This window comes from Grus americana, chromosome Z, assembly GCF_028858705.1.
Source record: "Grus americana isolate bGruAme1 chromosome Z, bGruAme1.mat, whole genome shotgun sequence".
NCBI lineage: Eukaryota > Metazoa > Chordata > Aves > Gruiformes > Gruidae > Grus > Grus americana.
The window spans coordinates 50,959,236-51,067,507 of NC_072891.1; the positions used below are offsets into that span (position 1 = coordinate 50,959,236).

At 40.6% G+C, this 108,272-nt stretch overlaps 1 protein-coding gene across 8 annotated transcripts; it reads right to left on the reverse strand.

Moving 5' to 3' along the window:
• Positions 1–1,104: 1,104 nt before the first annotated feature.
• On the reverse strand, positions 1,105–88,644 carry CDC42SE2 (CDC42 small effector 2). Of its 8 annotated transcripts, XM_054811019.1 has the most exons (9): positions 88,300–88,644; positions 87,280–87,337; positions 73,293–73,365; positions 52,181–52,318; positions 51,476–51,607; positions 35,339–35,661; positions 8,168–8,269; positions 3,504–3,621; positions 1,105–3,049 (listed from the first exon to the last, which is right to left on the reverse strand). In XM_054811019.1, exons 6-8 carry the CDS (start codon positions 35,390–35,392, stop codon positions 3,523–3,525), a joined length of 255 nt encoding a protein of 84 aa, XP_054666994.1. In that variant the 5' UTR covers positions 35,393–35,661; positions 51,476–51,607; positions 52,181–52,318; positions 73,293–73,365; positions 87,280–87,337; positions 88,300–88,644; the 3' UTR covers positions 1,105–3,049; positions 3,504–3,522. The 8 variants fall into 8 exon arrangements, with proteins under 8 accessions (XP_054666994.1, XP_054666987.1, XP_054666988.1 ...); XM_054811012.1 differs by lacking the exons at positions 51,476–51,607; positions 52,181–52,318; XM_054811013.1 differs by lacking the exons at positions 51,476–51,607; positions 52,181–52,318; positions 88,300–88,644 and adding an exon at positions 87,804–87,989.
• Positions 88,645–108,272: the final 19,628 nt, after the last annotated feature.

Below are 108,272 nucleotides of genomic sequence, written 5' to 3' on the forward strand. Positions count from 1 at the left end.
CAAAAAAAAAAAAGAGACAAGGAATACTGAAATCAGAATAATTGTGTTGTGATTAAACATGAGTTGTACTTGGTAAGAATGCGTCATTATGTGGACAGGGTAAGATTTTTAAACAACTTAATTTTCTGGATCTGAAGGGTGGGGTTTTTTTGGTGTATCAAATCATGGCAGAGTACAGTGCTACTTCGACCAAGACTATGTTCAGAGACTTGGTTGCTAATGCAGCACCTTCTCACTCAAATATTAAAAAATGCACAAAAGGGATGAATTGACTCATACATAAGTGCTTTAGGCAGCTACAGACTAACGACTAAGTGTAAACAGGCTGGCTCCTTCTTTAAGAGGTCAAACCCCTTTATTTTTATAGATGGTTATATTAAAACATCTGCTCTTCAAGACACACCTTTGTAGACAGTACTCAGGTGCTATAACCTCAACAATTAAAGAACTCTCTAGTTGATTGATATCTCATGGCTTTATCTTGATCTTTCTTTCCCTTTAGAACTATCTTTTTTTTCCCTCAACTGGCAATTTCAGGAACTTGCCATGAGCTAAAGAATTCATTATCAGTCTTTAAAACAATTTAGTATGAAGTTTAAAGTACTAAATTAGCGCTTAAGGAATTAACTTTGAGAATGTCAAATATAAAAATTGAGCCAAATACAGAGTAGAAATTACTGTGCCTTGCAGTTATATTTAATGCAGATGTGCATATTACGATGATTAGTTGTACAATTAAGTCTTCTACTGATCACCACAGTAATCTGCATCACAATCAAGACAGTAACACACATACCAGTTGCAGTCATAAAGAAAGAAATTCTGTATATGAAGGATTCCAGTATATTTTTTAAGAAACCTTCCCTTGAAAATCCTTGCAGAAGCCCTTGGTATACATGTTAAATCAATGCAACAAAACTGCCAATAAAATTATGGTTTGACCCACTTGGTAACAAAAGGGTCAAGTGGCATGAAAAAAACTCAAGCCTGCAAATTACCAAATTATTGACTCTTAGAGAATTTTCACCACAAATTTGTCCATAGGCTGCAAGTGTTTTTCTAATGCAAATGTAACTTATGAAAAAGAAAAAGGGTAGGCCACCAACTGAAAGAAAACATTTATTGAATCAAAGTCAATACTTTCCTTTTAATATCTACAAGCCAACACTGAACTGACTTTATTCAAGAATGAACACAATGTACAAAAAAAGTACGTCTGTTATAAAAATATGTAAATTTTTTTCCTGGCTATTGAGCTGAAAACGTTTTGACAAGTGCAAGATAGGTTTGGCAAGCAAATTTAAGCCGCTATTACCAATGACAAAGTTCAAATAATTTTGTAATCAGAGTATATTTAAGACTCATTGATAAAGTGGCATTGGAAATGTTGACCCCTAAAAAAAAATGTATCACTGCACTGCCATGTGTTTATGCACCCAGACAATTGAACATCTTGATCTTCTGTCACAAATCAGTACTTTTATCAGTGAAGACTATCCAACCTAATTTGAACTATTCAACCAGAGAATTGACACCTACCACTGGAATACAACTTAGGGAAGGCAAACTACCTCCATGGCCCTGTATTTTGTGTGTTGTTTGCAAACTGAGAGAGAAGAGTAGGTAGGTTCACACATGTTAAAATCAACCTGACAGCTACTGCAATGTGAAATCAGGGAAAGGATGGAAAAAGAATAAAGAATCATTTATGACAGCAGTCTGTATTTCTGAACACATGCGTGTTTACGTATAAAAAATGGATCTGACTAGGCTCAGTTATGCCTTATTTGTTTAGATGTTGGGTTTTTCTTCCACATAAAAATTTAACTCAACCAGGACTCAAATCATTGACTTCTCTCAAACCACCACCAAGGAGGAAAAAAAGGGACCATTTACAGGGATAATCTGAAAACAGTGCAATATTAAAATACAATTTCACAACATGTGAAAGAAACATGCTTTGGAACCTGAGCAAAAGGCGTTTTACTGACTTAGTAAAAAGTCACCCTGTATGTTGTTTTCATTGGCATCTGTTCTGCCAGATAAGTATGTTGCTCTTAGCAACTTCCATGGCCCCTAAATATTTAGTACACAGAAACTGCCAACTACTTAGAGAAGTCTACTAAACTTTTCAGCTAATACTGCAGGCAGTCTGACATGCTGCTACTGGAAATGATCATACAGCCTAAAACTGAAAAAAAAAATTGTAGAAAGAAAAAGAAGCAGCCGAACACGATGCTTTTCTTTTTTAAATAGACTAAAGCGCTTCCACAACACTTAGATACGGTACTACACTGGTTTACAGTCTTAAGGTCAGCTCTTTCAAAATAAATATACTGAACATTTACAACAAATGCCTCATGAATGCAAGCTCTCTCTTTATTATTCAAGACCAGTTGGATAAAAACTAAAATAAAGACATAACTCTGAAGCAGCTAAGTTACAAGTCCTTTTTCAGAAACAGGCATGACTTGGTGCCACAGCAAAATTTTTCACCAGTCTGCAGTAAGCAATTATTTTTTTTCTTCTAGCACCAAGCAGGCCACCATACAAAAGCAACCTCACAAAGCATGCGGTCATCTACTCTGCTCATTCTGTATGAAATAATCGTTTGTGCTTGCAGGTCCCAAATGGGTATGAACAATAGATGATTGAAGACATGAATGGCAACTCACTCACTTCTAAATTACTTGAGCAGAGAAAAGATTTAAAGACTAAAGAGCAACAAAATGTTGCACATTAGTATTTGTGAGGGATGAAGAAAGCTAAGGTTGGTGCTTTAATTTGCCTTAACACAAACAAAAAGCTAAAACCAATCCTAAACAGCTCTATGTCCATGATACTGGTAGAGGCCAATGTGTGCATGCCACTAAAGGCACAGTTGGACCAATCTGATAAATGGCATCATCAGAGCAGAACAGCAACTTTGCAGTGGAGCAATCACAAAGGGTGAACAACGAGCCATCGCTTCTCTCGTCATGAGCACAGAAAGCAGTCACCAAGGCAAAAGAGGGGACACAGGAAAGAAGATACAGGAACTCACATAAACCTGGAAGACAGAAAACACACATTAAACTGAGTTTTGAACATTCTGAGGGATCACTTTCCTACTGTAACATTGCTATTCACTGATTTAACATCATACATATTATGCTTAAATGGACAGAAGTGTTGCAAAAATGGTACCCTAATCATATCATAAAATTCCTCTGAAATTTGTTACATAACTAACTTCACTTGCAAAGATTTGCATACAATATTATCTTAGGTATCTTTACGTGTAAAACAGGCTTATGGACAGACTGATGCAGTCAGGACAATGTCTTGTTCATTGTGTAAAAAAATTAACATGCTTACACGATACTGAATTTTTTACTTAGAAATGCATTTTTAAAATTGGGCATCATAAAGACACAGCTATATATAGGGAGCTAATGATGAAGTAGTATGATTGTTCTTCCTACTACTCTAACAGTGCCTAAAAAGCAGAGTGCAATACTTACAGGAAAGGTATCCCCAAGGTTATCCTGCCTTTGTATCTACAAGCTGCATCTGAACGTTTGCAGACATGCCACCTCCATAGCCTCCCTTGGACTGCATTTGGTTCTGAATTGAGCTGACCTGGAGACAGGAGGGAAAGGGGGGCAGAGAAAACCAGAAAGACAGTGAGCTATGACATCTTCTTGCTTTCAATTTTATTTCTAGTTTAGATTTGGTTTTCAAGTACTCCTTTACCATGAAAGCTACATTACTTTGCGTGAGGACATGTGCAGCATAGACTTGCTGGAATTTTCACTTCTGCAGGCAGCTCAGCAGGAGAGATGGAAGAACTGGTGCTGAGGCAGAAGTTTTTCCTCTCTCCCAAAGAAAACTGGCTGATTCAGGCTTTCACTGCCTCATTTGATTACTCAAAAAACCCCAATGAATCAAATCTCTTACTGGTATCCAACTCCACTCCATCAGACAAGCTACAATTTATCTTGTTATATGGAAAATGTTCTTTGACAAGTAAGATAAACCAGAGAAGTTGACACCATTATGTTAAAAATATTATATAATAAGACAACTTACAAAATATCTGAATAGTATCTGCACTGTATGGCTAACTTCAGATAATTAAAAAAGGACTTTCTACACCAGCTTTTGGTTTGCAGAAGGTTTTTGATTTATCTATTTACATAACAGCATACACTGCTTTCCTTAATTGCTCCTATTCCTTTAAATGGCAGGGCATTTGTTGTTCATAATCTATCAGCTTCCCTGGAAATAGCTTATTTGAAGGTATTTTTAGCCTGATGCAAATAAATACATAAAGAATACACACACACACAAAAACATCCACATCCCTCTATGGCTTTCATTGCCTTTGTCAACAAAAAGGAAGGGAATCCATACTTCTTTCCTGCTTGTGTTGCCTGAGTCAAAATAATCACCTCCAAGTGCCTGCAGGAAGATGACTCCAACCTCAAAGGTTTGGCCTTTTTCTCTCTGCACCCCAGAGCATACATAACAAGTATACAATGAGCATGAAATAACATATTCATTCAAGGCTACAGCTTCTGAAATTGAACTTGCAGCAAAGCCTATGCCTGCAGGGCACCACTTCCAATTATTACATGTATGGTCCTTCACAGAGCCCTCAAAATATCACTAGAAAGCTGGATTGAAACAGCACTGGAGAACTATTTCCAAGTAGCTTGTATGATATTTTCCCTGTCTACAAAGACAAGAGAAATATATACTCTTTTCCACAGCAAAGCAAAACACACACAGACACACACAATGAATCAGCAGAATTCTTTCTTACACCCTGTTTCTCAAAACAATGTGAAAAAGAGCCTGTTTTAGGATCTTTGTCTTCAACAGTATGGCATATTGCAGTGCTGTGCAAAAGATCTGATTTTTATGTATTTAAGCAGCCCAATGTAAAAACATATTCTACTGTGGCGCTTTGCTCAAGTAAGTGATGCAGCTGCAGCAAAGCAACGTTATGTTCACATTTTTCTTCGGGGAAAAGTGTTCAGAGCCAATACTCTAGAGGGTCTGACGTCAGAGACTACAAACTCAGTAACGAAGTGTGAAGAAATGCAACCACACGCATGGGATGGTGTTTAAGAACCTCAACATTTCACCAAGCTGGTCATCTTCTTCACCAAGCATCTTATGTTGCTCATTGGAACAAAAGGACTTTGAATTTAATCCTTTTTTCCTCAGAAAAAAATTAATCTACATGTAAACGTATTCACAAAAATGACCTGAGGATGGCATTAATTTCATCTGAATGAACCCTGCCTCTAGTGAAAAAGAGCTAGAAAAAGCATCTCCAGGCCATGTCACCTTCCAGCTTGACAACTTGCCTACATGACTTTAAAATTTTGGAGAACAGCAAATCAACACAAATTGCAAGGCTAAAGCATATTTTTCATGAGTACTTCTTCTAAAGGTTAGAGTAATTTCTCTGGTACTTGAGTCACACATATAGATTTTTGTGTTAGTGGGTAAGGAAGTATCAGTCTAAAATGCAGAGGCTGTTACACCTGAAGTAAAGAGAATGCAGCAAATTAAACTTGACAGCATTAACAGTTCAGTGGCTATTTTGTGTATGAAAACACATGTATAGGACACGTACAATGTTAAAAACACTGAGCAAAAAGCAAGTCTAACAATCATAGGCTTATAGGGTGATACTCTTCCGGAAGCATCCTCCTTTTGAGGCAGTCTGAGCTACAAGATCAAGCACTATGAAATGCAATTTTTTTTTCTTTCTCAAATATGCCATTGCCTTCCTTTGATGATAAGTAACAGCAAAGTTGTTCCCTCTCATGTCCAATTTAGATAGGATAAGGATTTAAAGATTTTTGGAAGGGGAAAAGGATTGCACCAATTAAAGATCACACAATCTGTTGTGCTACTTATCTACCTCATTAATTTCCTTCTTTCCTTTTCTTTCCATCTGTTTTAGAATTGGGAAATAGCACAGATGGTCCTTGAGAAAGAAAACAAGGGAAAACTAAGAAAAGGATGGAATACATGAAATCACAGACTAAACTGAGGAATATGAAGCAGAAGAAGAAATTGGGAGATTTCACCATGGAATATGAAGGTAAAATACAAAAGTGATGGGAATGAGAAAGAAACTGCACAGAGGGCTCCTACTGTTTAAGCGTACCTTTGACAAAGGAGCAAGGTGCTCTACAGTGAAGACAAAAAAGCAAAATATTTCAGTAGTCAGAAAACTACTGGACTCAGAACCATAAGGATATGTAATGAAGAACAATGCTGATGAAAAAAGGCACAGAGCAGATACTGGATAAGAACCAAATTTATATGGGAAAAGCTAATGAAATTGCAGGAGGTGCTCCTAAGGTATACAGAAGAGAGAAGGCACAAGGAGGTTCACAAAGAAGTATAATGTCTATACTATAAAGGAAATTAAGCGCAGCAGAAAAACATGTGGAGGTTAACACCATAATCTTGGAATTTACACTGCGAAGAATGAACAAGGAGATTGGATGCAGTATTACCACAGTAAGTCACCACAGAAAAGGCAGGAAAAGAAGCAGTGTGAAAAAGTAGAGATTTGTGCTTCTGAAAAAAAGATAGGAAAAAAAGGATTATTTTTTGCATACAGATCCTTTCTATCTGAGATAAAAAAAATCAGTCTGGCCACTGATGCAGCACATTATACAAATCAGAAAAAAGTGAGAGAAGGAGATAGCCAATTACAAGCATTCAAAATGAAAAAGTCTATGTAGAGAGACAATAATGATTACCCACTATCTGGAGATGAATTGGATATTACACAAGGCAAAGATGAAGGCAAGCAGGGGGAAGGTCTGAGGTGAAAGAGCAAAGCTTCTGGCAGTCACCACAAATCTCACATGAGAAAACTCAGCTGTGAGAATGAGGAAGGTTCTCACAGGTGGGACAACAAAAATTTTAAAAGCAAAAAGCCACGCTTTAAAAAAAAGAAAACTGCTCACTTCATTATCTCAATTTATAAAGGCTTTAAATACTAATGTAATATATTGCATTAAATAAGTAATCAGTTTTAACTGAATTTTATCAAGTTGAACCTGTGTTTGTCCATTTTAACTTGCTTAAAGATATTTTAGTTCAAATCACTTCCAATCCATTATGTTGTTTCTGGGAAATGTAGTATATTGTCATGTTTTCTAGCTTTGCCCTTTCCCAATACATACTGAGTTACAAAAGCTTTCCTCTGATCTCAATAAGCTGTAAACTAGTTGAAACTACAAATGACCTCACTTGCCTACATTAAAACTGTCGCTTTCCTTTACGGCTCTGCTCTCTATTCTGATACCTCTGACAGAACTCTTACTTCTCCTTTGTCAAGAAGTATTTTTCATCATTTTAATCTCAAAACATTTTTTTCCTATTTAAAGAAGATTATTAAGGTCAGGAAGTATTTTTCATCATTATCTACACACAACCCTTTTCTAGGTTGCTTATTACTGACCTTAAAAACAGATTGACATTTCACATAAATACGAAACTGTACAAAAGAAATCTATCATCATAAGCTGATTTTCAGTATCTATCTTAGCCTCTGTTTTTCACTATCAGAGAGAGAAAAATATTTATTGCTCCTATCACCTACAGGAAGCCACAAAACCTTGCTTGTGACATCATTGCTTGCTCTGGAAATAATTCACACTGCAAATAGGGCTACAGAGTATAGAAAAACCTCAACCACGACACTCAAAAATAAACCAAGGCAAGTTAGAATTTTACATGAACTATATTTAAAATAGTTTAGAGCATTTAAGGTAAGAAATCTAGTCAATTATAAGACAGTTTTAAAAGTTTTCTCTAAAATACTCTAGTATATTTTCAAATATACTTCTACTTTAGCTCATACATACCATCAGAACAAATTTTTAAAAAGTGTTCCACACATAGCCTGTACAATTTATACAGCATCTACTATGTATTGTTAATGAATACAGGAATTAAAAAAATTACATTCCATAATCTTGAATGCAAGTGTTTAGGACTTGGAATTAAGACACTAGCAGGTTGCTCTTCAGTTTTATATAGATTCTTTCTTAATAGTTGAAAGACTTGTTGCTTCAGCCACAATACACATATACAGTCTTCCTGTATGCCATCTAAGATGAAATATTCTTCATCTGCTCATGCTTACCGAATTCATTCCACTGAACAGGTCTCCTGATCCTACATGAGCAGTATGAACAAAGTTTGTTGGCTCCCCAATCATGCTTCTGTCAATCCGCCGTCGTCTTTTCTGAAAGGAAGGTAAAGAAACCATTTAACTGAGAGTCACTGAAAAAGCAACATCGATGTATGTCAAAAAAGCTAACTGTCCATAGGATATTTCAGACACTGTAAGATATTTGCATAGAGTCAAAAAACAAAGTCCAAATTCCCAGGTTAACCAAGACATTGGTAATATTGTCCTTTGTTTCTACTTGGAGGATCTACAGGAGATCATTACAGCAGCACCAATACCACTCTTAACATTTAGGCCAACATAACATTTGTAAATAACCTTACTGCATTCCATGGTTTATTAAGCAATATTTGCAATGTTTCGTACAGTAACTTCTGCCTACATTTGTATTTAAATCATAACGTGACTGATCAAGGTTTAGTCATTCAAAGGAAGAATTAAGGATCAAAGAGCATTACTACAGTCTATGAATCCACTAATTCACAGAATTTCTGATTTGCATGCCATGGGAATTTATGTCACTATTTGTCATACACTTCACGGTGATGTTCAGAACAATGCCTTGAGTTTGACCAGGGTTAGTCACAGACATAACTTTACTGAACCCCGTATACTCAGATAACTTCCAGTCTGCGTGGTTGTAGAGTGAGCTGAAGGGGTGCAGTGTGATAGTAAGGCAGGATGCCAGATCAGGGACTCCGATTGTTGTGCTGCGAGACAGAAGGCAAGAATTGCTTAACCTCTGCCTCCCCTTTCTCAGAGTCACAGCTTCATTTTTTATTAATGTAATAACAACCAAATGAAAAACTGGAGGCAGTAAGGACTTCCTCTAATTAAAGCTGCTTTGGTTGCCTGCCTCCAGCTAAGCATTGCATCTAAAGGAATAAAACAAGAAAATCCTATCCTCATTTCTTTGGCCAGAGCCAGGGAGCTTACAGAGAGCAAACCATACAGTGTGCAGTCACTGTATGCCCATATCCTATATTTGAAAAAAACCCAACAAACCCAATAGCCATGATGCACAGTATGAATATCTCAATTTAAGGTGTGTGATATAAAATACAATATAATAGCTAATAAACTACTTGAGCTCAGTGAAAAGTTTCCCATCATCTTAAAGTCCACTCAGTCTCATTTTTAAAGAGATCTCCATTTCTAACCCACAATGAGATCATAAGACCACCCGGACTCGAAACACAAAGGTACATGCCTCATGACTGGGCTAGCTGCTATTGAAACACAGCTACAGATTAAATCTTTATGAATCAGAGCCCACAACTACGAGAATACATCATGGGGCTTAGCCAGCAAGCACAAAACACATTTAATCCTTTCCTGTACCTTCTCCCTATTGCCAAAGCCAGATTTCAGAAAATTTCAATACCTTAATGCATTGTATTAATAGCTGAGGTGAGAAGAAACACATAACAAACTCCCACAGAAACAGAAAAACAAAAATGACCCAATCTATGCCAAAACTATTAATGAATTTTCTACTCCCAACAAATTTGACAAGACCAACCAAATAAAATAATCATAGCTATAAAAACATCTTCATGTAGTTTGAAGACTTTCACAGAGAAAATGTTTATGGAAGTTAACTGAAATGTCTCAATTACAGAAAGCATTCGTAGAGTTCAGAAAGCCATAGACAGCCACAACATAATCTATTACCATGTGCCATGTGCATTAATATTTCACTCTGGAAGTCAAGCTCACTTATACATACAGCAAACTATTTCTTAAGTTATGCATATCAGCGAGTAAAGCATACATGACTAACTTGGGGGAGGAGACCCCATACCAGGTTTATACTTCCACTGGATGATAACTGCTGATCTGACATGTTCGGGATGATGAGCGTCTCCCACCAGGTGTGATGATTATTTTAAATGCATGTTGCTGCATTTACACAAGATAGTATTGTAATATGCTGTGACTCTGGCACAGAAAGAAGCTCTAGAAAGCTGTATGAAACACAGCGCTCCAATTAAAACACAATTGTTTTGGGTCTGCAGTAGCTGCCCCTCTCCTCCTTTTAAAAAGTAACAGCCAGAGTCAGATTCATTTCTATGTCTCAACAATACATCCTTGATTTCTTGGTTTTAGTAGAATTTTGAAATGCATATAAAATGTAGACAATCTCAAAGCTTTTAGAATTTTTTGTTTATTTGTTTTGCAAACAACCAAACTCTTTCTTTGGGCAACACAACTTATTTTCCTCCTTTACTTGTTGCTAAGATCACTGGCATGCCAGCAGCAGAATCATGTGCTGGATCATATGAACAACTGCAAATGATTCTCCACTAATCATCAGCTAGTCAACCAGTAACCACTGGTTAAGGGGGAAAGGGGTGGCAAGGAGCACAATAGAGGAGATATGAGAGGAAAAGACATGTAAAGGGATCCTGGAAGTGGAACATGAAATGTCATCATGTAACAGCTTTACTCTGTTTCCTTGACAAAAATCTGCAGAATTTGGATTGCAAAGTACACACCAGGTAATCTTTACACCACAAAAAGAATAAATAATCTTTAAACAGATGTAGAAGAGATGCAGGTTTGTGTGTAAAATGTTTGAGAGGAATGGAAGCAGTCTGAGGACCTATTTCAGAAGCTTTGCTTTGAACATATACTAGATGCAATGAAACTGGATCACATATCAGTTACGATAGTAATGAAGTAAAGAATTGATGTCTCTTCTATTCTTAATCTACAAGAGACGCTTTGCACCCACGCAGGGTAGCACCTCTTTTGAAGTACAAGACCAGAATTCAGAAAGCCACCAACCATTGCATCACATGGACATTGGCTTGCAGGGGCAAATTTTGTCCAGAGGCTGGGCTGTGCTTCTCTAGCTCAGGCCACTTCATAGTGATGGCAATGGTTCTGAATTAGACAAATTTTCTGCCTTTATATATACCTACAAAAAGAAAAGCTTTGGAATTTTTTCTCCTTTACACATTTATGCATCCCTCTCTGCCCATCATGACAGGCCCTCTCAAAAAAAGAAGAAGAAAATACAGGCAGAGTAACATCAAGGTCTCAAATATATCAGAAAATATTTGAGTGATGTCACTTAGATCCCAGCAGGCTGGTAATTATTTTTCTGGAAGCTGCTAAAAGAAGAAGTCGCAAGTGAAGTCAAGCAATATCATACAAATGTATCCCACAGTCAAGTACCAACCTACATATGCTGGGGATCACAGAATCATAGAATCGTTTAGGTTGGAAAAGACCGTAAAGTACCATCATCATGTCCAACCATTAACCTAACCCTGCCAAGTCCACCACTAAACCATGTCCCTAAGCACCACATCTACACGTCTTTTAAACACCTCCAGGGGTGGTGACTCAACCACTTCCCTGGGCAGCCTGTTCCAATGCTTGACCACTCTCAGTGAAGAAATGTTTCCTAATATCCAATCTAAACCTCCCCTGGTGCAACTTGAGACCATTTCCTCTCGTCCTATCACTTGTTACTTGGGAGAAGAGACCAACACCCACCTGGCTACAACCTCCTTTCAGGTAGCTGTAGAGAGTGAGAAGGTCTCCCCTCAGCCTCCTTTTCTCCAGACTGAACAACCCCAGTTCCCTCAGCCGCTCCTCATAAGACTTGTGCTCTAGACCCTTCACCAGCTTTGTTGCCCTTCTCTGGACATGCTCCAGCACCTCAATGTCTTTCTTGTAGTGAGGGGCCCAAAACTGAACGCAGTATTTGAGGTGCGGCCTCACCAGAGCTGAGTACAGGGGGATGATCACTCTCCTAGTCCTGCTGGCCACACAATTCCTGATACAAGCCAGGATGCTGTTGGCCTTCTTGGCCACCTGGGCACACTGCTGGCTCATATTCAGCCAGTTGCTGACCAGCACACCCAGGTCCTTTTCCGCCGGGCAGCTTTCCAGCCACTCTTCCCCAAGCCTGTAGCGCTGCATGGGGTTGTTGTGACCCAAGTGCAGGACCTGGCACTGAGCCTTGTTGAACCTCATACAGTTGGCCTGGGCCCATTGATCCAGCCTGTCCAGATCCCTCTGTAGAGCCTTCCTGCCCTCAAGCAGATCAACACTCCTGCCCAACCTTGTGTTGTCTGCAAACTTACTGAGGGTGCGCTTCATCCCCTCATCCAGATCATCGATAAAGATATTAAAGAGAACTGGCCCCAGTACTGCATCCTGGGGAACACCACTTGTGACTGGCCACCAACTGGATTTAACACCATTCACCACAACCCGGCTAGCCAGCCAGTTTTTTACCCAGCAAAGAGTATGCCTGTCCAAGCTATAGGCAGCCAGTTTCTCCAGGACATTGCTGTGGGAAACGGTGTCAAAGGCTTTACTAAAGTCCAGGTAGACAACATCCACAGCCTTTCCCTCTTCACTAAGCGGGTCCAACCAGATCCAAATCAATATGAAGTGATACATACATGAAATGGCAAGTGATGCACCTTGCTTTTTTTTTTTTTGACACAGTTCTTTTTGTCTTTCATTCTAAGTATCCGTAGACAAGGAACTTTGGTTCAAATTTGTCATCATTTTTCCTTATTCTGCAACACCATCTGTATTATTTTTCATGACATGTTATTTTGGCTTCTGTTATTTCAACACAAAATTTGTAAGCTTTCCACAAAGATTCACATGCAGAAAATCTAAGAAGTAACATTTATTGAGGCATAATCCCTACGCTTTATCATCTGTATTTCCGAATATAATGAGAAATATCTTTTGTATTTTAACATCAAAACAGCCTTGGTACATAATCAGGGGAAAACAAAACAAAACACCATGCTTTGGCACCTCATCTGATGCGGAGTAAAAGAATGAACTTCCCGAGATTAATTTTCCAGTCTCTTCCTAATTTCAGACTTTTTTTTTTTTAAATTAATTCTTTAAAAGGAGTGCAGATTGTGTAAATCATAATTCATAATATTCCATATTGGAGAGGGCTATGGTGGCAGCATACGAGGCTGCACTCACCTGCCAGGATTGTGTTCATAGAGTCAGCAATGCTTACTGCTGGCTTGCAGGCTCAGTGACCTAGCTGAGACCAAAAAATACTTTTTCCCTTGTCTTAAATGTAACTGTAATAAAGGTTTATCTCTCGTGGCAAAAAGATAACTAAACATTTAATTCCTCTCTGCAGCCTGGTTCAACACTTAATAAATTTACTTGCTAACTCCCTGCTGGGAAACTTTCCCTGGTGAATAGAGAAGGGAACAATCCGATCCATCTGGACACTATGAAGAGTTGCTTTGCAGAATGAGTTTCTGAGGTCAGAGAATGACCATTTACATTGATAACCCTCAAAAAATTTTGCTCTTTTCAAGGCAGAAAGATGAATATGAATTCATAAATACTAGAAAGTTACACAGCTTTTAAACTTGTCTCCACAACATGAGGGTCACATTTTCAGACTGCTCAGTCACTACTGAGTCATTAAAATGGCATCAAATACAGTAAGAAGCAATTCACTCTACGATAGCTCTTTGCAAGCTTGACTTGTAAATAACAGCAGGGTAATTTGAACGTAATGAAAAATAACTTTTAACCACATCATTTAATCCTTTGCCACGCTAAGAGATCTAGAGTTAATACATCTTTGCATACTAAAACAATCCAAATCCCAAACTCTCCTAAAATAAAATAAATCGCAGTAGTGCCACCACAACTGCTGTTCTCATAGTAGACAGGACAAATACAAACAAGGAATACACTCCTGGTTCTCCTCTATACCTGCCTAGTCCATTTGTGTTCATGATTAGGAGCTAGCCTGCTCATACATCCAACACTGTATGGATGCACTATCGCAACAGTTAAGCATGTGATTTGCCATTATTTATCTATTTATTTTTTACACAGGAACTATCAGATTTATACAGAGGCTCACAGCTATTGTGTTTGACTTTCCTTCACAAATAACCCTCAAATATCAACCCTTTTTTAGAGAACTTCTGTTACCATTAATTCTGTTAATTTCAGGCTAACTCAATGCAAAAAGCAAGCTCTTTTAATCTGCTAATTCACTGTCTGGGATCTTTGCCACCCATCAAGATAGGTGCTTTATAACTTTTCCCTGAGGACAAAGTGATCTATTAAACTTTTCAATGATATAACTCTCTGTTGAAATAGAGCCGTTTGCTAGCTTTGTATTCAAGAACTCATCTGAAACTTCAAAAGGAGCACAGTCCAAAGATATAACCAAGATAGAAATCTAGAGAAAGGATTTAATCAAAGATAAGATAATCAACCATTTCAAGATGGGGAGAAACTGACAGAGAGAAAACACTCTTCATTTTATTTTCCTTCTTTGATCTCTCCTACTTATCATATCTGCCCTGAAAAGAGGACCAGCAGCAAAGGAGTCCCTATGCTGTGCCACCCTCTACACGCTCACACACGGGAAGAGCGAGTTACTTGCTCAGAACAGGAAGTATCAGATCACCCTGTAGAGGTAGCTTTCTGTCCTCCCACATACATGCTGTTCTGCTCCCAAAATAGTCCAATGTGCACAGGATGGCTGGCTGTCTCCCAACACAAGCTGTGGTCTGACTGACATAAAATGACTGACCAAAATTACCTAAAAAGGTCTTAAAGAGTGTATTTCAGCAAACCCCACATAAAGGGGCTGCAGGGATAACGGTGTCTCTGGTATTTGGTTTTGTGCATTGTGTGTTTAAGATCCATTTCTCCACGCTTGCCTCCCTAATTAGAGAGATTCTTGTTAAAATCAACAAAAAGCACGTACACATATAAAGCTGGAATGCTAACACACTCCCATCTCTAGCAACTGGATCATTATGTAGCAAACTAGTACTGTGAAACCAATGGCTGGATGTGTAGGACCATCGTATAGACAGTATGAAATTTTTGAGGAAGAAAAGGCTGCATATCTCCTAAACATTTCCCTGAATATTGCAGTACTCTCCATTTTTTTCAGCTTTTTAAACCCATGAGCTTACACTGCCATTTCCAACATTAACACAATCTGCAAATGCTATACGAAAGTTGTGAAATTAAAGAGACACTATCCACAGTAATGTTAAAATTCCAGTCAGGAACTAGCATATGTTTAGAAGTTTTAACATTTAATTTAATTTTTGAACCATAAAGTGACACTGACTATATTGAACTGCAGGAGACCACATACTCTCTTAAGAAGCAAGGATGAAGAAGTAGGACTTGAAGCTTCAAATGCCTTAGTTCAGGAGGTCTACCATACAGAGGAAACACAGAGAAGCACAAATAAGGTAATACGCAAGATAAATTAAAATGCTAGCCACTCCCTCCAAACCACCACTTAGTGACTCACTCAAGTGGCAAAAAAAGAATAAGCAAATATGATCGGTTTCTGAACTCCCGACCAAAGGAACTAGCGGTTCCGTTCGTATTTAGAAAAAGACAAAAGCAAAGGGAAAATTAAAGAATCTAAAATGGCATAGAAGCTGACTTCATCAAATCTTCCAGCCCGATTTTAAGTACAACTTCACATCAAATTTATCTATTTTGTAAATGAATACCTCAAACTGGATTGCATATTGTTATCTCAAACAGCTCCTTTGCTTTTAGCAAATTCAGCACCTTCTTGAATCTTTTGAAGTGCATGCTTTTTGGTCTGTTTACACAGTATGCCATTATATTATGACGGTGTTAGTCATCACATGACAAAACTGGCAATTGTAGCCTGTTTTCTAAATAAACAGGAAAATTTGCCAGATGAGGTCAAATGACTCTGAAAGACAATAGGTCTTTTAAGAAATGTGTTTAGCTCACACATTAAAGGGAACTTGTTCCATTCCAGATGCTCAAACGACTTAAAGTCACATAATAAATCAGAATCCATTCCTTGGTATAGCTAGTAAGTACTGTCCTTTTCAAAATACACATTAGCACAATTTTAAGATGACATTTACAATTTGTAACTTGGCTGTCACATTATATCACGAACTAACTTATCTTTCCAATAAGTTTATTTTCATTACTTTTGGTGATTAATGCCTCTTTAACATAATTAAAAAAAACCCAGAACAGTAATCTAAGATAATAATACTGGTTTTCTACTATAGCAACCATACTTCTTTGTCTTTAGACAGACTATGCAGTCTGATTGTAGAGTAACAGGTAATTCATCAACAATAAGGACAGCAGCGCGTGATGAAAGGAACAAGTTTGTGATACTGGCTTGTGATATCTCAGCAAAAGTCAGAGCTTAGCAATTAACATACACTCTTTTCTTACAGTTGCCAAGCTATGTAACTTCCAGCACATTAGCTGTAGCTTGGAACAAGTGCTTATTACCAGTCTGCACAGCTGGAAACAAAATTTATGCACACCTTTTGGAGTGCATCCAGAGCTGTGACACAGGTAAGGGACAAAAAAATCTGCTGCACATCATATAGAACAAGAGACTGAAAGAGTGGGTTTGTTTACCCTTAAGAAGACAAGAGACAGCTATTTGTGGTCTTAATGGTCTTCCACTACCTAACAGGATGACACAGAAGACAGACAGACTTGGAGGTGCACAGTGGTGGTACAAGAAGCCACAACTGAAGTTGCAACATAGAAAATACTGATTAAAAAAAAAATTATGTTGGTGGTCAAACACTGGACCAAGAGCCCAATGAATCTGAATGTTGATCCTTGGAGATGCCCAGGACATAGCTGGACATGGCCCTGCAAAAGCCAGTCTAGTTGTTTCTGCTTTGAGTAAATGCATTGCACTAGATAGCATCCAGAGGTCTTTTGTCACCTAAATTATTTTCCAAGTCTATCTCCAGCTGGTGATGAACAGGAAGAATACAGAGCAGGCTGGAACTGACTTTGCTGTAACACAGATGCAGTATATTATCATAATGTTAAAAGATACAGATTAAACAAATGATGTAAAGTTACACCACAATACAAACTACCTGGAAATTTCTAATAGCTTCTTAAAAAAAGCAAACCCCAAAGTCCTGATAACAACGCACTGCGAACTGCATCATATTGAGCTCTCTTTCCTTTCACTTGCTGACCTTTTCCAACAAGAACACAGGAAATACTTGAAAGGTTGTCTGGCATGACAAGAGCTGTAGTTCTCCAGAGGACATGTCAGGATTGCAACATGCCACCCCTCCTGCTCAGCCAAATGAACGTCGGACACACCTCAACACAAACAGAAGCTTTGGGTGTCAAGTACACTGCGTATGGAGATTATTTTGTTAAGAAATTATATTTCATGCTTGCAAATCCTGTAGTAAGACCTCCTAGAGCAAGCTGGCTAATATAAACAGGTTTGCTATGTCCTCCGTATGCAGGCGTCTGCACGTATTTGCATATATATGGAAGCATATGTGCTGCATAAGATACATTACATACAAGTCTTCTGTACTCCTATGTATAGTGTAATCTTCTAAATCAGAATGAGATGCACATACCAAACTCCATTGCAGAAAAGTACAAGAACAAAAAAATAAACTGAAATATTACCTCCAAACAGGTAATAGCCACTGCCAGATACAGGATCCTCAGTCATGCTCACTATACAAAACCAATCACTTGGTTAAGTCTAGCACTTTCTCTGGACCAGCTAGTTCAAACATCTAATGCTCTGAAGATAAAAGCTCTAAACACACTGACACGTGTGCTCGCAAGCAGCAGTTTGGTACTGCATGCTGTGATTCACCTTTGACTGTGACAACAAATCAGGGCACATGTAGTATTTTCAGAAAATCTCCACATGCAACTCTTTACTGGGAGAATATGGATCTCAGGAGTTATGGCACTGATATTTTTTAGTGGTAGGATTCATCAGTGGAAGCTCTAGTACTTGTACCACAGGCAAAAACAAAGCCACAAAATTTAATAATAATATCCTCAAGAGTCAAACACACACAGACACAGTGACTCCATCAGCTTTTAAATACCTCTGTGAATGTCATCTTAGAAGCTTGACATTAGTTTGCCCAAATAGCAGCAGCTTCTTGTTTGTGTATACACACGTGCAATGAAATACCTAAATATTCAGCTGGTTTTCTGGTAATGTACTGTACTGCTTACTTCTCAGTGCAGTTTTATGAAAATGAACTTGCTCTGAATCAAGATACTTTATTTTTCCTGTACAAATCCTTTTTTATGGGAAGCAATCCCATTACAGTTTTGTGTGTGTCAGGTCCATGAGACACACTCCTGACTGCTGACCTTCCTGGCAATCTTCCCATTGGCATTTCCTTGCTAAGTGATTTTTTCACCAGTGTGTATTCATCATTATCTCTGGGTTCTCCTTGCTGCTCCTGACCAGTTACATTACCAGCATATGAAGCACCGTCACACAACCATGGGTACCCCATTCTGCAGTGGGGAGAAGCATTTGTAAACATGACATCATGAATTGGCTTCAGTGGCCATCCTACTTTTTGCTCCTGTGAGGACTTCTGGAAAGTTCCCAAATTTGACTGTCAGCGTTGGAAATCTGTTCATCCAGTTCATTTTAGGTAAGTAACTGGACCAAGTGCATCCCAGAATACATTATGATGTGGTCTGTCTTTGCTTGCTCTTGAAACATCAAAGTAAAAAGGAGTTACAGCCCACACAAGGGAAGCAGGAACAGCCTCCCATATTCTTCCTATACTATGAAAAATTATCACACATTTGAAACGTGTTCCTACTAGTCGATGTGGAAATGATGGCATTATGCACAAAATAAGAGCACAAGGATCCCAGACCATTTAGCAACAGACAGTCCAGTAGATATTTTAAGGATGCTTAGATACCGAGCCCACACATAGCATGGCTAGAAGCATCATCTCTGGAAGAGTACTCTACCAGCAACTCTTAAGAAATGTTCAAATCAACAGCTGCGTGCAGACTTAAAATAGCTTTCTGCTGAGATTTTGACATATTCAGGATAGTATCTGACACAGAGCAGCAACACAAAAGCCTGTGCCCAAAGTGTGGCAAATACCCCCAAAGGATGGAAGGGAAGTTTGTCAGGAGCTAATTAACAAGTCCCAACAGAAGCATGGGGGTAAAGGAAGAGCAGCATGGTGTGTCATTGCAAATCTGGGGGGTCAAAAGACAGACAATGAAGAAAAAAGGCCATTGTGAGGGAAAACTTGTAGTCAAGCACTGTGTTCCTACCTATTTCGGTTCAACAAGGAACATAAAAAGGAAGTCCCTTCAAGGAATGTTCTGCTTTCCCTGGCAAAACAAAGGAATCCTTGCAGCCTTGTCCAACTTCCTATCAAAAGGAAAACACCACTTCCAAGCATGTACAGGCACTTTTTTGCATAGTCTAGCTGAGGCATGCCACAATTCCACAGGTCTTGAGTATAAACAATAACTATTTAAATTTAATCAAGTCAGAAAGTGCTCCATATTCCTAATTTATTTGTCAAATTCTACCCTCCTGAATACAGCTCGTTGAAAAGAAGTATTCAGGAGCAGTAGCAATAGCTCCTAACTCTTCCACTAGCTGCACTAAGACACACAAATTTTGTTGTTTTACTTTTGTAAAAGTCTCAGGTGCATTCATTATTCAGAATTTACTGTCAGACTTATGAGTAGGATCAACGACACATCACATGATCATTTTTATAGGTAGTTTTGGCTGCTCATAATGTTCACAAAAATCTTTCTACTTACTAATCCATTTCTGTGGCAAGCCTATCCCTCCTCGTCTTGCAGGTCTTCTGCAATAAGTTATCAATGATAAATTTATTACTGTGCAAGCAGAATTTCTATTATTGTATTATTGTGTCTCCTACTTGCATACTTTTTGACAGCATTCCTTCAAGTCTAGTACTGGCAATTCTGAAGTTGCATCCACTGTAAAAATCCAGGAAATATAGTGGCTTTCTTAGTGTGTCAGATCTACTGGTCATGCCAGAATAAGACCACATTTAGGAGCTTCTTAAGACAGGAAGAATAGGGAAGCATGGTTCTTTAACAGTGAGCAAAACAGAGCAAGCCTTGTCATTGCAACACTAAGCACCATGGAGATCTCTCAGACTCTTCCAGGTTCTTGCATTATTGGCAACTCCAGGGCAACTGCTTTCCAGTTCCGCTAGTCAGCTTCTATCAAAAACAAGATACAGCCAACATCAGCTGTTGGCTACAGATTTACAGTCACTGTCAGTTAAAAAAAGAAAGTCAGAATGAAGAACAGAAGCAGCAATAAACATAAAGAACAAGACCAGGTTTTCTAAAGAGGTGCAGGCTGGGAATTTCTAAACTGGGTGCATAACAATAAGTGTAGATTATTTATAGTAAATATTTCTCCTTTTACTCCTCAGCAAATGGAATAATATGATACCTAAAAAGACAGGTACACAACTCCATCTTCCCAACAACTAGAGCTATAAACACAGAACTGAATAGTAATTGTTGGTAGAAAAATATCTCTTGTTCCTAAGTCAAAGAAAAAACCCAACAACTAAGCTGAAACACTAGGACCACCACTCTGTGTTTCATAGCCTGAGTGTTAGGTACCCTTTACCAACACACAGGTCTGCAGTGGAGTCTGGCAGCTATGCCAATAAAACAAGTTGGTTTTGAACAGCTGGCTCACCAGCATGACAACTTCCAAGTTCCAATCATATCAGATTATTTTAAGAGTTCCCCATGCCACAGTGTCATCAGGCTACACCACCCAGAAACATGCTACCATGATCAAGGCACGGAATTTGCAGGAAGTTCATTTTCTTCCCCGATTCCCTGCATGGTTTGTATGCCTCAACTTTGCTTCGCCATTTCACTGAGTTTCCCTGAAGTTCTGTGAAGATCCATGGACACAAGTATTAGAGTAGTTGCCTACAACTGCTGTACTGAACTGACATTGCCACTTAGGTGCTTCTCAATAGCTTCAAAGTTTTAAACTCAGGGGAGCTGCATACTACATCAAAATAATTTAGGACAAGAAGAGATGCATCAACATGAAAGGTATCACTTTTAATAGACAGAATCTGAGTTGCCTAACCATGGAATTAGTAAAACACCAGTTGTCACTTTGTAGTTACCCTACAGCCAGCTTCTCAGAGCCTCTTTAACCTTTCATTTCAGCTGTGTAGAAATAGCGCTTCAGAAATATTTCTGAAAATCAGAAGCCACTGGTGTTTGCGCCACTATCCTTGCACACATGCAGGCACGGACGGCCAGAGAAATGTCATCCTTTCAGGTGACAGGCATTTACAGTCCACCGTATACTCACTTCTCAGGAGCCCTCCCCGCCTCTGCTCCTTGCTCTTCTCTATTACCGTAACTAAAACCTCTGTCCTGGTCCCCTAAAGGTATCGGTCATCTTTGTCATTTGACAGCCATCCAGGCAGGAATTTTACCCAAACACTGCTGGCTTTTCTTACTGGAAAGAACAAATGATTTACAAGTTACTGGAAAGAACAACTGATTGACAAGTTACCTTGATAAAGGATTCCACAGGCTGCATAGCTGGAAGACAATAGAGTAGTAGTAAGAAAACCTGGCACTTTAAGCTTCTAGCTATTCCCTCCTCTTTCTTCGTCCTAAATCATCTGTAGCAACCATGCTAAAGTCCCTCCTGAAAAAAGGGAATTGCTATAGCTCTTCAGAAGCTTAAAAAGCTTGTTTTCATAAAAACAAGCATACTTGGTTTATACTTCAGCTGCTTTTATGCAAAGCCAAACAGTACAGCTTCAGAAGTGACCCTAGTTCTCTCTATAACATCATTCTAGACAATTTTAAACATAATTTCTTAAGCTTTAAAGTGTCAATTTTAACATACTATACTGAAAATGTAAATATATTTGAAGTACAATTTATGAATCTAATATTCTTTTAAACTCAATGGCAAACAAATTTCTCCACTAAGAACAGCACAAAGGGGTTTTGTTTTCCAGCTTACACAACTAAGAGAGTCAGAAAGCAGAAAGATGCATGCATTATCAAAACACTCAACATTCCCTCTTTGAGACCACTAAGGAAAAAAATGAGAAACCTAAACCATACTGCCCCTCCCTGCATGCTTCCTTTTCAGATCACTCTTCTGTGTTCTGAGACTGTGTAGTTACGGTTCATTTTTGTTTAAGAAACTAAAACAAGTAAACTTGCATAAAACACAATCTAAAGTTTAGGTGTGGCTGTTTATCTGGGGAACCGTAACAGCATGAACCATACCATGGTTAGTGCATCCTGCAGCATTTCTCTTCTTACGCATTGCAAACGTGTCTGCTATGTTTGGTCATAACAAATAAATTGTCAGTGATATTCACCCCTGCAATGCCTGCAGAGCCAGCACTGCTAAGAGCCCAAGTTGAATTCTATTCCTTCTTGGGCACGACTAAATTATTTACTAAATTCCAGGGAGCTGAACCAAAGAGATTACTTGCAGAAAACTTACTGCACCAGTGTGGGAAAAAGAGTCAGCTTGACTCTGAACCCCGAATGAGTTTGTAGACCTGGCAACTGGAAGTTTTACTTATTATATACAGACCAGACTGATGTAAACCCTTCTGTTCCCTCTGACTAAACAGAAATTACTATTTACACTGGTGTCAAGTTGAGAGAGATTAAGCAAGAGGCAAAGACATCAGAATGTCATTTTGGTGACATGAAGCATGCTACCAGCAACATAGAATCATAGAATGGTTTGGGTTGGAAGGGACCTCAAAGATCATCTAGTTCCAACCCCCCTGCCATGGGCAGGGACACCCTCCACTAGAGCAGGTTGCCCAAAGCCCCATCCAACCTGGCCTTGAACACTTCCAGGGAGGGGGCATCCACAACCTCTCTGGGCAACCTGTTCCAGTGCCTCACCACTCTCACAGTAAAGAACTTCCTTCTAACATCTAATCTAAATCTACCCTCCTTCAGCTTAAACCCATTACCCCTTGTCCTGACACTACACTCCCTGATAAACAGTCCCTCACCATCTTTCCTGTAGGCCCCTTCAGGTAGTGGAAGGCCACAATTAGATCTCCCTTGAGCCTTCTTTTCTTCAGGCTGAACAATCCCAACTCTCTCAGCCTGTCCTCATAGGAGAGGTGCTCCAGCCCTCTGATCAGCTTCGTGGCTTCCTCTGGACTCGCTCCAACAGCTCAATGTCTCTCCTGTACTGGGGCCCCCAGAGCTGGATGCAGTACTCCAGGTGGGGTCTCACAAGAGCAGAGTAGAGGGGCAGGATCACCTCCCTCGACCTGCTGGTCACACTTCTTTTGATGCAGCCCAGGACATGGTTGGCTTTCTGGGCTGCAAGCGCACACTGCCGGCTCATCGATCAATACCCCCAAGTCCTTCTCCTCAGGGCTGATCTCAGTCCATTCCCCGCCCAACCTATAGTCGTGCTTGGGATTGCGCCGACCCACGTGCAGGACCTTGCACTTGGCCTTGCTGAACTTCATGAGGTTTGCACGGGCCCACCTCTCCAGCCTGTCAACGTCCCTCTGGATGGCATCCCTTCCCTCCAGCATGTTGACCACGCCACACAGCTTGGTGTCGATCCCACTGTCCATGTCACCGACAAAGATGTTGAACAGTGCGGGTCCCAGTGCCGACCCCTGAGGAACGCCACTCGTCACTGTTCTCCACTTGGACATTGAGCTGTCGAGCACAACTCTTTGAGTGTGACCATCCAGCCAATTCCTTATCGACCAAGTGGTCCATCCATAAAATCCATTCTTCTCCAATTTAGAGACAAGGATGTTATGCGGGACAGTGTCAAATGCCTTGCACAAGTCCAGGTAGATGATGTTAGTTGCTCTTCCCTTATCCACGGGTGCTGCAACCCCATCATAGAAGGCCACCAAGTTTGTCAGGCATGATATGCCATTAGTGAAACCGTGTTGGCTGTCACCAATCACCTTGTTTTCCATGTGCCTGAACATAGTCTCCAGGAGGGTCTGCTCCATAATCTTGCCAGTCACAGAGGTGAGACTGACCGGCCTGTAGTTCCCTGGGTCTTCCTTTTTACCCTTCTTAAAAATGCGGGTTATGTTTCCCCTCTTCTAGTCAGCGGGAACTTCGCCAGACTGCCAGGACTTCTCAAATATGATGGCAAGTGGCCTGGCCACTTCATCCTCCAGTTCCCTCAGGACCTGTGGATGCAACTCATCAGGTCCCATGGACTTGTGCACCTTCAGGTTCCTTAGATATTCTCGAATCTGATCTTCTCCTACAGTGGGAGGTTCTGCATTCTCCCAGTCCCTGCCTTTGCCTTCTGTGACCTGGGCAGTGTGGCTCAAGCACTTGCCAGTGAAGACTGAGGCAAAGAAGTCGCTGAGAACCTCAGCCTTCTCCATATCCTGGGTAACCAGGTCATTTGTTTCATTCTGGAGGGGACCCACATTTTCCCTTGTCCTCCTTTTATCACTAACATACCTATAGAAGCTTTTCCTGTTGTCCTTGACATCCCTGGCCAGACTAATCTCTGTCAGGGCTTTGGCTTTCCTAACCTGATCCCTGGCTGCTCGGACAGTTTCTCTGTATTTCTCCCAGGCTACCTGCCCTTGCTTCCACCCTCTGTAGGCTTCCTTTTTTTGTTTGACTTTGCCCAGGAGCTCCTTTGTTCATCCATGGGGCCCTCTTGGTGTTTTTGCTTGACTTCCTCTTTGTTGGGATGCATCGCTCCTGAGCTTGGAAGAGGTGACCCTTGAATATTAGCCAGCTGTCTTGGGCCCCTCTTCCTTCCAGGGCTTGGTCCCATGGTATTCTACCAAGCAGATCCCTGAAGAGGCCAAAGTCTGCTCTCCTGAAGTCCAGGGCAGACTAGACAAGGAGACTAATTTTACTGTCTCCAAAGGCTGATCAAGATGCCCTCACATTTGTAAAATATTATGGCAGATGTTACGAAGTAGTTATTTCACATGAGTATTGTGCACTTCAGAAACTCCTCTTGTATTATAATCTCTTTAGATATGGAAAAGCTGTTTACAGTGAACATCAAGTAAGTAGTTAAGTCTAAAAAATAACGTACCTGTAATTAATTAACATAATCCATTTTAAAATCTGGCTAGAATAAATTTTTGACTTTAACATTTAAGTTGTGCTGCCTTCAAAAAAATTCATGCTTATGTTGAGGGATATTAGTTGTTTAACATAAATAAGTAGGGTTTAATTAGAATAAATAACTTAGGATTATAATAGAGTGTGATTTGTGCTGTTTGCTTAGCTTTACTTAGCATGAGTGGCTAGATTTGCTCAAGCCTTTAGGCCACCATAGAGGAATTTTTCCCAGTAATTTTCCTAGTAGTTTTCCTAACAGCTGGTACAGTACTGTGTACAGTCTTTTAGTATGGGAAAATATCTTGATATCACACTAATGTCTCGGTACTGTTTCTTCCAAGTGTGGGACTCTTCAGCTCTGCATGTTCCACCAGCAAGGACAGGTGCACAAGGAGTGTGAACCAGAAGACAAGGAGGCTCCAGCCTTTAGGGAAAACTGCAGAAACTGCAAGTCAGCAAGATAAGAGCCTGCCTGCTTTTCAGCAGAATCCAGTTAGATGTTAGAAGCCCCCAGAGCAAAAATCACCATTGGACTAAAGGACGCGTGGGCAGCGCGTGAAGGGTGCGTGAGGGGCGGCTGTACGGGACCTAAGGGTGTAATTGCCCTGGGATTTCTTTGTTCTGGGTCCCTCTCTTTGGAGGCACCCAGCCTGGGCTGGTCCTGCTGCTGTACCCGTCAATTAAATTAATTATTTTATAAAATCCGATGCCTGAGACTCTGAAACCCAGGGTTGGGCCTGAAGAAGGAGGAAGCACGCCCAAGAATAAGTGTGTGTGTGTGTGTGACACCATGAATGGTGTGTAAATGCTCGGGCAGCAGCTACTCCTTTAACACTTATACGCATGTCCCATAAAAACCTACTACTAAACCTTCTAAACATCCAAGAGTTTTCTATTTTTTATTATTTGGTAGTGCCTTTCCTCAGAGGATCTCAGCACAGTTAGCAGGATCCCAGGCAAGCACTCAGAAAAATACTCTGGCAGTTGGTTTTTGCTGTAATTCAGCAGATTATTCCCTACACACACAGAAAAAAAACCCCCACAAAACACCAAAATCCAACCCACCATCCAAAACCTACTTCACAAATCAGAGAAACCAGGAACTACAGTTTGTATGCCTTTGCTATGTAGACACTAAATGTTGCAGCCTGCAGAAAAACCCATAACCTTCAGTTTTTTAACCACTAAATCAGCTAATGCATCAGTCAGTTTCTTGCCAGATTTCAATCTAGGTGTGTAAGCATTAAAATGTGTAAATTTCTTCTTGATTATCTTCTCTGTGTAGGAACATTAGTCTCCTTTCATAATGGAAATGCTGGCATTTTATTCCTGAATTAAAAAGAGCAGCTGAATCTCACTGACCTGAGATATGTGCATATGTTTCATTTCTTTAGGGGTAGGGTCATAAGCAATAATTAAGTAGCCCCAGTTCTCTCTCACATACAAGTACTGTTTCTTTATTCTCTGAAGTACACACATTACTGTTATTTTCTTTCCTCCCTAAATCTTCCTTTCTTCGCATCACAAATTGAAGAGGCATTTCATTTTCAAAGCTTAATTCTGATGATAAAACAAGCAAATATTAATTTGATATTTTTTCATGGAGAATAAAAGGCCCTGTAGGCTCTTTTGCCTGCTATTCTGTAGATCAGCACACCTACTCTTGAGTTGGCATTTCTTCTTCTCTTTACAAGCTCAGCAATGCTCAGCTGCTACCACAAACACAAGCAATCCAGTATGTTACGTAGACACACACACTTTTTGTGTGTGTATTTGCATATGCTAGCAGATTTGTTTGGAGTATGTGCCTAGCAAGATTTATTGCCCCATTTTAACAGTAATCTACTATTTAACCATCATCCTAGAGCCTAGGAATTAAAAAGTAACTGGAGTATGGCAAGCTGTATTTACAGTAATATTTGTTCCAAATGGAGTTAAATAACACATTGTCCTATATTAATTTTACTCAAGTCTTTCAAGAAATCCACCAGAATTGTATTTGGCTTGGAAGCCCCCTCCATTTAGAGGAACTTGATGAGTTATAAGAGTAATTACCTTCTATAAATAATACACTCCCTTGACACACAACTTTAATTCCCAGTTGAATACAGTCAAGTCTACTTTCTTTAGATAATTTAATTCCCAATAGCATCAGTTTTTCAGTTCACAAAATAAAGCACCCCAGAAGGCAAGTTTTATGCAAATATACATAATGAAGTAAAGATTAATAACTACAGTTGATGCAACTAACTTTTTGAAAACCTTGATGTGACATCACCTCTAAAATTCTATCATTCTGGAGAAATCCCCAGTTAACATCTTTTCATCAACCCTGTTGAAGACTCTTCCTCCATTTTATTCGAATCTGGTTCATTTCTCTCTAACCACCACAGCATCCCATATGCCCCAAACAATTTTTCTGTTCTTTCATCACTTAAGGTCAGAGGCTCTGAAGCTACCAGTGGACTACCACACAGCTCCCCAAGTAACCCACCTGGCATCTTCCCGCTGTAAAACAAGGATAGCAGTGCTGACCTCTCAAATGAGTCAAATGCAAGAAAACCGACCTCAAAATCAGTGGCATAACTTGGAGGTTTCAGTGGAGGCAAGACTTTAACTTTGTGCATAAAGCAAGACTTGTACTTAAAGCAGTCTCAGGCCAGAACAAGAGAGTGCCGGAAATTTCCAGAGCATTCACCTGTGCCCAGCTGCCACCACGGTCACTGCCCATCAGAAATGTTCTTGTTTTTTAAGTAGAAGAATTTAAAAGGTCGCAATTTCTTTTAACAAAGTGAAACTATGAAGCTCTGCACTGCACCACGTCCCTCCCAGACAGATGGACGTAAAGCAGAGGGAAGGCAGCCTCCGATAAAAAACAGCATTTCCTGCTGTGCACCAGAGGTGGGGAGCTCCAGCTGGCCAATACCACAACACTAGAGCAGCAGAGCATGAAGTGTGTCGCTATGCCAGCAAAGAAGTGCTGGTCTGGGCAAACTTAAGAAGACAAATGACAATTTGGTCCCAATTTATTTCTCAATCTCCAGAGGCAAGGCAGCCACAAACCAACTTGAAACCTTGTTCTGCAGGTTAGAAACACCTACGCTGTAATGCAGGCCTGCCAAAGATAAGGCAAAACTAAAATATTCCTGTTTGAGGGCATCCCAGTACCAAAACATACAAACTACTAACTAGGTATGATAACCCAGAACACAAGGGTAGTTACGTTCACACTGAAAGACAGTCACAAGTAACAGAAACAAACAATTATGAAGATGCCGTGCCTGCTGAAGACAGCATATTTTCACTATTTCACTATTTTCTGAGACTGAATGAGCTAAATCTACAATTGCAAGAAGACAGATAATGTAGCTTAAAACTATTTAAAAAACTCCCATGTGAGCCTCTCCCTTTTGGTGTCAGGTCACTCTCAGAGCATGACATGTCAATAAATGACTCAGTGTGACAGATTTATTTGAGAGAGAAAACACAAAGAGAGATGGTATCTTTCCTCAGCTACAGTAAACTACAGCTCTCTTGAGGGTACACCCAAGTAGCTAAAAGACCCTCTAAAAGTATTTGAAAAACAAAACTAAACCCGATGGGCTCAGAGAGGCATTACTTCCTTGAATCTGCATCAGAGTGCGGTTCACAGCTTCAGGTTTTCTGCCCAACCTCCACTCCTTTATTCTCCTCACTGCATGGCAGAGTAGTACTTCTAACCCAGCGTGTACTTCTGACCCAGAAGTACAGAAGTCAGCATTTTAGAGCCATCACCTAAGCCACTCTGAAGATAAAAGTGAGAAAATCATTGCAAGTGAATATGTATTAAAGTCTATGGCTTAATGGGTACCTTATAATTTCAGGATCTCTGAGAATACATGAAAAATAGCTATAGTATAATTCAATGGGAACACTGATATCACGCGTGTCTCACGCATAAAGAGTCATGACAAGAACTGCAGAACCAAAGGTTTGAGGAACAGTCTGAAAAAGGAAAACTTTCATCACTGTGAAGTGTTAATGTTGGGAACTAAAAATCTAAGTGCAGGCAGAGATCTTTAAAATAGCCATTTAAAAATGCATATTTTGTGAGTTTCATATTGGTCTTTAGAATTATCTCCAACAGAATATCTCAGATTCCTTACAGAAAAGTTAGAATAGAAATACAGAAAGATAGCAGCAGAGGAAGCTTCTATTCTCAATGCTCCCTTTCATATCAAAACCAGTTAAAGGTAAAATGCTGAACACTTAGCTTCAGGCCAATGACTGACTTCTGTATTCACCAACACAAAGCGCACTTCCATACAGAGTCAGTAAAAGTGCACATCTTTCAAGACTATGTCCAAGTCACCTCTGCCTCTAGCTGTTGGCAAGTAGAAATGCCCCTAAACCTACGTGCTTGCCCATCTCCCCTGCTTTGACATGAAAAGCAGAACAGGGGAAAATAGCTGAACTGCCAGCATTAAAATTAAGGGACATCAAAAATATGAGGGCTTTGCAGCTTCAACTTTCATTTAAAAAAAAAAATTCAAAAATTTCATTGGATTTGTTAATTTCAGAAATGCTTCAGCACAGTCTCCAAGGGTGGCTGCAAAACTATGAATTTGTGCTAGGCTGTATCAACTATTTCTTGTGGCAGCTCCTTTTGTCAGTGACTTGTACTGGGTTTTGCTCTTGAAGATGTCTTCTCACTGAAAAAATTAGAGATTTAAAAGAAACAAGTGATTCAAGGGCTCTAACATTGGTGTCCAGATCAACAGAGAGTACAATCTACTTCCTACCCATGTTTAAGCAGAAAGGCTGAGCTCGGTAGAGCCTGTAGATATTAAAAGCATATCGTGTCCTTCTTCGAATATCTTGATAATGGCAACACACATTCTTATCAACAGAGAGCTGGCATAATTTTTGTTTCCACCCCCCCAAAGAGCTATTTTCCATCCCATCAACTAGTATTATATTAACTAAATAGCATCAATACAGCTAACTAAGAGGTCCTAAAAATTTCACAGCCAGAATAAAGGATCGTAAAATATTCAGTTAATTTTCATTCAAGTATTTATACATAAATACAAAATACTGCCTTTTTTGTTTTCTTTGTAAACATTTTAATACTTGAACATCACAGCAGGTGTTTTAAGATGTGTGGGGGCTAATTTAAAGGTAAAAGAAAAATCTGAAGCAGCTCTATCAATCAGGCTGAAAGCAGCACAAACAGATCAGGTTTGAGAAATAAAAGCCAAGCATTTTGATGCTTATTTAACTCTGCCCCCTTTGATAAGGTGTTCCCTCAGGCTACTTCTACAACAGCAATGAATAGGAAAAAGAAGGAATTTGAAACATCTGAACTGGCAGCTCAATATGTAACTCAGCACCACAACTTTGAGGGCTTTCTAGAGTTGCCACCTTCTACATTACAGTCTTTCATAGGCTTACTGAATGTGGCAGGCTGATCAAATTTAATGAATAAGAGAGCCTGAGTTTTAGTCATTTCGAGCCAGAAGCTGTGCTTGCACAGCACTGCCCGCACTGAGGGGGGAGCCTGGCCCAGTACTTCTTCAGTAGCAAACGCCTGAGTTACCATGCATGGCTACTGAGGGTGATTTACTCTGCATTTGGTATGCATATGGAATGCTTCATTATCTTTACTGTGTTCATGTTTTTAAGAGTTGCAGTGGTAGGTGTATGCTTAGCTATATCTCTAGAAAAAAAAGCTAGAGCTGACAATATCCATCAGTGGTTAATTTCCTTAAGTACCTGCAGTCAAGATCATTTGTATTTTCTGTAGCATTCAGTTCAGTTGATAAATACAACAGTATGTGCAGGTTTTTTTCTGCCTGTATTTTAAGATGGTCCTCCACAGTCTAAATACAGATCTGTCAATCCTCTTCCATACATCAAAAAAAGACACAAAGGGAACTTCACTAGATCTCTAAGCCACTTTAAACATTTATGGCATAGCACGCAGCAAAACCATTATAGCCCTTGGAAATAATCTAAACAAGACACAAGCAACAAAACAGAAACTAGTTAACTAGAGAAGGAGGCTCGGAGCAAGAAGGAGAGCAGAGTTTATTCTTTTATAGCAGAGCAGTAATTTTACTGCAAGGTCAAAGGAAACTGAAGAGCTCAGCTGTACTAGGCGGTGGCCCAAACCAGGTGGGAGTGCACCAGATCATGACCAAAGGCTTCTCAGACCAAAAATTAACTTTGCAAGTTAAAAATGGACAGAACATGAAAAAAAAAAAAAAGTGGAGGAAAATAACAGATTCCTGGTGTAGGCGACAAGCTCAGCCGAAGAAAGAAACCATGGACATGTTCTCTGAAAACCTGCAAGATAAAAGGCTTTCTAAACTTCTGTTACCAGGCAATGCGTCTGGTAGCTGGGATTTGGCAGAGTTTACTGAAACGTAGCTGTGGATGGGATGATAGCACATAGGAAGACTCATCTTGTCACTGGGAAGTGCCAGATCAGCTTACAGAACCTATAAAGGGTATAATCAGTGGGAGGTGTAAGAAACCTGGTGCAATCACAGAAAGCGCTACTCGAAATAAAAGAAGGTTTCGGTCAGATCATGAGCAATTGAATTCAGGCTATTTAAACAACCAAGAAAACCTGATCATAGTTATTAAGAGATTAATATCACTCCCTGGTATTATGAAAACAGATATGAAAGCAACTAGTTGTCTGAAGTCTTCTTTGTGGTAAAATATATTATCAAACCGAATCTGACAGGAGAAAACTAGAAGTTGACATAAGAACACCTCCCCTTGGCTTTTGTTTGCATTCTACTGTGGTAAAGACCTCAAGCTATCAACAAGCAAGACCTGAGCCACCATCAGGGACATGCTTCCTTCAACTGTATCACTATTTAGTTTTGTTTCTTTGCATACTCCATTTCTTCATTTATCACCCTATTTCAGAGGAGCATAGACACCCATGTTCAGACACGCCCCCTCCATGATCTTGTTATGAGTACTGCAGCGTGGAAACACCAAGTGAATTATTTAGCAACCAAAGTAACATTAGGAGAAAGAATACAACACTGCTTCCCAAGATGCCTATGTTTTATTTAACAGCAACACTGCATCTGTTTAGCACTGACTAAAGACAAAATGCTGTGTCGTGATACATATTAATAAAAGATGATGGTAATACTTGAATACTGTCCTTTAATTAAGGAACCTCTTAAAAGTGCACTAATATATAACTTTAACATTGTTACTGTTCTGGGGTATGCTATTAGGGAAGTGATGGCAGTGAAATTAGGTAAGTAATGTGTTCTTATTGCCATAAAGTTTGCAAATCTTATCTAAAAAGACAAGGTTCAAAACCGTGAAAATGCACTGGAAAGCACCAGCATGGAAGTCTGGAAGGCATACAGAATATTGGCAATAACTTAGAAGATGCCTTTGTGTACAGTCCAAATAATAATGTTCTATAAAACTGACAGGAAGTAGTCAGTGCATGTACACATTTTTCATTTTAAGTGCACTAAAGCTGCAAAGAGATGCTGTATTGAAGATTCCTAGTATACTATGCTAGAATTTTGCCAGAAGAAAGCAAGAGACTGCCATCCTGGATTTCAAGCGATGAGGAAAACTACTTAGCTCAATAGAAGTTATAAATATCACAAAAACATGCAACTACTGCAAGTTCCAGGTTTTTTCCCCCAGTGAAGAGGCTTAAAATTTATGTCATTATCCATGACATTAAAGGTGTCCGAGATATCAGCACCTGACAAAGCTAATCAGAAAAAAGTCATGTTTCAGAGAATGTAAGTTTAAAAACAAAAGGAACATTTTAAGCATTGATCAGATCAAGTAGCAAATTAAGTAACTTCCTGCTTTCAAAGTCTTTATTCTGAGTGGCTGGTGGTTGTTAGCATTGCTACAAGACCACATTAGTCCTTCCACAGAAGGAGCATGCTGAACATGAAGGTGATGGCTGGGACACTGTTAGCCATGAAGAAGTTGAGCTGCAGGAGGTAAAATGAAAGAAGGCACATTAAAGAGATGAAACCGGTCAGATGAGGCATTTCTCCTGAGAAACTGGACTAAACTGACAGATTGAATGCATGGTAGGGACAGACAAGTAGCGTTTACACAAGTTTGCATGTTTTACCTTTCTTTTGATACAACAGGACAATAAGTACCAGTATTTTGGGGCTAAAAACTAGCATGTTTTTCAGCACGTAAGTCTCCCAGACATGCAATCAGACAACACCTGCAGAGACAGGGAAAAAATGCTTCCTTACCTCTTTTCTGGTTTATCAGTTTGCTCACACTGACAGTACATGCATTGCTACATGTCAGAGAGAAAAAACATTCCTGTACTTATTCAGATGTATATGTGTCTGATTAAATATTCCACTTACTGCAACAGTGTATAGCAGAACAACAGCTGTGCAATGCAACACAGCAAAATGAGCTGAGTAACTGCAGGGGAAGGACAACCAAGCACCTATTGTCAAGCATGCCAAGGAGGGCCCGCAACTTTTTTCTGAGATGCATCCTGAAGCATTTTGGCACTTGATAACGAGCAAGGCTCCTATAACATTTGAAAGGCAGATTGCAGGAACTAGGTCAGTGCTCAGCAATGTGCTATTCGTATCTTAAACATAAGGATTGTTTTAGTTTTCTAAGAAAATGTATGCCACTAGATCAGCAGAAACATACAAAAATGGGTTGTTTCCCTTTTCTCCACTTTTGAAGTACATTCTCCACCTGTTCCATGAGCCGTGACCCACAGATTACTGCATGCTGTATTAACATACTGTGTATTTTTCTTGGGCAGTAACTTAACTGTATCATAAAGCTTGAATCAAGATTTTACAAGGACTGAGCCTCAGGATTCTTGTAAACAAACAGAATATGCCATTTTCTATCTCAAAGATTTTAAAGTTATACCTTAATTGAAATATATGTTCTGAAAACTAGGCAAATAACTTTCACTACATATGGACGTAGCTAACATTTTAAAGGACTGTGTAGTATTCAAGCAACAGGAGAGGATTGCACCTTCTCATGTTGGTACCTCAGAGTTCATCTCCCACAACTCTACTGGACTAAGAGTGAGATAAAGTCACACTCATTTGTTAGAAATGTTAATGGTCACACTTTAATATTTGTGTTGCCACCCAAGGATCAGTCTGTCATTCAGGCTTTGTGCAATGACAACACCTAACATTATTTTTTTTTTCAATCCTTTGACTTCCCTAAAGACAAATATTATCATCTGAGCATATTAATGTGAGTTTGCTCTATTCATTCTGGGATTCGCTTGGTCACTATAATTCCAGCATATCCTTTACTAGTAACTGGGCTCTTGTCCACATATTTGCAAGATTGCTGTCCCTTCTATACATTCATTCAGCTTGATCTGGATGCCACACCATCCAATGATTTTTCTCACAGTGCTAATCAGATTCCTGGTTAATTCCACCTTCATGCAGACAGACTTTCTCCCAACAGCACTGGACTCAGGAACACACTCCAGAAGTACTTAGAGTATATGAAGCCCAAGACTATTTCTGTTCGTCTTCCTTACGTTGCACTTTGAAATGTTCTTCTACCCAACTGTTTGCTACGTACTTTTTCACTCAACATTCAATCCAAATTGTACTAAAAAAAAAAAAAGTATTTATGGTATGAATGCATCCCTTCACTCTCCTAAGGTTTCATCTAAAAATTAAAAAAAAAACAATTAAGGCTGAAATCCTTAATTAAATTAAGGTGAAGGAGGACTGGATTTCACTCTGGACTTTAACAGAATTACTTCCTTCCTTCATCATTGTCCAGCCACACCTGATGGCAGGCCTTAAGCCATATTGAAGTCAGGATATTTATAGATCTCCACATAAAATTTAGTTGTTTTTAGAATGATAGTTTAGGTTCTCCTCACCCTTCTCATCCTTTTGCCTCCTCTTCAATTCAAACAAATAAAGGGTCTTTCCAAAGTCTTGGTATAGATTTGATCTTAAGGACAGGAAGATACCTGTGTGACAACAGTCTAGAACAAACATTTTTTTTGTCCCCACTAAGCCAGGATGTCAGTTAGTTCCTTAATTCTCACTGAGCTTGGCCAAACAGCACTAATTTAAATGGCCATGAGAAAATCAGCAAATGTGAACCATGTAGTTAATCATACAAGAACAAAGCAGTGTCAATATTCATACTTACAGGCTGAGGCTGTTCTGCAATACAGCAGTTGAAACACAACCAAAACTCACTCATTGTTTACAGTCTGAAGTGGGAACACAGATGAAAAGCAGGACTCAGCCTCTGTAAATCTGTCTCCAGATAGCAAGTTCTTTAAATAGGTTTATTTATAATGGTTCCAATATGAAAATCTTTTCTCTGTTGAGCTCTTCTCCAAAGACAAGTCAGTCTCAGGACAAACAACTCGAAGGCCAAAAGTTATTTTAGAATCTTCTTTCAGAAGGTTGGTCTCAGCACCACAGAAATGTTATGTATGTTTCTTTGGTCCTTAGCGTTATGTGAACCTGAAAACAGAAGTACATTACATCAAAAAGAAAGAATATACAGAATCTCGTGCTCCCAGTCAGCCACCCACACCAGTGATTTCTTGGTAATATCTTGATCAAGCAAACAAGTCATGTGCATATTTCTACAATGACTACCAAAAATGGCAGATACCAGAAATCCATATGAGGCTTGCATTCCGGCTTTGGTTAGATGAAGTGACACGAAGAACTGGTGTCCCATCTTTTGGTAGCCATCTCTGTCTGCTCTGTTTCTAACTTTCAAATGTAATTTTAGAAAGTGACAATTGCCCATAAACCCCTTTAAACTTCTTAGGGATGTGCCTATTGACACTTCATATTTCTCAATGGAAAAGTTACCCAGTCCATTTGCAGTGTGAGGCTTAAATAGTATTTAAGCCCAACCCTGCCACACAGCTGTCAAGCAAAGGCATGTTTTTCTAAATGTTGAGGAAACAATAAATTTCTATGTATTGAAAATTTGCAAAATTCCTGGACTTGGTCAACTCAAGGTATTTTCCTTCCACTCTCTCTACCCTCCTGCTTCACATACAGTTGGCTTCAAAATAGGAGATCACTTGTCGAGTTTGAAACTGTTTCCTTAAACCTCTAAAATTCCTCATGTGGAACAACTGAGGATTCCAACCATTCCTTTGCTAAAATAATGTTTATTGGTTAATCTCTAACCTGGTTTCTTTCAGTAAGAGTAAATTCCTGTAAGATTTCACCCTCGTCCTTTATCTTGCCCTCTATCATAAACTTTACTTGCAGAGAAAGTAAGCCAATGAGCATTCAGGAATTTTTACATACATACTCCTTAATAATTCTGTATATGACTGCATCTTCATTCATAGAAAGGTGTGCAAAACTACATATCATTATTTGTATGCAACTCCTCACAGTACGAAGTGGTTTGGAGACTCCATGGGATACGTAAACTGCATATACCTATGTACATGCACACACATTCTGTGGCAAAGCAGTCCCACTTAGCTACTGCCTTCATCATCTCTACATGCCAAGCAGATGGGCAATGAGGTCCCTCATTTACTACATACATGCCAAGTTAATGTATTGTGCAGCCACTACTAGCCAGGTACTTTCCAGGACTGTTGGGTACAACACACACGTACAGAAATACAGTAGCATCTTTCCCGTTCTAAGTCCAAAGCCGCTATGAAGCTTTCCCACTTTCTTACCTTTTAAGAGACTAACAGAGGCTCTTCAAGAAATAAATGCATGCTGCAGTAACGCCATCTAAATAGTAAAACCTCAGCAAATGTACTTGTCTCTCCTAGCTTTGAAAAAGCTACTGGTAGTGTTTAAATTATGTTTATAGGCCTGTTTGTGGCATTTCTTGCCTAAAGATCAGAATAGGACAGGTGGGGAAAAAAAGGATTTCCTAGATTTTCCTATCACTAACACCGTATAAAGCAAAGCAATTTTATTAAACAGAACACCCTGAGGGTAAGAAAAAACCTAAACAAAAACCAACCAAACAAAATCCTCTACACAACCTTTCTTTTGTCAGACACTTAAATAATCTTAGTACAGTGCTAATATGACATATTTTCACTACTTAAAGGAAGATTTTTTTTTCCTACCTCAAAGATCATAATCTAAATCCCATGTCAAGAAGCTGCAATAAAACATGGGAATTACCAACCAACAGTGTTAAATCCAAGAATGAAAATAATATTAAAAGTCTCTAAGAAAGTTCTCACTTGATAATTAGGTAGCTTCACACCATTTTCTCAATTCTTCTGGTTACTGAAATTTTGATCAACTTAAGTTAGCAAGAGCAGGACTAATGTAGAAAAGCTTGATAAGAAAATACTGTTCTCTGCAGTCTCAGAATTTGCATGCTACACAATTCTATTCTAAACTTGATTCACAATGTAACAAAATTGGAACTAAAAGATGTTTAAATCCTGTTAAGCATGTAACAATTGACAATTTGAGTCCAGTAACTGTACAGCTTATCTCTCCTTAAAACTTGGGGGGTATATGCCTGAGAAGATGATAGGCTCCATGTTGTTCTGAAACACAGCAACACTCCTCCAATGCCGGCTGCTCAGATCGTGAGAAATCGAGCAAGCAAGTACTCAAAGTTAGAGCATTTTGAAGTCCAATATGTTGTAACCTGCCAGAGCTATAAACCAATACATTGCAGTGGGCTTCTCTTGCTGCGCAAGTGACCCAATATTCTGATTTGCAGCTCCTGAAATTCTGACACTCGTATTATTGCTTCCTCACAGTCTCTTTTTGACAAAGTCCAGATTTAACTTATCAAATTCTTGTTCTGATAGAAGGTTAACTTCCATCCTGCTGTTACAGGTGTGTACAGAAGACGTACAGGGAAAGGGTAAGAAATTTCCTCTGTAAGTTGGTCTCCCCACTTGCTCACCAATAGCCGGCATGCTCCACCTGCTCACTGCAGCGTTAAGTGCCTCAGCGTTGAGCTGAAGCCCTGGGAACAAGCACAAAGAAGAGCTTGTGCCTTGTGTCCTGTGAGCCTGGAAGGTTCTTCCCGGTTACAGAACCCTCAAGGGTGCATAAGACTTTCTCCACCCAGCCACTCTTGGCATGAAGGACTTGTGCCCTCCAGGACAGAGTTCTCTTTGAAACTGCCATCCCTACCCCGTAAATCAAAGCTGCTGAATGACAAAGCCAAGCTAGAGATCATGAATAACAGTCTCTGATAATACGTTCATTCTTAAAAATGTATTTTATTTTCGATAGCCTGTATAGTGCCACAATTGCTTTTCATTTCATGGTCCTGCAATTAGTATGAAGCAGTTTTTCAAGATGCTGATTTTGAATTAAAACCAAAATGGTGGTGGGAGGGCATATCTGTAAGCCTGGAGAAAACAGACAGTAATTGCACCTCTTAAAAGGCAAACAAAAGCTTAGCACTATAGCAGTTTTTGTTAGAGCACTGGAATTTTATACACCCCCACTCTGCTAAACAAATGTTTTTTGCAGTGACTAAGTTAATATAAAAGATCAGGTATAAATCTGCCGCACCAAAAATTGAAAGAAAAAGCAATTATCTGAAGGCAAAAAGGCTTATCGGCACTGTGATGTCAACAGCAACGCACTAGGACTTCTCTTAAACTGCTAGTTGCTTGTTTGTAGAAGAAGCTGGAACAGGAAACCTCTGCTGTTCTTTTCCAAATTAATGGTTATAAAGAAAGAAAAAAAGCACCATACTGCCCTACAGCTACCAATCAGGTAATTATGTAGTATCAGCCCACAAGCAATCTCGTGAGAAAGAGTTCCTGCAAAGCCCAAACTGCACCCCAAAACTAGCTGCAATGAATGAGATCCCAAAACACGTGCAATACTTCACAGCTAGTTCCTCGCTTTGTCAGAGGATCACGCTTTGAATATGGCGCTGTTTGCACGTGTTGCTGCATTTGTGTAGGCTTGCCAGATGAAGAGGACAACAGGGGTTGAAGAACACAGTTCAAGACAACAGCTCTGTCGCTCTTTGTTTTTGCTCTTTGCCGAGTCTATGGTGCTCAGAGTGGCAGAACACCATACAGGTCGTGTAGAAAAGACAAGGCGCTTATTCTGTCTGAACCGGAAAGTTAATCAAAGTGATGAATGGTGGAACACTTATTTACTTTTTCTCATTTAAACTTTCTGAACTCTGAATGCAACTTATGAATGTACGGTTCACATTGCAAGAACACACAGGACTATCACACTGAAGAACTTTGTCACATTTTAAGGCTTTTATACTTTATGTACAACTTTAATTTCATCCCATTTATAGACATTTCAAGTAATATGAAGAAATGAAAATATTAAAAAGGATACTAGTTTAAAATTTAAAGTGAAAACCAATAAGGTAATTTTCATTACTGCGAAGTTTATTCCCACAGTAGCTGATCTAATGCAAAACTCCAAACTACTGCTTATTGTTAAATACCAGTCATAAAGGCAATAAGTAGAAAAACTGCATTAATAGATAGTGGGGGTGAAGCACATTCTTTTAGAGTATCAGTATTTTTTCTTATTAAAGCAGTATTAACTTTTCTGTAGGAAAGGAGGAAGGGTGAAAAAACAAATCAATCGCCCCTCCAAGCTCTTCATGTTTACTGGCAAAAAACAGGTTAGGTAGCATTTACCTTAACTGATCCAGACAGGAATATGCTGTACAGGGTCAGTTAGAATACAGTTACTTATTAATTATATAGTTTAAGAACAGCCTGCTGTTTTTAAAAAAATATCTATAAAGTTCCTTTTAAGGGTGAACCCTCTATATCCTTTGACTGCATACTGTTCACTATGGCTTCAAACAGGAAGTGCGGTAACAACGCTCTGACAATTACTTGAAGCAAATAAAACCACAGGAAGAGAAAGAAAATGACTGGAGGTGTTAACATCTGCATTTAACTAGATTTGCTCCAACACTCAGACTATTATTTAAGGAGAAGGGGAGAAAAAAAAAAGTTAAAAAAGTGAAGCATGCACAAAGCCATGGCTAAATATGCCATGTCATGGTATGTCATGACATTACATGATGTACAATGACATGCACATGTATGCACAAAGTCACAACCAGGACTTCTACCAGTTTTTTTAGTCTCAAGTACTTACTAAGAAAGTAATTTACAATTATTCTTGATATGGAAGTATCATTCCATAAAAAAGTTTTCTTTTTTCCTTTGCCTTAAAGGCTCTGAACAGCTATCATTTGTTTCAATCTTGCAAGCTGCTAAGTAGAAAATTACCATTTCAGAGTGTATTTTTAAGACTTTCATATTTTTCACTGTAAATCTCTATTGTGGCCGTACTATTTCCTCTTGCTGCTTAGCAGACACAGTCAAGCGGCAGCAAGAAGTGTGGGTGTGGGTGGGTATGCATGTCCAAAACAACAAGAGATGTTGGGCTGCTGCACACTTACATGCACTTACAGTTGTAGCAATTGGAGGATGCTCTCCAGCTCTCAAGGAAGTGAGAAGTGTTTACTCGCTTGCCAACCTCATTTTTTGAAATAATGCAATCTGCACAAGAAGCAGTAGAGGTTTTAAACAAACACTACCTATAAGGAAAGTTGCTTTTGTGCATGAATTTTGTATCAGAAACTTTATCTCACCAGGGCAGTGCACCTGCAGAAACACTCTTCCTTCCTCCCTCCCCCCCCAGCAGAGCAGGAACGTCTGGGGACTTTGGCACTGCTCTTAATGCACCAGTTATCTTTTGCACTTTCAGATCCTGAGAAACCTGAGCTCCAAGTAACTCTTGCCAGACAAAGGACAACACTCACCATCTACAAGAGCTGAATAAGGCTGAAATCCCTTTTTCACTTTCTCATAACTTTCCCATATCTATTCTGCCTCCCCCCCAAAAAAAAAAAAGTGTTTCAGGGTTTAGTTTCATGACATTAAAGAAGCTTCTTCAAAGTCTGAGTTAGACTTTCTTGTGCATTTTCAAACCCTGAATGAATAGGTTCTGGCTCTGTAAAAAGGCATTTTATTCATGTCTTCATGATACAATTTTGAACATTATGACTAAAGCTATTTATAAGATTTTATTATGGGGTTCTATTTTGAGATTATTGGTCATTTGGAGTCAGGTTTGGGTTTTTGCTTTGTGTTTTTCTGGGGGTTTTTTTGCTCCTATTTATACTGAAATGGTTTTCATTAGTGTATTTCCTTAAGCAATTTAGGAACAGGTAATTCAAATCAAGCTCAACCCAAATTAATAGCCACGAACAACTACATATTATGAGAGTGCTTTGCTTCTGAATTAAAAGTTTCAAAGAATATTAAAAATTATGGAATAGGATGAAGGTACTCTTACAGCTTACTTAAAGGAGAAAGATGGGTTGTTTTTTTTAAATTCTCGTTGTTACTAGAATGGAGTCTAGCTTCAGGAACAATCTCATCTTTCCCAGAAGCCAAAACACCTCCAGGTTTTGTTTGTGTTTTCAGTCTGTAGGAAGCCACCACAAGTTTCTCTACCACAAGTGTCCCCTTCTGAAATAATAAATGGGAAGGCAGCAAAAGATACAGGAAAGGAACCACAGCAAGTCCATAAGGAGAAATAGTGGGCTTTTCATGTGAGGTCACTGACAGCGTGAGAAGGAGCTGTAAAGCAGGTGAAGGCAGGAAAGCATGCCATTCGGTCAGAGAAAGAACAACTCATGTAGTGGGACAGCAATCACGTTGTTTGCCAGTGCCAGCTGGGAGCTTAAAGCAGAGTCTTTAAGTATCTTTAAAAGATATTGATAGTGTGAAGCTCAAACATTTGTTTTATCATTGTAAAGTGTCCCGCCTTTTTTTTTTTCCCCACACCCCACCTGCAATCACCTGAGTTTTAGTCTGTAGCCATTCTGTTAAATCTAATTATTTCAGCTAAGTGGCCCAACCCTTGAAAGGTCCTTATTACTTTGTGCACAAAACTAACAACTGAAACAGACAGCATTACACTGGTGCCGTTAAAATTCCCTGTGTCCATTTTGAAACATAAAAGCATAGTTTTTCAGGACCAAACCAAGTTTAACAGGCAATACTGTGCAGTGACTGAGCAGTGCAAGTAACCTTTTCCCCAGCACTGGCATTTCAAAACTTTCAGTTTTAACTTCAGTTAATAATTGCTTTCAATATACATGGGTTCAATGCAGCTTTCTGAAATATCTGATAGGTAGCTCACACTATTTCCCACACATACATGCAGACAGGAACCTACTCCTCTGAAGACCAAAGCACAGAACATCTAATAGTTCTGCACTATGAAAACACAGAATGACTAACAAAAACCTAATATATTTTGCCTTACTTACAAAACCAGTCAGTTAAGACCAAGTGAGAAGCCTTTGAGAATCCACTCCTATGGTTTAGGAAATCTGACTTCATATTGCTTGCCCATTCACAGAAAAAAAAATCCTGATAGTCAAAGTTCTAATTGGTCAATAACATTATCTTCTTAAGTAGCACGCCCTACTGAAGGTAACACAAAAGAACACTTTTCTCAACCTGCCTCTGTGTTAATTCTAACAGGTAATAACAGAGAGAAAAAATAAACAAGGCAAATGAGTGGTCTAAGGCAGGCTCTGAACAGGGTACCATTTCAGAAAAGAAAAGAGAAAAGGGAAGAGAGAAAAGGGAAGAGAGAAAATACACCCCAAAACCTCCCTGAAGAGCCCCCTCTTATTACGTCTAAAGTAATGATGGGAAATGCTCAACATTGGCATCCAGGGAGTCCATCATTTCAACAACAGTGTAGCATTAAAAGGAATGGAATAGTCTGTGGGGAAGGAAAAAACCAATCCATGACAAACTACGTGAGAGACCATACAAGATATTCAAGGGACCCCTACCTATTTTTTAGTAGGACAATAGGTAAAAAGCATTATTTACAGCATTTATAATATTCCTTTTTCCACAGAAAACTAATATACCAAAGCAATTTCCAAGGAAGGTTTAGGACAGAGAAAAGGAATAAGTGGCAACAACAGGAGAAAAGGCCATTAAAACTGTCAGGAGTTCACAAAGGCAAACTCTCACCAGTACACTAAGTGTTTCTTGTCAAAAAATCAACATGCCACACCGCTATTGCAGATTTTAACTTCTTGTTGTATGATAGACAGCCTTGCAACAGAAGTCTGCCATTGTATCTAAAGACATTTTAATGCACTTCAGTAGGTTATTGCTGTCACTTCCTCACCTCCCACTCAAGTACAAAACAATTATGAGACCAATTACACTAAGCAAAGCGGCATCGTGTTTTGTGGGACCAGGTAAGTTAAGTCTACTCAGTCACAGAGTAACACTAGCTAGGGTGCAGGTCTGCCTGTTTGAAAAGCCAGATGAACCACCTCTGTTCAAGCCTTCCTCAGCACATGGTGATGAGATGTTTCAAGTGGGAAGAATGCATCAGCTCAAGTAGAGTGCTTCTGCTTTAGCTTTCAGTTCCCTAGCTTGCAAGCAACAGAACAGCTATAGTCTTCTGTTCAAAGTGTGACAGAACAGTGTATTTTTCCTCTGCTGGCATTTAAGACCCTATCATTTCTTTATATTTATTCTCTAGCCCTTTAATCATTTCTCTATTATTAGCTGCTTTAGATAACTTGAACTCTGTGTGTGCACCTGCATGTATACACATGGGAGATTGCTTAAAGCAATTTAAAGCTTAAGACAAAAGATACGTTTTCAAAGATACTTGGGTCACTCTAGATAGAAGTGGAATCTAGGACATTTGCAGTCTGTACTTACAGAAGTTGTAGGCAGAGACCTATGAGTTCTCAGCTGTACTGGCTCCCAGGTAGCAGTATAGTCCATCCAATGTACTGTGCAGTCCGTTGTACCATGCACTATACTGTACTTTCAGTGCTCCCATTAATTCTCCTGAATGACCACTCTGCAGCTTAATATGGATCACATCTGCTGGCTTCAACTTCTACGACCTTTAGCAGCTGCTCATTTAAACAGCACTCACACAACAACCACACATATGAAAGTCTGAATTAGGCTATGACGGGTCTGGAGTAGTGTCAGTTTTTCCTGACTAGACACTTCAAAGCCGTTTATTAAAATATTTTATTTATTTCATAGGAAGTCCATCTTCAGAGAGAAAACGGTGCAGTAATACAAACAATACCACTGAAGTTAGGCAGGAAAAGCAGGATGTTACTGGGACATATGGCAGAGCCAGGAAGCACAGAAGTTTTAGAACTGGTGAGAGGTGGCAAGTGCTAACTGGGCCTGTTAAGATTTCACTCTAAAGATAAACCTGGGGAGCCGCACCAGTAGGCTGACAAAGCAAGTCTCAAAAAGAATGCTCCAGTCAGAAATACGTGCACATGTAAAAATGTTTACCGTAGCCACGTGTGCTTTTGCACCAGAGGACATGGAAGAGGGGGGGAAGGGATAAATTGCCTGGCATTTTCCTCTTCTCTGTGAACAGCCAGAGATCTGCTGGCACAGTACTGTGTAACATGCAGCATGAAGTCACACCTGGACAGGACGGTCAGGTTTAATCTTCATCTAGCAGCATACAGCAAGAGATGGTTCTCTTCCTCTAACTCCAGATTAAGTCCTCCAACTCCATTTCTTAAGTCACTTAAGCAAAAGGAAAATCTAAACATAACTGTAGCGACAAAGTCAGGCTCATGTATCATAATTTAAGTATTCCATAATGCACAAGAGTATCCTAATTCTATAATCGTTAAATAATTTCAAAGAAAACAATGAATCTAAATACAGCTATTAAGTAAGAAGTACTCACACAGAGATCTGAGACTTCCACAGCACAAATAACCCTTCTTACCCACTTCTACACACAAGTAGCGTACTGAACACCATGACTGCATGCACATGCTCGTGTCCGTATGAAGCCACACACAGAACCTGTAACTCAGTAACTACAGCAATCACAAAGTATTTCATTCTTATGGCTAAAGCTATCATGCTGTATACAGCAAGTATGAAACTAACCAGAAAGCTAACAAGCTTTTAGCTCAGACAGACAGTCTGTATTAAGGAGAACAACTACAAACTGAAAAAAGTTTCTCGGGTCAGCTGGTAAAGAAAAATTTTGTATGTTAGAGCTGCAGTCAGTACGGAATGACATTCCGCAGGTCTACATTACCTTTTTTTTTCTCTTTCTGAAAGGAACACTAATTTTTCGAAACAGAATGAGATTTAGGGAAGGGAGAAAAACTCTTCAGGAAGTTTTTATTATCTCTACAACTGTTCACACTGAGCTATTACACAAGCACACATAGACATAGCTCATTAGTAGCAATAACACCAGTACCTATACAGGGTTGTTTCACATATCCTATAATTCGGTATCCTGTTTTGGGACCACCTTCAGACTGCAGCTTGATTCAGATACTGAGCATTAACTAAGAGGCATTATTGCTCTTTCCTTCTCCTTCCTCCAAGTTGAGAGTCACTACAAATGATTCTTAACCTTCAGTTGAATTTGAGTATTTACTCTTTGGAAGAAATACCTGACCACAAAGAGCTCTTCTATGTCTTTTGCAAAACACTGATAAAATGTTTATCTTCACAATCAAAGGCAAGAGCATGAAAAATGCAAACTGCAAACCAAATCTTGAAAATCCACACTGATCTGCATTTTGTGATAGATATTCACTTAGTAATTTTTTGGTTGCAGGTGCAGATCAAGCTTGCTGTTTCACAAGTCTGTGACAGATGCACCCACTCTGAGTGAACAGTGCTTTGGTTCAAGCATCACCAACAAGGAGGTCTGACTGAAGTTGGCCCCGCTGTGCAAACTGTGAGAACTGTGCTAGGCCATATGTTCTCAGGTACTAAGGAATCTAAGCTGTGTCTTATCAAGAGCTAAACGTACCAGTCTGAGCTGGGCCTAGGCAAAACTAAAACTGCTGCAGCTGCACACCTGCACATACACCAAAGTAGGGTTTGACTACAAGTCAATCACTTTAAGAAATAAATATCTCTAGCCCCCTCCAAGCCCATCACACTCTGCTGTACAGCAGCAAGCAGCACAGCAATGATCTCCCCCTTGAGAAAGGACACCTCTCAAGGTTACTCCTCAAGGCTGAAAGACCCCTTCCCTAGCATCTGATATCTATAATGAGGTAAATGATATTTTACATTAGGCCCACAAGTATCATAGAATCAGAGTATCTCAAGTTTGAAGGGACCCATAATGATCATTAAGTCCAACTCCCTGCTCCTCGCAGGACTACCTAAAACTAAACCCTGTGACTAAGAGCATCATCCAGATGCTCCTTGAACTCTGACAGGCTTCGTGCTGTGACCACTTCCCTGGGAAGCCTGTTCCAGTGACCAGCCATCCTCTCAGTGAAGAAAATTTTCCAAATGTCCAATCTGAACTTCCTCTGATGCAGCTTCATACCATTTCCTCGTGTCCTATCACCAGAGAGAGGAGATCAGCACCTTCCCCTCTGCTGCCTCCCTTGAGGGAGTCGTAGACTGCCATGAGGTCACCCTGCAGCCTTCTCTTCTCCAAGCTGAACAAACCAAGTGACCTCGGCTGCTCCTCATAAGTCTTGCCCTCGAGGCCTTTTGCCATCTTGATCGCCCTGCTCTGGGCACGTGCTAACAGTCTGATGTCCTTCTTAGATCGAGGCGCCCACAACTGCACACAGTACTCGAGGCGGGACTGCGCCAGTGCAGTGTCGACTGTGACAATCACCTGCCTCGACCGGCTAGCTGTGCTGTGCTTGATGTGCCCCGGGACACAGCCGGCCCTTTTGGCTGCCAGGGCACACTGTTGACTCACATTCAGCTTGCCATCAGCCCCCAGATCTCTTTCCGCTGCGCTGCTCTCCAGCCTCTTGTCCCCCAATTTGTACATAGAACCAGGATTGCGGCATCCCAGGTCGAGAATCCGGCACTTGCTCTTGTTACATTCCCTACTCTTGGTGATCGCCCAGCTCTCTAGTCTATCCAGATCTCTCTGTAAGGCCTCTCGACCCTGGAGGGGGTCCACAGCTCCTGCTCATTTTGTAGCATCGGCCATCTTACTCAAGGTACATTCAATTCCTGCGTCCAGATCATTCATAAAAACACGAAAGAGCACTGGCCTTAAAATCGAGCCCTGGGGAACCCCACTGGTGACTGACCGCCAGCCTCACGTAACCCCATTTTACTATAACCCTTTGAGCCCGACCCGTCAGCCAATTGCTCACCCCACGTATTGCTCACCCGTCAGCCAATTGCTCACCCCCAAGTATTATGGACTTGTCTAGCTGGAAGCTGGACATTTTGTCCAGGAGGATACTGCGAGAGGCAGTATCAAAAGCTTTCCTAAAATCCAAAACCCCCACATCTGCCAGCTTCCCTTGGTCAACTACATGGGTGACTTTCACGTAACAGGAAATTAATTAGGCAGGACTATCCCCTCGTGAACCCGTGCTGGCTATGACCAATGACTGCGTTGTCTCTCAAGTGTGTTTCAGTAACTCCCAGCATAACCTTCTCCACAATTTTAGCAGGCACTGAAGTGAGACTGGCAGGCCTGCAATTACCAGGGTCTTCCTTCTTACCCTTCCTGAAAATTGGGATGGCATTTGCCAGCTGCTGGTCAACTGGGACCTCTACAGACTCCCAAGACCATTGAAAAATCATGGAGACAGGTCCCACGGTGACATCGGCCACCTCTTTCAGCACCCTGGCATGAAGCCCGTCAGGCCCCAGAGACTTATGTACATACAGCCGGAGCAGCAAGTCTCCAACAAGTTCAGAGCTGGCTGGGAGTTTATCATCCCCCCCAGTCACGGCCTTCCACCACGGGGCTCAGGGGATTCCAGGGCTCAGCACCAGTGCTAAAGACAGAGGCAAAGAAGGTGTGAAACGCCTCTGCTTTGTCTGCTTCCCTATTTGTGAGGGGACTGACCTCCTCAAGTAACAGACCAATGTTATCTCTCATCCTCCTTTGGCTGTTAATGCATCTAAAAAAAGCCATTTTGTTGACCTTCACAGTGCTGGCCAGCTTGAACCCCAGTCGAGCTTTGGCCATGCAAATTTTCTCCCAACATGGCGAACAGCATCTCTGCAGTCCTCCCGTGTCGCCTGTCCTTGCTTCCAATGTCCCTAGACTTTCCTTTTCCACCCAAGTTCTTGAAGACGATCCCTGCTCAGCCAAGCCGGCCTTCTGCCCTGCTTGCTTGGCTTCTAGTTCCTTGGAATTGCCTGCTCCTGCCCTCTTAAGAGATGGCTCTTAAAAAGTGGCCAGCATTCATGGAGCCCAACACCTTGAAAAGCAGATTCCTGGGGCACCTAGCGAACTGGCTCCTTCAGCAGCCCCAAGTCTGCTCTCCCCATATCCCTGGTCAAAGCTTTGCGGGCAGTTTTTCTCCTATCACCAACGATTTGAAACTCCACTACTTTGCGGTCTCTGTGACCAAGGCAGCCACCAATCACCTGCCCTTGCCTATCTCTCCTGAGGAGCCTACAACTGTCCATCCTGGCACACCAGTCACAGGACTCATCCCACCAGTTTTCACTTCTGCCGACTTATGGATGCCGTAGCTCTGGGACTGGGCCTAAGCGGCTCTGGGACAGCAGGCTCAGCATGCGTCAGCAGTCTGCCCTGGCAGCCGGGAGGGCAAACTGCATCCTGGGGTGCATCAAGCACAGCATAAGCAGCTGCTCAAAAGAGGGGAGCATCCCGCTGTATGCAGTGTTGGCGCAGCTTCACTTTGAGTGTTGTGTGCGGTTCTGGGCCCCACGATTTAAGGAGGTTGTTAAGGTACTTGAATGCGTCCAGAGGACGGCAACAAAGCTGGTGGAAGGGCTGGAAGGCATGTCCTATGAGGAGCGGCTGAGGACATTGGCTTTTGATTTCACCGAGTCCCCGAGCAACGTGTTCTGATGTCACCGAGGGATGGACTGAGATGCCTCCAAGCGTTGGAATGTGATGTCACCTAGCGATGGATTGTGACCAGGCGCTCCTCACTGCTTATAGCCGGGCGCCGGGCCTCACCCAGCCGGTTTGTGCCCGCACTCCGGCTGAGCAGTTGGCGAGGTTTGGAGTGTTGAGCGAGGCCTTTGGTGCTGGTGTTGTGCTCGGGGAGTTGTTTGCTGCAACTCTCAGTGCCCGACCCCAGAGCCATCAGAGGACTTTCCCCAGAACATGGAGAGCATGGCCACAGAGCTGGAGGACCGCTGTCCCATTTGCTTGGACAGCTGGGAGGAGGCCAGCTTTGTGGTGCCATGCTTCCACCGGTTCTGCTACCCCTGCATCCTGCGGTGGGCTGAGACCAAGCCCGAGTGCCCCCTCTGCAAGAGGGGGATCCTCTCCATCCTGCACTCGGTGCGGGCGGACGATGACTACATGGAGCACGTGATCACACCATCCGCGACTCCATCAGCCATCGTCCGCCAGGCTGGAGGAGCTGCCCACGACCTCCATCACCCTGCGGCACCCCAACCACAGGCTGCGGGAGGGGTGCCCAGGGGTCCCGTGGGCGGCCTCCAGCCCGAGGAATGGGTGGTCCTTTTCCGGGACCACCCAACCCTCCTTGAGACCCTGCTGCCCTGGGTCCAACCAAGGCTGAGGCAGATCTTTCGCAACAACCGGATGGAGGCAGCCACGGTGGAGGACACTCTCATGGCCGTCCTGACCAACCACGGGATGGATGAAGAGCTGCTGGTCCAGATGCTGGGGGCCTCCCTCCAAAACCGCACGGTGACATTCGTGCAACAGCTTATGCGTGTCGCCGTGCGACGGTGCGGTAGGGAGGCCCGTCGTCTGCTGGGCCAGCAGCAGGGTCTCCCGGCCCTGGCCGTGCCCCCTCCGCCAGACCCAGCATGGAGGAGCTCCCCGGCACCTCATCCGCAGCCCGTGGTGGGGTTCCCGGCAGCCAGCCCTCTGCTCCCACTGCCATCACCGCCGGAGCAAGAGGAGCCCCAGGAGGAGCCAGGGCAGGCTGTGCCCGGGCCCTCCACTTCCAGCCGGGGCACTGAAGGCTCCCCTGAAGGGCCACGGCGACCCCCAAAGAGGAGGACCGGCAGCTCCGACGCCTCCCCAGGCAGCAAGAAGCCGGCACCGCGTCGGTGACCCGGGAGGGTGCCTCGGGGGACGGCCAGACCAGGACTGCACCTTCAGCCGGGGCTTGCGCCAGCCCTCAGGGGCTCCCAGACCCCCAAATCCAAACATCCCAATAAAAGCAAAGCATGAAAACTACAGGAAAAGTCTCCGTGTTACTAACGGTGCAGGTGGCGTTGCTCTCCTCACCCCTTCTGGCTTTCTTGCCAGGAGGGTGGGATGTGAACCCAGAGGGGTCGGCCCTCCTATGCCCCAAGAGGTTCAACGCGGGGAAGCACAAAGCCCTGCCCCTGGGGAGGGACGAGCCCAGGCCCCAGCACATGCGGTGGGCTGCCCGGCTGTAGAGCAGCCAGGGAAAGGTGGCCATGCTGCTGCCCTCGAGCGCAGGCTTTCTTCCCGCTCTTCCAGACATTACCCTTCTTGAAAATTGGGTTCAATTGCTCTTAAATTATCATTTAATTATTGCTTAATTGACTACCATTTAATTTTCATTCAATCATCTATTAATTATCATTAGATCATCATTTAATCATTACTAAAACCCTTTTAGTTAATGTCATAACGATGACTTCTCTTAATAAGTCACCTGCAACACGTCTTTTTGCACACTAGACAACATGAAAAACCATACCAAATAAAGTTATAAGTTAATGAAGTTTAAGAAATCAGGTAGAGAGATGTGCAGTTTTAAAACCATCACTGCTGTAACATAGGTAGAAAAATAGCCAAGTGTACATATAGTCAGCTTAAAATAAAAATACATAGTGCAGAAGACAAGTCTCCAACACTGAAATGCAATTTCAATGGAGATACCAGAATAATTGACCTAGTTGAGAAATAAAGTGCTGTACAAAAAAGGGAGTTTCAAAATGTTCCAGAAACATTTTAACAAAGTACAAATTCTCAGCAGAACAGTTACTGCTGTTCTAAAATCTGAATGCGCAGGCAGCTAAATTGTCTCCTCAGAAATGACCTGCCAATCTTGCCAAGAAACACTGAATTGTGTTCCCTGCGTACCCACAAAAAGTTCAAGGCCATTACTGCTAAAAATGCCCATTTGGAACATGTCCCGCAGATTGTATCTCAGTGGTGGTTAAATCACCTGGAGTTTTACTGCCAATGTAAAACCACTGTAAATCTCAAATGGTTTGGCTCTCCTATGAAACACCAATGCATACAGCAGCATATGGCTCACCTACACTGACAGGTACCCAGTGAGTGGAAAAACCTGGAATAAAGGTGTGTCAAGGCTAAGACTTATTCTCCCAACGAGTTTTAAAGTTGTTCATACCTGTAAGTGCTGAACAGGTTCATTTCAGGTCCCCAAACTGAAAGCTGCCGACAAAACCATAAGCAACTTGCAGTGCTTGTGTACTAAATATGACAGACACTTCATGTATCTCAATTCTTAGTCGGTGGCTCTCTAGAAGGAAGTAAATGGGCAATGTGAAAAGTGTACTCTGACACCAAATAACCACAGGATAACACTATTTGAACTCCACGATGAGCTTCTAATTACATTAACTACAGTTATTCAAGATTGTATTCTCATACAATAGACAGAAAATAACTGTATAGCATGTAGTTCAAAATTTTACTTCCATACGTCCTCTTACAGAACAGGCATACCACAGATAGGAAATTATTTTCTGGATGCAAATTCAGCCTGTCAACAATTTAAAGAAATTTCATTAATAAATTGCAGAGATTATCCTATGCCACAAACTATCCAATCTTATCCAAGAGTCTACTACCAGAATCTGTTTAAAAATGCTTCACAACAACTGCTCTTGTAAATTCTGAGGTTTTGGTTGGTTTTTTTTAAGAAAAAAGTTCCCTCAATTTCTAAAAACATCAGGAAAAAAACACTCCTGTGGAATGAATTGTGATAAACACAAACATTTCTCAAACTAAAGACCTTTCTGTTCTTTGTGATGCAAAGGAAATATTTTCTATGCTTTACACTACTATGTAAGAGAGGACTGAAACAGCACACCTGGTCACTTCTGGTTGGTTCCTCAGGACACAGCCAAACTTTTCAGGATACATCTGGATTCAGCAAGTATTCTCTTGCCTTTTCTCAAGATATCCACCTTCTTGGTTCTGTCTGTTTCACCATTAGTTTAAAAGTTTTCTGTGGAATAGTAGTGTTTGGTTTGTTTAAGACTTGGGCTATGTGACAGCAGGGGATGACAAAGAGATGAGCAGGTAAATTGACAATATCTGGAGCAGCTTCTTGGTGGAGGGTGCAGGAAGGCAGGTGGGAGCAGCCACCAGGCATCCAGCTTGCAGCAGGCAGAGCAGCCTTCCCCAGGGGGGCAAGCCCTGGGTCAGGGACCCCCACTTGGCTTCCTGGCCCCCAGGTACAGCCTCACTGATGTTACACCCATCTGCAAGTACCTCCCAGTGCAGATAGCTGACAACCTTATAAGAAGCTGAATGAGATAACAGATGGATAGTTAGATTACTAAGGTTTTCTTTTTCTCCCCAGTAAAAAAAAAGAAAAAACACAAACACCACACACTCCCCTAAACCCCAAACAACTTATTCACCTGCACCACATCTACACGTTTATTCTGACTGCAAAAGTGCTTCAGCCAGTTGTCTTTGATGTACTCATGCATCTGCTAAGTCTCTTCCTTAAAAATGCTGCATTTTATTTGCCTTTAAGCATATTTTGCACTAGAAACACCCTTCCTATTCTTCTTCCAATACATTCTAGACTAAGCTCACGTCACACAATAAAAGTTACATTTACTACAGGCAGAACTACTACATGACATTTGCAAAGCAGTGTCATGCCAGCTATTCAATATGACCTAGCTGACAAGTAATCAGAGTAGTATCTTTTTCCTCCTAAAAGCACAAGCTGGGGGGGTGGGGGGCGACACACACCAAAAGACATTAAGAATCAGATAAAAGATTAATTTTCAGGCTCCAATCTCAATCCAACCAGTGGATCAGAAAGAGAAAAAAGTCCACTGTGCCACTGACATTTCCTCCCAAAAATCTCAGTGCTGCAGCTTTCTTGTTCACTGCTACACTGCAAGTGGTTTTGCTTTACACGCAAGAATGCTGCAGCATGAAAAATAAGCCGTTCTAAAGCAAAGAGTGCACACAGTTGTAAATCTGCTCTGTTTCTATCCAAGGCAATAAAGAAGATTTAAATAGCATGACATTTTTTGCTCAATTTACCTTCACAGCCATTGGTTTAATTGTTAACCTTCTTGTTGGCAGAAAATGGGGGTTTTGTACACTAAAACTCAACTTGCGGCAAAGCTACCTGCTTCTCAGCTTAATGCAGTTTGACAAACAGTACTTTCTATCACGCTACAAGGTGTTCAGAAACAGATGTTGTGAACTCACAGTCTACCGCAGTGCTTGTTGTCCCATCTGGAGTCTTAACTAGGCTCTGATTTCATTAAACAAAAATTAACAAGCTGTCCAGCCCTTCTTAGCAGGCTTGGTTCCCACGACTGACTGGAGACCTCTGTTCTGGATAAGCAAGTAGCTACCACAACAGCACAAGACCTTCCCAAAAAATCCTAACCCCCCCAAAAAAATCCCCAAAACAACCACATCATAATCCTCCTCACCCCCAAATGAGGGTATTTCATTTTTTAGCTCAAAGCCAGACAGCATTTGCTGCTTACTTCCTATTTGTTAGCTTTCAGTTACAGTTATGTTCCTACACTATGACTTCTGCCTTTGAAAGTCTCTTATCTGTGAATTATATAGAACAAACTACCTTATTAGGAAAGAAATCAGAAAACCTGTTGTGGAAAGAAGAAAAAAAAAGGCAACCAAGAACATGCTAGATGTGAAACTAGATTTGCCATTTGTCACATACACTATGTCTACAAAAGGAAGAGGTCGGTGCTCAGTTGTCCAAGATGTGATTTCATGCATAATCATTGCACTGCACTTAATCCACTTCCCATGTGGCACCTCAGGAGGTGCTGAGCACAGCTGCATGTGAGGGAGCTGACTTTCACAGGCAGACTAGTGGTACCCACGACAACAGAATTTTTGAGCACACTACTGAAAGTACGTCTGACTAGCTACTGCAACTTCCACATAGAGGCATGACCCAGCCTCACCTAACCTCAGAAGCACGGCCCCTCGACAAATGTCTCCCCCTGCCTCTCACGTGCTCTGTACTGCACCCCATGCATGGGCATCTGTGTGGAAAGGGGATCAATTTGTGCACGCTGGAGAGCTGGGCATCAAGAGCTAGCTCTTACTTTGTTTTTAAGATACAGCCTACAATGCAGCGTGTTGCTATCTTGCATGAAGGAATCAAAGCTGCATCATGTCAAAACTACGGTTTCCAGGTTATTGTAACATCAACAACAAGTATCTGGACTTAAAGGATCTGTTTTTCCTCTGCCTTAGTCTAGGAACTTCATGCATGAAATGCATTTGTGGGTACAGTGCTATTATAAAACATTTACTTATTTGTCAACGACTAGCACATATTACCTCAAGAGAAGCTCAGAGCACAGAGCCAACTCAGGCACTTTTGTACGATGCTTTTGTTTCAATTTCACAGAAAGATTCTGTTGCCTTGCGGGGAAAGAAAGGTGCCTATGCTGAACACAGACATAAATTTCTCATTTAGCTGATGCCAGCTAGAAAGCCCCCTACCTATTAAGTCAATATTTTTAATCACTGAGAGCAATTAAGACACCAATGCAGCGTTTTCAGCAATGAATGAAAAATCAAAGTTAAGTAACAAAGAATAAACATGAGATCAACTAATCTAGCTTCTTTATCAAACATGGCAGGGTTTTGTTTGCATGCTCACACTTTCAGAAGATAGATGGAAGCATAAAACACACCTGTAATTAGAAAAAAAAATATTACGCCCAAAAGCACAAGTGATATTGTTGATGTAACAGGGTAATTACACTTTTGAAGATAGATTTGCAAATCAGCACTTCTGTACTCTGACATCCAGCCTCCAGGTCCCCTTCCTACTCTACAGATTTAATCAATTTAACTCAAGTTAAATGAATATATAGCTTAACAGTAAAAACTATAAGGGAGGGGGAGAGGGGAAGGAAGGCAATTGTCAGCACCCCCTCCCCAACATTTCCTAGGTTTTGGTTTTTTGGTTTTGTTTTTTTTTTCCCTGAATTGCAGAATAGTGTCAGTAGGCAAGTGGTGGAAGCTCCAGCACATGAGTAATTTAGTACTAAACTGTACAGAGCATTAGTTAAAAAAACAAAAGAAAACCCCACACATGAACAGTCACATCTTGGCAGAGAAATTAACAGATGAATGAGCAGATCTTTTCCATTCCTTTTTTCTTAATGATTCTGTGGGAAAGAAATCAAAAGGTCTTTAATGTACGTTAAAAAAATTGCATTATCAAAATAATAAAATGGATTCAATAACCATTTAAAGACTTGGCAAAAACTTTGGGAACCAGTATCTAGTAGGTAAAAGAACTACAACTTTTTTTCCTGAACTTAATATACTGCCAGCATTCTAACACAGGCATAACTCTTCATCTTGGGCCACAGTGACAACACATTGACGCAATCTGTGAAGTCAATTTTGTGACAAAGGCTGGTAATTATTGAATTACTGCAAAAAAAATAATAATCACGCATACAGATAAAGATCTTTGAGTATAATCCATTATCATGAACTGTATTGCTAACTATTTAACAGGAATTAATTTAATTGGTTAAAAAAAAAAAGACAAGACACAATTAGGAGACTCATGGCAGGCACAGGCTTTCCCAGGAGCACTCTGAGGAAGTCTTCTGACCTCTTCCACTTTGTATGTGTTGGAAACTGAGACATAATCACAATATTGTAACTCAAGATAGCCAAGAGCATTCTTACTCAACTTAGTTCTAAGCACATGCATTTCCACCCATTCATGGATTTCAATGTATGTCTCCTTGCAGAGCTAGGACATTGAAACTGCTCCGTGATGCTAAAGACAGAGGGTAACCCTTCACCCTGCCAAACTGGCCAAAAAATGTTTATTAGTTTTTAGAATTCCATATATTAATCTTTTACATTTTTATGAGCAGGTATTGGAAAGAACAAGATAAAAATATGGTATCTTTTCATATAAAGCAACAGCTATGTTTCTCAGCAGAACTTTTTCTGAACTCTGCTCAAGAACTCTGAAGTTACCATGAATGGTCTGCCCTGGGGAAAAAAAAAAAAAAAGAATATACACTGCTGATAACTTTAACCTGTGATGAATTTTTAAAAACCTCAACACACCTGTCTGGTACCTGCTTTCATTGTATTTTAGCAAAAAACCCATAGAGTTACATATTCAGACCTTTTCATGATGAAATCACAACATTATTTTAAAGGGAATTTTTTCAGTTATGTTTTCCTGAGCAGCAAAATTGAATAACAAGTGGTCTTTTGCAAGTCTGGCAGTAATACAACATGTTGGTTTTCAGCTAACATCACTTTAAGAAAAGACTAGTTTTAATCCTTCTTTAGGTGGGAAAGACTGACTGTAATAAGCTATGTCACGAATAAATTACAGTGGCTGCAGTACCCACAAATACTACTTCTCTACTAGACGTGCGAAATTATAGAATCTACATACGGAGTTAGAGTACGACACCTATCCAGTTTTACATACTTTTAGTAGTTTTGTTTCCCCTGTGTCAACTTCATCTTCTGCATTTATAAAAGCTCTGCGGTATACTCAGCAGCTCTTTCACAAATCATCATTGTACAACCTTCTTAAAAATCCCTAATGGGTACAGCAAGCCTTTTGTTTAGGTAACTTATTAATATATCATATATGCAGTTGTTACACTTACCACTGTTTACTTCCCAGGTACCCGCCAGGCAAAGATAATCCCAAAAAATATGAAACAGAAGATATGCCTTCTTTGCTACAATTAGGCAACAACATAGGACTATAACTGTGCCAGATAGCACTGCAACACGCAGGTTTGCATAAATCACTAGAATTTTATATGTTATTTTGAACGGATTTTTGTATGACATAACAGGATTTTAAAATGCCTCACCTTTTTTTCAAGAAACAGACTTTATACATAAGACTCAGGACTACAAATAAGAGGCAAAAGTCTCATTATTTTTGTTATGTATGATATTTCAAGTAAAGACATACAATATATTGTTTTCTTTTTAAATAAATTAATCAAGGCTTTGTAGAAATTTCCCCTACTTCATAATCTACCTTGACATTTTTGCCAGGCACGTATTCTATTTGGCTTTAAAAAAAAAAAATTTAAAAATATTCCGTCAGCGTTGTCTACCTATCTAGGTTCTGTAGGATGATCTACTTGGTACAGCTCAAATCTTAAAGGAATAGAGTGACTGAGGAATCAGGAATTTAGGAAAAGCAAACCCCAAACTAGTAAACATCTTCCTCCTTAACCCTTCCCTCAAGATACTCGCCCTATTATGCTGCTGTTAAGGCTGAAACTGATACTAGCTAGAGTTTTGTGCACTTTTCATCTTTCTGCCAGTATTTCAAACAAAGCAATCACCCTCAAGGTATGTCAAGCTGCCAGCTTCTAGTGTTTTCCCTCTTTGTGCTGCCTCTGTTCTCTCTGCAGTACTGCACTGTGAAGCAAGCATGTCGAATCCTGGAGGCAGTGGGGATAGAAGCCAAAAGTTTGAAAACAATAGGAAGAACAAGCCAAGAGACCCTTTTGTGCTGAGTCCACCTCTTCCATACAGTGGAGGTGAAAAACACCTCTTCAAAGTGATTTGAACTAGGTGCTTCTTGCTGCAGAGTCCTTTTACACTTACGTTCCCAGAATTTTTGTTGAAAGACGGTGCCGTGCTTCCTCCTCCTGCCCTGTGTTGTTCAGGTCTCCACACTAGTCTGGCATGGTCTTCAGACACTGCCCTTACCTACTTCTTGCTTTCCTATCCCTTCCTCAAGAGTATCTGTACTTCTACCCTCCATTCACACATATGGTGAGGAAAAAAACATTCATTAAATATTGGATTTTGTAATGGCCAAAATAGTATCTACATGCAGCAGACATTAGCAGTGTGAAATAAAAATCTTATCACTGTAAGATAGCACAGCAATGAAGTTACATTCTTTTTCCCATTGTGGGCACGTCAATTCAACTGTCACATTACCTGACAGTATTTGCTTATCCACACTGAATGAACACTTTCAGGTACAAAGACCTAGCTCTGGAGAATTTATTTGGGAAGGAGGAAAGGTAAAGGGAAGAAGTGAGATTATTTACAAGAAAACACATTTGAAAACAGTATCAGCAATTGTGGTACCAGAGGCATACATACTGTCTCCAAGCAATCTCTCCTACATCATTTTAGTTAGTTACCTGCTTGCAAACAGGTAAGCAAGGGAAATAACACACACACACACAAAATCCTGGCCTCCTCTTTCCAGCCTTCTGACCTAAACAAAACCCCTAATGGAAGCCTGAAAAATAAAGTGTTTTGACCATGGTGTTTCTCATGCCAAAACAATCACTAGACTAGTGATTGTTTATCTGCTGATAAACTTGAGAGGCCCTGAATAACAAATATGAAATATAATACTTGTGCTTCCTTGCTATGAAAAGAACGCTGCTGCCACACAGAGTAAGAATCTTTATAAATATAAGCATGAAGACTCAAGTGTTTCTCTCATCATTCAAAACCATTTGCCCACTTGAAACAGGGAAATACAAGTTCCTTTATTCAAGATCAACTACGGAAGTTTTCCAGACAGCCAACAGCCAAAAAGGCAATCTTTTTGTAACACAGATGACAAACCCGTAAGGAAAATGGCAGCAGCAACCACTGCTGCTCTACGTATCAGGAAGGACTGCCAGGTTCCTCCAAGACCTCTTTTGTGAACTATGCTGATGAAGACTGCAGAACAGGCTACAGATAGAGAAGTGAATTACAAGGCTTTGCTCATGATGGATTTAACATCAGATGCTTCCAAGTTTAAGCTTGAAAAATAAATGCTTTGCCAACACCATCTACTTTGTTCTCCAGTGCCTGTTGTCTTATTCTACTCTTTTGACAGGCAAACTTAATCAGAGTTATTTCTCTTAGCGAATACCTGTTCCCTAGACCACAAGGTAAATATATATTAGCAATTCAGAAGGATCATCCTGACTCCAAGTGGTGCTATGGAGAAACATGACAGACCATTAAAATTACCTAACATACAAATACACTATCTTTTCTGGTACTGCTAGGGTCAGGAAAGCCTATGGATGCTGGTACATGCTTCCCTTTAAGTTAGACTCTACTTGTGGTTTGAACACAGTGGGACTTTGTCCTATGCTGGGATCACACCAATTTGGAGATACAAAGCACTAAGTAGCACAACAGCTTCATTTTCTCTCAGGAACTGCTGTGGCAAATGACCAAGAAAGAATTAGACAAGTTTGGGAAAGATAAAATAGCCCAAACTAGCACACTGCCTTTTACAAAAGAGGTAAGATGGCAGATTTTTTGATTTTGAGAAGATGCACTATTTTCTTTAGTCCTATGGAGACTTGCCCTTTTCCCCAGTTACCCTGAACGCTGAAGAAGTTTTGCAGTCACTTTTGAAGAAGAGATTGTAATAGCTATGAAATATATACAATTAGAAAATATCTTCATACTGACCTTTACACACTTGGTGGTGAGCATTCTTTCTGCATGCTACAGAACTGCTGGCAAACTCCATTATTGCTTAAAATTTAAGCTGTAAAATTCAATGGAATCCCCTGTTCAAGAAGGGGAAAAAAAGAAAGGTCTTTTTTGCCTTCATATTTCTCTTATTTCTGTTTTGCTGGGTTTGGGGGGTTGTTTGGTTGTTTTTGGGTTTTTTTGTAAATCATTTAAGAACATCTTACTAATTCACTTGTCTAATTCTTTCCAGTGAAAGGTCTGGAGATGAGTCACTAGGGTTTTGCTGGAGGGTACAATCAAGTCTGCATGTAGAACTGACTTAAGTACATCAAATGAAAAGCAAGCAGCAAGCACTTTGACTAAATTGTCAAACAGCTGTAAAGTGACAATTCAGTTTACCATACAAATTTTCCTTATTTTGAATGAGATCCTATCTCCTCCAATGCCACACAACTGTTCCTTTTTTCTTTTCAGCGTGTGGGGGACGTTTTCCTTGCATCTGCTGACAGATATCCTGTGTGTATTTGGAAACAAAAAAACCCAAACCCACACACCAATTCCTTTGCCTGGGATAACAATTTTTATCTGAAAGCTAAGATTAAGGTGTAAGAAGTATGTATTTAGATAAAAGCTACAGTTGCTCTTTAACATCTTTTCCCATTATGGTTACTCTTTCTGAAATAAAGAAAGGGACTGTTAAAGGAGAGGTCAAACTCTTTAAATTTGCAACTGCTTTCACTAGCAACTTCTGCAAAGAGCACAAAATACAGTTGTTAAATCTAGCATTTTAGTACAGCCTGAAGTCCTACCCCAGCCCAAAACATTTCCCTCATTTTTCCTACCCCTCACAAAAATACTGAGAATTCTATAATTTGAGACTTCAAGTGTTTCCAAGTATTTTACAGGTGCCAGGCCATTCCCTTTGCACTTTCCAGCAAGTCAACAAATACACCCAGTGAGGGAACACATTCTTCCTAGCTTTCACCTTCAGTCCTCTTTAATTGCTCAAGCCGAACATAGAACAGGTGAGGGAAGAGGCAAAAGAAAAAAAGGAAAGCCAAGAAATGAATAACTCATCCCATCTACAATCAAGCTCCAGTAAACCCTGCTTGAACAGTTTAAGATGATGTTGTTCTAGCTTTCCACCCAGGTCCTGTGCAGGACATTACTGCCTGTGTAGAAGAGTCAGTGGAAGGGAACGTGCTCCTGACTTGTGGTTGCCACAGGTCAGCACACTGGCCTGATCAGAGATCATACAGGAATCATCGCATCTGCTGCTCCGTTTGCTCTGGGCTCCGACTTAGAATCAGCTTGTACCACAGATGTTAACAGACTGCATATAGGAGGGAAGAAAGTGGAAGAGAAAACAAAACAAGATTTGTACCTATCTTGCCAAAAAATGGCCACTGCATTTCTCAAAATACTGGAAAACAGAACTAAAATAATCAAACTTTCCATGTCATCATTCTTTGTTACAGTAACTAGATGAGCACGATGCAGTAACAGCACCTTCACTGGCAAGGTGCACTTGCTTCCTAAGTGGATTTGATTTCCCCCTTTTCTCCCTGAAACGAAGGGGTGATGGCTCACACACGAGGTTCAGCATGAAGGCCAGATACGGCTGTGGTCTTTTCACGCAGGATAATCAGTCACTTCCCCAAAGACCTCTTTGTCTGCCACTCAGCCACAGATCATTTGGTTTAAGGTATTCATTATTCAGTCTCTCCTTCAAACAAACGCCCCCTCTCTCCCAGACGTGCAGCCAGAACTGTGGCTGGTGAATCACTATCCACAGCTGGGTAATTAATGAAGCCTATTGTATTCACATCAGTAGCATTATCCCAATTCATTCACAGGACTTCCCATGCAAATAGATTGCTGCACCTTACAAATGACACAGTTCACATTAATTTATCTAGAAAACATCTGTCACAATAGGCACAACCACCTTAGAAACACCAATGCAAATCTTGCAAATAGTCTATGAATATATATACATATATATACATTTTTTACAATAAATTAGTTCCTCAAACCACTGCTTCTTCAAGGATTTTGTGCATCTACACTACACAAATCAGCTCAAACTGAATTCCTTCATGGTCTTTAACTGGTGACAACGACTTGTGCGCTGTATCAAACAGCATTGTAAATTGTCCAGGAAATACACTATCAAGTTAAGACTCTAAAATCACACACACAAAAAAAATAATTCAAGGATTTTAACTGTTTGTTACAAGAACTTACAGCGTTATGTTCAATATGAGACACTCCTAAAGCCCAAACCAAGATACAGTTAAGAGTAACAAAGCCACCGGCAAGTCATAAGCCATTGATTCATCTATGTATTAAAAACCACATAGACAGATTTCAGTCTAAGGGTTAAAATTAAAAAAGAAAAAATTTCCTAGAAAGAATAACAGGCATACACACACAGAGGTTCTTCTAAATACATGCTACCGGTTTAATTTGCTCATCTTCAAACATGGCCATGCTCCGTTGGGAAGCTGCCCTCATTCTTTTCTCCAGGCCCTTGTTGCTAGGGTTGCAGCTGCGCACACGTCTTTGGAGGGGGGCACAAAGGGTTTCATTATCCACTCCTCTGAGCGGGCACTGCGTTCCCCCTTCTCCCCCACCAGAAAGAAGGCAGGCACACACCCCCTGCCAATCCGTGGTGACCATTTACATATGAAGAGCTGCAGAAGGGATCCTGTGCTCTCACTAAACTGCCTGCCACCACCACAGGTTGCTACCCTCCCCTCCAGGGAAGGGTCTTCAGAAGCTCCTCATTTATGATCCAGTCATCTTTACTCACAACTTGATGGGAAGACAACACTGCACTTCGACTTAAGAACTAGTGAGATTTTTTTTTTTTTTTAAACTAGGAAGAACAGTCTCCTAATACTGCTAATCTTCCAGAAAGAGTTGTGTTTAAATGTCCTGGCCTTCTCTGGGACATACAGATTGAAGATGCAGAACAGAGAAGGTCACAATGACCAAACAGGCACACCACGCTCTCATCTAAAGCACAGTTCATTGACACTGAACTACCTTCTCAGGCCTTAATTTAAATCTTTATTGGCATTAACAGCTGGATTCATTCAATGCATATCTTTACACAGTTGTGCCACTTGTGAAGGAGAGAGGGATATGAGCACTGTTTCCATTCAGAAAATTTAGCAAAATAAAGAAATAAATTTAAAAAAAAATTAAAATAATTAAACCCCAATTGTTTCTTGGACTGGTCTTGATATCATCTTGCTCTTGAATGCCAGTATATTGTCAACAATTTCCTGTAAAGGAGTTGTTCAGCATCTCTAGTGTCAGAGGAAAGAAAACAGGCAAAAATAATTGGTTTTCACTCTGGACTCCTCTTCCTCAGGGCAAAAAAATTCATTGTTGAACAGCAGAAAATGAATAGAGAAGAGAAAGAAATGAACTCTCCATGAGAACCCTGAGTATCAACACGTAACACCTCATAAAACATGTTTTTTTGAGGCTATGTGCAAATAAGTCATTTACAATGGAAACTTAGAAGATTTATTTCATGGAAAGGAACCCGAAGTGATCATTAATTTTGCATTAATAAGCGTATCCGGAGAGTACATGGAGTGCAAAAGCATTCTCACATAGGTTGTCAGACTATTCCACAGCAAGAGGTAGAAAGGAAATCACAGTTTTTCCAGGCCTCAACTAAAGGTCAGACTAGTTTTTCACTTGTTATCAGATCAGCAGTCCTGTACCTGAAGGTCTGTCTCTTTAGCAATGGTGGAGGAAACATCTGGGATTTGTGCCAGCTCTGAGGGACCCAAGCCTCCATAGAAGGCAATAGAAATTGCAATGTTTGCTGCCCGTAAGATTACCAGAACATCCTGGCACGATTATGCACTTAGCGCACTCCCAAAGAGTCAGCATATGACAACTTCCAGATACAGTCTGAAACTAGAAGGCTGCTACCTGTCCCATGATCTGACACCTGTGATCTAATACTGGAAGGACCATAGGCAGAAGTATGATATTTTTAACTCTGTGTTGATGCAGGACATTTGCAGACAGTCTAGACTATTTCCTGGTAACCTTCTGGGAAACAGGTTAGATGTTCTCTAATGTGTTTGCTCTTGGTACTTCTGCTGAGGTCTTTGAGCCCCATGTCGTTATTTCTGAATGGGCAAAAAGGAAGGCAGACATGAACAGGCCTAATTTCTGTAAGGGAATGTCTTTAAAAGTTCACATTTTGAAAAAAAGCAACACATTTACAGTTAACTGTCTCAGTTCTGTGTAAAGCATTTTATAACCTGGGGGGAGAGAGGGAAGGAGTGGTCAGTAGTTTAAAGAAAGAGATCCTGAAGAATACAACTGGTATTATTTGAGAACCATGACTTGAAAACTTCTAGTGCAACAGAAAGTTAATTGTTCTTCTAATCCAGAATTTGTGATGCCTTAACCTACAATTGTGGGCTTTCTTCCATGTGAATATCTCATAAATTTTTAAAGTAGGTATACAACAAGATCAAAAAAAGGTACATATACCATGTTTATTTATAGTATTATGTATTTTAATACTTGATTCCAACAGCTCTTTTTCCTAGCCTGAGCTTATGCCCCTCTCTGTCTCCTGTTGTATAGCTCCATAAGTGGGATGGTAGAAAAACTGGTAGGAAGAACTTCAGTTTCCATGTTAAAAGTATACATTTGCTAGAAACCAAGGAAAAACACCAGTAAAACAACACATGTATTTCACATTGGGCACAAAACAAGCCAGAAGTAACTAGAAGAACAAAGAGGTAAGTGTCAGAGGAGCAGTAGACCACCACATAGTGGTGCTGAAATTCTTCTGTAGTGAATAATGCTAAGTTTTGTCAAAAGAGAGTGAGTCTACTTTTTATGTCACTAGTACATCCATTTTTGAACATTTGAAATTAAGTAGTATGTGTGTATAGTATATTTTTTATATATATATGTAGGTAGGTATCTCAAGCATTCCAATTGCTTTAGTGAGATGTGCACAAAGCTATCACCCTCAACTTGAGACTGAGATTTCAAAACAAATGCTGATTTAACTGCCTTTATAATATACCAACATCCTAGAAAGCTGCAAAATTTAGGCAGCACTGGTAGCACCAGTAGTAACAGTCAGTGCATACTGGTCATCAATTTTCACTCATTAATTCTGTACTGGTATTTTGATGAGGAAAGAGACAAAGTGGGATTTTTGCAGAAGTTCTGAAAACAAAGGTCTAAAATACTTTCTTCCATTTCTTGATGAATATCCCATTTTACTGTACTACTGAAAACATAATATCTCAAAAATGAGGTACTTCCTAAAATGTACAAGTACTAATAGCACAACAATGAAACAGTGAAAAGCCTTTCAGAAGCTTTTCTGAGAAGTTACTGCTCTTGACCTCTGAAGTGATGGACATTTCTTCTTCTGCTGTGTTATTGAACATGTCCTCAGAATATAACTGGTTTCTGCAAAACAACCTATTATTTCTGGATATATGTATCTTCCTTCTAGAGGATTCTCAGCTATCTGAAGAAAAAAAAAATGCAGTGAAAAAAACCAAAAAAACCACTTCCACACTTGAGTTCACCTTGAACTACCAAGTTGGTAATAGCTGCAGTGTTACTCTACTGTAGAAGCTTCCGGTAAGTAAACGCTACATGACTTTGTGAAATATATACGGAAATGAAAGTATATCAGTCTCTAGAGACTGGAACAAGCACATGGTTTTGTTACAGTTTGTTTGCAGACATATAACAAAGTCAGATTTTTCTGCAACAAAGCTTTAAATCTGGGAATTTGATGTCTATTTACAAGTGGTTACTAGCCACAGCAATGCAATGTATTAGGTTAACAAAGATCATCCAGGAGCCTCCACTACTACATCAGTAATGCGTACCAAGCCCCTCATCCTTAAATGGCACTACAGTTAGTTTCTGCAGAGCTAGCAACTTTTCCCACAGCTTCTAAAATGTTATTAATTAGAGTTTTCTCCTGTGCCACCCCATGAAGTACTTCATAATGTAACATTATCCAGCAGCATTCAAATTCTGGTGAATCTGGTGATCTAACAGCACCACCACAGCAGTAATGACTGCTACAGCTATTCTGAGATACAAGCAGCTGAAAGGAACAGGAAGAGACAGAAAGGTAAGAGGAAAGGTTATAGTGTTATATTGGGAGAAGGAGAGAGGAAGAGGAGAAGCAAGGCAGAGCAGAGCAAAAGAAACTATACTCGCGACACAGGCATGAGGTTTACATACAATATAAAAGAACCGAGTGGGAGAAAACAAATAAAAAATGAAAGAAAGGAGAAGTAAAAGCACTTGTAATGATACCACAACGGATAACTCACTGCATAAGAAGCTTTGCTGAAATATATCTAAATATCCAGAGGCAAAGATAGTGCAGGAGATATCGAGGAGGTAGATAGAGAGCAGAAGAGGGTACAGAAACAGAGGAACCATTGTATTTATAAGAGCACTTGTTGACAAAATAATTTTCTAGACTGGCTTATCTGAAGGTAAATAATGAAATTTTGACACTAAATCATATTTTTCTTCTATAGCAACTCTGTTAACAATGAAAAATTTCAACAATCTTCCATGAGTTGTTTTCTTTGCAACAGATAAATCAAGTAATAACATCTGTGTACAGTCTAATCTGGGGATCTGCACTTGAAAACTAGCTGGGACTACAGAGATTGATATCACAGTGTGGCTTTTCATTTACTCGTTCAGTCACAGTCCATTAGAAGGCAGAAAACATTCAGTAACAACAGCACTCCAGTCTCTTGTGGCATCTCAAGTTAGGAGCCTTATGCTAGAAGCATCTCAACACAACTTGAAAGTTAGGTAGTCAGGTTTTCAGAAGTGCCAAGTACTCGGCAGTCTCCACTCCTGATTTTTGAGAAGCAGGTGCTATTCAGCTACAGACTAGGCTTGCTGTTTTACAAATCAAACAATTCCTCTGGCACCCCCGCCTCCCAATAATTAATTACAATGCTTCTCCATGCCTCCACTCCCTCTTTTGCATAAAGAAATTAAAAGCTTTTCATATATGTGTATAGCAAATAACTATCACCCATGCCTTCCTCTAAGAGAAGGTATTTCACATTTCCACCTCACCACAGTAGAAGCATCTTCCCTAACAACAGTGGCACTAACTTGAAAAGACTACTCTTAAAAAAAGGGGCTAGGCTGGCATTAGCATTCACTAATTTTTTAATTCACTCACATTAACTAAAAAGCAAACAAAACCCCTAGTTAAACTCCCCCACCACTATTTTCCTGCCTGAGTCAATTCAAAAGCAGCATTCCTCTTCTGCCAGTCAATGGGATTTAAAGAAGTTATGGCTTGAGGCCATTCTTCCAGTTCTTCAAACTCCTGCACCAAGGTGAGTCAGTGTGCAGTTCACCCTCTGAACATGATTCATACTTAAGGTTGGTTGACCCAACTTGACTAACAGAATAACTGTTGACAAATACTTGGAGTGAAGTCTAACAAACCAGCCTCAAAAGAACGGTTGGTCATGCGTAATCCACCCAGAGAGGGGCACGGATCTGTTATGCAACAAGATTAATGGAAATACTGGCCTGCTTACCCTTCCTCTCCAACTTACTCTATAATAGATAACATTATTTCTAGTAGGATTAGTAACTGGGAATCAAGAAAGACTAGAAGGATTAAAGGCTGATATACATTTCAATACAGAAACAGAAGTTGTGCTTTTGAACTGCCTCAATCAAAAGAAGAAATCAGATTCTTGAAAAATGCTGCAGCTACTAGCTCATGCTTAAGGAGGTAGGAGCAGCAAGAAATTACTTTGCTCATTATATTTTTAAAAGAAAATGAAGTCACAGAATATGATTTGAATGAAGCATATTCAAAGAAACTAGATCAGTCTCTCCTGGACACAGGCTAGCATCCAAACGGCTCAACCAAACTACAACAATTCTGGACATGAGTAAACATGCAGACTGGGTGTCTGTGAAACTGCAGAAAGGAAGCAAGACATCTGTGAAATCTGCATGGTCAAAGCTGAATGTTAATAAGATTTTCAAGACAGTATTTTGAATCTATGTGCCAAAGTCCTGAATAAGTGCTTACAGGAACACAGCCCTCCTTCAAAAGACATAGCTTAAAATGCTTTTCCTATTAAGGGAGTACCCAGTAAGCTGTACATAATGTTAAAAAACAAAGCTAGAAAATAAACCATTCTATGTCTTTCAGTGTGCTGTAGCAACTGTTGGTTCAAAAGACAACATCTGAGTGGAAAAGTATGTTCTGTGGCAAAGATGAACCTGAAAGTTAAATTGGGCCATTAGCAAAAGTCTGTTCATTACTTTCTCTTTCCTTCTTGATACGAGATCATTTATGTAGAAGAAAATATTATCCGTTTCCTTCTTTTGAAGAATGTGGGCAGTTGCCATGGTTAGAAGCTCCACACGAAATTCAAGAACAAGATTTAGACGTGGTAAGGGAAACGGATCTGCTCCACTTGCATTCACTTTTGCATCCAGCCTACTGCAAAGATCAGATTTTTAGACTTCATATGAGCTCTTCTCTGCCTCCGAGCTACCTAACTTACTAGATTTTAGGTATCTCAAGTAATTTCATGCTGTAGAATAGGGGTCCTTAGTTGTTTGATACCTATAGCAATCTAATTTAACAATATAGTGCACGCACATCGTCTGGTAGCCTTTCTGAATGGACAGGCATTGCACATTGGAGGGTAACTACAAACCTGGTGTACAGAAGACAGTAAGAACTAAACAATTTGTGACAAGGACTATTAACACTCAGCCTGGGCTCTACCAGGAAACAGGATGCCAGCGTTCAAGTAGCCCCAGGACGTTTGTCCTTGGCATTCTGACTGCAGAGAGCATTTTGTCCTATGCGTAATGCAGCAGGTGGGCTTGGGGAATTTTCTGTGGAGACGTGATTATCCATGGTGGTAAAAGCCAGAGTTACACTCTTAGGCTTCTTAGGCTTTGTGCCTTAATTACAAAATGGCATATTTTTTTCCTGTCTAAAATCACATATAAAAACAAAAAAATGATTGCAAAGTACAGTGTGTGTTAGAGGGCAGGAAGCACATACAGGTTTTTCAAGATGCCATATTTCACACTGTACATAAGCTTAGTCAATTTAAGGAAAAGATTACAGCATATGACTGTACTTCCAGAAAGAAAAAAAAGTCTTATAGAACAGAACTTCCAATCTGTTACAGATACTTTAAATATCATTATAAAGTACATTCTATAGCTAGTTAGCATGGCTAAATATAAAACTTCAAAAATGAAATATCTCTCAGGGTGTATATATTCAATATTTCAAACTACAGTAACTACACATGATGCAGGTGTACCTCCTAGCATCATTTCTTTGTGGGCCTCATGCTTTTCTCCCCTTCCCCGTTACACTGCAGGATGGCTTACCCACAAAGGAGGACAGACCAGTTTAACTAATTTAGACATCAACCAATATTCCTGACACACTCTCCTATCCTACTTTTTGTTTACTATTCTCTTCATACAGACAGATGTAATGAAAGTTGGCTTCCATGACAGCAATTTTCTTATTGATGGTCTGCGATTCCTAGCTTTCTTCTGGTTTATGGTCTCCATTGGCACAAAGTTTCAGTGACTATTCCTTGTGTTCCACTTTACTGTGAAAAGCAACAGCAAAAGTTGTACTGTGGACTTCTGTGTTAATATCGTTCAATTGGATCAGCTGTGCTCTACTTCAAAATACAAACAAAATGTTTCAGGGGAAAACACAAAACTGTTTTGAAGACCTGTGTAAGAAGCTGAATCAGTTATACAATCCAGGTGCACCCCCAGTGATTTCACCCAAGTTTAACAAATGAAGGAAGGACAGTCAGATAGAAAGACGGTGCAAGAGACAGCAGTAATGAAATGGAGTAATAGAAGAGCACAGTTTTGGGCCTCTGTTGCTTCAGAGTTATTCCACGGGATTAACGCAATGACCAAAACTCCGAAGTTGCAGGTAGAGGTTAAGCTAAAGTGAAAACTAAAAGACCTTAATTAAACAAAATGTTAAAATCCAACATTTTGTATGATTTTTTTTTTTTGCTGTGTCCTTAACGTGAACAGCACATACACATTTCAATTAAATAAGTGAACTAAAGCTTCTCTTTTTGCCATTGCTCCAACTTCATCAATCAATTATTAAATTGGAAATTGAGTCATACAGAATTGATGAAAGTGTGGTGAAGTCTAAACACTACCTTATAAAGGAAACTAAAATCCATGAAAATCTTACTTAGAAAAGACAGCCCATGAACAAAATTTGAAAACCATATACTACAAAAGCAAGGTAATAGAAAAGACATATTTCACATTTTGAACATACGCAGGCTTTTCTGTGGCAGAATCGAGACATGAACACAACACGTGAATAGTCTGCTAACATGTTAGGCTAGGACTTCTGGCTGCAAGAGTTCACTACAGAAGTGTTGCCGAGGCTTTTAGTGCTAGATGTAAATGGAGAAAGGGTTTCCTGGACAAACTCAAGTCGTTCACTGGTATAAAAGCATTTATCTAAAATTCACTACCCCCAGAAGAGGGAAAAGAATTTTTTTTCCACTTTCTCCCCCACTCCAGTATTCTAGACCTTTAGCGAACTAAGTGATAAGTAGCAATACTAGAATGGAAAAGTTAAGGGAAACACATTTTTTTTCTTTTTTTCAGATTGCTATGGGTTTGCTTTAAGGAGTTGGAAAGTATGTGTTTCAGAGTATCATGAGACCAGATGAGGAATATAGTAACTATGATGAAAAGCCACAAGCCTTAATGCATTCTCCTTCACATGACTGGAAGTACATCCACCCACCTTGTAGTCAAAGTCATGTGACATGAAACACTGGCTATGTGAATGAAGATGAAAGTCCAGCCACACAATTGCATAGGGACAGGGGATGGAAAACATGCGGGGTTCTAGGTAAAGAGGCAGCATGGAATGGCCTTGGTGCACTGTCCTGCATCACCGTCTAACACCCTGTCAGTTTGAACCTCAAAACACTTAAATCAAGAAAAACATTAGCACTTCAAGCATGTTTTTTTCAGGCTGGAATAGAACATACTGCAAGATGTTTGTGGAGATTTTATGCTCACCAATTTCATAGGTGTCAGCAAGGCAAGTCAGGAAGGCTGTATTTCCTGACCTGTGATTGAAGCTTCCTGCAGACACTCCTGGAGCACTTACAGAAAGGGCAGCCAACAGGCTGGGAACACCCATTGCACTTCACTTGTTTCTGGCACAAGAATGAAATACATATGTTTTCATACTGTGGAGTTCTCCTTCTCCCTGCCTCCCTCTGCTCCAGGGGGAATCACCACTGACTGACACCAGTGCTTCAGGAGAAGTCTGGTCTCTTCCCCACTAGGTCTACGTGCAGCAGCTTTCATCCATGCCATGCCCTCCTCCTGCTGCTTTCAGTACAGCCCTTATTCTCCTGTGGTAGTAAATATTCCTCCTCTTTTCCTCTCAGTCATCTTCTTCAGACAGACATCACCATCTCTTACCTGCCCTTATCTCCCCTACATCTGCTACCCAACTGCCTGCCTTCTCTTCTCACCCTTTTTGGTTGTGGGGTTTTATGGAGTTGGTAGTTTATTTTAAAATTACCCAGTTGGGCTACCATTTCTTTCTTCTCTCTCTGCCCCCTCCTGACAGAGTCTCAAGGACAGAGATTCCCCATTCCCACACCCCATTCTCATTCTGCCATGAATCCTTTTTTGCATAGGGCGAGTATATAACCGTGCAGGGATGCTCCTGAGGCACAGCAGCAGGCAGCGGGCCAGAGGAGAAACCCCAGGGCCAGTGTGGGAGGCTGCAGCTCCTGCTTCCACTTTGGGATGCCACTTCCAGTTTCAGATGCTAGTAATAAAACCACCTCCTTGTCACGTACTTCTCCAGGGTAAATTCATGTGCAGACTCTTCCTTCCCCAGGCTCTCTGACAGAAAGATTTTTACAAGTAATAGTGAAATCAGAGCTGAAAAAACCCCAGGTGTGTTCACAGAAAGGAGGTGCGCAACATGAAGGATAAGCCCAAACATGTCTGGTATTGTCAGTGCTACTGAAAACACTTTGAGTGTGAGTTGTCAAAGGAAAATGGGGGAAGGGAATGAGAAAGAAGGAAATAGACAAGGTAATGTTAGCCAATTGCCTGTATTTGAATGAAATTCAGCATACTTTGAGTATTTTTAGGTAAAGCATCAAGTTTGACTGCTACTTGAATTACATACTTCATGACTGGTGCTCAAAGGTAAAATAGGTATTTATTATGCAGTACCTGAGAAGTGAAATAATGTTTTGCAGGCTTTGCTCTCAATGCAGAGAATTGTGCAATGTGTTCCACAAGTTACGCCTCTTTCTGAGGAAGCAGCATGTGTAAGAGATTTTTATGCACATTTCCTAAAGTACTGTTACCTAACAGAATCCTCCATGGTTCATTTGGATTTTTAGACATTAAAATATAAACCAGTAAAGGAAAACATTAAAGTAGAATTTACAAGCTTTAAAATCAAAGTCGCTGTACAAAACTAAGCTCATCAGAAACTAGTAGTAGTTTCAGGGTTTAACTGTTCCATCAGCACTCATGTAATCCCCAGAAATTAACCCTACATAAATGCACCGCAATTGTATCACTTAAAGTCAAATAGGAATAGATCTATCCCAGAATTTTGCTGGAGGCAAATTCAGCTGATTAACAACACTGGCCATTCATCTACATTATTTAACACCACACCAAAGCACATGTACTTGATAGGAATTAGAAAGTAGTACAGTCAAGCTGGAATAGGTCCTTCAAAGCTGAGCAAACCAGGATAAGCAGTAGCATATGATATTAAATCGCAAGTTAAATTATTAAAGCCATGAAAGGTATCACACAAAGAACACCAAAGGAGTTTTGTCATCTTATTGAAGAATTAGGTATTGGAAATCTATTTAGAACCAAGGAATAGGAACGTGAAATTGACATAAAGTAATTAGCAAACCCATCAAGAATATACTTTGGTAAGAAAATTAGGGAAGGAAATCTAGATAAAGTATATGTGGCTGCACATACCATGAATACCAGAGTCTGCTGGGGCAAAAAGACAATTTAATGCTGTCACAAATAATTCGTTACATTAATTGAGGGTCACAAAGTACTTGGACCTCCTGTCAAAGTTAGTCTGAATTAGTTATGAATATTAATAAATCTGCTTTTATTATGAGCACAAAGGACATTTGTATATTATAATTCTGCTGGACTTATCAGGGGCTCATCACCAGGGAGGCACTTGAAGTGCTGCTTAGAATTCATGACAAGAGCCATGAAGCTAGATCCATTCTACTTAAGGTTAAAATCCAGATCATGCTTTGATGGCTTTGGTATCACAATGAATATTCATAGATCTGTCATACGTGCTTACCTCAACATTTAAACTGAAAAGTAAACTCACAGTATTTGCATACCTGAATTTCACAACTTCAGTTACTCTAGTCCCTTCTTTAAGCAGCAAGTTATTCACTGAAGAGATCCCCAATTCTAGAGAGCAAGGAAGGAGGAAAAAAATGTCATAAGTAACTATCTATTACAGCTCCTAATGCAAATTATTTATAACGAAGAGCAATGTAACTTCATATTAGCAGGAAGAAAAGAAAACAGCTACCAAGAGGTATAGTCAGGAGTTTCTCCAACTTCTCTCCTTTGCAGAGCACCACAGATGCCAGAGCTACTGCTATATGTGAATGAATTCAAGGGTTAGAGGCTACCTTGTTCACTGCAGCGTTGAAACAAACCTTCACTGAGTTGTGCGGTCTTAGGTGCTCTTTATTCTTATCCTAATATGTTTACACACTGTTAAAAATTTATATATATAAAGTTATGTGTGTGTATATATAGATACGTACTGCATAAAGGAATAAACACAGAACATCAGTTCAAAAGTAGTAAGTACTTAGTTTTGGCTGCTCCCTTTGCTAGGGTCAAACAACATTAACAGGGGCTGGGGGAAAGGCCCTAAGCCAGATGTATATTCCAACATTTGTGTATGCAAGATTTGTTAGATAATCCTTCTTAATATGAGCCTTCAGAACACTGGCAATACCAGATAGTTCAGGAAATAACTGGTTTGCACTAAGTGCCCAATAAAAACGTGTAAGTTGGCAGTTAAGTCTCATGACATGTGTGAGGTTTAGCAAACAAAACTCTGTTATTGAATTATTGTCCATGACATCTGCTACCAAGTTCAGCAGTTCTCAGTAAAAGGAAGGATGGATTACAAGTACTGCAGGCAATAACAGAAAGGAAACACGTTCATAAGAGCTGGCTCCAAGCAACAAGAATCACTGCTCTAGAATCTGCTGTTGAAGTAGCAGCAGATTATTTACCAGTGTTACACCTGTATTCAAAAAACAAAACAAACCCAAACAAACCAGAACACCCCTCCATTCAGAAAGCATCCACCTATAATGACAAACTGTCATGATAGCATGCATATATCAGAAATAGGCTTCAAAACAGACAGAAGCTGTGAGGAAAGCTGAAAACTCCAAACAATCCAGTTAATGTTTCAAGTGTTCATGTAAAAATAAGGTAAAAGTAGTAGTAAATAAATTTTCTGCATCTCCTATGTTATGTAGGACAATGTTCTGTAGATTTAATTATAAAACAAAACAAAACCAACAAAACACAAAACTCTCTTCTACATTTGAGCTCCCTGGTGTTTTGTCTTTCACACTACACGGCAAGACATTTGCTTGCAGACTTTCACCAGGGGCTTGTTTGTCATATTTCAGCCCTTCCTTGCTCACAAATTAGGGAACCAAGTCTTCTGTTTTTTCTCAGACTGACATAAGCCAGATTTAAAAAGTAAAATTAAAGCTTTTTATCTTTACCTCTGTAGTTTTCAGAAGAGACTGTCAGAAAATGTACAGACTAGAAACAAACTGCTGAGGCAGATGAGAGCAGGTAAAAGACTATAAATGAGGAAAAATGGTAAATCAAGAGAAGAATGCTGGGGAGGAAGAGAAGGAAGAAGGATACTTGTCTGGACAGTGTTATGTGTCAGAGACAGAAAGCTTTGATCAGCATTTTTGTTAGGATAGAAATTCGGGTGGTCAAAAAAGAAAGACTTCACAACAGTGGATTACTAAGAGGAACAGTATTAGGAATTGGCTATAACTGCCTTCGTGAAAATAATGTTTGATGATTGCATAGCCCTGACAGTGACACAAGGAGACTCCGAGTCTCGTTCCTTTGGCTAAGGAGTCAGACTATATAAAAGGTGCAGAGTTACTGGGTGAAGGGCTAGAGAACTGCAGGTCCCAAAGATGGGACATGTAGCTGAAGCAAAGCAGGAGGCTATCAACATAGTGGCAGAGGCACACAGGGAAAATGCTTGGGCTCCACATAAACAATATTCAGAATACCTGTAAGTAGAATTCTGATGATTTTTCTCTCCCCTGGTAAAATAACCATATCACAATAAGCTGTTGCTCATACAAAACAGCTGAGCAACTAGCTTGTAACACATGACACCACACTGCTTGCCTCACAAATTCAGTAAGAAAGCAAATAAAATCCTTAATGCCAGCAAGGCAAACATACATTTTTAGAGTAGATGTCAATTTTGTAACTGAATTGTCACTGAAAGTTGGCTACCTTCTAGTTAAAGACTCTGTGGCCAATATCTGATATACAGATAGGAGAACCAACTAATTTAACTTTAGGTAAACATGGACCTCACTCACATGCAATGCAACTGAAATCAAAGTCGAGAAAGATTTGTATTAGTAAATTTTACTGAGAGAAAACTTAGACCATTCTGCATTATGAGATGTTAGCCCAGAGTACACATAACATCCTAAAAACATGTAAAGACTGCAATTCTGTATAAGACATTTCAATATGCAACAGTATTTTTACAAATGAGCTAATGGTAGATATAACAGTATCTTCATTTCTGACTTCTAACCCAAATGTCTTCCTCCAGAAAAACAAAGTAGAAAATAAATGAATTACACTTTCCTAAACTGAAGCATTAGAAATCAAGTGCCATGCTGTAAGAGCCGCAGGACAGAATGATGAAAGCCATCCTTGTACAATCACATTTTAAAAATTCAGTCACAAATGAGATCTGGAGTAGTAGGCGTAAGTCATCGTGTCACAGCTATTTAGAGCCCCAGATGAATGAAGCCTGTAGACTAAACCCACATCCTAATGGACAACTTAATTCACAAAAACACTTCTATAAATGGTAGACTTCTAGCCTGAAAGGCTACTAAATGAACTGCATAGAGTACGAGCCAGCAGAGTGGAAAGAACAGTTGTTTGCAGGTACTGCCAAGGCACACTACTAATCAAGCTGTAACCACTTTCTATGAAGTCTCGACAGCTTATTGCAGACTTGCCCACATCACTCCTTCATTAAGAATGTCATTTATAAATAGCAATTGTCTAAGTGTTAGCATTTGCATGACAATCTGAAGCTTTGTGCTTGTCTGAAGCGATGTTTTGCATTCAGTGTACTTCCTGTACTTCTAAATAATAATTAAATTACTGATTTAACCAGTTACAAGAAATCGCTAATGTTACAACATTAGCAGGCAATTTTGTCATTATCTAACATTATCTGCTCAGATGATTTCTTATTTTACTTAGTCCATCACAGCTTAAAAGTCATATTAGCCTTTTTGAGAAGTTCAGTGTAACACCTGTCTATGAAAACAAAGATAAAGTACAAATCAATATGGTAAGTGGCATACGGATTAGCTTAGAAAGGTGAAACATATCTATTAGTACAGTGCTGCTTCTGAAGAGACACATTCTTTTAGAAAACGCCACAGAAGTCTATTTTGATGGGGCCGCTACAAAAGTGTCACAAGCATTAACAGACTTGAGAAAAGTAATGCTGTTATTACCAAGTGTATCAAATTCAGAGAGAAAATCATTAGAGCAGACCTATAACATTTTCTAAGTTGTTTTCTAATTACACAGAACAGGTTAAAAATTGATAAAGGACTTGAAGACACTATATATGTAAAGTGTAAGCTTTAAAAATGCATTTGTGTCTTAAGGAAAAGTATTTTCTAAGCTAAAGAGTCCATGAGTTTACAATAGATGAAGAGTTAAATAGTCTGTGAACACTTAGTCCTTTCCATTGGAAAAAAAAAAAAAATCCAGACATTGAATTTCAGCAGTTTTGTCAGTTTATCCATAAGAAAAGGATACTGTAAACTTTTTTTTGGGTTTCATTAGAACATCTGACTTTTTTTATCCTTTTGCAAGCTATTAAAAATAGAACTGGAAAAAATACCAAGGATTAGTTTTGCACTTGCTAAGTAATTTCCGTATCTGTACGGACACATATAGTATATAGACACAGATTTACAATCGTCTTTCCATTCCAGTCAATGGCAAAGTCACATACATACAGAAAGCTACAGATAGCCAGTAGAGCATATTTTATCATTGCATTATGAAGCTTATAACTGGTACACCAATTAATTTAATATAACCATAATGAATGTGAATAAAGTTAATAAATGTCAATGAGTTCAGAGCTGTGCATACTTGGAAGCAAAAGAGCCATAAGTTATGTAACATTAAATATAAGTTGAGGCACAAAGAATCATGAAAGCTTGTTTTCATTTCTCCCATTCCTATCAGAGGGATATAAGTCTCAAAATTAGAGTCCTTGAGAGGACAATATAGAGGTGGAGTTTACACTTAGATATGCCTGAAGGGGGAAGAGACCTCTGTTCACCAACTTAGCCTAGAAGAGGACTTGGGACAGTAGCCTACTTCAACTTATCTCTGAATACCTTTTCCCCACCTCAAACATTGTTTTTGAGAGATCCTTAGAAGACAGCAACATTAAGACACTTCAGTATTTTATAACATTTACATTTACCTCCACTGGCCTCCAGAAATCTCCCCAAGAAAAAGAAAAGCAAATAATCCTCCTGGAAACTACTAGGAGTCAGACACATAGAAGGCTGACCTCCAGGTCATGTTTATCCATGCTGGCATCAAGCTTTCCTATTTCTTCTCTGTTCCAATGAAATTCTTTGGGCTCAGTGGCACAGGTGTGTCTGTGTGGATGATGAAAGGATGACACTGTATGAACACACTAAGGACAAGACTGAAAGATACCTGGGTCAGAGGCTGGGAGTGCAGAAATTCAGCTATATAAGGTGTGAAATCTTACATTTCATTCCAATTAGACACACTGGATTTTTAGTATGGAGAAACTCAGTATATATTATGATGTTTGACAGGTTAAGCCTTTCATAAAGGGAAGGAAAAAAGTATCTGTGTGCTAATACTTCTTTCTCAGATTATTTTACTAGCATACAACCTAAATCTAACAGTGATATCTTTTGCTAAATGTAAAGACTTTCCTTTTTTAGAAGGAAATGGCTGAAAGACACTAACACTGTCAGGGGTTTTGGTGGGAGGAAGGTGCATTTAATAGCATGCTTTTCCAAAAGCAGGTACTGTGTTTTCATACCTGCCAACATCGGCTTGGAGAACCTGACATGAATAACTTAACTGATTTATGAGATAAAGGATGTAATTTACTTAAATTTTTTGCTTCAAAAATCTAGTATGAAAAATCCCTTAGCTGTCTGCTTTGAATCACACAGGTGACAGTCAACCTGTGTGCTACTACAAGTCCTGTACATAACAGAAGTAGAAAAGTCGAAGTAATCAACATAACAAGAAACCCCAAACTACAATAGATCATTGTCTGAAGTGCTATCGACCCTGAAGTTTTGTCTTTTAAAGAACTATAGAGATATCCCCTTAGTGGACATTAAACATCTCCTCCTTCAACAAGCAAAGAAAGGACCTATCAACTCACTAGCTATACAAACAGCTCCACTGCCTACAGAGTGGAGTTCAGCCTTCACAAGAACCACAACTTGTTTTCCTAAGGCAAAAACTTTCAAAGTCATTGCTTCCCACACTTACCCTCTGGAAAGGAGGAGGCCTGACATTTTGAAGAAAAAATCCTCACAACATAGTAATAAGCACTACTATGACAGACTGCATATAACAAGTGAATAGTGTTGTAAAAACAAAATACACCAAGTGAAACCCACTCAGGCCATCTAACACAAAAGTCATCATAACTTGGTCTGCATTTTGAACCAGTTATCAATGTCTCTGTAATTCTCAATAGCAGTGGGCCAGTATTTTTAAACTAGTAAGTTACGGCAACTTATTAAAATTTGAGACATTCAGTATAGTAACAGGGAAAATAAATCAACCTTCATGCAAGTCTCTTTTTATTGGGGGTGGGGTGGGGAGGTTTTGTTGTTGTTGTTTATTTAGATTACAGTAGTAAAGAACCAAGAAATGTCAGGTTTCACTTATCTCCCCACCACAAAGCAATAGCCAGTTTTCCTTTAAATTCATAAGAATTAATAAGTTTCTGTCATCAGGACTAAGGGTAAGTATTATAAACCAGTTTCAGCACTCTAGAACAGAACACAGTTCCTCTTGAAAATATTTTTTAAAAAAATTTTATTTAAAATAGCATTGACTACACTTCAGAACTAATTCTGTGTCTAAGGCAACAACTGCATGTACAAAAGCATCCAGACAGGCTTACTCAAAACCAGGAACCTTAAATGTTCATAATGACTTGTAGAAATCACCAGGACATGATCAATTAGTAGTAAATGTCCTTGGTATGTGGCTCCAGCTGCAAGACATGGACTTTTAAGCTTATCCGTAAGTTCTTAGAGAAGCAACAAAGAAGTTTTGAAGTTCCTTTGCTAGATTACAAGATTCTTATATGCCATTTCCTTAACTGAAAGAAGACTCAATGATTACCCACATATCTGATTATTTCAGTGGATTAGTTTCATAATCACAAATCTGATTAAAAATCAGACTATAAGCAGTATTAGCTGCATCATATTACTTTGTTTTTAATTAAGCAAAGAGCATATCTACATCAAAGAACAAGCAGTGCTAGTGGCACTGAGCATATGCAATATTAACAGATTCTGTTAATGCAGATTCTGACTTTAGCCTTCCTCCCACACACACACACACACACATTACCATGGTGATTTGCAAAATTTACTGCCTGGGATTTTGGAACAGTACAGTATTTAAAATGCCCTCAGCATCTTTGAATAGATGCAAATACAAATTAAGTTACATTTAAAGAGACAATAAGCCATAAATAGTTCGATAAAGCCGTCTTTACAGAAGAACACTGACAAAAATATCTTCATATGACCTGAACCAGTAGAAACAAAGCAACAAAGCTTTCACATTATGCTTTCTGTCCCTGAAAGAAAGGGAAGTAAGTTTAAGGATTCAAGAAAAGAAATAACATACATTCAGTACAAGAAACATAATCTAGAACCTCCCATTATCTCTGTCAACATTTGAGTAGCTATCTGTGGAAGTGTCACATTCAGAACAACGTATTTTCTTGAAATGAATTCTTAATTTATTTACTATTTCACTAAAATGCATACTTGTTTGGACTATAACAGGTCTATGCCTCTTGTGAGTTTCCCCCACTCTTGATGCAGTTTCCTTTATTAATAAAATTTCAACATAATTTTCTACAAATTAAAAGAAAAAAATCATCTTAAGAAATGAGGATCATCTTACTGTGAATCCATACATACCCTGATAGCACAGAGGGCACAGGACTGTGAGCAAAGAGGACAACTCTTAGTTCTTGTGCCCAAACAAACGATAGGTTAAACAAACAAATCCACCACAACCTCAGGTATCTGTATTGTCTTGTATATACAGTGATAATGTCTCATACTTTAGTTTGTAAGCACCCTGGGATACAACTAACACAGTTACGATTCAAATGAAGAAATACAAGGGACAAGACTTCATCATAACTGCTACCTTCAGGTAATGGCAAATATTACCCTTGCAAATGCATTCTTGCAGAGATGCAGTTGATTTTCTTCAAAGTTGTAATGGATTTAGGATCTCAATGAAAGGTTCACCACTAACTTCATCATATACAGGGTTTAACTTGAAACAAAGGCATCCCTCACCACCCACTCCTACTGACTTCCCGGGAAAGGCCTGAGTAAGTGGAAGCATCACTTAAAAAAATCACACATGGATGAAGAAGAGGCACCAGTGCAGGGATTTACAGGCTCTTCTTTAGAGCTCTCACAGGAAGCTTGGCAGTGGTGGACACCAGGGGATGGCCCATGTGGAAGAACTGCGTCGAGTCAATCACACATTTCTCGACAGAGCAGCTGTACTCACATACGACCCCTTCGCATTCACCTCAATACAGTCTTAAGTCCAACTAACATTTTTCAAGAGCATTACAAGGCTTTACCCATTACAAGACAGCTTAGCAGAAAACAAGTTATAATAGCATCAAGTAGCAGAGCTGGACACACTTAGATTTATCTTTCAGAATATGTCACTCTTTCAACACAAATAAAGTCTTGATTATGCAGCAGACCTTGGTTGTACCACTGACATGATCAGTGACATGCTCCCACTGTGAACAGATCACCTAAACATCTGTGTAAGATTCATTTTTGATAAAACAACAACAAAAACACCCCCAAAAATAGAAATAAACCAAAGGAATGTACTACTGCTGACTTAGTCTTCCATTAGCTCCACAAATTATTCCCCCTATATGCTTGAGGACCAAAAAAAAAAAATCTGATGAGCAATGAATTAATGAAATACCAAAACTAAAGCAATTATTTGAAGACTGCTCTCTCCTCCCTCCCCTTAAAAATTAGAGGTTATTTAAAACAGGTATTTCTAAACCTTTCTTTCAGTCCACTGTAGATTGGTGATGATATATCCAAGAAGTCAAATAAAAAGCAAGTAAACTCCTGCTTCTGAAATACACATACTTTCGGCTGGAGAAAAGAGTTTCTATTATAATATCTTAAGATCTGTTTATACAGTTCAGGTGAACAGGACTGCTCAACTTCAAGTTACTTTCTTACATCAATTTTTTTTTTTATTTTCTCAAGGCAGAACAAACCTTATAAAACTCAGCTTATTAGAAAAGGACTTCAGCATGGAAAAAAAATGGCAAGACACCATTCACTTGAAGGGTTAAGAGGAGAAATAGGTAGTTGAGCTCAAAGGAAAAATTGTTCTCAGGAAGCCTTAAAGGAATAGGTGGAATTCCTTTAGCAAATGGTATTTGATGAGAATAGCTGCATCACTTGGGGTCAATTAAAAGAGATGCTGTTGGTCAGCACAAGAGTTATGGAACATGAGCCATAAGATAAAAGGAACCAATAAGCATAACAAAGAGCCTTCTGCATTTAATTTTTCAATATTTACTAGTATGACTGTTTTGATGAGGGAGCCAAGTGAAATTTATGAAAGTCCTGGTTTTGCACAAGATTTAGACAGCCGGTCTCCAAATTCAGTGGGTTGAGTACAAGAAAGATGACAAGGAAAAACTTCCAAAAAAGATGTGAATCTCCTTCTCTGGAGATATTCAAAACCCACCTGGATGTGATCCTGTGCAACCTGCTCTAGGTGATCATGCTTTAGCAAGGGGGTTGGACTAGATCTCCAGAGGTCCCTTCCAACCCCTACTGTTCTGTGAAAACTGTATCAAGCCCATACAAAGATAAGCCTGTACTTTATGACAGAAAAGGCATTAAGTTTAAGACAGAAATCACCAACTTCATTCAAGACAGACACTTTTTTTTTTCCTAGGAATTTCCTGGGATTTTGACTGGGAAGGCTTTGGTGACAACACACTTTCTATTCTGTGGAAAGAAAGTTTTCCTAAGAAAACATTTCTGAACTCTATGTAATAACTGATAAATTTCAAGGCACTGCAGTCAGAAAAAAACCCCATGTTGAGTTGTACAGTAATTTCTAAGAAAGCACAAGATATCCAGCAAACAATGATGCAGTCTGTAATCAGTTATTTGGTTCATGCATTGTTTTGCCCTTGTACTGTGATTTATATACTGATAAAATAAATAGCTCTTTGTTTTAGCCTAAATGGTTAGAGATACTTACAGTATTTTATCCCTGCTTGCCTAAAGTGTGATTGTAAGTACTGTAACTGTTTTGCTGTGAAAAATTATTGGATCAGAACAGTCATCACCATGTGTAATCTTCTCCCAGCATTAGGAGCTCATTTAGATATTTAGATCAAAGTTTCTCCTTTACTATGCTAAAGATGAAGTACAATTTTTCCTCCAGCACCTCTCCTCCAATGCGGAGGCAACATTTTATACAGTGCAAACAAACCTCATCATGGGCCATGACACTTCTGCTACAATTTATGCATGGTAGGGGAAGGATTCAAACACTGTCCAGTGAAGGACTGAGCTGACCGTTCTCTAATAATGACAGTATCAGATCAAGTGCTCAGGTAACTGCAACCTGACTGACCTTTAACATTACTAGATGTTGGCCTGTACTGTGATCCACACTTTCAGCATCAGCCAAATATGCAAGCCATCCGTTGAACACAACCCAGAGATCCATTTCAGTTGTTCGTTGAATATACATTAACCATAACTTTGAAGCAAGCTGAACACCAGTTCCTAGCTCTTCAGTGCAACTGTCAGCAGCTTGCTTTCTCCCATTTACCACTCCAATGCACTACTGTGCATGCAGAAAGAAAGTAACAGTTCTCCCTCTAACATCTCGTGACAAATATTACCAATCTGATTGGACAGAAAGCTAACTAAATCAGAGGAGGAAGTTAATTCAGTATAGTCATGTTTCCAACAAGAAGCCTGCAAAACCTGCTAATGATTGCATTGACACCTTATGTCTTCCTCCTTACACCTCCCTCCTAAACCCTTCTGTTAATGTGGCACTGACGAAGATGGAAGAGTGCTCTGAAGTAGGTCTGCACTCCCTTAACTGTGCCTTCATTACAGGCAAGAGACCTCCTCTTCCTCTTGGAGTTGGAGAGAAGCAATGAAGAGAAATTTCTGTTCCTACTGGGACAATAATTACCCTTGGACTAGTACTTTCACATCCACCTCTAACGACAAAGAAAACATTGAACTAGGAGACCATTCTTACCCCCTTTCATTTGTTTCAGGTTGCTTGTTCCTTGAATTTGTTGTTATTTCTTGACATCATCACTAGTCATGCAATAAAACAAGAGACACTAATCACACAAGACAGACTTGCTTCATCAAAATATCCTGAAACCTTGAAGTGACTGTGAATACTCAAAAGCCTCTCTTCAGATTTACTGACATTTTTTAAACAAAAAGGAATCCAACCCACCCATCTCAGGATCAGCATCCTTCAGAGAAGCATTCCTACACCCCCTCCCCCCTTTATTTTCCTCCCAGGCTTGGCTGCAGGAAGGAACACCATGTCCCTGCTTTTCTAATTCATCTCCATCTAGTCTATTCAAAAATTTGTTCTTGAAAAAAAAAAAATAAATCATTTCATTGTGCAGTCACCATCATGTACACTTAGCTTCAGTACTTTTAATGCAACACTAATACAGAAAGACAGCCTTAATATTAAAAAAACTCTTTCATGTTAACCTTGCTATGTACACTTTAAGAATTGATAAAATTGCATTAGAAGACAGCCATACATGTACCAGCTACATTTCTGGAGTAAACAGCAACTAAATCCCCACAATCCTTCAGCATATATAAGAAAGCATTTCTCTGACTTTCAAGGTATCAAAACAGTGACTAATGCTCACACCACCCTCAGCTCTTTTAAGACTCAGTTATTTGCTTTACAGGCCAGTATTAAGATTAGGAGACAGACTAACACTAATATTAACCAGATACGGTAGTTACTAGCAAACACATTGTAATGAATATGACACAGCAAGGTACAACAAGGCTCAAAGGGCCACACTAGTCTTCACCCGTTTTCTCTATCTGAGCACACAGTTATACAGTGAGAAATAGATACCCAGAGGTAAGGTGGTGACCAAAGATAACTCTGTCATTCAGATACATGTTTACATAAGGCGACAGTCTCTAATATTAGCTAAAACCTTATCTAGTAAAAACATGTGGTGCAGTAATGAATTTGATAATAAATTGCTATTCAGCTCCTGGACTCAGGTTGTCAAGTGTAATCAGGAGTTGCAACAAAGTTGCTGAAAGCTAATCTGAATAGTCAAGGTATCACTCAAAAGTAAGTGAAAGTTAGTCATATTTTAATTCTATGTAAGTACTCAGTGACACTGACCAAAACCCAGTGGGTTTCTGGACATAAAGCTAACACAAATCATGCCAGAGTTTGCAAAACAGAGTGGCACAAGATTTTCCTTAGCAATATGCTATGCTAAGCTTACATCTAAATTTGCCACTCCACAACAAGCTAAGTTCACCAAAAATGAAACAAAACAAAAAAAGCCCCACAAAAACAACCTGCAAGAGAGGTACTTCCAGGAAGTACTTTAACTTTTTTTTTTTTTACATTGAGTAATTTAATTTCACATTATGCTTCATGCCTAAAGGTTGGTCTATAAATCACATTAAGCAAAGCAAATGTCTCAACACTATTCTCAATAGTTTAAAAAAAAATAATCTTAAACTCCAAGATACTGCCACCTTAGTCATAAACCACAGAATGAATTATGTTTTCCTTGTAATTCATATGTCAATAGTGTAAAGAAAAAGTATTTTTCTAACACTGTATTGTAATTTTATCAAGAAATCCTAACTGAAGAGATAAAAAAAATAAACCCCTTCACACTCCACCTTTGAGGGTCAAAAGGTCTGGCACAAATATCTAAAGGGTTTGTGCGATTTTGCTCTAAAAGGCTTGTTCAAGTTACCAGGTGTTACATGGACTCCTCCCTAGCGGACAATGAATTACAGCAGCAACTGCTGATTAACATTATTTCACCACCACAAACCATTACTCCCAGAAATGTATGAGAGTGGTAAATACACTTCTAGTTGGAGAAAAATATGAGATGAGATGTTTAACACTTCTTGTTTACTGTAATGCCTCCATAGGACATGATCTAATTTCTCAACACTATTCTAGGGTTAATGTTTTATCACTGTAATGATAGCTCTAGTATCTAGGTAAAAAAGTCACATTTAGAAATTTAGAAATGCCAGATTTAGAAAGTCACTTCAAACACACACTCAATTTCTATTTTCCCCTTTCTGCTTCTAAATCAACTTTTTTTTTTTGACAGCAGAAACTATGATGGGATGTTCAAAACATTTCTAACTGTCTTTGTCTTTTCCCTATCATGACAAGACACCATGTCCACAAGGCTTCCCACCAAGCATCACACTGTAAGCGACCACAGAACTTTTGAAACCGTCATAAGGTCAGAATTACTAGCAAGCTTCAAAACAATTTATTTTGACTGGTTACATGACAGAAGTAGTAAATTGTCAATTGTTTTTCAGCAAAACAGCCTTTAAACATTTCTGGACAAGCTACACCTAACAACAGTTTCACAGTTCTTCATTCCTCTGGTGTACAAATACATTATAATGTTTTATAGACTGTACACTGCAATTTCTGACCTATACACCTTTGGTTTAGATATACAGAAAATTCACCAGGAAGTTTCTTGAACACAGAAAACCCGATTCTCTGCTGTGGAAAGGATACCAGCCTTTCCTCAAAGCAGAAAGTGTGTAGAAAGTATTAGCCATTAGCAAAATAATATTAGAGATCTGGACAGCTATATCCAGATTCTAGTTTCTCACCCAAGCTAATGGGAGAAATTTAATTCAAGAGAGCAGTTATGCAACTATTGACACATAATTAAATTTATGTACACACTAAAATTTATACAGTGAATTATCTCATTGCTTATTTGAGCTGCTACTTAGTTCATTGGTGGTTGTAACCATTTGCTTGATCACTTTCTACAATTTCATCTACTATAGTCCCTTTCACCCTTCCAAAAACAATTAAAAATTATTACAATAGAAATTAAGAATTTTATTACATCTTTCAAAATTGTATCTGCATTTCAACAATGTAAAAACCAACTTTTGGAAACATATCTGTACCTTCACTGAGCTATTATTAATCAGATTACCTAAGCAAATTAATTGACTAAACATTCCTTATGAAAGTGAGGAAAAGGCACCATCTAATCTCAATTACTTCAGTTAAATACAAGGAAACATACTAGTATTACAGGTGTTTCTTATATAGTGCTTTAACCTTAAAAGGTGACTGTCAGCCCTTGAGGACTAAATAAGACCCATCACCAAAAAAAACCCCCACCAATCTAAAAAAAGAGAACTTCTTGCTCTAAAAAAGGCAACCCCTCCCCCCAGGCTTCACAGATTTTCTTTACTTTTCAATTTTTTAACCAGTTATTGCAGTCCAGGAGGGATATATTTAAAACAAGCATGCAAAAAGTCTGCTTAGGGTTTAATTTAAATTACTTCTGAAGTTTTTGTCTTACAAACATGAAATTATTACTCCATTCATCCATACATGCAAGATCAAAAATAAAATCAGAAGACTTACAGTTTAATGCATATCCAACTTCAGAGTTAAAAGCCGCAGGACCTTATGTTCTCCAGGCCTATGAAAGTAAGATTTATAATTTCGGTAAGAATACAAGGTTACATACACTGAATAACTGCCTGGAAAACCACACGCTTAACCCAGAAGACAAGCGCCACATTTCAAACAACCGCGTTAAATACGACTTCACCTCTCTGGATGCACAACGAAGTCATAGCTGTTATAGCCCAGCGCCTCCCCGGAGCGGCCTTCTGCCCCTCACGCCGCTGTGCGGGGCTCCCCGCGGCGGTCAGGGACGCGGGTGCCCGGGGGGGGGGCGAGGGAGGCGCCGCGGCATCCCCGGCACGCCGCCACGCCCAGTGCCGGCACAGGCCGAGCCCAGGCCCCGCTGCCCTGCCGCTCCCGCCGCCCACCCACCTGCTCACAGCAGCACCTGCCCTCCCGCCACACGCTTTTCAAAGGACAGGAGGAAAAAAAAAATAAAAATAAAACAACCGCTCTTCAGCTTTTTTTTTATCGCCCACCAGAAAACCTGATGCTCGTTCCTTTTTGTCCGAGTGTCAGCCGGGATTACCGCTGAGCATCACTGGCCGCGCCCGCGGCACCGGGCAGCCCTACCGGGCAGCCCTACTGGCCAGCCCTATGGCCAGCCCTGCTGCCCGCTCCCTGCTGCCCGCTCCCGCGGCGGCGGGGCTGGAGGCTCCCCCCACAACGCAACGCCCCGCCCCGCCCAGCCCCGGACCCCGCCGCCCCGGGGCACTACGCTCGGCCCTCGCTCGCCACTGCCCGGCGGCGGGGCTGGCGGTGCGGGAAACACCGGCAGTGCCAGGCGGCGGAGGAGCAGCAACCTCCCCCCGCCCCCGCCGGCGGCGGCCCGAGCCCCTGCGCCCCCTCCACCCCCCGGGGAAGGGAGCGGCCGCGGCTCAGCCCGGCCCACCGGCAGGTACCTGCCCCGCGGGCACGCCAGGAAAGCGGGGCGGTGAGAGCGAGGACCCCCTCACCCTTGCCCCCGCCACTCACCGCTGCCCACGGCGGCGCCCGCTCCTTTGTCTGCCCGCCGCGCCCCAGCACCTCCGTCCCCCGCTGCCGGGCGCCCCGCGCCCCCTCCCCGCCGCGCTGGGGGCGGAGGAGGACGCAGACGAGATCCGCGGAGGAGGCCTCTACCGCCCGACAGTCACATGCAGCGGGCGGGCACGGCGCAGGCCCCCTCCCGCGCTGCCGGGAGCCCGGCCGGCAGGGTCCGAGGCTTGGTAGGGGGTGAAGATGGCGACCTCGGCAGCGCGGGGAAGGGAATCCCCGGGCCGGCCAGCTCCGCTCCGCGCTGCCGGCTGGGCTGGGCGCGCCGGGGAGGGAACAAAGAAGGCCGGGCGGCGGCGAGGACGGCTGCCGCTGCCCGTCAGCTCTATCGATGTACCGCCCGCTCCTCCTCCGCCGCCGCCACCACCGCGCTTTCAAGCCGCCGTCAAGGGCCGGCGCTGCAGCGCCCCCTGCCCGCCCCGCTACGATCGCCCGGGCGCGGCGGCTCTGCGATCGTAGCGGGGCGGGCCACGGAGTCACCGCGGGCCTTACTGCGCACCCCAGCGGGACATCGGCCCCCCGGCTGGCGTGAATGTGGTCCCCGGGATGGGCTCTCCCTGTCCGGAGCTGGGCGAAGCCAGCGCTCCAGAGTGCTCTGAAGCCGGCGGGATCATCTCACCTCCTCAGGTGCTTTTGCCGCCCTCACCCAGGGAGGAGGTAGCGTGCCCCCGGGCATTTAGCGTGAATGGCTGACCTTTAGTTAGCTGGTTGTACAAAGTTTTGTGCTGGCATTGCAGAGGCCTTGAAGAGGTGTGGAAAGCAGGTCATGAAAGCTGGTGTGGTTGGGGTTGGACTTCCAGGAAAAGAGAAGGGGCTCTGGCTTCTGATCCCCGGCTGTTGACAGCAGCAAACGACCTCTGCGTGTTGGTAAACTTCCCCATCCTACATCTACCCCTGGCAGTCCGTGACAGCAGTATGAACCTGACCTTGCAAAGAGGTGATGGTTCGTCATGGGTGCTCCACAGCTGTGACTGATTACTGATTCAGAGTAGGTATGGTGCCACTGCGACTCCTGAAGAGAGCTCTCTCCGCTCCATTCCACTGTACCATATATTGTCTTTTAAAAAGAAAAAAGAGGAAAGAAAAGCTAAAGGTGGCAGACCTGCCTCAAATGTGAAACATGATGAACGTGCAAGATCAGGCATTCCTCGCTGGTTGGCAAAGTACGGCTGGCAGCTCGACCCAGTGACATCCTGGTGCTCTTGACCTGCAGTTCTCCACATAGAGACAGGCTGCCATCCTCCTCCATCTCACCTCTGTGCTACTTGTCCTGCTTTTGCACATCATCCGTGGTTCAGCATGGGTTAAAATGGAAAATGTGGCAGTGCTCATGAGTTGACAGTAAGCTGAATTTGGATGGTATCACAGGGAAAAAGACTGGAGAGACCAATTGAATAGTGGAAGATTTCCTGGTCTATACCTAAATCTGCAAACTGTTATAAAACAGTCTGAAAAGGATATCAAGCATATAAAAAAAAATTCAAAAAGTTTTGTTCTCTGTTTTTGTCTGTATGAATCCCTGACATTGAAGCTTACTAACAATATAGATTTCTTGTTGTTAATAAGACCTGCATCAACTGACAACATGGTTGGTTTTTATTATTTTCCCAGACTCTTTTTGTTAATGGTTTTTGGACATTTTTCTAAGAGGTCTTTATTTGTGTCCACTGAGGTACCAGATGTGGTTACGTCTAATTTGCCATCAGAAGGACACAGTGTGAGGGGTGCCTGCATAAGGCATGCCCAGCCACTGATGTCCCCTTGCACAGACAGGGGCACCAAAACTCAGTCCCAGCCCAGCGCCTTGCTGGTGGAGTTTCACCTGTGTGTGTTTTAGGTAATGAACACCCTTATCTGATGCCTGCAAAGAACAGCTGCGATGGTTGCTTCCATTCTGTTTTAGCTTCTCATTACTGTTAATGGACTTTATTTCACAAGAATCCCGTGATGTAGAGAAAGTGGTAGTATCCCCACTTTCAAGAAGAGAAATTGCAGCATAAAGAGGCAGTATAGCTTGCCTCAGGTCATACATATAGTATGTAGTAAGACCAGAAACGTAATCCAGAGTTTGGGTGCAGATCCAGTCAGTCTAACCACAAGTTCATTTTCTTTCTCAAGCTCTGTTTCTCAGGACTCCACTCCTGAAAAATTCTTGAGAGAAGCAGCAAAGCAATATTGAAGAAGACCCACTAACAGGAATTCTCTTGAGCTCATGCACAAAAACCGTGTATTTAAATGGAAATGTTGCAAGTAGGCATATTGACACAGAAAACTTTGGCAGAAAAAGTATCCTGGTTTGGTAAGTGCACAAACTAAGAAGGGGAACACCATGGAGCATATCGCTTCAATATTATGCATTTAAGACATGTGATGTAAGTGAGAACTGCTAGCTTTTATTTGCCAAATTTCATGAGCAGGTGAACCACAGGAATATCGCAGGAATCTTAGGCCAAAGCTGCTGACACATTAACGATTCCCATGAAGGACTGCCTACATTAGGAGTGCCACTGCATTCTAAAGAGTTGTGGCATTTTCATCAGACCCCGTGGTAACACACAGCTTGAACTGTTCCCCACAGCAATTCCTCTCAAGGAACAAAGGTGTCAAGTGCATGCATCCAGAGTCATCTGCATTAGATGGTTCTGGTACATCTTCAGAGCTTCAGGCATCTCTCCTGCCACGTGTCTCAACAGACACTAGAATGCCCAAAGGCACAGCGTGCAGCCCAGTAGCATAAGCCTGTTAGAAGCCAACCTCTCCAAACCAGGTCCAGCAGCATAGTCAGGAGATTCATCTACGCTGTGAAGGCATGTGCCAAATACTTGGTAGAAGACAGTGACGTGCCAGGCTGCTTCTGGCAGCAATGGTACGTATTCAGCTGCCATAGTTACTAACAAAGTCCTAATCGTGTGTATGAGAACAAACTGCGTACAGAGCCAGCCATGCTTGCAAATAAACTCAATTAAGCCTTCAATAGATTGAACTGAGCAGGACAAATGCGCTCTGACCAACAGTTTGTACTCTGCTTTATTATGCTTAGTTCCTCAAAAGCGCAGTCACGCTGTCTTTACCTCTTTCCAAGTATCTCTTTTGTGTCCTTCTGACTACATACTGACCATTCTCCTGACTTCTTTGCCCAGTGGCAGTCTTGCCTGTATTACTGACTACTTTTACTAATTACTTCTTCCATATCCAAAGTTAGGCAAGAACTTTATCTTTCAAAACCTTTTTCCTCTCCTGCTGTCCTCAGGGCCTCATGCCAAAGCATGAAAAAATGGTCAGGCAGGAATAACTCAATATTTATATGAACCTTTGATGATAAATGACATTCTTCCCACCCTGTGTGCCAGAGTGCTTGCTAGTTAGCATAATAAACACAACAAATAGAAATCCATCACTGCTCGCTTTGATGGTGTCTATGAAAACAAAAAAAAGATTGCTTTTTAAAAGGGAAAAATTACTTTTTAATTCAAAACTTAACAATGCTTTTTTCCCTTTTTAAAATGAACAATAAAATGAACATGCTAGCTGTGACTAAATAGCAGTGTGTGGGTATAACATTTGTAAACACCACAGGATTCCTCTGTTTCTAGTGTAGCCATATACAAGTCAGTGAAGGTGTGGACCAGCAATTACAGGTGGTTAAGGCAGCTATTCACTGAGCTGGGTTGGCTGACCATTCCTTACCCCATTCAGCCCTGTACCTTCAGGAGGCAAATGCTTTTTGTTTTGCAGTTGCCACAGGTAAGGAACCAGGAATACCGTCCATTAATGTGGACCAGCTAACAAGAGGCAACACGTTACACTCTGCTCCTTCGGTCGGTTGCAAGGGTTTGTTCATGACCAACGCTGAAGGTGAGTCCAGTCGTAAACACGACCTTTAAACAGAGCTCAGCCCAATGAGTGTGGGTGGTGGGGGTGGAGAAGAAAGGCTAGCTTCTTACTTGTCTTCTCCTCTGCTAAAAAAGGAAGCTACTGAGGATTTTCACCTTCCAGTGTTTTCTATCAATGGTTCTTCCCAGTGAATGAGTCCAGGTAAGGGAAAAGCTTACTTTTTCCAGAAGAGGCAGAAGTTTCATCTGGAAGTCCCAGCAAACTCTCTGAATCTGCATCTGTTTTGGATACAAGCTCCTCTACGTGGCCTGGTAACTGTCCATGTGGAAGCTGATGCACCATGCCTGCTCCCTTATGGCTCTATAGGTAGCATGTGGCTTTTTGTGAATTATATCGAGACCTGAAACACAAGCTGAGGTGCTCTTTCACCAGGTAGCATGAGGCAGATTAACCACTCACCAAGTGTGGGGGGAATGGAAAAGAATGTATGTCCTCTTGACTCAGTCACTTCCTACTCAACATGTAAAGACCTGAACTTGGCAAAGTAGCTTGAAGCTCTTCTGCATAATAAAAAAGAAGATCCTTGAACAAAAGAAGCTCACTGAGTGAAAATCCAAAGGGATTTTCTCAGATAATAGTACTGTTTCTATCAGGAAGGAACTTTGCTAAATAGCTGCAGTGATACAGTCGCTTCATCATGAGCCTGCAGTGAAATCTCTGTATGATACCTTCATTCATTGTCCTTTTTTTCTGACAGCAATGCAACCCCACAAACAATAGTGTTTTTTACACTTGCAAGAACCAGGGCTGGTAATTAGGTTTCTAATGTATTTTCTGTAAATTCCCTTAGTTTTTATTCTGTGCATGTATGTGGCATGCATCTCTCTTTCCTCTCTCACCCCCTGGCTGCCTGCTCTGTTTAGGTTGCGTATTTCTGTTATGTTTGTGCTATGTTTGCACATTGTCCAGTATTAAGCAACTCCCAATTTGTTTGGCTTCTCTACTTGCTATTGTGATACAAATAATAATTCTACACTTTTGAAATTCATTATTATTTCAGAAGCTCTAGGGATTAACTTTGATTTCCTGTTTATGAAAATATAGTTTTATTGGTTTTACCAGAGACCAGGGGCATTCCATTAGGCACTGTAAAAAGCAGGCTTTGCATTTTACAGGCTTTGCAACATACTACTATGAAACTGAGTAGAATGGTCCAGGAATGGGAGGAAATTCTCTGTGACATCTAATTTTTCTCACCATTGCTGTTAATATTCCTAGATGCATTGCCAATGGCACGAACAGTTTTACAGACTTATCTCATTAGTGCTGCTGGCTAGGTTCAAGTATTTTCCTAGGAAGCTTTTATTTATCTGGGAAAAAAGTCCTCTGAAGTCAACAGGAGCTGTGGGTAAGTGACTTATTAGGTCTCTGAACCACTTACAGTCATCCTTCCGAGCATCCAGCCAGCACTTTGAAAGCTGACATTGTTCCCTTGTTTTTGTTCTTTAATTTTCTTCTTCTTTTTCTTTTTGATTTTTTAATTGCAACTTCCATTAAAGATTTATACTCACTGTTCTTTGAATGTGACCATCCCAGCCCTGTTCTGAACTGCAGACCATGTGGACTCATGTTCTCACTGCTATTAACCTGCCTGTCCCTGCACCAGAACTGGTTTAATTTAACTGAGGAGTGGTGACAAGATGGCAACTCTTAATCTGGTAACAATGTGAATTCCCATTGCTTTTTCTTACTTTAAGCTGTTCAAACCCATTTTGCTACCCCCACCTCCGACACCCACCCCCTCCCCCCAAAAAAAAAGGGAACATGAAAAGGAAACCAGCATTCCTCGTACTTTCAGAATAATTCTATTTCTGACTTTAAAAAAATACAATAGGATACTGTATGTAGTATCAGGGGTATTTTGTGCTTCTAAGGTGAATTCTGTCCTCTCCATGAAACGTTCTTTTGGTTCCTAAACACAGGGAAGTACCCAATCTGATGCTGACCTTAGAACTTGAATGACTTAGTGGAAGACATGCCACTTTGGTGAGACCATTACCTTGTATGCTCAGCTTCCTTAAACAGTGCTTCGTGTGTCTAGGTCTTTTTTCTTTATAACAGGAGCTTTCATATTCAGTTCCACCTTATAAATGTCAGTGTATCTTTTCCATTGCCTTTTTTTTTTTTTACCCTACACTACACAGTGTTTATTGTAGCTAGTTTAATTTCATTATTTAATTTTAAGCAAGTGAACTTGCTGATGGATAGGTAGTACTAAAAGCCTGCTTGCAGCAGTATTTGGCTGTGCCATCAGCCACTCCATTACGATGCCTTCCTTGTTTATGTAACTGGCAGTAAGTTGCATCAGCTCATATATTGTTGGTATTTCTGATCTCTTGCCAACCTGCTAGATTAATTTGGAATTGCTTTCAGTCCTAGGCCACCAAAGATTGATGACATTTGTTTTGAACAGGACATTCATATTCATGAGAAAAAAACAACCGCCCTCAGCGTCTGAACAGTGACTGTATGCCCTGAAGCATATGCTCTTTGAACTTGCAACCGGGATTTCAGACAGTATTATGATTAAGTACTGGTGTTTATTTTGTGTCCATAGTACTGGTCAAAAGAGGTGGGGCTCAAAACAAAACTAGATGGTGGGCTCGGAAAAACGTGCTCAGCTTTTCCTAGAACAGGAATCCCACTAACTGCTAGCAGAGTCGGGAGAATTTCAGAAAACTCTCAGGTCAAGCAACGGGCAGGATATATATGAAGTTGCTTCAAAAATTAAACTCAAATCGTATCCATGCCACAGAAAAACGTGTGTGTGAGGTTACACAGGTTTGGGTTTTTTTTATCACCACGCCATCAGCCTCACTGATTCATTCTTGGGGAAAGCGCAGTTTTGCACATCCAGCTGCACTGCCAGACAGAGACAGTTTGCCGCAACAGGGCATAGGTGTCTGCACAGGGCTGGGCCCACACACCTGCCTTTTTATTCCTGAATCAAACAAGCCCACTGATGTAGCAAATAACGTTGAGAATGGGTACAAGTCACACGGATGTTCCCCAGCATAGTATTCGGTAGGAGAATGTTTTCCTGAAGTGCAGATGGATGATGACATCCATTCTGAATGCTAGTCTCAGATTCACAAAGGGAAGTGAAATCTTAATCTGCGCCAAAACTACAAAAGGAAAGGACAAAAGCGTGCATATAGGTTGAAATATGACTAAGATGCGCTAACAGTAAGAGAATAGTATGAAGTTCCGTGAATGCTGGAACCCACAAATTCTAGGTTCTGAGAGTTTCTATCCTGTTGTTGATTCCCTGGTGTCTCATAAAAAGTGAAATCACCAAAGTTTTTATTGCAGTGGAGACATTCACAAAGTCTCTACGGTGTGAGTTCTCCACAGTCTAATAAAGGGAAAAATTATTCTGTAGTTTTCCATCACCTGGGCAGGGTTTCTCTAATCTCTTGGGCTACCTCTTTTAATGAAACTTGTAGGGACTTACAAAGCTGGGACTTTACCTTTTTATGAAAAACACACAGACATACACAGCATGCACGACTTGAACTAAGGTAAGAAAAACCTCACTTACACAGACATAGAGAAACTCTAGCACAAAACTGAAAAAAAGAGAGCACATAGAGTAAGAGGAAAATAGCTCTAGAGAAATCTCAAATTTATGTATTTGGGAGAACTGGCCTTGAAAATGGGACTATCCAATTACCCAACTGACATGATGAAAATCATAGCTGCCATAGGCAGCCAGAATACATTTTTTCCAGCTTTATGCCTTTAGCAATATATGGTGGCAGTAAGTTCTGCAGGCTAATTGTACTGTAAATCCAAATATTCTCTGAAACTCTATTTCCTCTCTGTCTTGAGTGACTGCCTCTTCCCCCCCATGGCACAAAATTGAGAAAGCAGCATTTAATCAACCATTTTCTGTCCCTTTACTAGTCTATATTTAATCTTAATTTATTTCTTCGCGAAACCATGCGAAACATAGGAAGCTTTCCTCAGATGTAACTGTTGAGGTCTCTGTAGCAATATTGCTGTCTAACATATGAGAGCATTGGGATATCTAACCTGAATTAAATATAATCCTGCTATATCCAAAGAAAAAAGTAAATATACATGTATTTCTATAATAAGGGGATTGAATGCCTTGGAAGTCATGCTGGAAAAAAAAATAAAATAGTTCACCTGTATGAATTAATTGGTAAGTTGCAAACGAAAAGATTATCAAGTATGGCTTTCTGAGCAGCGTCGGAAGAAGTGAGTTTCAGAGGTATGAGCCCTCAGTGGAAGTAACTTGCTGCCCTGCCTTCAGGGTTGTGCCTGGCAGGCAGCAGCAGGAGCAGTGCGGTAGGTGGGTACTGCTGTAGTGAGGGTGAGATGGCCAAAGCTTCCTTCCCACTACAGTGGCATTTCTATCAGGCCTCCCTCCAGTGAGACGAGACCTTAGATGGCCTTTATTATGATAACCAACATTTTGAATGGCACTGAAAGTAGTTTTAACTAAGGTTTATTGCTCTCTGTTGTATTTCATGTTATTCCTGGAACCTCCTTTTCTGTGGGACAGCCACAGGAGCACAGCAGGAGGCAACTGCAGTGCAGTCTTCCCTTGCAATCATTCAGAGAAATCTTGGGCCATTCAGAATTCACCACTTGTACCCAAGTCTTACCTCCGTCATGTCATGGAACTGTTTAAAGAAAATATTTGAGGTGGAAGTAATAAAACAACCGCACTAATTCATACAAGTAAGTTTCTGTGAAAAGTGGCAGGAATGCACACCTGATTTGCCCCTCTAAATAGGAGCATTCAGCTGCTGCTAATTGGCATACCCATGTCCTGCAAATTTTGTAGAGTTTGGTGGATTCTAATAGTAAAGAAAAAGCAGGCAATCGCTTGATAAAACTAGGTGGAAAAACTTAAAAACAATCTAGGCTTTAAATGGGTACTAAATGTAGTTCAGGTTCTGACTTATGAGCCAGATCTTGGAGGTGCTCCAGATATTGAACTCCCATTGAAATTTATGGCAACTTCAGCAACATCTCTTATTAAAAATCAGTAGGACTTTTATTGTACTCTGGTAGATTTCAGCTATTCATTCCAGAACAGTTTAGTCTGTAAACAAAGCACACTGGTGTAGGTACTATTCATAAGCAAAGCAAGTATGCTACCAGATCAGGTTCAGGAGTTTGACAGACTACCCCTTGCTAAATAATATAACTTTTACTTTTCTAAAATCCCCAAAATAGTCCAAGCAAAGTGTTGATGAATTGTTTTCCACTTTGAAAATCCCTGACAAAGACACCGATTACAGTGTGCATTAATTAAAAAAAAAAAGTTGTAGTGAAAATGTGGAGGATAGCAGCAGGGAACAACTATATAAAATGTCCCAGCCATTTACATATTTAGCAGAACATTCCAAGGACTTCTATGCTGAATACCTCACTGAAGCTGTAAAGGGTCTTTTCCTCAAACAACCCACAGCTGGGCTGTACATGGCAATGATACCTAAATAGGACTGTGCCCTGGAGGATATAAGGATGTATAATTTAGAAAAGTCAGTATGTACTTTGGTGCTTTGTGTCCACCACGTGATTGCTTCCCTTTCGGTTTCTGTATTTTTAGCCGTGTTGGTCCAAATATACATTTGGAAGCAGGTTAACCACCACTTGTTTCACTGAGACCATACACAGCCTACCTGTGTGACCAAACCAGAACCAGCAGAGACATCCTGGTTGTTAACACACTGCATTGCCCTATCCAGGGAGCGAGGAATTCAGAACAGGGAGCAACATCAGTTGGTGACACAGGCTGTTGTTACAGGCTTTTTATTTCCGTAGCTTTATTGGGTAGAAGAGGGTCTGTAGGACACCAAAAGCAAGTGACTTGCTTCGGTGTGTGGAGGACTGGCAACAACATTCTGCTTCACCACTCCTCCAAATGTTTACAGTTTTGTCACCATCTGGTTATATATAGTAGTTCTATTTTGAGGCCCTGTCCCTAAGGTACTTCAAGCACTGATAGCCAGATCTCGGCTTAAACCAAAATCTTGCTGGAAAATAGCTAGCACAATTTACCCATGCAATGTGGGATCACATTTAAAAACCATTTAAATCTACTCAAGCTTTTGCTTAAAGGTATTTTTTAACCTACACGTTGCCAGTACTAGGGCAACTTCAGTAATGTTGAGAACAAGTGGGAACAACAGCAAAGACATGCTGCTGGCAGCCAGCGCTGCTCAAACCTGTTCCACCTGGCTGTCAGAGCTTTCCCTGTAATGTTGCACCAGCAGATTCCCACCACTCAGGAATGGTTGGAAATTTTTGACAAAAAACTTTTGTTGGCCTCTAGCAAAAATTTGCAGAATGGTGTTGTATGTTACTTTAAGGTATTTGTAGTGGCAAACTGGGTTTAGTATGTTGGCATCTGTTTATGGCAGTTTAAACAAAAAAATGTACTAACTCATTTGGGTCATAGGACAGATTTGGAGTGGTCTTCCAGGTTTTTCCCCCAACCCATTCTAGATAAGGAAAAAAATGAGAGATTTCCTGGGAAGTGAAACTCTTTACCTATCTCCCATGCCACTTCCTCAAGAATGCAGAGGTACTTATGATGACATAATCTGACAAAAAAGAAATAAATAACAATGCAAAGATGTATCCTAGAGGCCTATTTCTGTTCCCAGTGAAATCAATTTAAAAATTCCCACTGACTTCAATGAAAGCTGGATTAAGCTTAGTTAGTTGTAGAGGAAATTTAATAGGAGAATAGATGTCTGCCTTGGGCAGAAAGAGAATGAGGGACTTTCAAAGTTTCAAATTAGAGACATGGGGCTCATGTTCCACTTATTATGCCCAGACAATCTAGTGTGAGAACAGAACTGGTCTTTACAAATTTCCTACTACTTCTCTCAAATGAGACTTAAAAAGAACACACACACACACACAAAAAAACCCCAAACCTTTGTCTTGAAGCTATAAAATTCCTCCCTCCCTCTCCAGAACTCTCGGTGTATCAAACAGTTATTCCACATGGAAATTCATAACCCACAAGCAGGCCGGATTCTGTTTCAGAAGTGCCTCAGTTTTGCTGAGAATTCCGTGTTTACCTGCCACCCTCAATTACATGCATTCCACTATATATTATTAATTGGATTGTGATTCTCTTTCAAGTGTGTCAATCTCGGGAGTGCACACTTATGCCAGGACAGAATAGGGCTACAGCCAGGGATATGGGAACACACCATACCCGCCTCTTGTTCCTGGCTGTACCTTGCTAGTTGTACAGAGCTAACCAGGACTAGCAGTCTGCTGGGGACTTGCGGTGTGCTCCAGCGGGTCCTATGTTCAGCACGTTGGTGGACCAGAACATGGGACGTGCCACAGAGCACACTTACCTCACAGTGAAGATGCAGCCTATTTGTCCCACACTAATGTTACAAAATCTTACAACTGTCAAATTTCAGTTCAAATTTTACAACTAGTGATATGTATATGCCTGAATAAGATACCAGTTTCTCTGGCTTTCCTGTCCATTTGGAGTTCACCCATACATGACCACTGCATATACAATTTTTACAGGCCCAACAAATTGAATCAACAGAAGCAGGAAATGGCTATGAATTTGAGGTGGTCAACTGCTTTGAAAACAAGGAGCAGGAGCAGGCTGAAAATGTAATGGAAGGTCAGGATATTAAATATGATTACTGTTAGTTTTGTTGTTGTTTACTATTTACCTCGGGCCAGCATCCAAAAGCCCCACTATGTCATATTTAAAACCAAAACAAGAAGGTTGTCACATATGTAGAAACAGATCCTGCCTTGAGAAGCTCACACTCAGGATGAAGAATAAGATGGAGCAAGTAAAAGTAAGAAATAATCATGAAGAAGAAGGTGAGGATGGTTAAATGACCAGTTGGGTGGCCATGGTACCATTCTGACAGTTGCAGGCTACCCACTGAAAGACAGATCTTTCTCCCCAGGTTTTATCAAAATGGTCTGTTTCAACCCAATCTGACACTGAAAAATATGCATTTACTGGTGCTCAGTCCATGCAGAACTATAATCCAAAGGAGAAAAAAAAAAAAAAAAAAGAAAATTTGGCCACAGGCGTATTTTCCAGCAGTTGCTTTTTTTCAATTGCCTCTTCTGCTTATAATAATTTTTCCTTTAAAGTACTGAGGATTCAGGAATTTCTAATTAGTTCACACCTGCATTTGTCTTCCAAAACCTCTAAAAAATGTGTGTAGCGTAGACATTGGGTCCTCTGCACTGAGAGCTTTTCTCTACTGCACTGCTGCTGCTGCACCGTGCTACTTGCTCATGTAGAAACTGTCTGAACTACTTCAGATTTAGAGTAAGCATGTCCCACAGCAGACTATAGCAACACATGGAAAAAATTTGGTGGGAGTGTGTTAAGCTTTCTGTCTCTTCTAAGCAGCCCTGACATACTGTGTACCCTATTATAATGCCTAAGTACAGATTTACATATGTAACTTTGTCATCAAAGTTTGAAAGTGACTTCTAATCTGGCTCAGGACTCAGGACCATGGGCTTCCCAACCTATACTCAGGACATTTTATAATCCCACCCTGCACACAGGATATTTATTTATTTTCTATTTTACGTGTTTGAAAAAGATAACTGCTAGATCATCATTTGGCAATACAGAAAGGATTCATACATACCTGTCTAAGTTTCAGATAAACCTGTTGTGACACAGAGGCCTCGAAATGTGGATGTGCCCTTAAAATTAACTTAGGCCATCTGAATTCACTGATGTACAACAAAAGATGTAAATTGAACATCTGGGCATAGAACATTTCACTTCCATATTGTTCAAAAATTAGACTGCTGAACCCTGGCCATTCAAGGACTGATTGATTGCTGTACTTGTATTCTCTTCAGAGAATTAAGAAATATTTACATCAAATACATGTGCATGCATGCATGGTTGACTGAGAGAGAGAACCAGTTCCATGAATCTCCAACAACCATAAACTCTTGTAAGAGCATAAAAAATGGAGAAGGCCCTTACAAACGGAGTCACTCATGCATACTAGCAAGAGCAGATTTGCAAATAACAGTGTACAAATACAAACTAATCATAAAAATAACTTTTGAAAACTGTCTATAACAGGGTAAGTGGTTCATTAAAAACATCCCCATTGGTTTTTTTTATTCCCTTTTGTATCAGTGGTTTTGCTGTAATTCCTTTTGTATTCTTGAGTCATAGCCAATGGCGGTATCTGGAGAGAAACAATTGAAGCAACTTTAGAGATTGCTGTCTTTATATGGCCACAAGATGCTAATACTGCAAGGCTGCTAATTCTGCAAGCTGACTTTCTCTCATTTCATGCTTCTGTTTTTCTAGATAAAATGACTATTGCAGAAAATGTTGTGCATAGGTCTATAATTTCTTGTCAGGCTGGCAGCAAGATGCTGCAGAAAGCTGTGTGTGTAGCTGCTGCTTTTCCTACACATCTTTCCCAGTTGTCTCTTCGCTCTCCTGTCAACAGTGAAGTGGGTTTGCAGTCACAGCCAGTTGTAGACCTCCTGCAGCAATGCAGAAGTGAAAGGAAGGGACCTACTGACAGGGATGAGTGAAAGGACCCATAGAAGAATGAGGCCTTTCTTCAGTGTCCTTGGCCTGTGCTTTTGACTGGGCTAAACTGAATGAACGTCCATCTTTGATGATGCAAAGGGTCCCTTTTTAACCACAAAAAGGGAATAAAACCCACATTCTCTAGCTTGATTGAAACACACGTTGTGTTGGACAGACAAAATGCACTCCAGGCGTTCCCCTGTGATTCAGGCCTGAAAATAAACTCAGGAAGATGGTAGAGCACATTGCTTATGTTTGGATCTCAGGAGACTTCTGCAGAATTTAATTTTCCTTTTTAATTTTTCCCTGAAAATATCATTGCAATAACTCTAACACATTATTAAGGCCTTAGCCCTTCACACACCCATGTCAAACTTCACAGAAACAAGTTGTCTCATTCATTCAGCATGTTTGAAAATGCAAAGCTACTCGTATCTGACACTGCCTGTCACAGTGCTCTACCTTGTGCTGCTTACCCTCACCGAGCGCCTGTTCTGAAGGGAGTGCAGGTGGTCCCACAGTTAAACCCTGCCGACGTGACTTGGCAGTCAGCCTCCAGAGCTGCAGCTTCACCAGAAGCGTGACCTGTGGATATCTCTAGAGTGGCAATCTGCCTCACAAGTGAAAAAGATGGATTCCTCTTCTTTTATCCCCTTGTATGGGAACAGTTCAATTGACTTCAGTGAGATGGTCCATAAAGTTGCATGTAGTTTGAAGTCCCACTGTGCATGGAGAAGAAAATATGAAATGCTGATACTGCTCTAAGTTGTTTCACTTCTCTGTCTGATAGAAGAATTCAGATGTAGGCTTTAGGTTTTTAAAAGCTTCAGTGTGAGAAGAAACTCAAGTGTGGAGAGAAGTAGCATTCATTCCATTCAGAATTAAACTGGTGGACATGAGAGGAGGCTCAGGGCATTGTGTGTGTTTTAAGTCTTAGAATGTCGTTAGTAGCCAGAAACTTTTATTATGCAAAGAAATACTTTTCCTGCCTCATGTAATCTGACGTAGTTTATTGAAAGTCTAAGTTTAACTAAGCTATTTTTATTTTCAGGAAGTCATAGTTTATATGGTTTCAAACATGAATGCATGGAAGACAGCCCTGGGGAAACTAAGCCCATATCTGGAAATGCAGAAGAAGATCCCTTGTGATAACTGCCAGTTTAACAAAGTCTGTTTGCAGTAGTCAGAACTAACAGTGTTCATGCTCCCAACTTACTCAACATTGTTCTTTCAGCAGTAAACACCCTCTTCTATTTTATAAGTGATTTTAGCCTTATTCTCATAATTAACCATTTCTTATAGTTCTCCTTTCCTGTAATTGGAATTAATTATCTCTACTATACAAAAAAGCAGATGTGAAAAATGAGATGCCTTCCAAAGAAAGCATCACTTAGATCAAAGTCATGATACTTAGTCTTCTTGAACTATGCTCTCAGCTCTGCCATCTACTTCCTCTAAGACCTTTGATAAACCACTATCCTCTCTGCCTCTGTTTCTCCACCTTAATGAGAATGGCAATACTTTCCACGCTCACCGATTAACATTTTACAAAGTACCTTTGCAACTTGCGAGGACAGAGCATCTCGCAAGAGCCAGGGGTTACTGCCCAGGCCCCAGTGAGCTCGGCACAGTAGGAGGGAGGGACACAGCCGCGGTCTGACCTGGGGGATCATGCAGCTGGCTGGCCATGACTGCTTTGCATGTTGATACTAGTGGAGGCCTACAGTCACTTTATTGCAGAACTTGCTTTGTAGCTTTGTAGATCTGGAGGTTATTTAAAAGATAATTTCGTTAGCAGATGTCATATACTAACCTGGCAGAGAATAGTTTAAAACCCCAAAGTAAACATATAAACAATTTTACTTTTTCCCCAGGCATTTAATCTATTAAAATTGTCTTAGGCTCATTTTTTTGTGCATTTGAAAATGAACATAATTTTTAATATTGACTCTCAGTTTGAAGATTTTCTGGAGTTGAGAAACATACGGCAGCTTTGGGTAAAGTTTAGTATTAAAAGTGGAGACTGATGCTGAAAAGAGGTACTTGTCACTCTGCCAGTCTCCCCTGTTCCTCTGTCTTCCTCGGCTCAACTCTTCCCCTCCTCCCCTTTCCCCTCTCCTCTCCCTCTTCCCCTCCTTCCCTCCCTCTCTCCCTCTCCCCTTCCCTTCCCTTCCCTTCCCTTCCCTTCCCTTCCCTTCCCTTCCCTTCCCTTCCCTTCCCTTCCCTTCCCTTCCTTAATTTCCTTTCCTTCCTTCCTTCCTTCCTTCCTTCCTTCCTTCCTTCCTTCCTTCCTTCCTTCCTTCCTTCCTTCCTTCCTCCCTCCCTCCCTCCCTCCCTCCCTCCCTCCCTCCCTTCCCCTTTCCCCTTTCCCCTTTTTCCCACCTCTTTCCCACCTCTTTCCCAAGAGCCATCCAACTGATGTTTCAGCTCCCATGCTTCTGCTAAAGCACTGCCAGTCTTCCTGGCGCTAGCAGAGAATGGGTTTCAGTTGTTTATATATGCTGTATTATACCACTGTCCTGTAACACTGGGGGTAACAGCTGGTTGAATAAAGGATACTTCTAAATTTCACCAATTTTTTAACATAAAAAACCAATGTTGATTTACATGAGGGCTGTTTTATGAAAAGGGATCAGGAAAGGCAGACAGTTCCTTAGAGGTACAGTGAAAGACAGAAAGACACCTACCTGAAAGGAACAGGCTAACCTTGGTACTTGTTTTTTTCCCATTTCTCACTTACACAGTCCTGTACTGAGAACTTAGTAATGCTGGCCTTTATGAGCCCCACTCCTCAGCACATAGCTCATCTCATATGCTGAAGAGAAAGCTGAGGGTACAAACTCCATTCCACTACTAAATTAGACATCAAAAATATAGAGAATACAACATGCAGCAGTGCAATGACTTTGTCCTTCTGTGGAGATGCCTCCAGTCTTTTCTCAAGTGACAGCAGCTGGAACATTTCCGTCATACACTCTAGGTCTTATTTAGGTACCGTACAGTAGGAAAGGGAGGTCAGTAAGGAAAAGGAAAGAATCACACATCAGTCACCAGAATCATGTATTTCATTTTTATCATTTATTTAAATTGTATTTTATTGGTATTTATTACCACCAACTTCTATATATGGAGGCTGCTGCTCATTTAATTGGCTGATTTCAGTCCTCTGCCCACATACTTCCTTTGCATCAAGCATGCCTTCCTGGCAATATTGATTATGAATTGGTTTACTTCTGACAACTATTCTGAGTACAGCTTTTAGAAGGCCATGAAATCCCTTCTTTCCCAGGGTGTTTCAGGCACAAAGAAAAGCAATAATATAAAACTTAATGTTTTCTATAAGCTCGGCTATAGTGAACAAAGAGAAACTGCTTCATACTGTTACCAAAGCAGAGAGAGAGTTATTTTTGTCTGATGCTGTTCACTTCACCACAGGGGAAGGAAAGAAACCTTTATGTCACTGATGTCTGTAATAACCCTCTGGGACCAGGCAGGCAGAGGTCACAGAGCAAGACACCAGCCCCACAAAAATAGGTGCTAAGGCTCTGAGGGCTGCTGGGAGGGGAAGATCTAATGTTTGTTTGTTTATTTTCCCTCATGTCCTGAGACATGTCAGCCCTCTGATCTTACTGAAGGCCAGTATTTCTTTCTTGAAGGTGTAGTTTTCAACCAGATCAACAAGTTGATCCGACTTGCCAGACAATTCTTAGTTTCAATAGGAAAGAGGTAGCAAGACCATGTACCTGGGAGGAAGCCATAATTACCCTTTTCAATGACAACTCCATCTTGGAGCAGCTTACCCACAACGATATTATGCTGAAAAAGTTTCTTGGACACATGCTTTGCTCTGCCAGAACAACCTGGTTTTATGTTTTCAGTGTTCCCTTGTATAATTCCCATCATCATTACATTTGTCAAAGCATATTTTTGTCAAACACAGCCTGATAGCGTCAGCACCTGGTTAAGCCAACTTCGAACACAACCGTGACACTTACATGAGACACCTGCAAGAGCAGCAGGAAGCCTTTGGGTCTGTCCCTGTGCCCCAGCGGGAGCGCTATCCCTACACAGCGGAGGTGAGGGCTAGCTTGTGCTGTGGAGCAAGAAGCCCACGGAGACACGGTTCAGACCCTGAGTTGCGCTCCACACTCACAAGTGCAGCTACACAGTATCAGAGCTTCACGGGCTATTATTTTGTGATCAGCTCCCCTAAGTCTCACCTGATGGCTCAAGACATTCAAGAATTACCCATATATGAATATGCAAGCACACACACAGCATGTACCATAATCTAGGCATTTTGGTAACAACATAACCAAAACTTTCAGAGCTGCTTCTAGGACAAGCTAAACACCCGACAACTATTAAAGTGATTTATAAATTTCCAGCGTGAAATTTTTCATTTAATCATTCCTATACTGTTGTAGGCACCAGTAAATTCTGTCCAACATTATTCTGGAAAGTGCACGTCTGCCAAATGGTTATTGCTCAGAAAGTATTTTCCATGTGAAATATTTATTCTGTAGCACAGTGAGGATGTGTGTAATTCACCAGAGACTTGTAGTGCTGCACCATATCTCACTGAATCAACTTTAACGAGTGATTTCTAACCAAAATTCCTGCTGTGAGAAGCAGAAAAAATAGAACAATATTGGGTCCCTGCAGATGTATTCTTCAGCTCCCAGATTTGCTATTCCTGATAAAAAGCCCTAAAAATACTACTGCTCCACTGTAAAAAAAACCTTGGAAGTAACCTTATTGAGCCTAATATATGACAAAATGACAATACTGCTGTTATCAAGACCTTTTATGTATAAGATGTGTTTGTGAGTGCATATACACACATGCAAATCACATACATGTCTCTTTATGTAAGCAAAGAGGGTACTAAAACCGGGGATTACAAGAGTAATATGACGAGGTACACTTCTTTGTACAAAAATGGACAAAAATAAGAGGGACATGACCTCAAGCACTGAAGCCTAATGAGAGGTACAAGCAGGACATTTCTCCCCCAACAGTATTGTTACATCCATCTCAGATACACGCTGTGGAAAAGGACTTGACCTCGGCAATGTTACCCCGAGTCTCAGACCTTTGCCTTTCCTCCAGACCTTTCATCCAGGTCTTAGATCTGCTGTTGTGTCTGGAGAAGACCAGGTAAAGAGAGAAAGGCAGGCATTTTGGTCTCAGCAAACAGTGGAAAAAACCGTGTCATTTTGTGCAGCCTCCTCTTTGTGGGCAAATTCATTTAAAGATGAGCAATGAGAACTGTCTCTGCCGAGATGTCTCCACATCAGCTGTGCAGAGCAGGCCATGCAGGTGCATGAGCAGGTCCTGGAGTGCATACTGGAAAACAGGTAGCCTCACCCCTGTCCCCCTGGGGGCCAAGCTCTTGAGTCCTCTAATAAGGAGGAGATATTTCTTCCTAAGTGAACTCTATAATGCCACCATAACCATTTTCTTTCTCCTAGCCTGCTTTCACAGGTCTGCTTGTGGCCAGCTGTGAGCACGTGCTATTCTGCTTCTTTGGCTACTCGTGTTGCATATTCTGTTCCAGTTTAAGAAGCATCCTCTTGTGTGTTGTGAGTATGTGCATAGCTGCTGATCACTTATATTCACTTCTTCCATGGACCCACTTCCCCCGCACCCGTTTGCCCCGACATTGTGCAGGGTACTCTGGTGAATAACAGAGCAATCTCTTGTTATTCTGTATGGCTGCTGTATTAAGTGCATGCTCATCGCCCTGCTGCTTGTGTGCTGTGGATGCAAATGCACTCCCATCACTGCTAAGTTTTATAGCGGTCCCATTCCTGCAGCTAAATGCAGAAGACAAAAGAGAGTAGTCACTCTGAATGCATGCAGCTGTGGTGTCACCCAGACAGCACAACCTGACTATGGCTTTCTGGCTAGCAATCCAGCTCCCTCTGCCTTTGGGAACTATAACCTGCTCCAGTCCTTTCTGCTGGTAGAGTCTATTTTTTACCCTCAGCTGCCATTAACACATGGGCTATTAATGCACTGTGGATACAGAGCCAACATTCACCCCCCCACTTAGCCAGACATCTGGCAGCTCAGCAGCTTCTGACCTCTCCTTCATTCTGGACCAGGCAGCGTGGGCAGGTTTCATTGCACTCCCTGGTGCCCACATGCTCCCACACAGGTGGACCGTCCAGACCCTGACATGGATGTCTCACGCCTGCGTCAGCTCTAGATGTTTTCTTCAGACAGTATATGCAAAAGATCAGTAGCTTATTTTAAGAAGGGAGGAAGGGAAGTGAGTTATTACTATGAAAACAATTTTGTGCTTGCAGGGAAAATACTTTGGATATAAGAACTTCAAAGCAGGACAAAAGTGATAAGAAACAGATCTCAATCAGAGATTAATTTCCTGTTTTCTATTCAAAACAGTCCTATCAGTGCAGTATTTCTACCCTAGCATGCCCAGAGAGATTTT

What these genes read in the sequence shown, in the direction of transcription:
- CDC42SE2 (XM_054811015.1), bottom strand. Translation starts at nt 35,392, where the DNA reads ATGAGTGAGTTTTGGTTGTGTTTCAACTGCTGTATTGCAGAACAGCCT. An exon ending in TTGCAGAACAGCCTCAGCCT is followed by an intron (nt 8,270 to 35,338) that starts GTAAGTATGAAT and finishes CCTTCCTTTCAG; the next exon opens with AAAAGACGACGGCGGATTGA. An exon ending in TGTTCAGTGGAATGAATTCG is followed by an intron (nt 3,622 to 8,167) that starts GTAAGCATGAGC and finishes TCCTGTCTCCAG; the next exon opens with GTCAGCTCAATTCAGAACCA.